Source organism: Chaetodon auriga, chromosome 6, assembly GCF_051107435.1.
Source record: "Chaetodon auriga isolate fChaAug3 chromosome 6, fChaAug3.hap1, whole genome shotgun sequence".
In the NCBI taxonomy this organism is placed as follows: Eukaryota; Metazoa; Chordata; class Actinopteri; order Chaetodontiformes; family Chaetodontidae; genus Chaetodon; species Chaetodon auriga.
In genome coordinates, this window is record NC_135079.1 from 2,777,007 (window position 1) to 2,920,342 (window position 143,336).

Sequence of the window (143,336 nt, forward strand, 5' to 3'; positions counted from 1 at the left end):
CACAGTTACCTTAACAAAATGAGTACTGTGATGATCTGTATATCTCGAGGTAGTTTCAGGTCGTTGCATGTTGAAAGGCAAAGAAGGCTGGAAAATGATCAAAAAGGTACGAAGGCGTGGTTTGGAAAGGCCCCAGCAACAATGTAGGGAGCTGAAAAGTACCAAAAGTAAAAGTACTCATCATGCAGACTGGAATATTTCAGAGTAATGTATATTATATTATTGAATTACGGTCACTGATGCATTCATGTGTTCATCACTTTAATGATGATGCAAACTAACTAGAGACTAGAAAAGTACAATATTTGTCTCTGATCTGCAGTGAAGTACAAGTATAAAGTAACAGAATATGGACAGCAAAGTACAAGTACCTCACAAGTAAATATACTTAGTTCCTCTCCACCACTGTTGTATTAAAACCTTCATCTTTTCATCTTAAGGATGAAGCTTTAAACTGATCTTCACTGCACACGTTGTACATGTTTACTCTGGGACAGTTTATCCCACAGAAATAAACAAAAATCCTGTTAAAAACAGCCTTTCTGGGAAGCAGTGACCAATCCACGCTGACGTGTTGGCGTGTTTTTCTTGTGCAGAACTGCGACGGTGAATTCACGCAGATGTTTGCTCTGCAGCCACTTTCAGGTTTGAGGAAATATTAATGTCATGTTTCGAAATGAGCTCCTCGGCAGCAAAGAGCGAAGAGTTTCTCTTCAGAGCAGAGAGAAATCAGCGGAGGAAAACCTGCAGTTAGAGACCAATTTCTACACTGGCAGCAGCAGGAAAAAGGTCAGAATGGCATGTGCTGGATTCAATGAAGGGGAAAGACTCACTTTTTCTCCATTTCTCCCCTCCTCCTCCTCCTCCTCCTCCTCCTCCTCCTCACTGCCTTCACCTCTGGGAATCTCTCACGAGACTGTTTTCACCAAAACAGCAAATTAGAATCACAAAAACTTGTTGGAACTGAAGACAGAAACTTTTTCTCTTAAGGTCATCTTGAACCGAGGTGAGGAGTTTGTCCCCCCCCCCCCATAATCACCTGACAGCTCCATCTCTGACGATCAGCCTCAAATTCAGACACAGGTTTGGGATTTGACACATGACAAGACGGTGAGAAAAGCAGATATCTGCGGGAAAGATGGGACTTCACGCCTGAAATCGCCTCGCGGATAACAGAAGACTGAGCGACAGGCTTTTGAAAACAGAGCGGTGAAAAAATCTATTCTCTTGTGATTTGAGGTAAGTCGCTGTCAAGATTTCAGTATCACCAAGTCATAAATGAGCAGTTTACACTTGAAACAGACACATTTCAACACGTCTGTGGCTTCTGCTGCTACGACACAGCTGATGTCCCCGCTGGAAAACACTACACTGAAATCATACTTTTTGAAGAAGGTCCTGAGGACACTCTGTGCTATATTTCTCACCTTCAAGGATACTGTAGTAGTCCTTGAGCACCACTTGAGTAGAACTACTTGAAGTGTCAATAGTTGCTAAATTGGCACAAACTTTAAATGCACTGAAGTACACCAGAGAAACTCTGGATTCATTCAAAACACACTCGCAGTACAATTGTACGACATCACCAAAGTGTTGGAGATATACTTCAAATGATGTGCAATTTAAGTACACTTTAATTAAGCACGTAAGCAGACTTTTCATAAGTACACTGTGTTCCTTTAAAAGTATTTGTGATTCAGTACACTTTTTAAAAATACACTTAGGTACAATTTGTAAAACACTTACAATAAAGTACGCTTTTTATTAGTACTCTGATATACCACTTTAACTACTGCAGAATTAGTATATTTATTTTAATGCATTTAGGCAGAACTTAATTAAATCTATTTAGTGATAAACTTTTTAAAAGTACACGTCAAACACACTTTAAATGAAGCACAAAAAGCAGAAGTGTACTTGTAATGAATTTTAAGGTAAAATATATAACAACTATCTATATATGAACTGTACACTGTAGGATATGGATAATACTTCAATGATACTTCTAATACATTAAAGTATACTACTTCTGATGAAGGGTCTTTGCAGATCAAACATGTCAAACAGTCAGGAACCAAGACAAGAGCTTTGTCCTCATCCCAGCCACAGGGGACAAGTCTGTCCAACAGCTTCGAAACGTCTTCCTGAGTGTGAAGGTTGGAAAAGTTGTGTTTATTCACTTAAAAAACACTAAAACACAGAACATTTTGTTACTAAAGTCAGCCACGTGTTGCCACTCACATCCCTGAAGGCACCACGTCGTTGTGGTCGCCTCTCATTGTCACTGTGGATGTCGGTCGTGCAGCGTTTGACCTAAATAGGGACTTAATAACCTCATTCTGGACGACCAGGCTGGATCAGCGACAGTTAATCCTAAACGCCACATCTGGGAGCTGAGAGGGCCTCGATCCTCCCTCTGCTTCTCTGGGATGAACAGACCCAGAGCTGACAGATTTGAACTCTCGAGCATCCACTGCTGTGAGATTAACATTCGGGTTTTTGGGTTGAATCCTGTGCTTTTTGGTTCCACTTTAGAGACGAGGGCCGTCTCAGAAAATGACCAGCAGAGTGAGAGTGTGTCGCACAGAGACGTCCAGTTGAGGGCTGGATATTCAGAGAGCCGCTGAAGTCCGCGTTGTCTAGCTGATAAGTTCAGTGTGTGCAGAGGGCAGAATGTGGAGCTGTGAGGGGTTATGACAGGAGCTTTGACCCCGTCTGACGAGATGTGTATTTCTATAAAGGCAGAGAGCAGAAAAGGCTCTTAAAATAACATTCAAACATTATTTGCAGGTTGCATGAATGCATCAGCAAAACAGCAACAGATAGACTTTATTATAATACAGAATACAGAGGGGTGTACTTTTACTTTGAAGTAAATGAAGCTTGTACTTGTTGTATTGGAGTATTTTTACATTGTGGAATCACTGCTTCCCCCTTTGGAAGCAGGCAGGATGTTGGCCTCCTGAAGCCTCCAGCGCAGCCAGAAGCTCCTCTTCTTCACTCTGGAGCTTCAGGACTCTCGGAGCATCGCAAGGTTACAGGTTATTTATGAGCTCAGTATTCTAAAAATGCCAGCTGTGCGATTTTGAACACGCTTTAAGAAATAAAATTAAATAGAAAAAAATCATTGAAGACTTTAAAAAATGGCTTTTTTTTTTTTTAAACCTATTTTGAATTAACTTTATCCATCCTGCTCATGGTGCTGGTGCACCGGGCCCTGAAGGTCCCTGAGCCCCGGTTTGCAGCCACTCGCTGGCTTATTTTATAGCAACGGAGGCCGGCAAATGCTGTTGTCAATCAGTCCGTCGAGACGCACCTCCTTTCCAGTTGGGAGCGCACCGGGTCTTCGCATCTGGATTTTACGCGTCGGTCGGTCCACGCCTACAAGACTGCCCGCCTCCCCCGCTGCAGCCCGCACACACGGCTGTGGGCTTTCCGACGGCGGAGACCTGTCGTCCTCTCCCCCTTTCACAGCCCTCCTCGATTTGTCAAACCTCGTCTCTCTTTCCTTTCAATGGCCGTCCCTGGCGAGATTCGCGTTCAGCAGCGCAATAGTTAATGAGTGCCGGATGCGCCCTCACTCCAGCAGACCGCTACAGTACGAAGATGGCGTCGGAGGGAGCCAGCGGGGAGCAGCCTCCTCCGGTACAAACACTGGCAACCGCCGTGCTGGGAAGCGTGGACACGGTAAGACATGAGGGTTGGGGCCAGGACGGACGCGGACCGGGGTTTTTTTTGTCGGTGTGGCGTCGGAGCGGTCTCGGGGAAAGGGGGCACGAATGCGGTGCGCATCTATTCCGCACAGGCTCGCGAAGCAACAGCGGTGGCCAGCGGGAGCTTCGCGACAGCGTCTGGAGAAAAACAAGGGGCTGGTGTCGGTTTGGGGCTCAGGAATGACTCAGAGGAGCTCAGGCGAGCACAACGCCGCGTTTTCTTAAATGTGAGCTTTAGAGGGGATTCTTTTGTTCGGCTGCTTTGACGCTGATGTTGCGCCTGATCGGAGAGAAAGCGTCGCTGGCTTCACAGGTTGGAGCTCATATATTACAGTTAATGTGTTAATACGCAGACTTGAAGCCGGCTGCCTGCAGGAGAGTTGAATCTGAAAATAGAAGGTTTCTCCCGGCTGCTTGGTTCGCTCCCTGCTGGAGCTGAAAACATCTCATTTTAATATATCTCGCATATGATCTTCATCTGGCCTGCGGGGCTGATTGTGCATGAAAAAACTGGTTTTACTGAAGTGGTCCTCCACCAATCAGTGAGTCCTCACAGGCTTCCATAGGCTGTGGGCTCACCTTGCAGAACTGAGTCCTTCCACAGGTTTACACTGATTGTCAGAACAGCTGATTGGCTCCAGAGGAGTGGAGCAGGCCAGAGTGTGTCTTTAAAGCCCCCTCCCCACTTGTCACTGACTCGTGTTGAGCTTCCCTTGCTTGTGCACACCTAGTTGTGATTTCTCACACTTGCCCTTTCGCAGGTTGCAGCTCATGTGCCAGGGCAGCGGCCCGCCACTCCGCTGTGAGCCGATCAATCTGCCGGGAGGCGGTGAGATCTTTCCCTTCCCTCCGTGATGCAGCCTGTCGGGCCGCTGCCGTCGACCCTGCAAAGCGGGCGGTTTTTGTCCTTGTCTTACTGAACTTACCCTTTGCACCACATCCTGTTGAATCGCAGGGTCTTTGGATGTGAGCTTGAGGAGGTGGGCTGCTGGAAGTGTGTGGAGTTGCTGGAATAGAAAGCTCCCTGAGGTGGGCGGACGGGTGGGTGTTGAGGTGGGGGTAGGGTCGAGTGGAGGAGATGGTGGGAGAGGAGCTGCGGGGGTGGATGGAGGGCAGAGGCAGCGCGGCGGAGGAGGGGGGTGGAGGCCCTGTTCACCAGACACCTTTCTAAATTGGTCTTAATTTCAGTGACTCAGCTGGCATAGCTGGGAGTACCGTGTCAGCCACCCCCCCCCCCCCCCCAGGACGGCCTCCAGCCCACTTTACATTTAGCGTCGAGGTGAACAGGTGCTCCGGAGACATGAGAGCCGGGCAGCCTCCTCAGCTCACCCGCCGCTCTGCCAGCACGCTCTTCCTTCTCCAGGCTCCGGCCAATGACAGGGGGGCTTCCGCCTCCATACCGCCCCCCCAACCACCACCGCCACCACCGTCGTGCCTGCGGCGGTGGTTAAATAAAGCACTTTGCTCTTTGCTCACCCCTGTCTGACTCTCTGTTGTTGGCCCAAGGTGGGGGAAGCTTCTCGTTTGTGAGGACCGGCCCTCGTGGTCCAGAGAGGGGTCAGAGGTCAACGCGAGGCACTCTGCTGCTCACCTCCCTCCCTTTTACCATCAGACCTGTTAGTTACAGCCTGCTCTGATCAACTTGAGCTGCTCTTATTTGTGCAGTTTTATTTTTGAGTTGAGGATGTGGCAACAGTCCAACAGGACGAGAAATGAAAGAATCAGACGAGGTGCGAACGAAGTCCTGAGGAGGGACGAGGCTCGACGGCAGTTTATCATGATTAAAAACGGCTTAAAATCCAAATCCTTTCGAAGGAGTTTCAATGTTTGCAACGTTACTCAAAGATGTCTGATCACCTGTTGTTGGCTGAGAGGGCAGAAGCTACATGAAAATGCATGAAATGCTCATTTCAGGTCATTCAGCTGCACTGCATCCAAAGCTGAACAGTGAGATTCCTCCATTGAAGTGAGATCAGCTGATTCATCTGTTGAACTGCAAAAACACACACTCCACTGGCCTCAGTGTTACACAGTGATGTGTTTTTCACTCACAAACACTCTTTGGCACAAACAGACAGCAGCTGCAGAGGAGAAATTAACCAGAGAACAGACAAACTTTTCGTTTTATCCGTCACAGAATTAACAGGAATTATCTGCAGCTGATCTGATCTGCTGCTGCTCGTTCCAACAGCTAAAAATGAGAAGCTGCTCCTGCTCTGTTTTCCATTGTTCTTGGCCTATAAAAAAAGAGCGAGGAGAGATAAAAGCTTTGGAGAGAGATTTGCTGGCGTTGGAGCTTAATGAATCCGTGCGTTTTGCCGACAGGGAACTGGATCCAAAATGGAACCAGCTGTTGGAAGCCATCCTTGGTGTAAACACTCACCTAGTTTAGCCATATTTAGGTGAAACTACCCCAAATTGTTGGTTTTAATCTCTCGTTGCACAGAAGAACTGAGCGCACACATCTGCAGCAGGTTCAGTCGGTCAGAGCTGAAAGCTGCTGTTTAAGGAGCAGTTTTCATGTTAGCTCTGTTTCACTTTCACTTAAATTTGGTAAAACCGGTCTTGTGTTCCTGCTGCTTTTAGAAATTACTGTTTTGATAACAGATAAGACTGATGGGAAAGCCAGAGGAAGAAGCTTCTGGTGAAAACAGAGTCCCTGTTAGATGCTCAGCTCCGTCTTCAGACCTTGCTTCAGTGCCTGGCAGGACTATTGTGTAATGGAAGCCCGAGAGCGGTCGGCGGTGGTTATGTGGGAAATGCTGCCATGTTGGAGGAGTGCCATTAACGCGAGCGGCTTTAATGTCATCGCTTCTTCTTCCTGACAACAGAATTTCTGCGCCCAGATACTGAGGGGTTCGAATGACCCTGTAAACAGCTCGGAGAGGTCATTGGAGAAGACTAACAGAGTGTGCTGTTACACTTAAAGGGTCAGTTCACCCAAATCGTGCTACTGTTTCTACGCTTACAGAAGCATTTTTGCATTCATTTGTCCAGATTTTGGGAGATCTGTCTGAGTTTCATGCTGCCACCACAGTACAGTGGAGGTGAATGGGGTTTTGCTTGTGGTGCTCCCAGTTTTTTATACTCTGGTCTATAATGTACACATATATAGGTGATTGTATTCTGAACCCTGTTGTCTTTAACAACTAAATTCCCCCGACGTGGGATCAGTGAAGTTCTTAGCTCTAGTTGCACTGATATGATGGATACGTGTCCATGCACAGAGTTTCTTTAAGCTGTCTACATGTTTAATGAAAATGAATGTTCCACTAATGTTCCCGTTTACATGCAGCCGTGCAAAAACAAACACAGCCTCCGTCTTTCATTCGTTCTTGAAAAGGTCAGAGTTGTGGTTTTTGTCCAGAAACCTGTTCAGACCACGTGTGGGCTTTTCTTTCGCGTGTGCATCATCTGCAAACTGCAGAAAAAACCCCATGTGAATGCCAACCAAAGAATGAATAATATCAGCGTATCCTGCTTCATTTGGACTAAAGCCTGATAAAGAGAAGTGCTGTTCACATGACCCGTATCAAATTCAGAATATCATCATATTTGGAACAAGAGTGTCCTTGTTTCTCTGTGCAATCCACAGTAGATCTGAAACAAATGGTTGATTAATCAATAGAAAATGAATGAATCAGCAGCCATTTTGATAATCGCAGTATTAAAGCAAAAGCTCCAAAAATTCCCCAGTTCCAGCTTCCTGTCTGCTGCTGTTCAGTTTGGAGATGTGACCCGGAGCTGTGGGGAAATGTCATCGTCACGTTTCCTTACTCTTAATTAACCAGATGATTAACGTAGAAATCAGCTCAGTAAAATCAGAATTTTGGAAGAAAAATTTAATATAAAAACTGCTCCCAGTATGAGACAGATATGTCAAAACCTGCCACTGTTGGATACACAAGAGGTAAATGAGACAATATATTTTCTGGTAATTAAGTTTAACAGGCCTTTCCCTCGTAGCCGTCGGTCACCTCTCACGGGCGTCCGTTTACAGGCTGTCGTATCACTCAGCTTTGTGCTCGCAGTAACAGGACATGACTCTCTGAGAACCTTACAGGCCTCCACAAGCTTTTGCCAGCGGAGCACGGTGGAGGAGGTCGCGCAGAGCGAGCAGTTGCCTTCCCCCGTGGCTCGGAGTGAAATGGCACAGGCCTTATTAAGTGGACCGGGGCTAACAGCGAGCCTCTGAGCGCCGGCCAGGCTGTCCGTGCCCTTGGCGCGAAGCACATGGCTCATGGAACAAATTAGTGTTCGCTTCCCTCACCTGCTGGCTGTGCAGAAATGCCGGGAGAGAAACGGCCCTCCGCCTCCACCCCCCCTCACCCTCACCTCACCTCACCTCACCCACCACCCGAGGCCCCATGACAGGACAGCGTGGCTCAGGGTTGCCGTCCATCAAGCCTCCCTGAGTCGTCCAATTCTCTGAGTGGTGAAAACGCTGCCGGGAAAGAGGGGGCTCGGGGATCGATTGGAAGGCTCGATGCGAATGAATCAATCCTTTGGAATCTCTCCTGCTTTTATTTCCAGGCTCGCCGTGATGGCATCAGAATAGAAACGTGGTTTGACTAAGCTGAAACATGTGATTGACGCAACACTTTCCAGCTCCTTGTTCTGAAAGAGAAAGGTCCACATTAGAGTGAGCAGACACAGGCCTTCGCTTGTTAAGAACTGATTTTCTGATAAAACCTGACGTGGTTTTGTTCAGCACCTGTCTCTGGAAGCTTTTTCTGGCTCAAATATCCCATTTGTAAAGAAGAGCTTTTAAAGGAGAGCGTGCTGGCCTGTTCATTCATATGGATTTATTACCTCTGGTCCTGTTCGAGCATGAACTTTTCCCCCTTGCTGTGAAGCGTCACAGGAGCGTGTAAAGGACACATAGAAGGCAACCGCTTGTTGAAATCCCACACCGGCCTTTTCAAAGTCATATTCTGTGCGTGGGACCTCTGGAGACGTGGGACTCCTTGATGAAATGGAATAATCTTGGCTGAGGCTTTGATGCAGGCTTGTAAATCAGGCCTAAATGGCCGGCTGACAACTGAACATCACCAGAACGAGCGGTAGCAATCCGGCTGATGTGCACCAGAGGCCGAGACGCTCCTCGCCTCTTTTATTTGCCTCTCCCGCCTTTGGTTTGTTAAGGTTTTATTGAACAAATAGCCTGGTGGAAAGATTCCAGATATTGGTGGTGCAGCTGGATGTGGCTTTTCCAGCAGATGGCTGCAGTAGTGGCCAGCATGATGATTTGAAATTCTTCTTTCACCAGACTCTGGTGTTATTTTTTGGCCTCTATATGTGAAATTACATCATTTTTTGACTCTACAGCCAAGAATTTCTCTCACTCATGTTCCTCACCAAGGTTTTGCCTTGAAGGAGAAAATTCCCTGTGAAGGTCCCTGAACACAACAATTTGACGCTTTGCTTTGGAATGTCGACTAACCAGGTGATGTGGTAACGTTCAGGGATGTGACCAGGAAAAAAGCTGCCTCGCTCTGGGATCAGGTGAACAGGACTCATGATCTGCATTGCCCCCAAATCCTGACGTCTTGAGAAAAGCTTCCTCTTGGTTTGTTGTCGAATTTTACATCTTGACTCTATAAAGGCCGAGCATCTGTCACATTTCTGATGTTTCGAGTTCGTCCTTAAACTGTCAGTGACTTTTCTGAGACCTGATTTCTTCACAAACCAGTAAACTAATCAAATCTTCAAATGAACAGCAAACACATAAAGAGCTCAGTCAAAAAGTCAACTTTATTGTCATCTTTGTCTATTTGGGTGAAGATGTGGGACATGTTTTTGTCCTGGTTTAATGTTTTTATTACTCCTACAGTTGAATGTGTGAGCTTCACTGTGTAGAATGATGCTTGTGCAGTTTGACACTCGAGGACTGTTTTCACAGTCTTTACTCAGAGTGTAAATTTTCTCTGCGTTAATGATTTGTGAGAGAAGAAACAGTTTAGAAGCCAGTCCTGGTCCAATATTCATCATGCACAGGTGTGATGTGGACACCTGAGGGAGAGCTGACTTCACAGTGAAGGAGGACTCATCGCTTAAACCTGTGAAATGAAAGAAAATTGCGTATTCATATATTCTGGAATGTTTAATGAGGGAGAAGGAGTCGGTGCCATTTTAAGGATTTTGATGTGATTTGACTTTTCTTCTGTAAAAACAATGTCATGCACACATTAGACAGTTTTTATGTGTGCTTTAATACACGTGTGGAGGGGATCTTTAAATAGAAAATCAACGCAAAAACTGTACATTAGGGCCTGCAGCTAGAGAGATTTTTGTCTTATTGATTAATCTAACGGTTATTTTCTTGAATGATATAGTTTATTTTGAATTTTTTGCTTGGAGCAAATTCCCACTGCATTATATGTTTTGGGTGGTTTAAACTACAATAATAAGACACATGATTCAAAGTCAGGCGAAATAAGAAAATTGACTTTGTGCCCTCCTCCGACAAACAGACTGGAGAGACCCAACAAATAAGCTTTCAATAAGTAGACCGGAAAAAGCTTTTAATTGACATGAGGGGAAGCATGAAGTGGTCTGGTCACTCCCAATTACAGTCATCTCCACCCGTGAGCCCTGCGGTTGCTCCTGACCAAATAGGTGCTTAATGACCTAGCTAAATGTAATTAGACCCTCATCGCTTCAAGGTAGGTCGGGCCATGTAGCCTAATCTGAGGGCTGCACTTAATGAGACCAGCTGGGAGTAAATGGTGCATTTGTCATATAAGCAACTTTTGTTTCCTGCTGGTCGAGTCTGCACGTGGGCGCAATGTTGGATGAGTTGTCAGATTTGTGGTTGTACTTATCTTGTCATTGTCATTTTTAGCTGTTGTCATGGCTACAGACCTCTTGGATTGTTAAGTAGGTCGATGGAGGTTTATAGTTGGTTTGATGGTCTCACATCCAAAATGAAACTGTTAAATGGTTTGTCATGAATGTTGGTTGACATTCATGATTACCAGAGGATGATCCCTGCACTTGATCTCGAGCCTCCAACAGTTCAGAAAGTCAACCTGACAAGAAGCCTCCACACATTTCCTCAATCGGAGCTATGATTGGAAGGAACCACATGATGCTAACATACTAATATCATACAGCATGTTTACACTGTTCTTGTTATATTTGCAGACTCTTCTTTCGTTCCTCTGATTATGTCCTCTGCAGTACTTTAACCTATGCTTGTGATGTCTCCGGTGATAAGGAGCTGCATTAGCTGGTGTATTTATGGAGGAATGGTTAGCTAACATGCTAAATGCTAACATCGCTACCAAGCCCTGCTTTGAAAATGAACTGCTGACCGTGTTGTGTGATTCTGACATGTTGTTTCTGTTGCAGAAATGTGAGTTCAACATGGATAACCTGAGCAAGCCGGAGCTGCTCACCCTGCTGAGCATCATGGAGGGCGAGCTGGAGGCCCGCGACCTGGTCATAGAGGCCCTGAGGGTGAGTCCAGACAACGCCAATGCACTCATTAGCGAAGCCGCCGCCATCTTAGCATTGTCAGGTTAAATCGCACACAACCTGCTCGGAGGAGATTGCCTTTGTGGGAGCCTTGAGATGATTAGCTGTAATTGTGACCCAGTATTGAGTTGGTATCGCTCGGTTTAATGAGTGATGAATGGTCGTGAATGCTGCTAAATGAAAGCAATATCACAAAATCTGAGTCGGTGGCTTTTTCCCAGAAATGTGCAAAACACTTGTGAGATCACGATGAAAGACTCTGCCCACTGTTTCTTTCTTTCCTGAGTAATTACCCGCTGATAAGCACTCTCTCTAATTGCCTTTGTTGAATGGAGCTGGCTGAGCGACTGGTTAGCATTTAGTTTCTTGCCAGAAAGGCCAGTGTGATCAAATCATTGTGTCCACCCAGCACCACCTGCTTAGCTAGCTGTAATAAACAGATGATTGAAGTCACTGGCTCTGGCTCTTGTTGTTCCTCAGCGACTATTACAAACCAATTAGGGAGAAGCTGCTTGAGTAAAAGGTGAAATTGTTTTGTGTTTGCTGTGGAAATTTGGGCCTGAAAAACAAGGGAAGTTGACAGCACCGTCTGCAGGTGATCACTGCTAAACTATGTGTTTAGCAGATTGTGAGGTGGTCTAAAGCCCCAGCAGCTGGTCAACACATAGACAGATACATATGGTTTACCTTTTTTATCCTAGGATTGCATTTATTCATTCAATTTTTGTGGCAATCCTGGTTTTTGTCTCTAAATGTTAGAAGAAGGTGACTTGCAGAACATTGAATGTCCTTACCAAAAGGTACACTCAGTACTCTGAACTACAGCAATCCTACTTTTTGGTTATTTTAAGTTGCAGTTGTAAAACTCTTCCTGCTGCTGCTGCTGTTGATGATGTAACCTCTCAACAACGGCTAAAAATCAATCATGGTTTAAAATCAGAAATCCCTGATCCAGATAAATACAATCACTGATTCCTTGGTCCCAGACCGACCTCCAAACCTTGTAGACGTCTTTGGCAGGAACAGCAGATCACTGATCCCTCATGGCGGACCAGTGTTTGTGGCGTTTGAACCAAAGTATAAAAGCTGTAATGAGTGCCTAACTAAGCTCTCATTATGCTGTGTGGTGGGCTCTGCACTTCATTTAAACAGTATGAAAGAAGACATGAGCTGCTCTCAGTACCGTGAAGTCACGAGATAGTGTGAACCTTTACTGTCCTCTGTGATTGAACTGAGTGTATATATGGCAGAGCGATGAAGGCTGGGAACAGTTTAAATGGGTGACGTATTGATCTGTAGTTACTGGATCCTGATGCCGCTCAGGTGATGGCTCTGTGGTGTCCTGAAGAACCTGTGGCGTCCTCGCGTTGGAGGTCGCTGGTTCTCTGCCGAGTTATTTCCGAACAAGCTCCTGCGCGTCCCTGTCTGCTGTTCTGTATTTAGGTCAGGATCTGCGCCTCAGTTTGTCCACGCTCTACTTTAAGGCTGTCGTCTGTTGATTGGCCGTTAATGTGGAACTCATTGACAGTGTTGGGGCTGCGGCGAGGCACGCCTTCAGTTGTAAGAATTGTTGGTGATTCCCTGAAGCAACAAGTCGAGCCTTGTCGAGTGTTTTGCCCCGTTGCTCTCCAAACATGTTGCAGGGATCGAACCTTTTGGTTGCATAGCGCCTCCATAGTTGTCCCTGTCGCTGTTATGTTTGTGCTTGAGCTCGTAGACGTTTAAGTTCAGTTTTCCTGACATTGAGCCCCTATGTGTGGCTTCACAGTCACCGACTTTGCTGATATCGAACAGCTCTTTCTTTCCACCTCACTCGACATCCCAACATCGGCTAGTTTACGGTCGTCTTCCATTCAGGTTCTTCTGTCTATCGTTTATCATTTTCACTGTGTCCCTTTCTTTAAATTTAGGACAGCCTGTGCCCCGGTGTCACCTCCTCTCTGTCTCTTGTGTTCCTGGGTTTGGTTGTTTTTCTGTTCCACCCTCACCGCCACTTCACCCATGTTTTCTTCTGGCATTAAGAATCCCTGCAGGCCCCTTCTTCCCTGTGAATGGATATCCTATCCAGGTTTCAAAGAAATAAGCCTCCTCTGTGTGCCCTGATGCCTCTTGCACAACACAATGAGCCTGTTTGTTCTGTCGCTGATAAGCCCCATCAGAGAGCGACAGAGACTGAGGCAGGCAGGAAGGAGGAAGGACCGGGAATGAAGAGGGTGGAGAGACATAAAAAAGAGTTAAGAAAGATGCATTTAGGGTGAGGGGTCCAGATCGTCGGTTTGGATCAGAGGCAAAGCGATGATGGGGGGGCGGGCGAGATGCAGAGCGAGAGGGTGAAAAATGGAGGCCTGATATCGTCTCTGACAAAGCGGGACAGTGTGACAGAGAGGATTAAGTCGACTCCCCCATCCACTCCAGCTCTCTATCCACACCCCCCCCCCCCCCCCCCAAAAGGCCTAAAGAAAAGCATCATCTGGCCACCAGCTGCAGGGTTACCAATGGGCACAAAGCTTTTTTAAAAATCCAGCCACAAATCAAACTAACCAGCCTCAATTAGTCAGCATTTCCAAAGCACCTTGCAGTGGCACACTTGTAAAGAGCTACACAAGGATCCGAACCCTGGGCCCTGGTTGTTTTAGTTCAGGTCCTCTATCTACATACGACCGATTCCCCCAGTGTGCCGTTTTACTGCTCCCACACCAAAAGCTTGGACCAAACTTCCATGGCTTGGCACGACTGCTGCGATTGTTTGTGGCGTTGGGGTATTATTAGGAGGCTTTGGTGCGGCAGATTAATTAGCGTGTGGCTAAAGCTGGCTGAGCTACCATATCAGGTTTCATCCTGGAGAAAAAGAAAGGAGGCTGTAAGCAGATTAGCCAAACGACAGCGATATCACATGATTACCGTGGCCGACGGCTACACAAGTCACCCATTCTTCTGCGCCAAGAGCTTTTCAGAGGGCATTTGGAGACTGCGTGTTCACCCAGTTATCAAAGCGGGGAACAAATCAGTTTTATTTGTGTCAGCGAAGAGGTTTAGGGTGCATTTTCAAGATGATGGAGCTGTTTTCACTATCTTACAAACAGTGCATTTAGGCTGAGTGACGGCTGAGTAGCTGCCTGAGTCAAAGTGGATAAACTCGCCAGCCAGAACAAAGATTAAGCCTTTGGCTGGTGTCCAGTGGTAATTTCCCCACTTACACAAAGAAATAGTTTTACAAAGACGCTGTGTGTAAAGACTCTTCACTGTTGATGATGTACAGAGAATGAAAGGAGAAAATTTCAGGGTCATGAAAGCACTTTTTAATGTCCCTGACATTTCAACACCACAAGAAGAAAATGTTTGGAAGCCTCTGCGTCTCCTGGTTTGCTGTCCACTGACTCCTGAGAGGAACCTGGCGACCATCTTTAATTCTGCAGGAGAGGACTGACAGCTTTAGGTTCATATAGCCTGTGTGCAGCTGGATGCCACAAACGATGAGCTAATAGAAGCTAAAAGATGCTAAAATCCACACAGAGTTGCAGAGTTTGGTCTTTTTCCCACAAGGGTGGGCATTACGGGTTATTTGATTCAGTGGTGATATAAAAAGATTGGGTTACAAGTCACTAATGCAGGTCGAACGAGACGCTAACGTCACCAGGTCAGCAGTTCCTTTTCTTTTAATGATCTAAGCAGACTAAAACTCAAACGCACGCTCCTCTGCGAGACATCGTGGACAGTTTGTCAAACAGTTTCTGGCTGGTCGGCAGTTATGTTCTGTGAGCTTTGGCCTCGGTAGGAGAGGACACCCTTACAGACGGAGGTGTCCAGATTGGACATCTGTGCTTTTGCGAAGATGACTTGATGGGATGATTTCACTGAAAACTCTTGACCTCGAAGCTTTGTGTCCAGCACAAACTTATTTACTTAGAGTGGGCAGTTATTTTCTTATTGTGCTGCATGCTGGCCCATGATGAAGTACTTACTCAGAATCTGAAGCCATCGAGCAAGACGATCAGCTTTGGATGTACTTTTACTGTTTGTGTTGAGCAGAAAACAAATATAAAGCTGAACCTTTCTGAACTTCACATCTTTGAGTAAGGATATGTGATCCCACCGTGTTTCTAAAGGTTTTATTCACAGAAATTCATTCAGCTCAGTGAGTCGCGACACTGCTTTTCAGAGCTGCAACGAATAATCAATTAGTTCTCAACTATTCGATTAATCACCAGCTATTTTAATAATTGGTTAATCATTTTCAATAAATCTTTAAGAGAAAATTCTCAGATTCCAGCTTCTTAAATGTGAATACTGTCTTGCTCTTCACTCCTCTATGACCATAAACTGAATATCTTTGAGTTGTGGACAAAATTAGACATTTTAGGACATCAAATGACTAATCGATTAATTGAGAAAAATCATTAGCTGCAGCTGTTCTGCATTTGCCACTAATGGATGAGTCCAGTGAAGTGAAGTCAGGGTTGGTGGTTCCATTCCCGTGGCAGCTGCCTGCTTTAATCAATCAGCGTTCAAACGATTGGCTTTTCTCTGCTACAGTGACCGAGCGCCGGTCCGGAGGTGCGTTGGGGTAAACATCCCCATAGACGGCCGCGTTTGGGAATCCAGATGGGCGGTCGGCGTTCCTGCCCACCGGCGTCCGGCCTCACACGGGCACGCCTCCTCGGGAGGTCATGTGATCTGCCATATGACTAAGAGAGCCGGTGGAGCTGCTGTCAGCGCTGGGCTTGTACATGCTTAGCACAACACATGCCCCGAGCCATCAGGCTTTCTCCAGCGTCACGTTATCTCCGACCATCTAGCTATTTAAGGCATGCCCTGTTGCTGGGCTTTTCCAGCCCCCCCCCCCACACACACACACGCTCTGAGCACTGTTTGTCTTCTTCTGTATATCTGTCCATCTCTTTTTGTTCCGTTTCGACTTTGTTTTCGGACACCCGTCCCTCGCTCAGCGCCGCTCGCTGCGTCTTTGTGTTGTCCGTCTTATCTCCTCGGGCAGACAGTGTGGCAGCTCATTGCTCATCATTACTGTCTTTCTCGCCGTCTCCCTCCTTCCACATGATTTGTCCTCCTCTTGCTGTATCTCTCCTTCTCTCTGGGCTGCGCAGCTAATCCGAAATATATTAAAAAACCCCGGCGCACTCCCTGAACCACGACAAGCTGCCATTTTTTCCCCCTCCCTGATAGAGAGGGATGCGTTCGAAGGCTCCCTGACGAGTTCAATCACGCGCTGTGCAAAATTTGTGAAGTAATCTTTACTTTTCATTCAAACTGAACAAAATATGGAGCAATATTATCATCATCTGCACCTGACCCATCTTTTTTTGGGGAGGTTTTGTAGATATTGGAAATGAAATTGGGACGTGAAAGCCTTTCAGTCAAGGAAAGTAATTTTTTTTTCCCATCAGCACCTTGGCAGGGTGTGTGTTGGCAGGATTTTAAGGCAAAACCACTATTGCTAAGGTAGTTTGCCAAGGAAATCTTAACTGTTTGACAATTTGGAATAACAATTTGGTTTGAAACCAGCACGGAGCGCACGATCGGCGATATCTGTGACGTGGGAATGTGCAAAGCAGACTAGCATCTAGTGCGTCTTTGTCTGTCTTACTCTTCTTTTCTCTCTTCTGGTCCAAAATCAAGTGTGCACTTTTTGGGTTAAACACACACACACACACACACACACACACACACAAGCCAATCAGCATCCTGCTCCGATCGCTCGGCTGCCTAGCAACCAGACCCCCCAACCCGGACCCTCCTCCTCAAGCTCCCAGGCTCGTGTTTCACTGCCACCCACCGACATGACACTTAGGAATGAGGCTACAAAGACTCAGTCAGGCTCACTCTCAAGCCACCACCAACCCCCCCGTTTCAGGGGAGGTGGTATGACCCGTTAGTGGACGTCTCCGGAGAGACGGTGTCTTATGACAGTCTTTTCTTTTTTTCTTTTTTTTTTGTTTTTTGTTTTTTTCTGGGTTGGTTTTGAAGGGCTGTCAATCAATGAAGAAGACGGGATCAGTCCCGGGGGGGGGGGGGGGGACTGTCTCAGAGTTGAAAGAGCATGTCTGAGTGTGTGTGTGTGTGTGTTAGTATGCATGTATAATGCATGCGGGGCTACAACTAAGGATTATTTTCACACCCACGAATCTGTTGTTCTTTTGAAGAATCCGTCTGTAAAATGTCAGGAAACGATTTTAATAAATTGTGCTACAAGTTCTCAGAGTCCGAAGTGACATTTAGGATTTATTTGGCATTTGGGCTCGAGTATGGATCTAAACACTTATGAAAATAGCTGTTGATTGATTTCCTGTTCGTGCTGTTGTTTGTTTCAGGTCGTGCTCTGCAGATAACAGCCCCCCCCCCCCCCCCCCCCCCCCACACACACAGAAATGACCCAGTGTAACTAACTAACTGTTCAGTTTCGCCTTCGCTCTCCACCACGTTTCTTTGCCTTCTGCAGATTTCCTGCATAACATTTGAAGAACGTCGTCCAAATCATGGAAAATGTTGCGTTGGTGTCCCACATTTCCCATCATGCCGAGTGCTGCACTGAGTAGTTCAATACTTAAATTTGCTGTTTTAAGTTACTTTTTGTTCATGTGTCGCTCAGAACTCGGTGGCTTATGTCGGTAATTGTCATTTTCAGCCATTAGTGACGTGGCTGTTTCAGTTCTGGACCCCAGCTGTGCTTCACCGCTGTGTTTCTGTCCTCCGCTGAATGTCATCAAAGGGTCGACATCTCTGCGATCTGCTTCACGTCTCACTAAACGGTAATATGAAACAACTGAACCCCCTCGTTCGTCTGAATGGGACCGTTGCTTTGATCCAGTTTGTGTTGATGCAGATGTTTCCAGCAGAGGAGCAAAAGTTTGTTGAACCTGGTTCGTCCATCATCCCTCCAAGTCCTGCAGTGGCCAGTAAAACACAGGCGAGCTCGCACTGCTGATGCTGCTCTTATCTTATCTTATCTTATCTTATCTTAAAGGTTTGAATGAAGAAAAAGAAATTAATCGATAATTATCGATAATTATAAACAGTCTGTTTATGAGACAGCATCGTTCTTCTTCTTCTTGTTTGTTAATGTCGATTATTCCGTGATGTTAATGTTAATAATCCGTTTTGATTATCTGCCGTGTTGCTGCCATTTTAAACCATTAATATGAGTAGAGGACGTGGTTTAGCCTTCCTCCTCGCTGTGGGCGAGAACGCCTGCAGAAGGTTAATGTAAATGTTTTCATGTTGAAGAGCAGCAGAAGGCTTTCCGTCCCCTCGCTGTGTCTCCTGTCTGGACGTCCGACACGCGTCCACGTGCGTGCGCCCGCTGCGCGTCGCGTACGTGCAGAAATCCTCGCCGTGAAACGAAGCGATCGGTGAAGTGCTCAGGAAGTAGGTCATAGCAACCATCGCTCTTTCTCTCTTAATCCTCCCTGAGTGTAACCCCCCCCCCCCTTTACAGGCCTACATTTCACTCCTCAGCCCCCCTCTCTCTCCTCATTGTTGACATAATTATATAACATACGCCGTTCGGTCGAGGCTTTTATCTAAAGTGCCTCGCGGTGCTGCGAGTGCACATGTCTGTAACATGGGTGGCCCCGCTGGGAATCGAACCCCCAGCTCCGGCAGCGATCTGCGGCTGTTTGTCCACACGGGGAACGTGAAGTGTGAGCTGGGACGCCTGAATGTTTTTGTGTTTCTGGGTCAAAATAAAATCAGATTCTTTCAGGGAAGCGTCCACAGTGCTGTGAGTTATTTACTGTGTGAGAGTGAAGGAAGCGATAATGTGATTTATCAGCTGTCACTTCTGCTCAGCATCAATGAATCTGCTGATTATTTGTTTTAATTAATCAGTCTGTAAGATAGTGAAAAACGCCAGAACCCGAGCGGACGTCCTTAAATTGCTCGTCCTGTCCAAAGATAATCAGGTTATGAAGATGTGAAAAAGCTTCAAATCGTCAGAGAGAATAAATATGTCAACAACAAATGAGTGAGAATTAAATGCTGTTGATCAATCAACTAATTGTTTCCTTGTTATCAGTGTGAAAGCTGGTCTCATCAAGCGTCCCCGTGATGCTTTCAGGGAACAGAAGGGACGGGAAAGTGTCTCATGTTGGCGAGTTTTGTCTTTGGATGCGTTTGTTTTCTGACCTGTGACGTCTCAGTTTGCGTGGGCGGTGCTTCCTGTTTGCAGTATCTTAACAGTGACAGCTGGACGCGAGCGGTTTGTTAGGATTTCGTGTAGCTGATGCTTCTCGGTGCTTGGTGTGTCGTATGTTTGTCTCCCTGCACACACGCGTGTGGAGACAACATTAACCCAGGGCTGCACGCTGCAGCACAGCGTGGACACAAAGCCCGTTTGGTTAAGCTGTCCTGTTCTGTTTTTTCCTGGTTGCAGAGTCATTGCAGAGTTTATTCTATTAGGCGGTCTTGAACGCACCCCAGATTCAGATCCAGCACATGGTTGAAAACTTTGATTTAAACATCCAGAAATCCTGCACAAACACGAATGATCAGCTGATTTATGCGTTACCCAGGGAATTAAACCCACAACACTGGCTTTCTAAGTGCCTTGCCAAGTGGCCATGGCTCCCTTCCTCTTCCTCTTCCTCTTCCTCTTCCCTTCTCTAAACCTCCCTGCTGTTCCACTTTTCTGTCATCCCCCTCTCTCTCTGTCTCTGAGTCTCTCGGTCAGTTGATTTGATGACATGGCTGCTGTTTGATGTGGGCTGAAAGTGTCATGAACACTCTCAACTCTCTCTCACACGCACACACACACACACACACACACACACACACACACTGCAGCTCCACGTGATGAGGTTGGGAATGAAATGAGAGATGGCAACAGAAACACAGAAATAGTCGACGCTGCTCGCCTTACCGGATCCTTCTGAGCACTTCTACAATGGAGTTTGGATTTGTAAAACAATTTGTGTGTGTGTGTGTGTGTGTGTGTGTGTGTGTGTGTATTCAGAGTCTTGTGAGAGGCGTAGAACTGAATTTGGAAGCCCTGACCTGATTTGCTGCTCTTCTTCTGTGGAGAGTTTGTCGGTGTGTCAGTACTTGAAGGAGCTCAGAGGAAGAAGAGGAGGAAGATGAAACAAACAGAGAAACGCAGTAAAAGATTTCTGATGAATTTGCTGTAAAATGTGAAGGAAGAGAAGCTCATCAGCATTTGAAAAGAGGTGGAGGTGTGTCTGAAAACCCGTCACGGTACTGATATTCATCACAATATGCACAGTACTTCCAACATGTTGAGGCTGATGCTCATTGACTGCAGCTGAGATATTTAAGGGGAGTAACGAGTCGATCGGTCAGACTGAAGTTATTTATCGAAGAGAAATGCCAAAGAAGTGACCTGCTCCAGCTCCACCAATCAGAGGAGCGATTACTCTTCCTCTCTTTTCTGATTGGACGTTTGTCCGACGTTTTATTCTAAAAGTAATCATGAGAAAAAATCCTGAGTTGCAGATGTAAATAAAAATCCTCTACTTATGGACAAATCTCACCCCTTGGCCACTTTAATAGGTACGCCTGTACAGTCTAATGCAGCTCTGCCACATGTTCTTTCTTAATGAAGATGATGTGTTCAGGGGTGTTAGTTCACCTGGATGTCCAGGATGTCGAAATGTCGACTTCTGCTCATGACTGTTATGTTTGTGGGCTTTTGTAACTTTTTAAGTATTTTATGGTTTTGTTAATCTGGATGTTTATTACTGAGGGTGGAGTCAGCAGTGTTTTTATACTGCGCGACAAAACACTTTTCTTATGTCTATGAGAAAAACCTCTCATATTGTTAGCATGTGAACGTTATTATCTTCAGGTGCTTCCATGTCTGAGCTGTTGTGTTGGATTGCATTAGATTGGACAGGTGTTCCTAATAAAGCGGCCACTGGGCGTTTACGTTCACATAGCGCGACCCCCGGCAGGTGCCATTTCAGCGAACTGCCATTTTGTTTAGCGGTTTAGCCGACGCCTGTTCTGTGCTACAGAGGAGTAAAAGTGATGGGCATCATCATCGCTGTCATGCGTACCGAACACACACCTACTGTAAGTGCACACATCTCTCACACACACACACATCCATTTACACTCACTCAAACACACACATTGCCTTAGGTGTGTGTGTGTGTGCGCTTCTCTCACACACCATTTAATAGCGAGTGGGTGTTCAGCTGGAGCAGAATGAGAGCAGCAGCTGTGAGTGGTCGACTTCAGGTTACCGGTGGGGGGGTGGGGGTGGGGGGGCTCTAAAAATACGAGGGACCTCGTTGTTTCGTTTCTGTCATCTTTTCAGCGCTTTTCTCTTCTCCTTTATTTCTGCACATGAAATAATATTTGTGCCCGTCTGCTCGGCCCGTTAACCCGCCGCTGACGTAGCCAGAGGCGGCGGAGAGGAGCGTGGGAGTTCTCCAGCTGCAGCAGGAGGAGCTCGCAGGGAGCGCGGCAGATAGAACTTCACTGCTATTAGCTGTGCTAGAAATGAGAGCAGATGCAATTAATGCAGGATGGCAGAATAACGCCCACCGTGACGCCGCGTCTGCAGCGGCGTCACTGCTGGCACTGCGAGGAGCTCAAACGCTGCCTGAATGTGAGACCGATTGAGGCTTTTCATGATTTTTAAAGCTCTTCTACAACATCGCGTCTCCCAAATGAAAGTATATTTATATTCCCAGATGAGTCTGAAGGGTTAATCCTAACGATCGCTGATGCGTCAGTGTCTTTTCAGGATTATTCACCCCTGAAAAATGTTTGTTTACGACGTGTGTTTCTATAAAAACTTTAATCAGCTCATATATGTTTATTAGATCAGCAAATGTTTTCATCGGTATTGGCCACAAAATTTCATGATCGGTCTGGATGCAGTTATCATAAATTAAGGCTTTTTCAGCTTCTGCTTTGAGTTTCACCGTGTAAATCATGAACCTCTGGGCTGCTTTACGGCTCGAAACGGGAAGAGGACTTTATGCGAAGCGTCTTCATCCTGAGGCGGCAGCAGCAGCAGCACAGCGTCATTTACACAAAGATACTATCACAATGAATTTGAAAACGATTTTCTGACGAGGAAAGCAATTTGCCAACAATTAAAGCAGCTTTTTATGCCTCAGCTCTTTCAGTAATGGCCTTTCATCTTTGTAAACCTCAATGAGGGCCCGATTTCTTAATTTTTCCTCCACGTTTTTCTCCGTTGTGCTCAGAAATATTCATCTCTGAATGTTTAGCAGCCTTTAATGTGCTGTTGGTAGAGCCTTAAAAATAGAGTCCTGTGAAAGGGGCCCTTCAGGGTCGCTCAGCCCGCAGCTGATATCGAACACGCTCTAATGTTCAGGCTCAGCCCTGCTGAAGTGCCCTGGAGCAAAACGAGCTGAACCACCCACCCGGTGGTCGCCTAACGCCTCAGGTAGATGCACCGCGTCTGCGCCACGGAGGGTTCGCCAAGAAGCAGCGCCGTTGAGCTCGCCTGCGAGTCGGTGATGGAAAGATGGCGGCCGACTCTCAACATGTGTGAAGTGATGGGAGGAGGTGTGTGAGAGGCTGTGAGCAGGAGAGACGCTCCAATCTGAAATGTCAAAGAACGACTGAGTCATTAGAAAATGGAGGCTGTCACAGTGTGGGACTGTGGGCTGACGCCAAGGGAACGCAGGATGCCGGAGAGACGGCGAAGATGATGATGATGATGATGATGATGAGGGCTGTCATCTGATGGACTGTCATGACGTTTCACACCGACGTTCATGATCCTCAGAGGATCAATCCGTCTGACTTTAGTGATTGTGTGATTTGTCCTCTAGCGCCACCGTGAGGCTCACCTGTGATTTTGAGGGAAATGTGTCAGCTGTTGGATCGACGGCGGTGACATTCCTTTGACTGCATGTTGCTACTTTGATCACGAAGGCGTCACAACTTTACAGAATGTATTGGCTGCAGCGTAGAGTGGAATTGAGTGTTTATACTTTATAGTTTAGAGGATATTATAGATCGAAGGTGAACCTGACAGCAGCGTGGATTCATCGATACGCTGCACAGCGAAGCTACTGATATTTCAGGGCCGTGGTCGAGGTCATAGACTCTAACTTACACAAACCTCAGTCAGATAAAGGATCAATAAATCAGGCTGACTGGACAAACAGTCAACTGAACGACCCCTCTGCCCCTGCAGGCTCTTCTCTGAGGGGGGGGGTTAACGAGGGGATGCATTGGTGTCATTTTGCTAACAAAGGGGACGACGTCACCCCTCAAATCTACTGCAGATACCAAAAGACGTGAGCAAAGCATGTAACCTGGTAGAGAAGTGGTTGTGTCATCTGTGCGAATGTGAAATGGGACGTGGTTAAAGAGCACACATCAAACAAACAAACAAACGACGGGGGATTGTTCCGTTTTTAGCGCGTTCACGGTCGTTTTAACCGTCATCGCATCCGGATGTTCCAGCTGGAGGTTTTAGTTGAGTCAGTGTGGGAATAAGGGCCTCCACCTCCTTTTCCGTTTCAGCCATTAATCGATTGCGCCTCCCTCCCGCACGACTTGCTCCCTCCCTGTTGGGCTCACGGTAATGCATTGTAGCGAAAGCAATTAAATTTACAAGCATTCAGCAGCTACTACAGCACTCCATCTGCGTGCTCCGCTCTCAGACTCGCCTTTCCTCTCCAAGGCAACGGCAGTAACAAACACCCGGCCCTCCTCTCCATCCCCGCTTTAATGCTCTTCGTGGCGCGACGCTCGCGCTGTTCCGCTCAGGGTGAACCAGGGCGTCGAGCCGTGGGAGGGGGCTGGAGGTCGTGACTGATGTGGGAGAGGAAAAAGCCGTCGAGGGGCCTGAGAGTTCTGCCGCAGCACAGCTACCGCTTTGTCTAGACGTCGAGTTACTGCGAAACACTGGCTGCTCTGTTCTTGCCCTTGACAGCAGTTTCTGGTCCGATCGGCAGAAAACAAGGTGGAAAAAGTGCAGTCGTACGTGTCTGCTTCTCATCCCGAGGCTCTCTGTGTCTGACAGAGGCAGAGGTCACACCTGTTGGACTACAGAGAGCAGCTTCATCCACAACAATAGAGATGTAAATGAACAAGGTGCTTCCTCTGTAAGGGCTGATATTCTTGTCTGAGTGAGATTCACGTTCTTGAAAGTGGCGCTTTCATCTGGAATACACCAACGCAGCCTTTGTTCCTTCAAAAGTTAATGAAGTAAAGATAATCTTGGTGTTAAGATGACTTTGGGAAATCATGTAGGGCTCATATACATACGCAGGCTGGTGCAGAGTAATGCTTCACATATGGCTTCTGAGCACAGGCTGTTAGGTAATCACAGATTTGCACATCAAACAAGTGGAATTAAAAGACGCATAACGAGGTGAACATAAGTAAGAGGTGCGCTGTGGGATTTTCATCATCTTTTAACAGTCCAAACCTCAAATATTCAGCTTACAAAGACGTGAGAAAAGCAGCAACAGCTCACATTTAAGAGGCTGGAATCAGTGAACGTTGGACTTCATGATACTCGACTTGAAGTGATTGATGTTCTGCTGATCAGTGAACCGACTGATCAGCTTCTGATTGCAACACTTCAACAGAAAGTGCTGGACTCACAGGTGGATTTAATGCTGGTAGTTCAGAGTAAATCTCTCTGCAGCTCCATTCCTTTTTGGGTCAAACATGACATGTTTCTGCACAATCATTCAGCTCTGCTTCCGTGAGGCACGTGACCTCGTCCTGCTGCCGCTGAGGCCTGACTGAACGCAGGCTTTTATTCCGTCCTGCTCATTTCACTAATTAGTTCGTCCTCCCCGGATGAAGACTTGCTAATCAGCAGAATCAGCCACGCTGGTGGTTTGTTGGACTGAAAAGCAGCAGACTCCAGGGCTTTAATGGCACAGAGTGACTGTTTCGCAGAGTGCCAGCTCCTCTCTGTTCGACAGACACTGTGTAGAGGGCGTACCTGCTGCTGCGGCCCTGCCGGTGTGCCAGTGACCCTCCGTTTCACACCAGGGCTGCTTCTCGCCTCGCCAGCCGGCCGCGTGGCAAGACGGGACTGTGCCAGGGCTGTTTGGGCGCCCGGGACCTGGAGATGGTGTGAAAAGAGCTCCATCCTACTCAAACTGTGATCCCACACCGTTATTCACCGATTGGCTCTCTGCAGAAACTAATGGTTTTCAGACAAACTACAAAATGAATGACGTAACATTCCCTGATACTTCGAAAAGCTTCGAGCAGTTTGACTCCAAAATGAGATAAACAGTCAGAAAAATGTGTAAACACACTGTTGAGAATCAGAAATCACCTCAGGAATAAAATTTGTTGGTGTTTTTCGAACCGCTGAATTAAAGGCCTTCTTAAAGGAACAGCTGGCATCAGTCATCGAGTGTATGGAAATATGCTGCATGTCACCGGGAGTTAAAGCGGTAAAAGCACCAAATTAACGCCGAAATGCTGATTTGATTCATGTGAATATATTTAGTGGAGCGGTTGAGCAGTTTTGATGATTCGTTAGTTGTTCAAGTCATTTATTAAGTCATGTTTCCATCTCAAATGTGAGGATGTGGTTTGTTTTCTGAAGCGTTCCTGTGTTCATCTCCTTCATCCAGTCATGATCCTCTCACCTGTTACCAGTCAGCCTGTGTACCTGTGGAATGTTCCAAACAGGTGTTTTTGGAGCGTTCCACATGCTGCATCAGATTCACAGTAAGCAGACGTAAGGATTGACAAAATGATCACATTCTGTTTTATTTTACACATTTTGTTCCAACTTCTTTGGAATCAGAGTTGTAAATTGAGGATATTTGGATTTGGGTTTGTCAGTTGAAACCTCACTATGTTTTTGACTTTTTAGTGACTAATTAATTAACTGAAACACACCAACAGATCAGCTGATGAGGGACGGAAAAGGTACTTGCAGCCAAATGCCTTCATGTAGTTTAATGTACAAACAAAGCAATGTCCACATCAGACGCTCGTCATTCCCCAGTGATTCCACTTTTAATAAAATTGTTTTTCACATTCATTGTTTTCCATCATGCTGAATACTGGAGAAGACGTTAAAACCAGTTTACGGTCAAGCCAACGCCTTTTACTGCTGCGCGTACGCCACAAGCCTTCATCGCTGGGGTTGCTTTTCTTCTGCCCTTCCCAGGCTGTTTTCATTCGGCTCTATGAAATGTTGTTTTTAACAGTGCCAGGAGGCACCGCGTCATTACAGCGCGGTCTCTTTATGGGAAGCCCTGGTATGTACATTAGAGGTTTTGTGAAGGGAGGAGGCATTAGGAAGGGACGGGGGGGTGTTTGGAGCTCATGTCGACTCTCCGAGGCTCGTCTTTTACGTGTGTTTGTGTTGCAGTATTTCTGTCTTCGTCAGGACCAATTTGGGTTTCGACCTGCAGAGTCAAGACATTTTTGCAAAGTGATGAAGTTTTGGCTGATCTTCACTGGTGCTGTGAACCAAAATGGGGTTTCAGGCTTAAGGTTTAATGAAGATCAGGTTGAGATACATACTGCGATGTAAAGGTTTGAGCTAAACGAATGAAAATGGGCGCCGTGTGCTATGCATGAGTTTTTGGAAGATGAAGAGAGGAAGAAGGTGACGAAGGACTCAGATGTCCATGCAGGCAGGTTTCTTATCCACCTGATGGAGATGAAGAGTAACTCGGTTGCCAGTTTATTAGCTTCATTAGCAGAAATAAAAAGTAGCCCTGTAATAAATCCCAACTTGATGAAGGTTTTAAATGTTTTTGTTGAAACTGTTTTCTGAGAAGTTTATTCCCATTTTGGAGCCTGTTTTTTTTGTGTTCTGCTGCTGAATTAGTCTTTCTGAAATTTTGTCCGCCTCATTTATATCAATGAGCGCAGACTAAAGCCTGGAACAGAAGGAACATCCTCCAACCTGACTGAAAACAAGAGGCTGACCTTCACTGCGGTGCAGTTGTATAAACTGCAGGTTTAGCCAGGCGTTCCTAATAAACTGGCAGCTGAGGTTATGCACTCACTTTCTGGGGATGGACGGAGTAAAAGTCATACCTTTGGCAGCGTAACACCATTTGTCCTGCTGTAAAATTGTCATTTTAAAGCTTAATAATGGTGAAACTCCCTCAGAGAGGAGTTTATTAAGCTCTGTGGTTTGAAGGGCTGGAAAACAGTTTTCCATCAGAAGATCTCACAACTCCACAGAATCCTCCAGATCTCTCCGACGCAGCCTCAGCAAAACCTGATTCCAGCTCGGCCACGCTCGACCGACCAAACCAAAGTTTTCTTTAAATCTTCCCAGTTTTGAGCCTTTTCACACGGCGGGAGAGTCTGACCTCGCCTGGGGCTGAAGATGTTCCTCTGTCCTCACCCTCCACCCCCCGCCTCCTCCCTCCTCCTCCCTCCTCCCTCCTCCCTCCTCACTCTAATAACCTCTTATCTGAGAATAAAGAATCACTTCCACCTGTCTCCTCTGCCGGTCTCGCTCTCGTCCTTGTACCTCTTTATCTTACATGGTCATTTCAGTGTCACGGGCGCTTCGCTCTGACTGATTCTTCCTCTCTCATTCCGTCTGTCATCCAGAAATTGAAGCTTATTCTGCTGTGGCACTCATGAGCAGATTTTTGAATTAAAACATCTGTTTCTTAACTTTTACCAATTAATCCTTCTGCTCGAATCCTCTCCACGTCCCTGCTTACTGCCCTTTATAGGCGTCCTCTGGCCAGTCGGTGGCATCGATTTAAAATTCTCTGCGTATTTGACATTTTCTGAGCAGCTGGGAGGGAAATTGTGATCTAATGAACCTGCAGTGGGATGCAGACGTGCAGGTCTGCTCTCTTGTTCATGCTAGAGAGACACAAAGCTGCAGTGAATCTCGGTTTTACAGATTGGTTGAGCATTAACCTTTTTAAGTGCACATGCTGATTAGGTTCACAAATGGTCAACCGCCATTACTTGCCACCTTGGTGAGCTGCAGCCAGCTGTAGCCTCACGTCAGGATCGTGCATGCTCTTACGCAGCAGGAAAATTTGGCCTGAGAACGTCGTTGTTTGTGTAATTAAAAGAGAAAACGTTCGACCGAAGTGATGTCGCGTGAGCAGCCTGCTCAGTTTGTCTGAGTGGGCTGGCGGTTATGTAGACGCTCAGTTCAAAGCTGGGATTTCAGTCATTATCTCAGCCTTCAGCCCACGATACGCTGCGCCTCTTTTCTCCAACTTGTAGCTCATTGACTGCGTTTAACAGGCAGCCTGACGGTCCGTCGGCTGGACTGACTTCACTGCATCCCCAAAGACATGAGACCTCCTCTTCCCTGTGAGTCAGTCTCCATAAAAGCTGGTTGAAATGGTGGATAATCCCGTCGGCACACATGAGAGCAGGCAGGGTCTGTGGAGTCGGCGTCTGCTCTGGGCTGTTTGTCACTGGGATCTTCAGCAGGAGCCCAAACCCGTCGATCCAGACCTGTCATGGCTCATAGCTGTGAGGGACGGATCCAGACTCTCTGCACATCTCCGACTCTTTTTCTGTCTGTCTCTTACTGCGTAGACCCTGGTGAGCCTCAAATCCTCCCTCATGATTTCTACTTTGGGTTCTTCTCATCAGGAACCTTTGTTTTCGCTCCTTTTCCTGCCGACCTTCCTGCAAATCCAACTCATCCACATTTAAGACGTTTAATCAGACCGACCTCCTGCACTGTGCTGAGCAACGACTGAAGTGTCAGGGCTCACAGCGAGGGCTAACGGCTAACCGCTAACCGCTGTTCAAGTTTGATCTAATAACCTATCGATTGTTGAAATGATTAATCGACTTCATACGATGACTCAGCGGCTCCCATTTAGCTGTTTCTTAAATTGATCTTCACCAACAACACATTGTCCAACCGTAATCGTCGCCATGACCGATGCAATGCTAGGCTAGCTAGCTAGCCAACTTACCAAGACGAGCCTTCATCATCCAGAGATGGAGGCCAGCGTGCCTCCTCTTCACATGCCCCACCATAACTGATGAATGTCAGCTTTGCGGATGTTTCAGTTCACAACCTTTTGGGTCGAGCTCAGAGTGAAATGCTCCCACGCTGTGGAGGCTTTTGGTCGTGACGGTGTTGCCGGTGGGTGATTTTTAGGCAACCACGTCACAGCCGCTGTGTGCTAATGAAAGTTAAAGGAAAGATGTGAAAAGAAATTCTCTGAACTTTGAAGAACTTTTCAAAGAACTTCTTCATGTTCAGTTCTTTGAGGTCCAGGATGGATTTGTATTTGTGCACTTCAGCTGGAGCAGAGTACACTGTTGTTGTCGTAATTTAACGAACTAACTCAGGAAACATCATGCTGCTGGAAACTCTTGGAGATTAGACTAAATGATCAGTTCCGATGTGAGTGTGCAGATCTCGGTCCTCCTCTAAGAATCAGCCCAAACACTCTGGCGTATTTGCAGCTGTAGACTGGTTCTGCTGTAGACTTGCTGTTTGCCGTCCTCCTGCTGGGGCTGAACACTGAAAACACGCTCAGGCCTCAGTGCTGTTTTGCAGCCCGGCAGTCTTTCCCAGGGTGACAAGTGACCACCAGCCATAACCAGACTCTTCTATAAAAAGAGGCTGGTTGTGGCTGTGGCATTTTGTCTTCCCTGCGAGCCGCTTTGGCAGGTAACCCGTCATTCAGACGTCCGCTTTTCTTCCAAAAGTGTCATTTCTGGTAAAATAGTGAAACTCCAGCGTTTACTGGCTGCTGCGGCCTTTTGACAAACAATTTCATTTCCTGCTCGGAGCATCATGGTGTTGTTTTTCTGTCTATATTTGTCTTTGTTGGTGATAGGGTGGTGTGTGTGTGTGTGTGTGTGTGTGTGTGTGTGTGTGTGTGTGCGTGTGCGTGTGTGTGTGTGGTCAGGTGTCCAGGGTTGCTGAGCTCTGTGTTTTTAACTGATGTGTGATATCAGAGGAGCTGTTGGATACGGGCCCTTTGGCTTGTACCTCGGCCTTTTTCATCTCCCCTCTCTTGCCAAGCCGGTGGTAATACACACATTCAGGTTCAGTGTGCGAGTGTTTACATGAGGTGTGTGTGTGTGTGTGTGCGTGTGTGTGTGTGTGTGTGTGTGTGTGTGTGTGTGTGTGTAGCTCCTGACTAGTATGTTACAGTTTGTATTTATCCACAAACTCACTTTAAATTATTCCCTCAGTTTTTGGTTTTGTTCAATTTCTGCATGAGTTTGCACACGTGTGTGTGTGTGTGTGTGCGCATGTTAGCGAGGTGTATCCACAGTTTAGAGCTGTGTGTTTATGTCAGTGTGTGCGTTTGTCTGTTTTTGTGCTTCCAGGATTTCTTTTTTTCGGCATGGGGTTAATCAGCTGGATGTAAAGTGCTGACACACATTTAATCAGAAAAATAGATATGCATTTGCATGACTGCACCACAGACTCTGACACTCTCTCACACACACACACACACACACACACACACACAGTAAGTAATAAACACACTTGCAGCCCTATCAGATGTTGGGGGGCTTTTTGTGCGTCTGCCCACAGGGACTATGAGGTTTAATCAAGCAGCAGGCCTGTGTTGGTTTACTGTGGCATTAAGGATAAAAATAGGCTGCAAGGAGCTGACTCTACTGGGCAGCACAGCCACACAGCTGCAAGTCATGCTCCGTGTGTGTGTGTGTGTGTGTGTGTGTGTGTGTGTGTGTGTGTGTGTGTGTGTGCGTGTGTGTGCATTGGTTGAAATGCATGTTTGCTCTGAAGCGTTTGCCTCAGTATGTTGTGTTTGAAGGTTTCTGTCCTGCATTATGTTTTTAAAAACAACATTTGCATATACAGTAGCTGAGGGAATGAAATGGTCTTGGTGTGTGTGTGTGTGTGTGGGGGGGGGGGTGATGTGTTATAGAGATTGGACGTCAGATGCTGTGTGCATAAAGGGATTTCTAGGCTTTATTTGACTCCTATTTATTGGACTATGATTGAATTGTCATTGAAGCTGTTTGAATGTCAGTATTTACTGTGTCATGTGTTGTTCACTGTTACTGTACTGCAGTACCAACAGGATTTAAAGAGAAGTATGCAGCTGTATGTTTAGCTTAGCTTAGCATAGGGCCTGGAAGTTGGAGTAAACTGCTTGCCTTTCTCTGTACAAACTCCAAAAATACATCTACTAGCGTCTTTAAAGCTCAGTAAATAGCATTTTTACTGTGTTGGATGGAGCTAGGCTAGCTGGTTCCCTCTGCACCCAGTGTTTATGCTAAGCTAAGCTAGCAGGCTTTACATCAATGCTTGCTATCAGTCTTCTCTCACTCCCAGAAAGTGTTAGCATATTTCCCACAATGTTGAACTGTGCTGAGTTTAGTTAAGCTGTGCGAGCTGATGCTTGGAAAAGCCTCAGAAGCTGCATCAGACCATCGTGAGACCCTCAGGCTCTGCTGAGGAAGAACTTCTCACTCTTCAGGCTGGACCCGCTCAAAGACCCTGACCATTAAAAAGACGTTACGGTTTTTCAATTCTTCCTCCGCTGTGGTGAAGGAGGAACCTCCATCCTAATCAGCGGGTGATTGGCTGATATCCAGCGTCTCATAGGAGCCCAGACTGTTCCTGTTGATTGTGGTCGTTCTGCTGTGTGTGATGCATTCTGTGTGTGTGTGTGTGTGTGTGTGTGTGTGTGTGTGTGTGTGTGTGTGTGAGAGAGATTTAGGATAGGAGGGTTAGGAAGTCCTGGGAACGTTGAATCTGGATTTTCATTGGTTCCTGCGTGCAGGAGAGAAAGATGCAGCGATGAAGCATCACATGACGGCATAAAGTGGGTCTCTGTGCTCGTTCACATGAGGATCACTTATCGTTAGATCATGAGCTACTTTTTCACACAGCAGATAACGCAAGCTGGGAGAGCATGGTTTTATTGTGTGTGTGTGTGTGTGTGTGTGTGGGCATACAGTATCTGAGGCTTCATCAAACTTTCATTGAGGCTGTCAGCTGAGCTCATTAAACATTAGTGGAGAAAGATGCCACCGAGAGGGATTCTGGGTAAAAATATCAGCATGTTAGACCTCCGCCAGCCTCCAGTCTGCATAGTAACACACAAACAATAGAGGCGCGTGTGTGTGTGTGTGTGTGTGTGTGCTTCTGCTTTCAGCAAAACGCCTCACTAAAGCTTGTGCAGGTTGAAGAGATCCTCTCTTTGATTTGGAGTTTGACCTCGTTCTCGATAAAGTCACCGACCTGCCGGTGGCTCGGTCTGAAGCTGATGCTCTGCAGCCGCGGTGTTCGAGATCTTTGGGATAGTAGCGGAGATGTTTCCAAAGATATCAAACATGTTCGGCTGAATTTGGAAGAAATGTGTCTTAAAGAAGAAAAAGAAATCAGTAATATTTCTATTTTCTGGAACGAAGCAGCCATAACAGGGGAGTTTGAAGCTTTGACTGAGAGGAGATTTCGCTCCATTGAAGGGCTGAGGAGGCCTGAAACTGAGTATTTTCATCATCAATTAATCTGTCATTGATTTCCTCCATTCATCAAACACTGATTTTGTCTCTAAAATGACAGAAAATGGTGGAAAAAGCTCCAGAAGCCAAAGCGATTCTGCTTACAATGATAGAAAATCGTCTCATCCGAGCAGCTCAAATCAACCACTACAGCTGTAACGTCCTCTGAGCTGAGGAGACGTGATGTGCGATGATCTTCTCACTCCGGAAAGAATCATTTTTGACTTTCCATGAAGTGACCTCTGTCTTTTTAAAGAGGCGATCACAAACTGTTGAGTATCTCAGGTGAGGCAGCAGCAGCAGCGTCCGTCTGGTAAACTGACTCTGTGAAGTTATCAGTCATCTCCATCTTTCTTTCATCTTTCTTTCATCTTTCTTTCATCTTTCTTCTGCCAACTGTTTGAGTTCAGCAGCCTGAAAAAAGAGCCTGAATGTTTTATCAGAGATCACAGTTCTGTCTTTGCACCTGTGAAAGAATCACTGTGGAAACACGGCGTTGGCTCTTTGCTGAACGGCAGCAGCAGCGAACCCGTCCCGTCCTCGCTGGGTCGGTTATATAACCACGTCCTGGTTCCTCGCTGATGTCACAGTGATGTCAGCTGCTCGCAGCAGGCGCCCTGAAGGCAGCGCAGCCACCGCCCCCCCGCCTCCACCCGACCGCAGACACACAGAGACGTTAATGACTGATGGATTCTGGAATCACTTCCACGAGGGGGGCGATCGAGTTGGTTTGCAGCCGTGACGCCGCGAGCAGAGAGTGAGCTTTGAGTGAGTGCAGCAGCACCAGTGAGAAGGAAAACCCAATGTTTCAAACTGACGGTTTACTCACTGCATAACATTATATTTAATCCAGTAAAATCTTTGCATTGGTGTCTTCTTAGTGCCTCCAAAGGCAGCTGGACTTTGTGGTTCTAGAACTGAAAAGGGGTTTTTCCAAAAGGCTCGAGGCCTTTTTGAGCTCGATTTAAAGTATGTTTGACGTGTACTTTTAAAAAGTTCTGCTGAAATGTATTAAAAATGAATATGCTAATTCTGCAGTACTTAAAGTGGTATTTCAAAGTCAGAGTGTACTTTATTCTTAGTGTATGATAAATTGTACTTAAGTGTACTCTTAATGTGTAAAAATTACAACTGTTTTTAATAGTAATAAAGTGTACTTATGAAAAGTATACTTATTTCAAGTCCTTTGTAACACTTTTAGCATGCTCAGTTAAAGTGTACTCTAATTTCACTTCTCCTGAAGTACATTTCAGTATATTTCCAACACACTGGTGTTATAATACAATTGTACTGGAATGTGTTTAAAAGTTGTGCCCATTTAGCCATTATTTACTCCAAGTATTACTCCAGTGGTACTCAAGGACTACTTGAATATTTTTAAGTATACTTGAGGGCCACAAAAATAGCACAAAGTGTACTTAGTGCATCCTCCAAAAAGTAGAATTGAAGGTAATATTTCTTCACCTGGGCAGTCAGTCTGGGTAAAGAGAAAAGGTGTGCAGTGCATCATGGGAATGTTTTTACTGTGAGGCAGGTGAGGGAGGTTTTTGTCGTGACTGTGGATGATTTGAAACACATAACTGAGCAGAAGCGCAGTGTTTTCAGTGTGATGCACGCGGAGCTGCAGGCATCGATTGTGGCTTTGGTGAACGTCAAACCTCCACAGTTGCTGGCAGCAGCTCACACCTTCATTATGTTTGGGTTTTGTCTCATGTCGCTCTGAACTCCAGCTTTATTTATAGCAGCCAGAAGTGGGCACTGTAATTAAGTCAAAGGTTGCTCACGAGTCTACTGTTCGCTGCTCTGATTCAAACAGTGGCAGGAAGTAAATGGAGTACAGTACATCCTGCTCTCAGTGACAACATGCTCATACTGTGTATTTATACTGTTACAGTACAGTAGGTTCTGATACAGGTGATTCGTAGTCAGTTAATAAATCAGTTGTGGTCATTTGTCAAGCAGAAATGCCACATTTTGACCAGTTACAGCTTCTTTCCCGCAGCATGAGCTGAAACGTGATGCGAGTTTTGGGTGATGAAAAGATCGTTCGGGCTCAGCGACACGTTGAACCGTCAACGCGTTGTGTAACTCTGAGAGTCGGTAGCTGTTTGTGAACGCAGCAGAGGAGGCAGCCATCTTTCATCCCTCGATTCATCCACCTCTCTCTCTGTCGGTCTCTCTCGGGCTTTTTCTTCCTCTTTTTCCCCCTGAACACCTCGTCTTCCCTTTCATCTCAGTCTAATTTATGCTGTAGCGCCTCCACCTCCCTTGTCCGTACTGTAGCTCGCGCTCTGTTATCTGTGTCTCTTTGTCACATCAAATCCTTTCGCTCATATTGATCCCTCTGGCAAAGTGAAATCCCTTGTGATCGCAGGTCATTGAGTGTCAGATGCTCTCTTTCACTCGCTGCTGGGATGGATATCTGACTCTGTGTTACGGTAATCACTCTGCATGCTGATGGAGATTCGTGTGGTGTGTTCGAGAGCCGTCCGTCACATTCAAACACACACTGTCACACAATGCAAACAGGAGAACACGAGGCTCAGCTTCCTGTTTACATCCTCCAGACTCTCAGACCTGTTCCAGGGGATTGGTCTAATTACTGGTGATGGTGGAAGAACTTCCACTGTGATGCTTCAGTTGGTAATTTTAGTTTGTGGTATTTCTCATATTAACAGTAAACAGCATCGATCTGTTTCATGTCAGACCTCTGAAGGAGCGTTCGGCTCACCGGCTAACTGTCCGACTTCTGATAGCAAAAACCACGTTGTTGTTGAGCTAACTCGACCAAACCTGCTGTGCTCTTTTCAGGAGGCGGGCTGTCTGCTCCGAACAGAGAGCCGTGTGATTGGTTAGAGACAGCATTGTTTCTGTGCTGGGGTTGGGCGCAGACAGCCCGACCTGCTCAGAGCAGCATGGTGTGTTTGTAGCTGACGACCTTTTGCTTCAGTACGAGCTGCGGGTGACCACTCGTTCTTTATGTTCCACTGTTTACGGCTTTAAATGTCACCGCCGAATCGCAGCTCGTTGACTGATAATTTGGGAAAATGTGTGCCGAAGCGAAGACGGGTTAATTGTGTGTTTGTGCCTGTGTGTGAATGACAGATGGGCCTCAAGATTGCTGCCAACATCCCCAGGGTCAGGGCATCCTGAGGGAGCACCCCCCCCCCGTTTACACACACACACACACACACACACACACACACACACTCACACACAGATCGTCCTCCCATGTTTTGGAGGCCTTCATGTCCCCTGAGACCAGAAATGGATCCAAAAAAGATCACCCCCCACATCCTGGGCCCATCACGGCGCCTGATTCGCTCCTCGCTCGATGCTGTTTGTCGGCTCGTCGAGCTCTGACCCAGAAAACCAAATCGAGTCTGGAGTCGGCGAGGAGGCAACGCAGAGACGCTGCGGAGCCGTCGATGCTCTGAGGTGTCATTTCTCACATTTGTACAGTGAACTCAGGAGCTTGAGGACATTTTGCTGGATGATGTCCGTCAAACCGTCCAGGAGCAGGATCGTCCTCTAAACCTGAACTGCTGCTTCAAATGTTCTGCTTTTATTTCATGATTTTAGGTTGCTGACGTCACTTCCTCTCATACCAAAACTGGTTTATCAGACTTTTCATTCAGACTTTTCAGATCATACTCACCCCCCACCCCCCCCAACTCCACTCCTTTGTCCTTTGTTCTCAGTATCAAACAAATCTAAGATAAGATAAGATAAGATAAGACTTAATTTATCCCACAAGGAAATTCACCCCTCAGAGCAGCATAATAAAAAATGAAAAGGTAGAAAAACAGAACAAGTAGAACAAAACAGATAAAAAAAAGCTACAAAATAAAATCAATAATAGATTAAAAAAGATACAAATGAAACCATCAATAGTAGGCTGTGCACGTGATATAGAAAGAGTATAAAAGTGAATGTTTTCAAATAAATCCGGTGTCCTGTTGTCCTGTTTTTTGTGCACTCTCACTTAAGTAACAGAGTAACGGCACTGAAGTGTCGTTGAGTTGGAGGCGCTGAGGCCTGCCGTCACACGCGACGTCCGTCCACCACATGACAGGAACAGACAGATGTGAGCGCCGCTTCGGCTTCAAGGTAGAGGTTGGACCGCACGGTCGACTCCCTCGCCACGCTGACCCGACCCCGAGCGGCTGAAACAAGAACCCGCGGAGGGAGAGGTCGATATATTGACGCGTCCGTCCTCCCGGCGAGCCGCGGCACAGATGCGACCGGCAGCGCTGCCCCTGACAGGAAGTGTTGATTAAAGGCCCGGCAGCTGGAAACCGGCACCACTTACGAAAACACACTTTAGCTGTAGTGGCTGTGATTGTGCTGCTCGAGGCTCCTCCACACGCTTCCATCACGCTGAGGTCGTTTCACAGCGCTGCTGGACTGCACACACAGAGTTTGACGTTTAGAGGCTCGTACACTAAATAAAAACAGTCAAAACGCAAATGAAATGTAGCTTTTGTTCACTTTAACATTATAACACCAGTTACACCACTGACATCCCAGCGTTATTCCACCAACCAGCATCCAGCAGTGGGACACAATAAACTTCATCAGCAGGCTCTAACAGGGTTTTTTTAATGCTTTAAGACGTCTCCGTCGACTTTTTCACTGTTGTTTCAACAGTTCAACTGCAGCTAACAGTGATTTATATTCTAATCTGTGATATTTCTTTTAATAATCAGTTGTCTTTTCTGAAGGCAACAGTCTAAGACTCTAAAACTGCACTTTGACATATTTGTACTGTGTTAATATGCTTTATGTTCTTTACTGTGTTGTGTATTTTCTCCTGTGCAGTAGAACATTGATTGCATATTTTATTATTCATATTTTATTCATGTGCAATTCAATCCACTGTGAAATTGAGCCATTCTTCACAAGGCGATATGTTTTACACTCTTTGTTCTTTTCCTTCTTGCTGGGATCAATAAAGTCTTTCTTTATCTTATCTTAAACGGAAACAAACAGAAATCCTCACATTTGAGAACGTTTTCTGATATTTATGCTCAAAAAAGCGCTAGTTTTAAAGCTAAGCGTGATTAGTTATCTGCCCTCGACTCTGCACGTCTTCATATTCCACCTGCACCTGAGCTTTCATCGTGTTTGTGTCAAAGTCACCGGGATAAAGTTCGCACATTTCCTGGATTGAGTAAATACGAAAGCAGCTGCGACGAGCTGCTGGGAGAGAAGCAGAGAGCTGAGGGTCTTTCTGGAAGGAGACACCGATCAGACTGAGTGCACCTCCAAGTGCGACCGTTTCTGCACATCATCTGATTTCTTAACGATTTTCTCTTTAATCGGTTCGAGCTGAGCCGGCTGATGGTGAGCACTTCCTTGGCAGTGCACGTCTCATTATTAGAGCGACTGAAAGAGGAGCGGTTCTCATTCGCTCTGCCTCTGCTGGTTTGGAGGTTTCCCCAAAACGCTTCTTTCCGCCGTCGCACTCCGAGCCGAGCAGCATCTCGAGCATCGCGCGCCCTCGAGCGCGTCCCCCTCTCGCCGTCTTGTGTTTGCTTGTGTGTCTTTCCGGACGTGAGCGGCTCCTCTGTTCGACCCGATGAGTTCTGTCTCCGAGCAGGACCGGCAGGCTGCCACCGACTTGACATTCACCCAGTCATGAATGGAGTGAAATGAGACACTTGAATACACGCTGCTCTTTTCTCCGCCATGTAAAGTTTGGAGGACCCTCGGCGTCTTTCCGCTGAGCGTTGCTCGGCTTCTTTCTGCCTCGCTGCTCTCTCTCGTCCCTCTCTGTTCGTGTGTTGCCGCCGTCCTTCCTCGTAGCGTTTGTCATTTCTCCACCTCTCTCATCTGTCTTCCTCCGTCGTCCGTCCTCTCCTGCGGCGATGCTTCTCTGCTAAGACAAACTCTCTCTTTCTGGCTGTGTTCCCTGAACCCTCCACCCACTGAGTGCTGCATGCCTGTAAAGGTTGATGCTAATAATACTGAGGTCTCGCTCTGAGCCCTCCACCGCTGCTGCTCTTGTAAATAATATACTATTACTATAGTATTACTGTTGCTCCTCTTGTAAATACAGTACCCCCAGCCCCAGTGCTCCCCACAAACCAGAAGGTAAACATCTTGTTTCAGACTGCTGGAGGTCTCAGTTTCCTGTGGTCCACATGAAACGTGGCCGTGTTGAACTTAAATCCCTCTCAAATCTGACCTTTATCAGAAATATGTGAGCTGGAGAAATGTGATATTTAGCATCTTGGAGTTGGATTTGATTGAACTGCTGTGCTGGTGAAGTGCAGCTGAAGCTAAAACAGTGTCAGTTTGTAAGTTAACGCAGAGTCTAAAGGGCAAACCACCGGCCGCATGCCATCACATCGTGTCATGTGACGCCCGCAGCTTATGTGAGACACAGAGAGAAGCTGTGGTCCAGGTGAATGAATGAATGAATGAATGAATGAATGTAATGAATGAATGTTTTCTCTCAATGTGGCGCACACACAGGAAATAAGAACACATCACACCAACAACGTGTTTTCATCTGGAAGCTTCAGTCTGGAAACATCAGCCCACCAAAGCCGCCCTGGTTGAACTCTGCAGTGACTGTTGCTTCTCTCTAACGACAGCCAATGGATCTATGGGATCAATAGAGCCTCGGGGGAGCTTAGTGTTTGACAGCTGATGGGATCTCAAAGGATTTGGCTCTAACCCGAACGCTGTAATAGGCTGACCCGTGACCCTGAGCCCCGCAACCAGGAGATATTGACGAACCTTTCCACAGCTCCAAACAGGAAGTGAACAGAGCCGAGCTGACCGAGAGCAAAGACTTGGACGTTTATCAGAGAGGAGTTTGCTTTGGTGTCGCTGCGGATTGATTTTAGTTTCTGTACAAAAGCAGAATTTAACAATTAATTCTGTGGAACATGAAAACAAGGTGTCATGGCTGATTTATTAGACGCTCTTATTTTGAAATACAAACAAAGACGCTAACTTGTATGAGATAAAAGGTTTCTGAGGACGGAAACCTTGATGATGCAATGAACCAGGATGACGAGTTTGAGGCCTGTAGGATTTTACAGCACTCTTTTCTTCTTCTTCTCTGTGAACTCTCGCTCAGGAATTGACTTAAACAAGCGGAAACCTTCAGTGCGATGAGCGATGGTCCTGACGTGGAGGTGAAGAGCAGAGGCCGAGAGCTGAGCTGCTCTCTGCTCTGTGTAAATATTTAGAGGAGGATCCTGGGAGGCGAAGAGACGTTCAAAGATCGCATCGCAACGCTCTCGATTATTTACTGCAGAGCTTTCCAGAAGGTTCCCGTCAGATGGTTCAGACGGTGCCTTCAGGGCACTTCAGCTTCAGGCTTTAGAGTTGAGTCACTCCACGCCATTTTCAGAATTGTTTGTAATTTTACGAAGCAAAAATACCAAAAATGCCAACATGTCGGCTCCTCGGTTGTGAAGATTTGCTGTTTTTCTTGGTTTAATGTGATATTAAATCAAAAATTGGGGGGTTTTGAACCACTGATCAGACCAAACAAGCTGCTTTGCTGAACTGTAACAGGCATTTTTCACCAATTTTCACATTTTATAGACTAAATGATTAGTTGACCTATCTTTGGCTGCAATTAATGATTATTTTCAGAAGCAATTACTCACTAAAATTTTTAAAAAAAATCTAATCTCTAATTTCTTAGAGCCCAAAGTGACGTCTTCAAATTGTTTCTTTTGTGCAACCAGCAGTCCAAAACCCGAAGGCTGTGCGTTTGCTCTCCTAAATGACAAAGACAAGCAGCAAATCCTTACATTTAAGCAACTGGAACCAACACGTGTTTGGCATTTTAACTTGAAAAGTGACTGAAACGATGAATTGATCATTGTTATTTTTAGTAAGAGCTGTCGATCTATTGAGAGTTGTGGCGCTCGTTGAGCTCCTGAAGTTGACTGAGTGGTAAACATACGGCGAACGTCTAATTAGTGCAGGCGACGACTGCTGCTTTGGCTCAGTGTGGTTTCAAATGTTGACGGGGCTGAGTGTGAGCAGAGGTACGAAGACTTGGCCAGCACACACACACACACACACACACACACACACACACACACCACGGAGAAAGGTGTGTGTGTGTGTGTTTATTAGACGTGTTTGGAGATAAACTTCAGATTTCAGTTAACTCCTGTCGGTCTGATCTTTCCGCACCAACTTTTTAATCCCGTTTTCATCGACATCTGAATAATTTTTCTGTTGTTTTATCGCTGTCACACACACGTGCGTGCGCACACACACACGCACACACACCTTTCCTCTGGCGTGTGTTTATATTGGCCTGCTCACAGTCAGCCATCAGCACCAAGAGCTGCCTCAGTCGTCTCCACATTCACCATCAATCTTCATGTTCTGTCCTGTGTGTGTGTGTGTGTGTGTGTGTGTGTGCGTGTGTGTGTGTGTGTGTGTGTGTGTGTGTGTGTGTGTGTGTGTGTGTGTGTGTGTGTGTGTGTGTGTGACTCTCCAAGCTCCATCTCCTTCTTTGGCAAAGCATCTCAGAACACCTTCCTGTCGTGTGTCCTCTTTGTCTCTGCTGTCTCTCCTCAGTCTCTCACACTCTGCCGCCTTTGTCTTTCTCTCGCCTCCACATTTCATTTCAGCGTCTCTCTCCCACTTATTAAATATTCCTCCCTCACCAGCCTTTAGCTGCTGGTGGATATGAATCATGATGCTTTTAAATAAAATCCCGTGAAACTGTTTTATTCATGCCTGCAGTTGACATTGTGAAAGAGAAAACAGCTTAAAGATTTTGTTTGGCCTCGACAAGTGACTTTAGATTTTCTACATTTGAAAACGTGCGTCAACCAACCAACAATGGTTTTTGTTATTTATTTACCTTTTATAACATAGATACTTCATTGCCTGATGCATTTCGGTGTGTTTCTGCAGCAGGAATTATTCTTACCACCCTCTCTTACTCTGTTAGACTCTGCGTTTCTGTTTGTGTGCATTACTTTCTGCATGTTACTGTGTCATTATTCTCTCACCACCACTTATGGTCAGAGGGTTTGGTCTGTGTGCAGCTGCTGTACTGCAGCCAAGTGGGTTTTTGGTTGGGTATTATTTGACCGTTGGATTACTGCAAGCGGTCATCTGGTTGTGGTCAGAATGATTAAGAGCAGGTTTGACGAGGCTAATGTTACCGAGCTGTACTCCGAGCCAACTGATGCCGGCTTCTGCTTGGAACAGCAGTTTGGATAACACTGGACTTTACAGAGGCTTTATCCCATTTACTAATCCGCAGGATCTGATGAAATGATCCTCCAGCTGTTTTGGGCGAGCACCTATCTAAAAATCTGGCTGGGATGTTGGGAGGTTGACAGGGAGCGACTGTTGTTGTGACATCAAACCGGGTCCAACAGCAGGACAAAGTAATGAACACATCAGAACATGATTCACCGCCAGCTTTCATTTAGTGAAAATGACTTTAAGAGGGTTCGATAAAATTACTGTGATTGCTTTGTGCACTGTATGTAAATGAAAGCAACGTTTCCTCAGATTTAAACTACAAGTCAAATTAAACCCACCTCTGGGATAACGGTGGGGGTGTGGTCGACACAAACAAATAAAGGCCAGCTCTCAAATACAGGCCGTGGGGGGGAAACAAAGGTGGAGGAAGTCCCTGTTGTTGTCATATTACGTTCAATATGATCGTAATACTTTCAGCACCTCGTTTTCCAGGATTATTCATGTATCGTCCACTCTCAGTCTCTGTGGGTGTGTGTGCATCATTCTCTCAGGCAAACTGTATGTTATCGTAATGTTTGAGTGCCTCAAACTGGCAGCAGATACATCCAACCTTGCAAGTCAGTGAGTTTTCTGTAACACCTTCCTGCAAATACTTCACAATAAAAGCCTTGCTAAGACATGAAGGGGTTCTGTCCACTGATTTGCTTGAGGGCTTTTAATTTGAAAAGGATACAGGAAGTGTCGAGTTTGTACTGACAGCGTAATGCAGTTACATTAACACTGCAAAAAGAGGGGAATCAAAGTGAGGCTGTGTGCTAAAATATGACCAACTGTTCTTCTTAAAAAGAGGAAATCAGAAATAAAAGCCTATGTTCAAATAAAGGCCTGTTACTTTCTGCAGCTGAGATACAGAAAGTCACTATTTGTGAAAATGCGCGTATAAATATGTTTTGTTATAGGTCCAAGAAAGTGTAGTTGATGCCAAAATAACAGCTGATGGAGATCTAAAGACAAACCACAATCCACCAGGTTTAAGCTCAACTTTATCGGCATCATAATTGTGAACAACAAAACACTGTCTAGTCACTCAAAGTGGTGCTTCTTGCTAAAAATAAAGGGAAGTAAAGACGAGATTCTTCATCATAAATAGTTGCATAGTGAATAAATAAAAGGAGTGATGTAAAAATCCTGTACATGCAAACTGCAGGTACAAACCTCTCACTCGTCAACAGTAGATCGTTTTTTAAGGTGCTTTAAAGTTGCTCGTTTGCCCCACGCAGTGCGTCTGTTTTTGGTTTTTTCTCTGTCTATCTTTGTCATGTTTTTCTCTTGGTGGTGTCACACCTGCTGTCTGTCGCCACATGGGAATGATGTCAACTTTCACCCAAATGTCAGCATCCGATCATCTGAGGAACATGATGTTATGATACTGCCGCTTTGTGTACAGCTGGCTTTGGCTGCCTGTTCCAGCTGTTTCTTTCTGCTTTGACTCTGTTGGTTTTGGTTCAGCTCAGTGAAAATGTAAAATCAGATGAAGCCAAAAGGCTCTAAATATTGACCAGTGTGGCTGATAACACTTATTCCAAAAGGCATGTGACACAAAGTCCTGTGCAGCTCTGCCTGTTCTGTGGCGAGCATAGCTCTCCGCCTCATAAGTTTCCTGTTGCTGTTCTCTGTTTTTGTTTATTAGCCGTAACGATTATGCTGTGTTGATATGCTGTTTGGAAAGTTTGCCATCTTAGGCTTCCGATTCATCTGCTGAGCATTCTATTTACATTCTCTTGGAAGTCAACGCCAGAAGATGAATGATCAACATTAGAGGCTGCAGCTGTGCAGCTGACGAATGCTTCAGCTGTGGTGGAGCCTTGCCGTCAGTCGAGGCTCGTTGAGTTCGATGATCCACAAAAGACAAAGTCTCTTCAGCGTCTTGAAGGCGCTCTGTTGAGGCCCAGTATGAAAAAGGTGATACCTGGTGCGGCTGTGGTCCCTCAATTCAGAGGACTCCATCTCCCATCGCCATCTGTCTGTGTAACCTGAGAGCAGCCTGCCGCAGTGCTGAGTGGTTGTGGAGTCAGGCAGGCGGGCTCACAGTGGTCAGACTGGTAGTGGTGATGGGGGGGTTTCAGGGTCCACAGCATAGCCTGATGGACCAGACTTTCTTCAGAACCACGAAGCAGGGGCCTGGGTGCTGATGCTACTGGGGTTTAACGTGGAGAACTAGCATCATTACAGCCTTTTCTGACCATAAATATTTGCTCGCTCTCTCATTATCTGTCGTTTGATGTCAGCAGACACACTTGCTGCAGCTGTTTAGGATGTGAAACGTTGTGTGAATGACAGCCTGTGGAGACCTTCAGCGGGAGGAAGTGCAGATAATGAACAGCTTCGTTAATGCAAGCGATGGGGTCCAACATGACCGCACATCTGTGTCAAAGCTCAGATGGTTTTGGTTATTTCTCACTAGAGGCATCTGTCTGTGCTCCTCTCACCGGGTTGAAGTTTGAGGTTCAGTTGGGAAAAGGTGATGTCACGTGTTTCAGTGCACCAATCAGAATTAAGCAATGCTTGAAGCAGAATCTGATGATGGTGGGTTGTTTGCTTAAGTGTTGAACTCAGCTAAAGAGAGATTTTTTCTTTTTATACTGTCTCATTTTAATGATTTTTAGAGTCCTGGAGAGATGAAATTATCCTGTATTTCACGAGACAAATTTTATAATAAGAGAAAGTTCAGCTGCAGTAGATCACACATCAGTCAAAATCAACCCTTTCTGATCGTATAGTGAATAAGTGAAGTAACATTTTCCCCTCCTCTGTTTCCTCCAGGCTCAGAGGAAGGAGGTGTTCCTCCAGGAGCGATACGGGCACTACAGCCTGACCGACCCCTTCCTGGCGCTTCAGAGGGACTTCGAGTGCGGGGTCCCCGGAGGAGAGGAGGAGCGGCGGCCCCTGGGCTCCAGCCCCATCTCCGTCCTGGAGGCCGTCATGGCGCACTGCAGGAAGATGCAGGAGCGCATGTCCGCCCAGCTGGCCGCCGCCGAGAGCCGCCAGAAGAGGGTAAGATACGGAGGAGGAGGAGGAGGAGGAGGAGGAGGAGGAGGAAGATTGTTTGATTTGGGAACAAAACAAATGAACATGAAATTGAATTGTCACTGAATTGTCAAGTTCAGGTGGGGTTCCACAGAATTATTGGGCTGGCAGGAATTCACTCGTTAGGTTTTGAGGTGTTATTGATGAAGTTGAATTTTTAACCGTAGGTGGCGCTAGAGCCAAAGTTTGGAATCCCCTCTATTCTCAGAGAACCCGTTCAGCAGCGGTGGAGATTTTTCACTCGGTTCTTCAGCTCGGCTGAAAATCAATTACATTTTACAAAATGCATCATTTATGACCTCCTGTTTGTGTACATTGTTTAATTGCGGTGAGTCAGCAGTCAGATTAGATGAAGGTAAATAAAAACAAGACATGGCTGTGTTTACATCAGCGGAGATTTCTTCTGTTTGACCACAGATTGTGTTTATTTACACACCACTCAAATCTCTGTGGCTGAAATTCTCCAGAGGACGATGTGGCGAGGACAAAATCGGATGCTTGTCTGTGTGCGTTAATGTTTTTAGGGTGTGCAGGGGCCCCGTTTCAATGTGTGTGAGTACATCATGTGTGAGCTTTCCTGTATCGACAGTTGACTGTGTGTGTGTGCGAGTGTTGTTCCGGGTGTCTTTAGGATTATGCGGCCATGATTAACAGGACAGCCAGATGTCTGCCGGGGCCCTGTCCCATTTTTCTGTCTTTGTCTCCGCCCCTCTGTGTCGAATATGAACGTGTGAAAGTGTTTGGATGAGAGGCTGGTAGAGGGAATGTGGGTGAGTAATAGAAAAGAGAGTACTGTGTGGATGTGTGTGCGTGTGTCCTGTCCCTGAACTCTGTAATAATAACAGAGATGATATAGTTTTGAGCCAAATGGAACGCTTAACCACACACACACACACACACACACACACACACACACATAGATGAGGAGGAGGTATGGAGGCGAGAGGAAGGAAGTGGATGTTTTGACAGGAAAGCTGGTTAGATTTTGGGACTGTGGTTGAGTGTGTGTTCGCTGCAGCCCATCAAATCTAAATCTAAATATCCCAGATTTAATTTCAGTGAGTTTTGGGCTGATTGTGACCATCGTGGTACTTTGACCAGTGCTGGGAGCCCAAACCAGAATGCTTCTGTTTGCCTTTTTTATTGAATAAAACGTGCTCAATGCTTCAGTTCACCTAAATGAAATGACGTTAGGGTCTGACCAATCATTTTACACCAACTTGCATTTTTGATTCTTGGTGCTACAGACACATTTGAGTCGATACCGTCCATTACCAGTGTTATTGGAGGAATGGTGCACTTTGGACTGTGTTCAGGCGTTTAAATCTCAATGATCAGTCTGGTACAGACACTTTAATTCATTTTAGGATATGGAAAGATCCAAACTGCTGCATCGACAGTTCTTTTTGATGGAGCTCGGCAGGAGGAGGTGCGTCTTAGCAGAATCTGCATCCCAAGTTTTTTCAGACAACCGGTGACAACCATAAAAAGGCAAAGCAAGGCAGGTTTATTTCACACGCAGAGGCAATTCAGTTAAAAGCACAATTAAATAGGAAATGGTATCAAATCCTGTGGTATCTTGCATACAGAAGCTGAAGAAGACATTAAGTCATACATTACATCCTTTATTTTGGCCTTTGTTCTGGCTGAATGGACTGATTTAACCACAGTCAACAACTGTTTTCTTGTCAAAGTGGATCTGTCCATGCCAGGATCTCTGACTTTGATTACAGCTCACACCACAACGATGACACATCAGGAACATCTCTTCTTCTCTTTTTGATCATCAAACAGAAGCAAGTGGTCAGAGAGAGAGTTGGAGTTCAGGAAGTTAAAGTGTCCGAAGATTAATTTTTCTCCGAACATTTCAACGTGCAATCAGCGTTTTTGATTGACCCTTTTCTGGATTGAAGGCTAAAAGGTTAATGTCCGGTTTTGTCTGCATCAGTGTGCCTGGAGTGATGGGAAACCTGACTCAGATGTATGTTGTCAGGGTTATTCAGGGCTCCCATCATTTATTTCCCCAGATTTCACCTGAAATCCTGCCGCCTTAGTTCCACATTTCTCCCCAATCTCTTTCAAGACTGATCAAAAACATAGCTGTGCGAGATGACTTTGACCTTGAGAGGTTTTGCTTGATTTGACCCTGAAAATGTGCCTAAACAGAGAGGCAGCAACCACAAAATAACGGTTTACCCTTTTAAGCACAGAATAAATCACCGTGCCTCCACTGATTACACAGTTGTTCCTAAATTGTCAATAACAGGGTGCGCGCCCGTCAGGCAGGGATGAATGGTTTCGTTGGAAAGAGGCCAATGACACAACAACAAGCTAACACTGCTGAAGACGTATGCTCGGTGCACAGAGGGATCCTCTGGTTGCTGGGTAGAGTGAATTTCACCAGGATTGTCCATGCTATCTTTATCCCCTCCATCCGTTTCCACTCTTGTCGTTCTCCTGTGAGTAAGTTGTTGAATTATCCATGAGGTCTTAGGCGAGCTGAAGGCAGGCAGGCAGTTACACGTAACACACTCTGAATCGGTTTATGGGCATAATGAAGACAGCCCTGCTCCCCCATCTCCTCCATGAATCAGTCATGAAATTGGATGAAGCCCCTCCCCCCAACAGTGACAAATGTATTTCTCAGGTTTTGTGGGTAAACATGATGCCAGAGTGTTGTTGATGTTATGTTGTGAGGCTCAATTTGGAGGCAAGGTCATGACCGCCTGTGCTGAAGTTCCTATATCTTAAAATAGTCCTCGGGCCTCCTCCTTCGCCTCCTGCTTCTCTCATCCCCAATTCTCCGCAGCAGCTGAATAGACTGTTTTATTCCGCGCCATGCTAGCTGATATCTTGCTGCTGCAGTTTTTCAGGTGCCAAGGTAGACCTCAAAGGAAAGATTCAACTTATAAGCTTTATTTAAATGTTTCATTAAGCAGTGGGGGATCTCAAGTCCAGAGAGCACCGGTGCTACCTGAGGTGCCTGCAAGGTATCCGCACAAAATTGAGTTCCAGGTTAATGCCATTATTATTTTACTCTGTAGATGATGGCAGAATGAGTTTATGCATATGGATGACCATTACGAGCCAATGTTTCACACACTCCGCTGTGGTTATCATTGCACACTCTGTAAGGAAGGTTAACCATCTCATTCTGCTGCATTATATCAATCAAAGAGAAAAGTCTCTGAAAATGTGTGTTGGGGAAAAATCTCATTGAGCAGGATTCTAACTCAGCAGTCAGATCAACGACACAAACACTGAATCAAAAATCCATTTTCTTCATTTTAATGAGACCGTGTCATTGGCACCAGGGGGTTGTTGTCTCATAGGGGTCTGGCAAAAAACATATTGCGTGATGTAGTTCAACACCAACCAGCAAGGAAGACCAGGCAGAACAACTTGGAGCCTGGAGCTTGTAGCATTGTGCTAAGCTAACAGTTTCCCTTACAAGTGTCAGGATGAAGTAGAAATGACCTCTGCTGTGAAATCTTTCCCAAGTTGTAAAATCCTGCCTCTAAAAAATGAAGCAGCTGGACTGTGTCGTGCGGGTGGGCTATTGTCGGCCTGGACGTGGTCTAATTAAAAGAAAGCTTGAAAGTTTGTGATTTCAGATCCCCGTCCTGGATTCAAAAGGGGGGAAGTAGAGCTAGTTCATATGATGTCAGCAGGCTAAAGTGTTTACAGCTGTTCCAAATGACCACACTCGAAGGCCAAGTGAAGAGCTGTTTGTCGCAGAGAGCGGCGAGGCGTGATAATCATTTAAATATGGGGATGACGGTGGACACTTTCAGACAGAAAGAGATGTTTGTACACAGAGTGACAAATAGTTCTGAGAGCTGGAGACAAACCCTGCTTTTTTCTCACCTCCACACACGCGACCAATCACTGGCCAATCAGTGCGTGTGAATGTCAGATAGTCGATTTCGGGAAGTTGAAGAAAAACCCTGAAGTGAAGTTGTCAGGGGAGGGGGCGGCGCTGAAGCTGTTTGACCGTCCAGCAAGGATTGTTCAACTGTTCTGGCCTCTTTAGAGATTAAGAGGCTGAAAGATTTTCAAAAGCTTTCCCAGCACTGCATCTGGGTCATAGCGCGTATCAGCGGTGGCGTTTGCTTTACTTCATTGTTATACATATTTTAACCTCGACTTAATCCTGCCTGGTTTCAATCCGCGCTGCCCAGTGTGTCACCACCTTTACAGCATCCCTAAATTTGTTCTTCCGAGGCATTAGGCTGACTTACAACAGACATAATCCTCACCCAATTAGCAGCTACTCGTAGCACCTCCTTTTGAGTAACGACTGGCGTTCCCAGGGCTCTCCCCATTGCTTATTAACCCTTCACTCCTCCACAGCATCAGCTGGTGGCGATACATCCTCTGTCATGGTGTCGGAATAGGGGGAGTGGAGCACGGACAGAGGGGGTCTCGTTAGGGCCAGGGGTGGCAGAGTGTCGACTCTTTTGTTAGGGGCTTGTTAGAGCGATGGGTCTTGGCAATTAGGTGGAGAGCCCCGGCTAAGCCGTGTTAGCCACTGTGAAGCCAGCTCTGAGCTAACAATAGCAGCGGCGCTCCAGATATAGAGGCCAGGGTTTTGACAAGTCATTGAAATTCAACCGTATGCAGAGACACTGTGTCTCTCTGAATAGATAAATGAGACTTTCCCCAAGCCACCCCGTGGTTTAATAAAGTGTCTATTTGTATAAATATCCGCTTATCCATCTGTCTTCCCTGTCTGTTTAATCGAGCTATTTTGTCTGGCTCATTTGATTAATCTGGCCTGTCCGTGGTCTTCTTGAGGAAATTGTTCCGGCTCATTTTAGCTTTGTGACTAACGAACAGCTCAGTATTCATATTTGGATGGTCGCATTACCGCAGAATGAATCGGCTGCATTTTCTATCAAATACTCAATTACAGACTTAATTGAAACACCACGTTTGTACCCAAAGTTTTTTGTTTTTCAGATGATTGATGGTATTGTCAGGATGCATGTGGTGCCCAGTGTGCTAGGATTGGTAGTACGTCACGGATGGGTTGCCGGTGAGACAGGTGGCATGGTGGTTGCAGCTGAGGTGTGTGAAGTATGTCTTCTGAGAGTTACTGGCTGTTTCACATACATGTGAGGCTCATGGAGCTTGTACAGTATGTACAGTCTGTCTGGGTGGTGGTTTTGACTGACCGCAGATGATCTGTGTTAAAAAGAGGAGGAAAGGATGTCACATGGTTGTCACGTGTCACAGTCATTTGGGAATCCTGTACCTGAAGGCACTTCATGTGCTCTTGTATCTGCTCACATGTAATGCTGAAGCGACTGCTGCTGCTAATATTTCTTATTATGATCAATGAATTCTGTGGATTGATTGTTTCAATTATTTATTTACTGGATTAAATTCCAGAAGGTAGTGATTAAAGTGCTCACATCTGATATGCTGGGTCGAGCAAGTGAATTTGTCCGTGAATAACGTTGATTGAGAAAATTTGTTTTCTTTCAATTGCTTTAGAGATTAATAGACTAATTATTACAATACTAGATAAAGGGAGTGTATTTGTGTAGATCCACCAAGCCCAACTCTGATATCTAAAACCCATGTTATGTTTATTTGTAAAATCCTCCATTGATCTGTGCTCCTGTCCCCTGACTTTGTGTGTTTTTTTCCTCCAGCTGGAGATGGAGAAGCTGCAGCTCCAGAGTCTGGAGCAGGAGCACCGTAAGCTGACGGCGCAGCTGAAGGATGAGCGTGAGAAGAACAAGCACATTGTCATGATGTTGGTGCGTGAGTGCAAGCAGCTTGCCACACGGGTGGTTGAGGAGTCGCAGCGCTTTGACGAGCTCCAGGCTCGCCTGGATGAGGAGAGTCGCACCTCTGGCCGGTTGCAGGAGGACCTGAGCACAGAGCGGCAGCGTAGCCAACAGATGGAGGCCAAGATGGAAAAGCAGCTGTCGGAGTTCGACACAGAGCGGGAACAGCTGCGTGCCAGGCTTGGCCGCGAGGAGGCCGAGAGCCAGGGTCTGCGGCAGCAGGTGGAGCAGCTCAGGACTGAACAGGGCGATGGAAAGGATGGTGCTGCTGTAGCCCAGCCTGCTGCTGCTGGAGCAGAACCTGCTGCTGCTACCAGTCCACCACCCAAACCTAAAGCTCTGACATCTGTTTCTGTAGCCACAGAGCCCATCAGCTCTCGAACAACGTCTTGCCAAACGGACCTGCCCCCCACTGAGGTGGAGGGTCCCAAGAAGACCCCCCTCACTATACCCATCAAACCAACCCCTGCCAACTATGTGGGCCTGAGTCTGCCAAAGACGACTGGCCGCGGGATCGTTCACAGCAGTTCAGGAGGACTGGCACAGACAGAGAATGGCTCAGAGGGCCAAGCCCCTCATGGCTTACCCAGTGGAGTCAGCCCCCGTGTCCAGGCGGCCCGTTACAAGTTCCAGGAACAGGACCAAAACGGCACAGCATCTCAGAGTCCTCCTGCCCGTGACCTCTCACCCACCAACCGGGACAACTTTGCCGCCAAGCAGCAAGCACGCCACACCGTCACACAGGTCCTTTCGCGCTTCACCAGCCCTCCAACAGGAGGTGCTGGACCCCTGCGTCCAGGCCTGCCCCACTCCGCCTCAGAGGGAGGCCCTTTTCCCGGCCGCCTGAGCCATCCCATTGGCCTCAAGTCGCCCACGGTGGCCAGGATCGACCGGGGAAACCCTCCCCCTATCCCTCCCAAAAAGCCAGGGCTTTCCCAGACCCCCTCTCCTCCTCATCCACCCATCAAGGTGGTGGGGGACAGCAGCCGCTCCCCTGGGGCCGGGCTAAAACCGGCCACACCCCAGCTGCCACCCAAACCTGCCCTGGACCTGGTCCCAGCCCTGACGGCCTCTCAGGTGGGTGCCTGCTCCCCCTCCCGCTCCCCGGGGCCTGGCCGAGGCCCTCAGCGGCAGCCGGCAGCAGCATGTGTCGAGTGCCCCCCCGTCATCAGCCCTGCCACAACTCTCAGTAGCCCCTGCTCCATAAACCCCCCCTCCACCTCTTCTTCCATTAGTGCTCCATCCTCCCGTAGCTCCCGTGCCTCAGCAGGCAGCCCCCTGGCAACAGCATCAGGTAAAGGGGCTCCTACATGCTCCATCTCCATCCAGTTCTCCCTACTGCCTCTTTTCTTCAACTGTCTTTCCATGCCACTAGCCTAGGGTAGCGTAGCATAGCATAGCAAAACAATAAGGTCACAGGGAAACTGGTCCAACCATAGGAATGCAGTGCAGAATAGCACATGGGTCAATTGAGTTTATGCCACTGACTCTGTCCCTCAATCCTAAATTACCTTGTGAGATCTAGTGTCGTTCACTGCACCCTCTCCTCAACTCATCTCTCCTTCTCTGCCCTTAATATGTCCTCCCTCTGGGCACCTTTCGTCTCCCATGTTGTCACGTTAGCCCTGTCGTAATCAGTATCAGTGGCGGGCAGTGACAACATGTTGCTAACTGCTAGATTAGAGGGTAGCCATGTCAGGGTGAACTGAGGCAAAGCAGATGTTTTCCCTCTTGTGTACTCGGATTGGTTTGAAGGCCTTCCTACAAGTAACCCCTGTCTTCTCTGAAGCTGCTGCCAGAGGCTGTCCTCTCCTCCCCTTCCCTTTTCCATCCTCCAGTAGCATGCCATGATCACTCTTCTACTTCCTGCACTCTCCCTATTTCAGCCACTAACCTCCTGTCCATTCTGCATCCTGTGTCACTGACGGCTCTCTGTGTGTAATTTAATCATTTTCATGCAAATGTTAGCATTTAGGTTCACCTTGTGATGTGCTTTTTTAGTGCTATGCTTGGTTATGCTGTGTAGTTTGATCAAAGAATAATTCCAGTTTATTACAAGTTGGTCTTACTTCCATAGTCTTGGCCATCATTTCTATCTGTAATGATGTTGCACGCACTATGATCTCCCACATCTCAACAATCAGTGCCAGGGATCAGGGATCATGCCTTCCTGCATCCTAGCCAGGTGTCTTCTTAGGCTTTGGACAAGTCTGACCGAAATTGGTCCCCAAACTGTTGTTGCAAACTTCCATCACACTTACAGAATGACTTTTGGTTCATCTTATCCTACTTACTGTGCAACGAGGGGTTATTACCACCATTTCAATTATGCTTTACCCCCACATTTACTCCTTTTGGTCATTTTCCCTAACTGTGGACTGTCTGATCGTCCGGCTGATCATCTTTGTAAACTGGAATTATTCACAAATGTACCTGCGAAATGTGACAGAATCAGTTTGCGCTTTTGAAAGTCCTGTTTTTTGCATGCAAATGTATCCTGTTCCATAAAAATACCGTAAATAGCTGCTCTATCTTGTCACGTAAACAAGTGCTTTGTCAAGAACAAAAGACCTTAAAGTGACTTAAAAGGCAAATTATCAGGAATGTGGCACTCTGCTGGCGGGGCCATCTGAGGGGAGTGCTGCTCTCCAAGTGGTATTTACTGACATTTTAAAGTTCTCGTGTAAAAATAGAGTTAACACCAGTGTTGCCAACCTTTCGGATTTTATTGCACTTGATTGCAGCATCTAATCTGATAAAGCTGTGGAGCAGTTTTGGAGAAATTCTGCTCCTTCCCAGACGTATTTATCACAGTTTAAAAGCAGTTCCACAATCTCACCTGTCAGCAGCCCGATATGTTTTTGTAGCCTTGGTGCTTTTCCTATTCCCCACCACCTCCCACTCAGACAGAAAGTGCAGCCATAACAGCTGCCATTATCATTATCTATGTACTTGAGATTCTCTGCTGCACTTTTTCTTTACTCTCTCTTGTATCTCTGTCTTCAGTCTATGAGACAATTTTCTGCACTGCAATTCTCCATTCTGCCTTTCTCTAATTCATTTTTGACCTTCCCAGTTCAGTTCAGCCACATAAAACCGAGGTTAAAAGTAGCACATCTAGCCTTTAGCGTGACACCTCCCAGTAAACTGTCAGCAGTTTAAAAAAGTTGTTGGGTTCGGTTATTCTTCTGTCTTTTTTTCTGTTCTTCATCTGTTTGTTTGTTGTGTAAATCATTTTAAATTGTACTGTGTAATTGGAACAGTGTCCCTCTGAATGACGTATGTATATTTATGTGTCCACTGTGTGAATATTGTGGATGAACGATTGGACTGAAAGATGAATGCTGTCCATCGCCTTGCTCTTAATCTGATGTGATGGCAGAATCGTTTGTCAGCTCGCTTCACATGTTGATTTAATTACAGATGATTTATCAGAGGGTTCCTGCGTATTCAGAAACCTCTGGAAAAGCTTTGAATTTAGTGGTGTTGTGCTACATATTCCAACGTTTGGAAATAAAAAGACAGAAAATACCCATCTGTTACCGCAGTAAACAACGTGAAGAATGATGAAATAATCCAAAAATCTTGTTTTTTTTCCTGAAACACAGCAGGATGCTCAATATTTGTCCCGTTCAAACACTTCAAATTCAGTGCTAAAGAATATTAACAGTAAATTATGTTTCTAACTTTAAGAGATCACATTTAGACTCTGTTGGATCTGCTGGTGGGTTCATCTTTACGAGCTTGTGTTGTCCAGCAAAGCCTTGTTCAAAGGGAGATTTTTAAAAAACATTCGGTGGTGTTCCCAAATGTCCAAAGAAACTAAACATGTCAAGCTGCATTTCACAGAAAGTGTATAAAAGAATGAGGAACATACCTGGAATATGTTTGTTTAATAGGCAGCCATAAAGACATGTTATTATGGGTTGTAATTTTAAATTCAATGTCGGCAGCATTTTATTCTTTGATACAAAAACATACCATGTGATACTGTAGTACAGGGTAAAAAAGGTTATTTTTTCTACATTCATGGAAATAAAAGCATTCAAGGACTTCAAGGAGGCAGTCAGGAGTTTTAGATAAGAAGGTTAAAAGACTTTTCTCATTTTTGAAGCTTCAGATTGTGTCAGAGTTTGGAGTTTCAGTTAAACGGATACTGATATTATCAGTAGCAGCAGGTCTGAAGGCCAGACATAATCTGAGTGAAGCCTCAAACACAGTGCTGCTGGATGAGTTCCAGCTAAAGCTGAAACAAAACCTCAGTGTGTCACTTAACCTGTCTACCTGTTTTTCCCCATAATCCCCCATAATCCTACTGATATGTCATAACATAACCAACCACCACATGGGATTTAGCCAAGAATAGCTTCAGCCTACAGCAGCAGAAACTAACTGGATGCCTTCTGTTGTGACTAAATGAAATAAGTGCACACCTGCGCCTATTAGCAACAGTTAGCAATTGAAGACACATTCTTGGACGTTCGGTCTGGTCAGTTTCCTGCTGAAAGGCCAGTAATTTGAAATTATTATCACAATCAGTTTTACATCAAAGTGTGTGAATGGTGTTACTTTACTCTGTGGCAGTGTTGGTGTGCAGTTAGTGTAGTTTTTGCTAATTAGGCTGGCCTCAGTAGCAGATAGCTAACCGAATAGCAACCTAACATGCTGCTCTTCAAAAACAATGAACATCATAACGATTAGCAGCACATAGCTAGCTAAATAGAAAGCTAACATGCTGTCCTCCAAAAACAATGAATGTCCTAATGGATGGCAGCATGTTAGCATGCTATTTAGTTAGCTTGCTATTTAGCTAGCTAATATACTGCACGTCAGGAAATGATGAACGTCATTATGAATGGCAGCACATAGTTAGCTTAATAGCAACACACACGCTGCCCTTCAAAAACACTGAACATCATGATGAAGTGCAGCATGTTAGCTTGTTATTTAGCTAGCTAGCATGCTGCCCTTTGAGAAATAATGAACGTCATTATGAATGGTAGCACATAGCTAGCTAAATAGCAAGCTTACATGCTTCCCTCCAAAAACGATTAACGTCATACTGGATGGCAGCATATTAGCTTGTTATTATCTAGCTTGTTCCCTTCACCAAAGCTACATGATGTTTACACTGAGTTTACTTTCAGCTGTATTTTATTAACATTAACACATCACTTGCCTCATTTTATAAACATTTCCCCTAAGTTCTGCCTGACATACAGTACATCTTTGAAAATTCAGGATCTCCAGGAGAATTTAAAGTCAACAAAAGGTGATTTGAACAATGTTTGGCTGCACAACATGAGCTCGTACTCACCGGTCTGTAAACAGGTAGTCGTCCTGTGGGTTTAATAAAATCACTGCTCCTATTTCTACTTTGTAAATGTTGATTTAACTCCGATCTCCTGCTTTACGCCTCCCGCCGCTCAGACAATATGTGAGGAACTGAAGTGTGCTCTCCTCCCCTCCAACCCACCCACCTTCTTACACCCTTGCTCTCCAATGCTCAGCACTTCTAAGAGCTTCCTCTTCCTCCTGCTCTTCCTCCTCCTAGTTTAACCTGTGCTGCTCCTGCTCCTCCTTCCCCCTGCAGGCTGGTGTCCCTCCGTAGTCTCCTCTCTAAGCGGCGGTGGGCCTGCTGCCCTGGACGGCGGGCGCCCCCTGCTCCCCCAAGCTGCTTCCCAGGGAAATGTCACTTTAATGTCAATGCTGCTTAACCAACCAGACCCGACCACCACCACCACCGCCACCACCACCACTACAACCACATCCACCAACGCCACCTCTACCACCAACACCACCTCTACCACCGCCATGGAAAACAGACCCAATCATCTTGACCAAGACCACCACCTCTACCACAACCACAACCAAACCTCTGCCTTGTTTGCTGCTGCTCAGAATGGACACACAGGTAACTGAAGTTTGATTAATCAATACTGGTTGACATGTAAGTGGTAACATCAAAGGTAGTGCAGATAATGAACATGATGAAGCCAGAAATGGACAAAGGCTGCAGATCCAACACAGCCAGCTCATGTTTTCTCTATTTTTTCTGGGAATTTGGGCTTTTTAGCCACATGGGTAAAGTTTATGTTTGTGGTTTAAAACTTTATAGGCTGGTTCCAGTATTTTGAGTCTCATTATATTTTCATGTTTTCATTCATTTTTTGGCGTTATTTTTGGTGACAATCATCTTGGGGGTGGGTGCAGTGTAACTCCTGACCTTCAAAAAACATGGCTTTGACCCTGAATACAGATATTTTTGTAAGCGATGATGTATTTGTGACTCAAATTCTTGGCTACGCAGTATCAGTATTTGGTTAAACTACATTTTGTGGTGGCACAAGGCTTCTCTGTGTTTCTTCCAGCAGAACTTTAAGCAGCTGAATCATGTTTTGAAGTGGAGGTGAAGCCGGTGGAGATGGAAACCCTGTCTGTGGTTTTGGTCAGTGGTGGACTGGTTGATTGATTTTAAAGAGCAGTCTTCAAGGAGCGCTCAGAGGCTTGTATTGATTGGTATTGACTGATGAAGAGAGGGTGATGCATCAAAATACAAACAAAGGTTTCACACAGGATTGATTGTTCTGTGAGCACGTCTGATGGACGTTACAGGAACATAAGTCACCACAATAATAATGATTACAAAGTCAATCTAGGAATACATTAATAAGTATATACACAGTTACATTGTGTGTTTTTCCTGCTATTCAGCGTTTTCCTCTTACTGCAAATCAAAGGAAAACAGAAAAGGAAAACGAAGGCACTCTGCGTTCATTAAGACGAGGCATTAATTGTAGTTTGCCTTTGTTTGTTTGTACCTGTTGAATCGTATATTCTCTGACATTTCACAAACAAAGGCTCTGAAGTTTGAATGAAGTGCTGTGAACATACCTGTGACGATGCTTTTCCTTGTGTCGACAGCCGTCACAGAGCCATCGAGGTGTGACTGTGTGGAACTGCATAAATGTAAAGCAGATGGTTGCTTTGACTTCCTGTTGAAGGAAGAGTAGGACGAAGGTTTACACTGAAAAGAGAATGGGCTCGGTGGTTAGACACTGCACGCCTCCACAAAGGAGATTTATCTGTTTCAGTCATTCGGTTGTTGCCCTTTTCCAGAGCAGCTCACAGTGGGTGATACGAGATTTAATATCTTGCCAAAGAAACGTTCAGCAGGAACGTGACTCAGGTGTTTCAGACATCCGAACTGTGACATTTCTGTTTTTAGGCGAGATTTTAACCAGGAAATAAAACCCTGCCACCTGAACTCTCACCACAGCGAACAGCCTCTGCAGAAACATGGCATCAATGTCGTTTCTTTTCTAAATCAAACATGATTTTGTGCTTTTGTTGGCCTCCAGTGAAAAGAAAATGAGATGCTAATGCTCAGTTTGAATAAAAGATTTCCCCTTTCGCGCAGCTTGACTTGTAGTCTACATTCTGCTTAAGTGAAGGAAATTGAGGCCAAGGTTCTGGAAAGGTTTCTGATGTTTGTGCATGAGGAGCCGTGAGGTTGACGCTCAGATCGACTTGACAGAGGAAACGTGAGAAACTTGGAGTGACGTACAGTGAGTGACTGAAAGGAGGAAACACAAAGGTGACGGAGCTTTGATGGAGTTAGCTGCCTGCTGTGGCTGGAAACAACACCGGTGAGGATGAAGTTGCAGGTGCATTCAGGCGATGATTCTCTGTGGGTTCATCACGAAAAGCACCACCTTTTTACACACGTGGTCATGTGATCCACTGTTAATATGAAAATATGGATTATAGCAGCCACAGTTCACAGGCACAAACAAGAAAGTCTCCATGAAGATGTTGAAACGGGACCATGTTTTTCAGTCATTTTGATCACACGATGACAGATTTGGACAGATTTGCAAAGCTAACCCTTAAAGACAAACGTTAGCATGGCCAAGCCGTTAGCTGGACGTGCCTTCTGCAGCGAGATGAAGATGCAGTGACAGGACAAAGACGCGGTGCTGATGAACTCTCCCTGCGCTGCTGTAAATCCTGTAATTGTACGAGCTGCGGCTGATCCCATTATGCTGGCTGCCATTAAATGAGATGGACTGTCATGTTAGGGCTGTAACCTCAGCGCGAGTGTCGCCTGCGTTCAGCTGACACACACACACACACACACACACACACACACACACACACACACACACACACACACACACACACCGCAGGTCTGTCAGGATTCGCCTCCCTGCTGAGATGTTTAGTAACACTCTGTCAGTCGAGGAGCGCTGATCCATGAACTCGCCTCATTCAGCTGAAGGACAGCTGTGCTGAGGGCTTATAGGTGGACCTGCACGGAGAGCGCACACACAAACACACAAACACACAGACTGCAGCCGTCAATATTTCATTGTTGCTTTCCCCAAGAGTTTCCTTCTCATCCGATGCCATCGTCTGAGCCCCGTTGACCCCTCCTCCCTTCCTTTCCAAAGCGGCAGACTGATATGTTTTAACCACTCGCAGATGGTCGAGTGTTCAATGCGAAAACATGAAAAGCCACAAACCCTCACATAATAACAGTCATGTATTTTTATTCTCACTGTGTAGTGGTGGTGACTCGGTATGATGCACTTTACTGCAAAGCTTTGACTGAAAACAGGAAGAACAGCAACACTGGAGACCTGACAGTCAGTAATGTCTGCGGTGCCGAGCCAAGAAATGCAGAGAATGCTTTAAAATGGCACATTTTCAGTGATTTACGTGCGCTCTTAATTCGTTCTGTATGTTGTTCTGGTGGGTCCGTCCTGCCTGATGTGCCACCCGGTGAGAGACACGTGACACTGTTTTCGTCCAGCCTGGTGTCACATGCAGCAGAGACAGCTGAAGTCCTGCCCTGCTTCTGGTCCACCAGCCTCTGACGTTCAGGGTCACACGAAGGCTCTTGATCATCATGCAACATGTTGTGGTTGATTCATTTTAAATTGTAGCTGCTCCATCTGGTCGATTATTTCTTTGAGAGTATCGTGCAGAAGAAGGCGGCGCTGTGTCGCGTTTCATCTTTTCAGAAGAGCAGGTTGAAGTTAGAGGAAACAGAAGCTGCTGAACGTGGTGGCAGGTGAATGTGACCACGAAACACGGCGACGAACACAGTGTCTGATTGTGCTCATTTAGTCTGTTTCAGCTGTTTTTGTGGTGTTACAGGCTGTAATTGTTTCTACTTGACCGTCTTTCTTTCTCTGGCAGAGTGTGTGAAGCTGCTGCTGTCTTCAGGATCACCTGCTGATGTTTCCGATGAAAATGGATTCACACCTTTACACTTTGCTGCCGCCCGCGGCCACAGCAGGTGAGCACACACACACACACACACACACACACACACACACGCACACCCTGTGTGACCGCATCCAACAATCATGTGAGCTATAACTGCCACAGTTCTGTTCATTTTTTGTATTATTTAGTAAACGATCTGCTCTTTAAAACATCAGAAATGTCAATTAAAAGTTCCCAAAGCCCAAACTGACATCTTCAGATCGCTTGTTTTGTCTGACCCGCAGTCCAAAGCCCCAACATATTTACTTCCTAATGATATAAAACAGAGAAAACCAACAAGTTAATCAATCATCAGAATCTGGTTTGCTTAATTTTCCTTGAACTCATCAATTAACGAGCTGTGTCACCATTAATTCCAAAAATAAAATTCTTAATTAAACTGCACTAGCCTGGCGGGACACGACGCTGTGGCTCCTTTGGAAGTGTTGACTGTTGTCTGCTCTTAACTCACATTTCTGGGTCTTTAGTCAATCACGGTAAATGTTCGTGGTTCTGATAGCATCACAGTGTTTCATGTTTCCAATTGATGACTCACCATATGTTTCGCTGCGAGACGAGCACAGCTGGTATGTCCCATGTGTGAAATACGACCGCGAGCCCGCTGCCGGTGACCGCGCTGGGTTTCGCTGTCAGAAGCAGTGCCAGCATGTCTGCTCGGTATCAGCCGGTGGCTTTGTGGCGTACAGTGCAGACTGACAGGTTCAGACCAGTTCTGCATCACATGTGAAGCTTAATGGGGTGATTTCCCGCAGCCAGAGCGAGCCCGGATCAGGACTGTCAGCCGTGTTTGCGGCTCGGTTGTTTCCCCTCCTCAAACATCAGCAGAGCTCTCGTTATTCATTATTAACGGCGAGGGAAGCATCTGCTCCGCCGCGACGTGCGCAGTCGGCTCTGATCGCACGTATTGATCCTGATGTATCGGCGGGACGACGCTCAAGCTCGCAGCCCGAGAGGCTCGTCAGCTGTGCTGTGTTTGTGTGTCTGTGCTTGCCAAAAACACGATGCCCAGGACCAGCTGGGGAATGTGCAGTGTTGTAATATCTGATCACAGTGTTATTTATAGAGAGGGATATCCAGAAGGCATGCTGACACACACGCGCATGCACTGAAACACACACACACACACACACACACACACACACACACACTGAGAGTTTGTTTTATGGGGTTAACTGTTTTTTTCGGAGGTCGTGACTCAGTGGTCGTGTTAGCAGACAGGCTCAGTTTCCTCAGATGATCGGCTCTCTTTCACTACTGGTGGAGGGCTGATTGATGTCTTCCCTTATCTCTGAACAGGTGTGTGTGTGTGTGTGTGTGTGTGTGTGTGTGTGTGTGTGATCACTGCATGTATTTCTTTGTCTCTAGCCTTGTATGTAGGGTACAGCGAGTGCATGCACGCAGGCATATGTGGCATATTAATTATGTGTTTTGGAGCCTGATTTTGTCCTTTTATGAAAAAAAAAACCAAATGTCAACATTTAAGAAATGTGATAAATCTGAGCTGATATTTGTGTTTTTTGTAAATATTCCTGGTTATTAAAGCACTGAAATGAAGCTACAGCTGAGAAATAAAGCAGTTTATGGAGGATGACAGTTCTAGAGCACACGTGACGAGTGTGAAATTAAGTTTTAATAACATTTAGAAGTAAACTAAGACACAAATGGAACAAATTCTATTAAACTTTAATGATCATAAATGGCCAAACAACAGTGAAAAAGCACTAAAGCACCTCTGTTTCTATGTCATCTGCCCACATGTGCACTGATATCGATACATGGGGGATAAATCTTTACCTGCTTTGTCTTCAGAATCAGAATCGGCTTTAGTGGCAGCGTCTGTGCAGCATGCAGGGAACTTGACTCCGGGTGAAACGTTGCACTCAGTGAATCTGCAAAGCAAAAAAGACAATCAGCTCAAAGAAGATGAAAAAAATCTTTATCTTGAGCCTAATCTGAGCCTCTCAGTTCAGTAAATAAGCTGAAAATTGTTGGAAGAAGATGTAAAATTGATTCCAGGTGTCTCATTACTGACCGATCCTGATATCTTGGACAGATACTGTGCAGTTTGTCTGTATTATGTGTATATTTGTACGTTTGTTGGTTCTTACGTCGCCGCCCTCCCCGCAGCTGTTTGGAGGCGCTGCTGGCTGCAGGAGCTGCTGTGGATTTGGCGACGGCGGGGGGGCAGACCTCCCTCTTCCTGGCCTGTGAGGCGGGCGGGCTGGACTGCGTCCGGGTCCTGCTGAGCGCCGGAGCCGACCGCTCACGCACCAGCACGGTAAGTCGGCCATATTGGCCACGAGGAGATGAATTACGTCGGGTTTGCGTCCCAAAATGCTGCCGCTTAAATTTAAATGTCGTATTTTGAGTTTGCACATCAGATTCAGGTTTCGAGCTGCAGCACGTTCCTCATTTAGTTTCTCATCTTTGCCACAAACACTCATCACGCTTCCTGCTTCCTGTGAAGGGTTTCAGTGCTCTCAGGGATTCGGTCGTCTGATTGATGCTTGTTAATTGATGTATGGGCTCCATGGTAACCATAGGGGGCCGTTAGTTGCCGTGGCAGCATGTGATGAGACCCTATATTTAGTTACCTGCTTTGTTCCACATTTAGCGGCCCAGCTTCCCTGCTGAGCCGCAGAGCTGCTGAAGTCTCCATAGCATATCTGACCTCTTCAGCACAGAGGTATTTTTAGACGGCCGGTGGTCGAACGTGATGATTTAACACGGGGGGGGGGGGTCCAAACTGGGTCCAGAGCCGGCATGTGCAGCACAGTCAGAGGCCGACGGGCTTCAGTCTGAGTTCATTTTTGATTGCATGTTCGTTTGTGTCCATTTTGAATGTTGAAAAGCTGATTTAAAAACAGAAAAACAGTGTAGAAAGTGCTTTTCTCCCGTCAGCCAGCGTGAACCAGAGCCAGTTGTGGTCCTGCTGAGTCCTCTTTTTCTTACGGTGGAGGCATAAAATCCAGACGTAAATTAGCTCAAAATGATTGGTTCTGGCGAAGGCTTCTGTGTGTTTTCAGTGAAAGCTGTAACCCCTGAATCCTGCAGTATAAGTACGTGGCTCAGAGAGTTCTGTATCAGCAGCAGCGCCTCGTGCACGTGGACGTAAACCAACCTTTACCTCTCTGCAGGACGGCTGCACGGCTCTCCACGCGGCGGTGCGCTCAGGACACGTGGACACGCTGCGTCTCCTCCTCCTCCGCCACCCGACTCAGGGTGACCCCACTGTGACCCCCGACCCCCCCGCCACCCTGGCTCTGCCTGCCGCCCTGCTGAACCAGGCCAACAACGACGGCTGGACGGCTGCTCACATGGCTGCTGCCCTGGGCCTCAAGGTGAGGGGGGATGAAGTGACTGTTTGTTCAGCCTTTGACGCTCATTCTTCTGGCTTTGAGGATCATTTCCTGTGTGGTTTGACCTCTGACTCTGTACCGACCAATAGGCAGGCAGGAAACTGGCCGTACATTCATCAGGCGAACAGAAACTCCACTCTAAAACATGCTAATGTTGCTCCACGGCTGCTGGATGTGTAAATAGGAAATTGCTAGCTTACATGTTTAATATATAACTTAATAAGGCGATAGTGTATCGGGCTGTCTCCCCCTAGTGGCCAGAAAACAGTTTAGCAGCTTTAATCTTGGTTCCACATGAAGTCAGCCTCCTGCTTCCACTGCTGATCTGCAGCTCTACTCTGTAATGCTAAAATATTTCCACTGTGAGGCTTGTTTATGCACACTGCACCGAGTCTTTACCCACACTCACTGTAATCAGCGTCTTCCCCTAACGTCCAGTCCTGCCATCACAGCGGCGGGCTAATGGCACAGCTGACCTTGCCGGCTGAAACGTCGCGCTCAGCAGAAACAAAGCAGGAGACACCAGACTAGACTGAGAGTCTGACCTGAATACAGATGAAGATCGCTCATTGATTCGAGCTTTCATAACACACAGGAGCTTGTGTTGCAGAGAGGTGACACACCCTTTGAGATGTGCGTACTGTACACGTGTTTATTACTCGCAAATGGCAAGCAACCTGTGTGTGTGTGTGTGTGTGTGCGCAGGAGTGTCTGGAGGTGCTGTGCAGCCACAGTGAACAAGACATCGAGAGGAGGGACAAGTGTAATCGCACTATTCACGACGTGGCAACCGACGACTGCAAAGATCTACTTGAAAACCTCCGTGAGTGACTTCCTGTTTGTGTGTGTGTGTGTTTGCACATGTACGTCTTCAAAGATGGACTTTTTTTTTTTTTTTTTTTTTTTTAATGGATCTGTGGACCATTTTGGATGGAAATGAGTTTTCCAATATTTTTTCCTTTTTGATGTGTGTGAGCGTAGAAATAAGACTGATCATTAAATGATTGATATCATTCATTTCTACATTTAAACAGCTGAATGTTGGAAATTACTTAAACGTGATACTCGTGGTTCTGAAGAGCCTCTCCTCCCTCCTCCGTCAGACTCGTACCGGGTCCTGGTGCGCCTCCGGTGTTCAGGTGGAGGCGGAGCGGGGTCCATGTGTCCTGTGGAGGCCCTGGAGGACGAGGCGAGGGGCGTCACCGGCAGCCAGGCGGTGCTGGGCAGAGTGTCAGTGGACCGGTCGACGCGTTGGTCTGAGCTGAGCTCCTCCCTCAGCCTCGCCTTCACCTCCTACCTCCAGACCCTCTGTGGAGACTCTCCAGGGAGCAGGGAGGAGGCGCAGCGCCCACCGCTCGGGCTCAGCCCCGCCAGTATCGCCTCCATCCTGATAGGTGAGGAGACTCTTAATGTAACTCCGTCTGTGTCTTCTCCATCCTTCCTCCCGTTCAAGCCGCTCCTCCTCGTCTCCTCTGAGCCTTTTCGTGCACCTGCTCGGTCCCAGTGGCCGACAGCACCTGAGCGTGATGAAGACGAGGATGAGGTGCATCCTGCTGGCTGTGCTTCCCTCTTGCTGTCTCTCACTCGGTTTAACAGCAGGTTTATGTTTCTGTCTGTCGTGGAAACACTCACAGCTCTAGTTGTATCTTGCCAGATAATTTACTAAATTTCCCTCAATAGATCACCGTCGTTTTCTTTGTCCTGTGAGTGAACCTAATTTAGCAGCCACTCGTGCATTTTTCCTGTGTTTTGCTGGTGGTTGGTGCTGATTTTGTGTTTAAAAATATAAAATCCTGTAAAACAAACCGGATGTGTGCTCGATTAGCGTAAAGTTACTCTGACAGTTAAATTGTTCCATTTCCTGAAGCTTCTGGGACGTTATGCCTGACGTCAGCTGTAAATGTGTCCACCTAATTGTTAATTATTATTATGATCTTTGTCACCTCCCACTGGCTTAGAGTTAGCGGTACTTGCTAGCTAGCCTGGTGGAGGCTAGCGTTAGCGTGGGCTAGCTTGTGTCAGTTGTTTTGTCTTGAATTATTTGTTTATATAGAAAGTTAACAACTGTCTGTGCAGGTTATGGATGTCTTAGCATAAAAACGATGAAAACGTTTTAGCACAGCTGGGAGATTTACCAGTTTGTGACTGAGTCGTCTCGTGCTGAAAAATAAAATGCACTGTCCCTTCATGAATCGTGACGCCGTTCGTCCCGTGTGTCCGTGCACACACTGCTCTGACGTGAACACTGCCAGCTTGAAATAATGAAACCAAAAGAGCACAAATACTCTGACTCTTCACTTCCTTTACGTTCAGACTTTGAAACTGATGCATAAAATTTCACCAGGATGTAGGAAACCAGTGTCTGACTCAGAGGATCTCATGGGAGGGACCCTCTGACCCCCCCATGATTTGTGTCCCCTGGGCATGGGGCCGCCGGCAAGGTGTCCCCTCCTGGAGGTGGCGACACTATCAGCACTTTCCAGCAGCGATACATCAACAGCTGATGGTTCTAACCTTCATGAAGGCTGGATTAAAGGCAGGGCAGCCGAATTAACGAGTGCACGGAAATGAAACTCTCTCTGTGGCTGCGACCTGTTTGTGTTTGAGCCGTGACGCCTGCACAGTTCAGCGTGACGCTGCTTCCTGTGTGATGGTTGATGGTCAGAGCTTCACACACACGATACTGTTGAATAATTAATCTGTCGGTGTGTGTGTGTGTGTGTGTGTGTGTGTGCGTGCGTGCGTGCGTGCGTGCGTGCGTGCGTGCGTGTGTGTGTATGTGTGTGTGTTTTTTCTCCAGGTGATCAGATGTCATCAGTGTGTGATTGGTCGTCTTCAGCTAGAGGCTGGTTTAGGGTTAGGGTTACTGTGTGTGTGTGTGTGTGTGTGTGTGTGTGTGTTGTAGTGCAGGTCTGAGACAAAAAGGAAATCGATGTCCTCTAACAGCAGCGACTGCCTTCTCTCTGCCTCTATGGTCACATGTCACACGGTTACTGTCGCTCACACTGGTGCTATTACACAAAACCACGAAAGAGACGTGTGTGTGTGTGTGTGTGTGTGTGTGTGTGACGATGAAAGAAAGCACGAGCAGAGGAGGGATGCATAATGGATGAGGGGGAGGGAGGAAGATGCCAATTTAGGAGAAAATGTCTGTCGTCTGAGTCGACCAGGATCAAACTGCAGACATCCAGACACTCCTTGGCGTCTGGCTTTGTGTCTGCATATATTTCCCTGTGTGTGTGTGTGTGTGTGTGTGTGTGTGTGTGTGTGTGTGTTTTTATGGGATTTCTCCTTTAATTCTTCCAGGTTGACGGCAGCCTTTCGACAGCTCTACAGCTTCTTGCTTCACTTATGAAACATGCAGCGTTTGAGCTGAAACACTGAGCAAAGTCTGTTTTCAAGCAAAATTTCCAAACATTTGATTGTTTGTTTTTGTCCATGTGTGGAGAGAAGGTGTGACTGATGAAGGCCGGATGGAGGAAGACGTTCGGTGTGTCGTCAGGCTGATTAAACGATGCATCGCTGATGTCTCCTCTTTAAATGTGGACATTTGCTGCTTTTCTAATCATCTGTGAAAATGCTGCATGATGGATTTCTCACAATTTTTTGCCACTTTGTAGACTAAAGGATCAATTCTGAAGAATAACTAATGAAAATAACTTCTGCTCCTCTGATGCTTTCACTCAGCTCGCTGTAAAAAGTTCTTAAATTAGTGAGAAGCTTTTCGTGAACAGTTGCTGGTGGGCTGTAGTTCGGTCACGTCTCAGATGCGTTTCACCTCGGGGGAACTGAACGGCGACTTGTGGAAGTGTTATGACGTTGTTGAGTCTGATGAAGCTGAAGCTCAGTGTTTCCTGCTCTGATCTGAGGTGCACTGCTTTGCACTGCAGCTGCAGGCCAGCGCAGGAAGTGAGGCTTGATTTTGTTTGTTTGTTTGTTTGCAGTGAGCACAAGCGACAGACCCTGGATCAGCTGTGACCTGCGAGCACCGGGCAGCTTGTTTGTTGAACGTGGCCGAACGTGCGGCCGAGTCAGGCGCTGTGGCCCAGAAACAGCTGCTGACGGACGAGTGATGTTTGAAAGCGTCGTCTCGTCTCACGCGGGCGAAACGTGTGCGGGCGCGATCCGTGCTGAAACAGACGTTTAGAGCGACGGGCTCTGATCTGTCCTCCAGGCGGGCGCAGGTTTCCATTCACGTCAGTCAGACGTTAAACACGACTCACAGAGAGGAAACAGAATCTATCACCACCAGCATCATGATTGGTTGTGCTGTTGTTGCATGGCGATGCATTTGAGAGCAGGAAAACTGTTGGTGATGCATTCAAATACCCGTCGGTTTGAAAAAACGACGTCGCTGAACCCTCAAGGTCCTCAGTGGTTCTCTGTTCTTGGGATCGTAGTTGAGGGACCTGCTCCGCTCTCTGGGAAATGTATTATACAGTTTAATTGCCGAAACACCTTTGATGATGCATCATCTTACTCGTCCTAATGTGATGTGTATTTGCTCTAATTAGATCCTGTGAGAGGCGCCGTCGCAGTGTTTCTCCTGCTTCATGAATTAGAGGAGGAGGAGAGTTTGTATGTAGATCCGTAGACTCATTCTGTGACCTGTGACGCTAACATGCAGATAAATTATACATTGTGGTGCGCATGATTTATGCAGACATGGTGGCGTTTCATAGTATTTGGTGCTGTGTTTGTGTTTGTACAGCAACTGTTTGTCCTCTCTTATTGTCCTGACGTGTCTCTCTGTCTCCGCTCTTCTGTTCCAGGAGACACCGAGTGGCTGCCGGGTCAGGAGCCGCCTCTGTCCCCCTGGGACCTGGTCAGAAAGCCTCTCAGCCAGCGCATCACCGTCCGCCTCAAAGGTACAAACCTTTGCGCTCGCTCTGCAGCTCTGAGCCAAAGCCGCCATCAGAGCGACCATCGCTGCTAACAGATGCCATTTGGTGGATGAAAGGGCTTCACAAATGGGTTTGGATGCATTTGCGGCGTGGGCAGAGATGTACCAGGATCTGCCCACTGAGCCGCACAGCATGAAGGAGAATGTACAACAGCACGTTTTTCAAGTATTTTGATTAAATAACAGCAATAATCAGACAAATCTAGACGTAGACGTATCATCCGATCCAGCGTTGAAAGAGGCATTTCAAAATAAAAGCGTAGATGTGCTTTTTTTTATTGAAGTTGACCCCTGAGCTCCTGATCCACTGAAAATGGATCCATGATGGATCTTTGGGGGGAGATAACTGAACATGCAGCTACTCTGCTTCACTTTATGTCAAAGAAGTTCAAGTTTTTCGTCTTTTTTTGGCCACTTCAGGCGCCTTAGCAGCATGAATAGACGTGCATCAAAACGTCAGAGGCAGCGTATGCGTGGTAACTGAAGTCGGGGCAGAGGTGCATGTCACTTGGTCGCTAGCCATTCAGCATCCATTCTCTGGCCTACAGAGCTCTGATTGGACGGTTAACCTCATAAGGATCCACTGGAGATCCGGGATGCTGTGTTATCTTTATGATGACATGATGGTGCTCAGTGCTTCTGGCCTTTTCTTGACAATGAAATATTCACACAGTATAGAAATGATAAAAATCTTTGTTTTACACCACTTTTTAAAGACGGAGCGGGGCCGGAGACGGACCCCGAACGGTCCGCCGTTAATGATTACAGATGAGTCACAGCCGCAGCAGACAGTCGCTCTGCGGATATCGGAATAATCTCTCTTACTCTCTGCCGCTGCTTCTGCTTTGCTGCCTCCGTTCCTTGAATTGCCTCATCTCGTACATTTCTCGTCTCAGTGAGTCAGGACTGAACAATGGTCTGGCAGCATGAAAATCAGGCTGAGCAGCAGCCAAGCCCTCCACCGCCTCCCTTCGCTCGCTCATCGGCTCTTTGCCGCCGTCTCGCTGACCCTCTTCCTCCAGAAGGCGGCTCGTGGAGCGAGGGGGGGTCATCTGTATGTAGCCTTGTGTTTGTCCCCGCTGATGCGATCACTCATATGCATAAAATGCAAAGACAACGCACCAGAAAGGAACTAATGTGTAAGTTAAAACTCATCCGAAGGCTCCAGGAAAGAGCTGCGGATGAGTCAGTGTTTTTGATTCATCCCACTCGCTGATGCACAGCATTAAGCCTCGTTAAGTGAGTAAATAGCCACGCCGGCCGCTCGTTCTGCTCTAATTAATCGACGTTAGCGCTCACATTCTGTGCATCGCAGGGCCGCAGCTGTTGAACGCTGCGGTGGTGAACTTTCAGGACGGTCCACCGCCAAGGGCACCTTGAGCTCTGCGGCCGTGTGATGTCACCGAGGAGCTGAAGCTCGCTGCTGTCGGCGGCTGACACTGAGCGTGTAAACCGGAGCGGATTTGAGGATTTACTGTGTGAGTTTTGTGCTTGTGTTTGACAGGTCTGTCTGAGTCGTGTCTCGATGAGCTGGCTCTGGAATACCTCTTCCCCCTGCCGCTGCTGCACAACTACGTCCGCCTGGTACGCACACACACACACACACACACACACACACACACACACACACACACACACACATGCAAACACACACAAAGGGATTGAGGGATTAGATGAGTAAGACGTTGAAAAATACGGAGGAAGCTCGATGTCTGCGGCGAGAGAGTAGTACAGAAAGGACGAGGAGAGAGAGCTGAAGTGACGGACGGATGAAAGGGAACGGAGGATTAAAGCTTCACTGCCCCCTGCTGGCCGTGTCGAGGCGAAGGAGGGAGAGCTGCGGGGAATCAAGGCAGCATTTTGTCTGGTGAATTAACTTTTTACAAGAGCAATGAAACGCATGAGAGCACGTGCAGATGAAAGAGACATCAGTGAGTGAGCACACAAAGAAACTGGAGAGTTTCAGGGCTGAGATCTCATCCAGCAGCATCTGTGAGTGTCTGAAGTCCCGCTTTCCATGACTGATTTACATCTCTGACAGGACGGCGATGCTTTAATCCACACAGACACTCGAGAACGTTTCACAGCTCAGATCAGCGCTGGAGCGCTCCTCAGCTCAGATAGTTTGGGCTGCAAGTGTTGTTTTATTAATGAATAACATTTAATCAGTTCATCATATAATCTATAAAATAACACAAATATGACAGACGCACTTCGCAAGATAGATCAAAGTCGTGTCTGAAAGGTCCGGGGGGGGGGGGGTGGTGGTGTCCAATCTACAGCCTCACCACAAGAGGCCACTAAATCCTGTCCTTTAATTGACTAAAGCCAAAGTCATCGTTGTGATCACATGACAGTTTATTTCAGGTGTTCAGTTTGAAACAGTGCAGCAGCAGAAAACAGAATAATTTAGCAACGATATCAAACATGTGAAAAGAGGGTTAACGTGACGGCAAAGCTGTTAACATCCACCTGTTCCTGTGTCTCTGCCTGCAGGTGGAGCAGTATGGAAACCTCATCTTTCACGGGCTCGAGGGCAGCTGTCAGGAGCACATCGCCAGTCTGGTTGCTCGCTGCATCAAGGTACGTCCAGAAAGCTGCGACCTTCCATGGCCTGAAACGATTAAAGGGAATAATTCATCAGCTCCAGTAGAGGAATAAAAAAAAGTCCATCAGATTTCAGCTCGAGTCGCGTGAAGCCTCGCTCGCTCCTCGCATGTTGCCTGTTTACAAAGTTTTGGAGGTAGTTTGGGGAAGATTATAGCAGTGACACACCAGCACGTCCTGCTGTCCAATCAGGTGTCAGGCTGAGGTCTGAGCGAAGGAGAGGGCTGTCAATCATCTGCCCAGCAGTCCAGCCTCTTCAGCGCTGTGAGAGAGGAGAGGCCGTTAAATTTGACTCACAGCGTGATGCAATGAAACCGAAACTGGATGCAAACCACAATAATCTCATTACAACGTGAGGGGGGTGCAGGCGGGCTCCTGGTCCAGTCCCGCCTCAGGACGTGTGCAGGTCGCGGATTTGAGGATAATCACACGATAGAAGTGATCAAACCCAGAATGATGACTGTGGTCTGATTTGGCCGGCACGCTGGCGGCCATCACGGAGCATCTGGTGGCGTTCAGTCTGAAGTGTTACCATGGCAAAGGCATCAAATGGCGTCCTCCTGCAGAGGAGCAGAGATGTGATAGGAGCAGATACTCTGCAGGAACGAATGCTTTTCAAAGCGCAGCCGTTTCCTCCATTGATGACTGGATCTTTAAGCCGTGCAGTCAAACAGTTTGGAAAGACGCTTGTTCCTCTTGAACTGCTGATCGATGGTGTTTAATTACTGAGTGTGCGTCATGCGTTGTGTCTGTTTCCCCACAGTGCTGCTTTGGCGCCGTGCAGGTGCCCCCCCCCCCCGTCCCTCACTCTTCATGTTTAGTCACGTAATGCTAAAGGTGTGTGAGCTGATCGAGTGAAGGCGTGGAGGAAACGTGTCGCCCGCTCGCTCTCTGTCTGGAAAAGCCCTTCGCTCATTCAAATTCTCCTCTTCCTCCGTTTCTCTCGCCGCATAGTAGTAGTAGATTTCCTTTGTTTCCATGACAACGTGCTCTCGTCTCACCCCTCTTGTCTCTTCACTCATCTCCCCCCTCCACCCCCCTCCCCCTCTATCTCTCCACCAGTCAAAGCAGGAGGCGGGGGGGCTCGGCTGTGACGTGGTGAGGGTGGAGGTGGAGGAGAGCCTGACCAAAGAGCAGCTGCTGGAGGCCTTCATCGCCTGCGGTAGGGGGACACACACACACACACACACACACACACACGCAGAAATGACACACACACTGACTGATGATGCTTGGAACAGTCAGTGGATCAATCGATCAGCTGATCAGCAGAGTCTCAAACAGTTCTGTTAAGCAAAAAATACCAATAATTCACTGTTTCCTGCGTCCAGTCTGCTGGTTTTCTTCTGCATCAGTGACATTAAAAGGAATATCTGACAGTTTTTCACTGCTTTCTGACATTTTTTAGACCAAACGATCACTGGAGAAAATAATCAGCAGTTTAATCGTCAATGAAAATGATCGTTAGCGCCGCTCGTTTCAGTGTGAAGGATGGAGTCCGCTGCAGGATCAGAGCTGCACGAACACAGAAGATAACGCATCAAGCCTCACGTTTGAGCTTTCGTTTGTAGTAAACTCCTCCAGCTGAACTTCTCTTCGTACCTCGGGGATAGATCCTTCTCGTAGGATCGCTGTCACTGTTTGATGCATTTCATTCAGTATCGAAGCTTCCACTGAAGGCTGCAGACGAGCTGCTGTGGAAACATTATTGAATAAAACACAACAAAGCCATGAACGAGAGTCAAAGAGTTAAAAGAAATCAGCCTGGAACAGCAAGAACGAGGGTGGACTCACAGACGAAGACGAGCCGTTTCAATGGGTTTCACTGTCCTTCATCCCAGGAACAGACAAAGCTGTGCAGCTCAACATCACAGCCAACGACATCCTCTTAAAGAGGTGGAGAAGAGCAGCGGGGACAGAATGCAGGAGGATTTATTTTGTGACAGGAAACTGGAGGGTTTTGTGTTTTCAATAGTTTCCCTCCGCAGCTCTCTAACAAGGAAAGCTCTTCAAAGACTCCCGACATGATCATTAGCACGTTGAGAAACACCATCAGGCCTGCGTGACGCTTATTAATGAAGCTCTTCATTATAACGACGAGGAAATCTGGGAGCTGAAGCTCAAGGCCTCACATTAAAGGTTGAGTCAGACTCCGGGGGGCTGGGGCTCATCCTGCAGCTGTCAGAAAGAAGAATTAAAACACGCAGCACTCTTAACACTGTGAGCACGCTCATATCGTGTTTCTGATGTCCTACGAGAGAGAGAGAGAGAGAGAGAGAGAGAGCGCGGGATGAGCAGCCGAACGACAGGTTTCATACCTCAGGAAGATAAAACTTTAATCCCACGCCGGGGAAATGAAGTTGTTCCAGCCTGCAAAGTGTAAAACGACGGGCTAAAGCAGCGGCACAGAAACAACTACGTATACGTACAGAAGAATCCTGTTTTTATGAACATTGAGTTGAACTGCACGAGAAAAATACTGTTGCATAGAGAAAACACTGAATTGCATGAGTCAAATGTGGATAATAAATCCAGTGTTTGTACGACTGCACCGTAGAGAAGCATAAAGATGTAATGACACAGTGAAGCTGAAGCCTCGTGTCGTCTGTCGCTGTCACGGCGTTTTTGAGGCCACATCCTCTGATCTACTGAGTTAATATGAGAAATCTCACCTCCGGCTCATCGTGTCTCCTCCTGTCTCAGGGTTCCTGGTGCCGGCGGGGGGGTCAGGGGGTCACGCCGGCCGCTGTGTGGTTGTGCTGCTGGAGGGGCTGAAGAAGGCGTCGTCCCTGACGGGCCTGCTGGGAGACCTCTGCCACAGTCTGGACAACCGAGGCTCCGCTTCACCGCTGGTCCTCAGCAGTGGTACGAAGAGACGCCGGCAGGCTGCAGACGGACGCTTTAAAGTCACTAAAGTGTTTCAATCAGGCGTTAAATCCTCATGTTAATGTAGCTTCAACATACGCAGAGAATCTCATCAAATCACCTTTTTCTACAGCAGATACGATTCAGATTTCTGTCCTGCTCAGATTCTGTCTGGGATTACTGATATTTAGATTTGAACATAAAAATGTTCATATTTACAGTAACAGGATGCAGCAGAGTCCGATAACTGTCCATCAGGTGCAGTAGATGTGAAATTAATAAATGATCAGACAGAATATCGTCAATAATCTAACAGAGGTAATCCACTTCCTGTCCCAGGTCCCCACCGCTTCCGTGAAGGCAGCTTCCTGATCGCCGCGCTGTCCAAGCCGCGCCTGCAGGGATCGGAGCTCCGTCTGCAGCAGCATTTCCGCTGGGTGACGCTTCGCTGGGACCAGGAGCCTCTGCACGGCCTGCTGGGAAGGCACCTCCGCAGGAAGCTGCTTCACAAGGTCAGCGAGCGGACGTTTCAGTCCGGGTTTGTTATTCTGCATCAGATGAAGTGAATCAAAGGTGAACCTCCGCTCCTCTTCCTCCTCCAGATGGGGACGGGAGTTTGGTCACCTGACGGCGTCATGGAGCGGTCGGTGCTGTGGGTGAGTCAGGTTTGGCAGCAGCTCAACGCCTGTCTGTCCCGCCTGGGTACCCATGAGGCTTTGCTGGGCCCGCAGCTCTTCCTGTCCTGCCCCGTGGTCCCGAACAACACGCAGGCGATCGTCAGGTGCGTTCGCGAGTTTCGGACTCCACAGACACTTTACAACACAGGCCACACTCACACACTCGCAGGGCCGGGAGTTCCTCCTCACGTGTGGGCAGAAGTCCACCGGATGACGAGAAAACGTCTCCAAGGACACGAATAAAGACGGCGGCTCCAGAGAGGACGAAGCAGCGCCCGCCTGGCTGTACTCTGACCATGACTGACCACTGTTAAAGAGCGATAACGCCCTGAACCTAAACCACAGACTGGTTTTATGTGTAATGTGTGTGTCTGTGTGTGTTTCCAGGTGGCTGGCTCGGCTCTGGAACGCCGTGGTCGTCCCCCGTGTGGAAGAAGCCATCATCTCCCGGGTAACAGCCAGGCGCTGCTCCTCCTCCTCCTCCTCCCCCTCCTCCTCTTCCTCATCGCCGTCGTCGCAGCGACCGTCTCCTAGCAACTGCGGGCTGAGTGCCGGGCAGCAGGCTGTGGTGAAAGCCGCCCTCAGCATCCTGGTCAACAAGGCTGTTCTCCTGGGCTGCCCTCTGCCTCGACACGGTGCGTGGGCGCCACACGTGCGTCAGCGGCTGCTTCGACCTGCCGGAGGATGAAACTTAAAGGTTTCTGTTCCCTCGTCTCCCGCAGAGATCGACAGGTACCTGCTGGAGTTTCGGGGCGGGACCTTCCCTCTGTCGGCCATCGGCTCCTATAAAGGAAGCGGCGGCGGAGGAGGCAGGAAGGGACGCGACGGCGGCAAGCTGAGACGATCCAACACCAGCCCCCGGAAGAAGGGCGGCCCCGGCCTGAACTGGAGCTGCGGCGGCTCCTTCAGAGAGGGTGAGACGCCGGCTCTGACACGCCATCAGCTTTAAGGACACGCCAATGTCAGACACGCCCATCGAATGTATAGAATGCAGTATAAATAATATACATGTACACCTCTGAAGTATCGCACACATTGATCTGATGAGTGTATTGATGGCTGTGAAGGATGCGCAGGTGTTGAGGGAGTTTAAGCGTTTTCCAGCGGCGCTTGAAGGGTCTTTGAGTGACTTTGTGAAGTCTTCAGAGGGTCCAGGCCGAGCTGCAACCACTGGGGCTGAAACATGAAGCCAGTGTGAAACCGCAGTTCCACAGGATCCCCATAGACCCCCATGTTTACAGCCTGGTACTGGCCTCAGCTCCACCCACGCTCCACCTCTGTGCCCAGTTTTGGATCAGCTGTGGGTTTGATAGAGATGGTGGCGGTCGGAGTCGCTGTCTCTGAGACCACGTCCATGTGCTCTGCCGTCTGTCCAGCCCTGAGCTGGGGACGCCGGCTTTGCTTCAGCTGTGTCCACAGGGGGGCGGTGTTTGACAGGTTTGACACTGCTGTCATTTGAAAAACGTCTCTGATCGTCCACAGACCTCAGAGCAGGTAGTTCACACCTGTTTTAACCTGCGACAGCAAGCTGTTTGTGATTCAGAGGTCTGTGGATCATCCTGAGTGACGGAGACGCTGATGGTGTGAAGACACACCTGTCTGCAGGCCTGAGGTCAAAGCTGTGAGCAGAACAGACGAAAACCTGCTCGCCTTCATCAGACGAAGCCTAAAAAAAACATTACAACTACAAGCATCTCAACAACATGTGCAGTACTTCAGAGGTGTACACGTAGATTATTTATACTGCATATTGATACTGCATTATTCTACCACTGCTGGTTTTATTAGAACTACTATGTATTACTATATATAGTACCATATGTTATTAGTAGTGGTATTAGTAGTAGTATTGTTATTATTATAGTATAGCAGTGGCAGTATTTACATTCTCTAAGATGTTTCTTGTGTACTTCTTCTGTGGTGTTGCTGTTGTGAACTCTTCCATCAAGGATCAATAAAGGATTCTGATTGTTGATCTTTGCTCGTGTTTCAGGTTCGCTGTCGAGCTCTGACGTCAGCTTCATCGCCAACGGCAAAGACCAGAGGTTTGTGATCTGTGTGCAGTAGTATTACTTCCATTATGTAGTAGTGGTGGTAGCAGTACTGTTGTTTAATGGGCAGAGATACTTCATTTGTTCTGACCTTCATACTTTGACTGCGTTTGTTTGCTCTTATTGACACGGCGTGATTTTGACGAGGAGCTCAGGAGCTGACGGTCGTTAGAGGATTACATGACGCTAAGTGAAAGCTGACTGTGTTTGCAGGGAGCCCGTCGGTCTGTCCGTGTTCTCTGACGACGAGACGGATTTGATCAGGGAGCTGCAGACCATGTGCTCCAGCAAGTCCGAGCCAGACATCAGCAAGGTACCGTCCAATCAAAAAGCTGCATCCCGTGACATCCACACAGACATCGAGCAGCGGTCAGCCGTCATTTCAGTCCCGTTTAGTCCTCAGATGGTCGAACAGAAACACGGAGGCAGCCGGAGAGAGAAACTTTATTTAACTCCTAGAATGGACATTTCTGTGATGACAGCGCGTCAGAGAACAAACTGCGGCAGCCGGCGGCTTCACGGAGCTTTAAAGTGACTTTCAGCTCATCCGTCCGGCCGCAGCTTCGCGGCTTTAGTTCACCTTCAGCGGTTTTTGGTTGCAGCAGAACAGCGAACGCTCAGGAGGAGACGGTTAGAGACGAGCTCTGTGACCTTCGACTCGTTCACACACACAGTTTCTGGTCCACTGCACTGAAGAGCGGAGGCTCAGAGGTCATGACCAACACTCCCACGACACTGACCTCGCCGCCAGCGCTCTGATTCTGTGCGTGACCCGGTCTCACCTTTCATAACAGGTAGCCTGCTGGTAACAGTTTTTAAGGCTTCTGATTGGACTTAGGCGCAAATACAAGTGCGTATTTGTACGTATCTGCAGTGTCGACAGCATCAGATTCCCATCAGCAGCGCTGTGGATTAAAGCAGCATAGACTCATGAACACACACACACACACACACACACACGGACCTCTGGCTGCCTTTGTGTGTTTCTGTCGTCCAGCAAAATAGAAAATAAACGTCCTCAGAAAACAGTTCAGGTCTTAATTACACTGACATTTCCAAACACTCGGCTTGTAGGTCACATGTTTTGACTCATTGCTGCCTCTTTAATTCATCGCTGTCATCCTGCCAAATATAGACTCTGTGTGTGTGTGTGTGTGTGGCTGCACTGGCTTGGTAATGACATTCACCTTTAACTAGGTGCTGTGCTGTTTGAGATGAGGGCTAAGGCTATTTGCTGGGTTTAACAGTGACTAAAGAAGAACTGATTCCGGTCTTTGAAGCGCGCTCTCACATCTGAAACCTCATCTGACATTCGGTGTTTCACGGATATATTCTGCTGAAAAACACTGATCCCTCAAAGAAATACTGAACCGACTCTCAAACTCTACCTCTCGACAGCTTTAGAAAATAATCCCCTGATCTCAGACCTCCACCCGACGCTGATGACGCCTCATCACCGACATCCCACCCAGTCATTTACCTCAAATAATGACCTGCTGCGCGCTAACAGAGCGCAGCCGCCGTCGCTGCGTCCACGCCGCTTCACGCTCGCTCTCCTTCGTCTCCCGCAGATCTCTCGGGCCAAAGACGACTTGATCCTGTTCTCCGGCTCTCCCAGCGAAGCGACGCCGCCCCACGAGGCCGAGCAGGAAACCGCCGCCCAGCAGCGACCGCAGACGGTGAGAAGCAAAGAGAGCAAATACGTCATTGACAGGAAATGAATGTCAGTGTGTGTAATCTGTGCGGAGAGACGCAGGAGAGATTTTAGATTGACTCCTTCTTTTGTCCCAGCAGCTACTTTTCATTTTGGTTATTTTTCTGTTCTCCCTCCACTAATCTCTCATCATCATCATCATCATCATCATCATCGTCACGGAGCCACAAACTGGTGACTCAGGTGTAAAATGAAGGTGTGCGATTGTTTTCTTGGACTTTTAATCATGTGTCTGCGGTGCGTTTCTGTGACCTCACACATAATTGAGCCGTTCTTTGAGATTTCTAAACAACTGTGACTTATGAGAATTATGCAGGAAAAAAACGATTATAGCAATGAAGAAGATGTTCTTTTGATTTTTACTGACTGTTTTTCTTGTCGGGTCCAGGATTAACTGAATGAGTCTAAAACAAAATCTAGTAACTGAAATCTTTCCTCTTCATCAAAGTCAAAATTCTCTAATTCCAGCTTCTTAAATGTGAATATGTCCCCATTCTTTGCTCCTCTATGACCAAATAATCTCCAGATTAACCATGAAAGTAATCGTTGGCTGCAGCCTCAGTGTCGTCCATCTTTCCTCACAGCGTTGCACTCACATGTAAAAGTGACAGAGTATCTGTGTAACCAGTGAAAATAAGAGCTTTGCAGAGAAACTTACCTTCTGCACCAGCGGTTCAGTCACACCTTCACGTGTTCAGACAAGCCGTCACGCACACGCCGATCAGCCTGAAACAAAAGCAAACACACAAACAGTTAAAATCCGATCAGGATGTTTACAACTGCAGGTGTGAGCCTGCTGTCAGGTACGTGGAGCTGCTGCAGCCCTGTGGTTGGTCCATGCTGATGATTGACAGTGTGGTTAAAAGGCCACGACTCACCCAACTCTCTGATTCTGTGTGCAGACCGTCGTCCGTCCGTCCAGCCGCGGCTCCGGCCAGGCGTCCGTCCAGAGCAGCGAGCGGCGTTCGGGCCCTCGCGCCAAATCGCAGCTCCCCGTCCCCAGCAGCAGGGGGCAGCAGACCCGAGCCTCCGCCGCCGCCACCAGCAGCAACAATAACGGCGGCAGCCCCAGCCGAACCCAGACACCCCCCAGCCGCAGCAGAGGCACCGCCAACAGCAGCAGCAGCAGCAGAACAAAGCAGGTTCCCCCCGGCAGCAGCAACAACAACAACACCTACTACCGCAACAACATCAACGACAACAACCAATCACACCAGGACATCTGGATCCTCCACAGAGACCTGCATGAAAACAACAACAGCAAGTAGACATGCCCCCCCCAACCCGCCCCCCACCCCCCCAACGATTCCGCTGTGAACCTCCCTCCATGATGTAAAGACTAGGTACCTGACGACCTTTGACTCTTAGTATTTGTACTTGTTATCCGTACTCGTTACACTGTACTACAGTTGTGTACTTGGGGACCATAGTTTTATTCTATTAAAGTATTTGAAGTATTTGATCGTTTGGTTCGGTAAGATTTTACGTGGGGGAGAACGAGCGGAAGGTGACGCAGCAGGTTACTTTACCGTTGCCTTATTCCAGCGCATCGACCTGCAAATTACGGGACAGTGTTCAGCAGACAAGAGCTGAGATTTGAAGTATTTGACTGGTGGAAACTGCCTCAAAACAGTACTGACACAGTATTCAGAGTACTCAAAGTGAAGTGCTGTACTTTGCTCCTGGTATAAGGCCATTGAAGAGTAACTGAGGGTACTTACAGGTGTTACCTTTACAGTGAAAAGTGTTTTTGGATCAAAGAAAGCAGGTTTTTATTCTTTTTTTTTTGTTGTTTTTGCTATTAAGTATTTTGAGATATTCAAGTGTTTTATCTTTAAATAGTTGCAAGGTTGGTTACTGTTGAAATTAATCAGGGTTTTACCAAATATATTTGTAAATAAGAATTAGTACGTTGAAATGCTCTATAGATCGGTGTATGTGGTATGACGCTTGTACAGTGACGAAACCTTCAAGCAAAACTGCTGAGAAAAAAAAAAAGACATCTTGTACATAGTGTTTGTAAAACCAGTTTGGTTCTGAAGCCTTCACTTGTTTCAGAGTGAAGTGGCCGTGGCAATAAGTACTAGAACTGTATAAACACAGGACGTCCTCGATCAACTGTAAGCCATAATAAATACTTTAAACGCCCATCGTTTCCGCGACTCGTGTTCAGTTTGACCCCCGCTGACCCCACGCTGATTCACACTTTGGTTTTTGCTTTCCATCATCACTGTGTTCCTCGTATGTTTTTACTTTAAGCGGACATTGTTTATATATATAAATATATCTATACATATGTACAGGAGAGATTTTAGTCAACCTATGATTTGGATCTGTACGATAGCTGTTTGAGGTTTAAAGAATTGTCTTTCAAGCACAAACATTAAAATGGCACTGTTCAAAATCCCCATTGGACTTTTTCTGTTCTTTTATTGTCGATTTTTCATTTTTAATGAAACACAGGACGGCACAGAGCCCCAAAGTCCCACAAGATGACTTTCTTTTAGCTTTAATAGCAGCCCCTGCAGGACACTGCTGCGTGAAATTGACGACAGCCGTCACTTTCCTGCTGCACAAACCAGCACAGCGACACCCAGTGTACACTCAGTGAATAACAACAGAATTCAGGTTATTTCAACATGAGTGGCTCCAACATCAAACCCTTCGTGGGCAGAGCAGACATGACGACTCAAACGAAATGAGCCAAAATCTGACGATACACCAAGTCACGGCCAAGTCCCTTACAGTCAAACAAATCTCCACAGTTTTGCCACCTTTAGCCTTTCAGTGATGCTGGTTTTAGTCTGGAATCTCACAGAACACACGAGCCCCCGTTTGTCAAGAAAAACCTCCAGAACCTTGAAAGTAGTCAGGACCCACTACAATCCAAGATCACCAGCAACCAAACTCCTTTTCTTCTGGTTCATTTTTTGCCTCTCTTGGAGGAAGCAAAGCTCCTCCTCCTCCTCCTCCTCCTCCACCTCCCGAGAGCCGGGGTACCTGCCTCCACCATCTTCTCACAACACTGCCCATGAGGCCCAAACGCTCCAGGTGAAGAATGGTTAAGGTGTGAGAGGTTCCTGGTAACTGGCCTCCACAGATCGCTGTATGAAGTCCCTCACCATCCAACATCTGCTGACGTAGAACCGAGCGGAGAACCCTTTTTCGCCAGGCGGATCATCTGTTCCAACAGATCCAACCAGCGACAAAACTCCTTGAATCCTTGAGGATCTAAAGCCTTCAGTTCTCTTTCTGCAGTTGGAACCATCGTCCAACATTAGATGAGCCACTTGTCCTCTCCTGCTGAAAAAACCCTGCAAAGCATTCATGCATGCCTGTTTCCAGTGAAACGTCCTCCACATGGACGGTCCAGCTCGCAGATCAGGTAAATGGAACTCCATATGGCTTCCTGACATCAGCTGGTCCAAAATGATCTCTTCCCAAGTTGGTGAACGGTGGTAGATCAGCAGGATTCTCAGCTTTGGCAGGTGTGACCTCTTGGTCGTTGCAGTTTCAGGCCTGACCTCCTGCTTCCAGAGAAATGTAGGACCTTCGAGCCATCTGCTGACCTTCATGACTTAACATCTGGATGTATTTTACAGTTCCATATCCACCTTCACTGTCATCCATCAAGTGATGTCGTTGAACACGTCTGACCTCTCAAAATCCACTGGCGTGATGCTTCAGTCCACACTGAATGCAGCCAGCATGTCCAAGTCCTCCAACCACCTTTTCCACTGGTGTAAGATGTCCTGAGGTAAAGCATCGTCCCATCCACGACCTCGCCAACTGTTTTTGCTGCATCAATTTTGGCAGGCCAAGTGACTGTTGAAGGGGAACTATCCCACGGTTTTAGAACCTGCCTGACCTTCAATCCCATCCAGCATCTTTGGGATCAACTGTGGTGGAAAGAGTGGAACCAGAGGAGCGCAGGCTGTTACCTGCAGCAGATTAATGCCCACGGTTTTGCAACGAGACGGTCAGCCATCACAAAAGGCTGCAGTGTTTAGGCGTCTACATACTTTTGTCCATGTATTGCATGTGAAAGATGGGATTATGACTCGAATCACAATAAACAAGACCCCAAAAAATAATTTCCCCAAAAATGACACAACCACAGCGAAATTCTCAAAATCTTTAGTTTTACTGGAAATATAGTTGATTGAACAAATACACATTTACACATTTTTGGACATTGTTCTGTGTCCCTTTCCTATGAGTAAGAAACAGCTTTGTTCTTAATTTACTCTGTAAAAAATAATCTGTCGTCACAGTTAAGGTATGTCTCCGTGGTACCTTCATTTTCTGCATCGCTGCTTTACAAAACTATTATTCAGTACGAAAGGAGCAACACACCCAAAGGAAACAAAGCGATGTTAGAGGAGTCAAAATGCTTTCCAGTTTCTGAGGGAAGTTCAGGCAGAACTCGGAAAGTGATGAAAAAAGAAAAGCTAAATGTTTGTACAGCAACGCTCTGCAAAAATATACTTTATTTCACCTAGAAAATGTTTGTTTGTTGATGGATTCCACGTTTCTAGAACTCATCGAGCGACAGAGGTGGAAAAATGAAAGTGAAAAGCATCGTTTGTTATCAAAGGTCACGATCCCACAGCTCCGCCGGACAGCATTCCGTCATTTGACCGTTTCCTTGCTGTGGAAGCTGACGAGTACCGCGGGGTGTCTCTAAAGTGCATTCAGATAGAAAAGTAAGGGGATCTGAGTCATGGCTCGTTAGCAGAGGCAGCCAGCAGCGCCACGTTTCCTGTTGGTGTGTGTGTGTGTGTGTGTGTGTGTGTGTGTGTGTGGATGGCAGTGGAGTTACTGCAGGGTCAGACCGAGCAAATGCTCATAAGATACTTCAGCGCCTTGAAGCCGCTGCAGAAGTCTGACGGTTCGCTGCTGAACTGCTGCGGTTTGTTTTTGTCTGTTTGCAGCCTGATATGTGCTTCATCTGTCTTAAAAACTAAACTCGTTCAAGCTTCCTGATCACGACAAACGTTCATCGAGTACTGATTTCATACTTCAAAGCCGTGCGATGACGTTAAACGCAGGTTTGTGACAAAGCTTGTTTTGATTCAGTGATTATAGAAATAATGTTTTCTAAAAATCAAAGTTTCCACAGTAAAATGTGACCGCGGGGTTTTCAGATCATCAGGTTAATATCACAAAGCCAACGGAAACACAGTTTTACATGTTTTTGAAGTATTGTCAGGACACTGATGGTGAACCCGCTCCTCGATCAATCGTTATAGATCCCAGCTCATCAGTGAACATGCAGACGATGGGATGTTTGTGTGATTTGGCCTCATGTGGAGGTTGTGAAGCCGTGTGCCACAGGAACAGAACAGCAGGGTTTGGGTATCGACGTGTGTGCTGGAGGTGGTGGAGATTTGTACATGTGGATAAAACAGAAGCGGTATTTGCTCTGTGAGATGAAGGAGTGACTGACAGTGACGCTCCCGCTGCGAGCTGCACTTTACCGTGGACGAAGGCTAAAGTCCTGCTGGCTACCTGAAGCTGCTCTCATTGGCTGCAGTTACGTTAAAGTTGTGCTTTCTGAGCTCCTGCTGAGCTTCATGTTAGATGCATACGATGAACCAGACCTCTGCGGCGGCTGCTGTTCTGGGTTCAGTTTAAAGGCTGCGGTGAAAACGAGTCAGAACGTTTTTTAAGAAAAGTAATCCCGGAGTTCAAACCGTTTAAAATGCTGCTCAAACAATTATGCAAAAACTGTGACATGATTCGTGCTTTCTCAAAGCAAATACAAAGTTTTGGCCTCAGAGGAGAAACTCTCACACAGTTTGTTGAACCCCTGAAAACACCTGCCGGTCAGAAACCTGCAAAGGCACTTTAAATAGTCCAACAACAAAGTGTCCAGCTGGTCAGACTGGACTATGGATTTTTAGACATGTTGTTATGAGCTTAGTGTACATCATCATCAGTGGCACATTACTAAGATCGTCCCTTAAATTCGGGAACCTGTAGATTTCTCACACGGGCAAAGTTTTAAAATTCAGTTTCACCTTCAAACAACCTGATTCCAAAGAGCTGAGACTGTGTGTGAAACGTGGATGGAAACAGAATCATTTCCACACAAACAGTTCTCTGAAGTCTTCCTGAGCTCATGTGTTAATCATGTGTTCACAAAGAGGTGAACGACTGAGCCTTTCCAGGACGAACCCTTTCATACCCAATCATGATCATCAGATTCAGAACAAGCAGATATTTACAGAAATCAATGAAGCTGATGAGCTCAGACGTTGATATGTTTGTTTCACACAGCGTCCCTCCTTCAGAATCACGGTTCTACAGTCTAAACCTGCGGATGTGTTGTAGTTTCACACGTACTTCGTGTAACTTGAGGTTCTAGTTCTGTCACCTCGTTCGTGCAGAATTTAATCCATCGAGTGTGCGAAACATCCTCTGCCACTCTGTCAGAGAGCTCCACACATCAGCCTCGTTGTGTGACGTCAGCAGCTGTGTGTGTGCGAGTGTGTGTGTGTGTGGACAGAAGCTCTCTGCTGTGTGTCGTCTGTCTTCACGTGTGTGTGATATACAGTGTGTGTATGAGGGCCAATCAGATAAAAAGAAAGTGTAAAGAAGTCAATTTTGTTGAATGTAAATATAAAATAAAGTTTAGGCTTTAGTCAATTAAGACTCAGTGTGAGTCGAGTTCTTCTGTGGTGGAGAGTTTTAGAGTCCCCTCGTGGTCAAGAGGTGGTTTCACTGGTATTTTGGAGCAGTAACGGCTCAGAAATGTTTCATATTTGCTTCTTTGACCCAAAATCATGAGCATGAGAACGCTGATCACTGCCTTGTTGTTGTCCAGAGTGACAGCCATGTGTGTGTGTGTGTGTGTGTGTGTTTGAGTGCCTGGCCGGTCAAAGGCGAGTGTCGTGGACGTCGTCCTCGGCCTCCTCTGGCAGAGACGAGATCTTGGCGGCCTGCGGCGGCGCCCTCTTGCTGGAGTTGAGGCGGTGAAGCGTGGGGAAGAGGCGGAGCCGGTCGGCGGGGCTCATGGCCTGTTTCAGGTGACTCGTCTCGTTCAGCAGCTTCTGGATGGAGTCGTAGGTTTTCATGGAGCTGCCCTCGATCATCTGCACAGACGCCAGGGAGGAGAAGACGGTTACTGTTTACGTGAGCGTCTAATCTTTACATCCAGCCGTCCAGACTCATCTCAGGAGGACAGAGGACTGATGGAGAGCTGCAGTCGGCCCTTCTGATCCTGAGTTACGGTGCCGAATAACGGCCAGAAAAGTGTTTCTGCACAACGGTATGATGTCACGGTAAATCTGACCTTTGATCTTTCGGATATAAAATGTCCTCACGTCTTTATCCGGTGAGACATTTAATGTCAACTTGGCTTTTTAAAGATGTTTTTTGCCTCACAGAGTCATCAGAGTGAAACGTGTGCAAAGAGAGAAAGATGACCTGAGATAAGTCAGATGCATCATGTTGAGACAATGACTCACCAGGAAGAACCCAAAGCACCTGAAGCAAAATGGCTAATGTGTGCAGAGGCCCACGCCCAACATGAGAGATTCAACATTCCCTCATCGCTTCATAAAAGGCTGATGGGGTTTCAGAAGCTTCTACGAACACCTGAGCTTTAAAACGTCAGCGGAAACCATCTGCAGAATCCAAACTCAACGTTAACCTCACCAGGAATGATTGACACTCCAGCAGCGGCTCCACTCTGTGTTCTGATAGGATGACGGTGCAGCCGGAGAACGCCTGCTTCAGGGTCTTCCTCAGGACCTGCAACGTTCTGCGCACACACACACAAACACAACATCACCATCATCATCATCATCATCGTCGTCTCTCTGTACTGCTAACACGTTAGCTTAGCATTCTCTTCCTTGCGGCCGACATGAAAGAGCAGGCAGCACTGAGCCTCAGCTCATTACAGGCTTCATTTACTATCTGCACATATGGTCACACACACACACACACACACACACACACACACACACACACACACACACACAGTCTGAATTACTGTAAGCACTTGAGATTGTCACCATATGCATTGACAGGAACACGGCACATGTTGAATTTGGGTGACTTCTGCCACACTGTGACCTCAGGATGCCACACACACACACACACGCACACGCGCACGCACGCACGCACGCACGCACACACGCACACACGCACGCACACACTCACACAGGAAATCCACACAAACCCTGGATCTCTTTCAGGTATCAGCTGTGCAGAAACTAGTGTGAGTGCAGAGGTCACTTCTATCTGAGCCTGACTGCAGGTTTATCCTGCAGGGAGGAGTGTGTGCGGGCGTGAACACTGACATGGGGTCGAGGTAGGCGGAGGGCTCGTCCAGCAGCAGGATGCGGGCCTTGCTGAGGATGGAACGGGCCAGACACAGCAGCTGTTTGTGCCCGTTGCTCAGCACGTTGCCTCCGTCCTCCAGCTGGAAGTCCAGCTTGTCCGGAAACTGTTCGATCACCGACTTCAGGCCCACCTGAGGACACGCGACAAATCTGAGGACGCGCTGCTTGATCTAAACGAGACCACTCTGACACTGCCGACATTTTTAGGACTGTTCAAACACAGTTCATCTGATAAGCCTGATGTCAATGAAAACAGCTTTTAGTAGATATTTTCCTTTGAGACAAAACCGAGCCTCACCTCCTCAGCGACCCTCCACAGCTCCTCGTCACTGTAACGTCCGTGTGGGTCCAGGTTCATCCGGAAAGTGCCGGTCAGGATAAAGACTTTCTGTTCAAAACATTGAAACCACAGAGTCGGCACAGAGACCAGGGAACTGCTTCACAGTGAGCTGTTTGTGTTTGTTTCCTATTTAAAATAATGATTAAAGGCCACAAACTGACTCACACCTCTCAGTCCGACAACTTCCACAAGCATTAACACGACTTGACGAGGTGTGAGGAAGTGACACCACAGGAAATGAAATGCTGCAGTCAGCACTTTATTAACGAACAAATCTCCAGGTTTGAAAACAGAAACACTACGACAACACACAAACTGTGAAGCGGCAGCCTTTGCACGCCGTGCGTCTTGTTGAAAGGCGTCTCTGCAGACGTAGACGTACCTGCGGCACCACCCCGAAGGCCTTCCTCCAGGTGTGCAGGGAGACGGAGCTCCACGAGACGCCGTCAATGGAGATTTCTCCATCAGTGGAGGCGAGACGCAGCAGAGCGGAGAGCAGGGTGCTCTTCCCTGAACCGGTTCGACCCAGCAGGCCCACCTGCACACACACACACACACGCACACACGCACAATATTTTCATTTGCTAGCACATTTCCATCTTAACTAAAAGCTTAATTAGCTCATTCACTACTTTCTAGTGCATGCATCTATCCAAGTACGCATACTTAGGATTATGTACATACTGCATGTACGTATACTGCACAGCATGCAGTACATATAGTATAAAGTATACTCTGTGCATTGAACTCCTGCTGTGAGGCGTTTCAGACTGTAAAAGCTCCCTGTGTTTTCTTCTGCAGCCTCACAGCAACAATTAATCCATTTATCAGGAGGCTGTAGAGAAGCTAATGGGACGAGGCTGAAGTGCTGACACTCACTGAGCTCTGCTGTCCTCCAGGATTCATTATGAGGAGCTCATACTGACTGTAATTACTGCCAGGAGCAGAGAGACAGGCAGAGCGGTCACATATTACATGTTTTCTCTCTTTCCACTGAGAGCTACTCTGCCCTAATGAAACAGCACAAGACATTTGAAATGCAGACAGATGGGAGAGAGTTCAGCTCTGAGTGCATATGGCTTTGAAATCACCTCGTGCTCCACGTTTCTATGGCTGCTTGCGAGCAAAGAGCCTCTTTACACAACTCAAACTTAATAGCAAGCGGCCAGAAAACCAAAACAACGAGCTGAAAGTGGCTGAATCACTCAGGAGAGCTGCCAGTAGGAGGAACCCGTCCACACAGTGACTCCTTTGATCCAGTGTTAATAGAAAAATCGTGGCTGCAGCAGCTTTAATCACTAAAACATGCCAGCTCACATGACACAGCCGCGCTCCTGGCTGGAAAGTCACCTTGCTGTGACCTCTCTCTGACCCCTTCACTGCAGCGCCCCTCTGTGCTAACGTGCATCACTCTGCCAAGTTTCATTAAGCCACACTCACACACTCACACACACTCACACACACTCACACACTCCCTTCAGCCATCACTCAGGACTTACGCTCTGCCCCCCCTCCACAGAGAAGGAGATGTCGCTGAGGATGGCGCGCCCGGCCTCCGTGTACTTCACAGTGAGGCCGCTGACGTCCATCTGGCCGCGGTTGGGCCAGCAGTCTTGGGCGTGAGGGTTGTCGATGACGAGGTCTCCTTTACCTCCGGACTTCCCCGGCAGCGGCTCCTCCGACGGCAGGTCGATGAACTTGAACACCCGATCCACTGAACGCATCTGAGAGGGGGGTGAGAGGGGGGAGAGAGGGTGAGGAGGGTCCTCTGGAGGTCACCCAGAGCTGGTTTGGTAAACCAGCAGCTTTTCAGTCACCAGATGACTTTTGTGTAACCACAGACCAACACTGCTCCTGGTGGTCAACAGTGGAATTGATCACATTTTGCTGCTGTCATTCAGTCCCTTGTTATTCATATTTTTCCTGTTTTAACTGAAACATTGTACTTAACAGCATGAAACCAGCTTTTTACACACACTTTTTAATGGATGGATCTTTGAATTCTGTGATTCTGGACTGAAGTGTTTGACTTTAAGTTGAGCTGCAAACATTAACATCGACTAGTTGCTTATTCACATGCATATTGGTAGCATATTGTCCCTTTGTTAGTAATTCTAAAGCACTTCTTAATGCCTTATTCTGCATGACTGCCCTCCTAATTACTGCTTTTTGGTAGGAAGTAAATACCTGATCCTAACCCCAGAATGAGGCATTAATAAGTGCTTTATAATGACTAATAAATAGCCAATATGCTACCAATACGCATGCTAATAAGCACTAGTTCATGGTGTGCATGTGTACCTTAACATAAAGCATTACAGAGAATTTTTCCTGCTTGTTAAGCTAAAAAAAACATTTTAAAAAACAGCTGGAGTTTTCTGAAATGAACATTTTCATAAGGATTAAAACAGGACTGTTTTCTTGAGATCATTTTGGAGACGCGGTTTTCAACCCACGTGTGCTTGAGAGGGATCTGAGCAGCTGCTCTTAGCGTCACTGAGCGTGTTATTCAGAGGGAGTCGCTGCTACGAGCTCTTTTCTTATATTAGAAGATCAGTCAGTGTGAAGAACACTGAAAACTCCCCCAAACACAAACCACCACCACCACCATTGTGTGTGTGTGTGTGTGTGTGTGTGTGTGTGTGTGTGTGTGTGTGTGTGTGTGTGTGTGTGTGTGCGCACGCAGAACAAAACGTCCTGCTCTGTGATAAGCTCTGTCTGCTCCGCTAACCAGAATGTGAGAGAAAACAACCGCTGGATGGGTACAAACTGGTTCAAAAGAGCCTCGCACAGTCTTCATAAGCAGCAGTGACCGCTGGGTTCACCCTGTTCTTCCTTCTCGCCCTCTGAAACACCCTCTGAACGGGGGTAACAGGTGGTGAAGTGGCATTAACTGCTGTTCCACAGAACAAGAGGAAGATAGAGGATGGCACACAGCGATGACGCTTTTGTCCAAAATGACGATTTTCTCTCCACTTGAGGAGTAATTTGGTCACTCCGTCAGGTGGACGAGAGGAGTCGGGAACCAAACCACCAATCATGCAATTAACCGCTCTACGGTCTGAGCTTCATGGAGAGAAGAATTATGGGTAAAAATCTGAATCCAAACTGTTCCAGCTCCAACACATTTAGCTGTGTTTGCATGTAGGAAGCTGACGGGGGTGAATCCTATTTTGTGACTGTTGAAGAGACGCAGCTGGTGACGTCCTGTGTCTCATGTCTGTCCTGTGACTGTCCAAAGGGTAACAGCTGGATTAGCAGCGACTGGGCTTCCAGATTGTGTGAAAATGTGGGAAAAAACACACAAATGTAAAACTTGCAAACCGGAACGACTCACTCAGAAAGTGTGCGTGGCATCTAGATGAATTCAGAATTCATTTGGCCGATGCTTTTGTCTAAAAGGGCTTCAATAAGCGCACTCAATCTTCAGTCTGCAGCAGAACACGTGCAGGGAGTTCACTCCTCGACTCTGGGATCAGAGCCGAGCGACGTCAGGATCCTCCAGCGGGTCGGAGCACCGGAGCTCTGAACTGCTCGCGAACTTCGACGCGGAGTGGGTTTAATGAACGAGGGATTGGAGGGTTGTGGGGAGATGTGGGAAGGCTGAGCACCAGATGGGCATGAAGCTTCTGCACAGATCTGGTTGCTGACATAGGTGTTAAAAAACGAACCTGTACACGTTCAGCAAAGCCCTGCGGTGATGTGTGTGTTTGTAACGCTTGACACGCCGCTGACTGGCCACTGGTTGCCTGGTATGTTAATGTCAGTCAGGTGTTGCTGCGATGACGGATTCTCATGTGTGTGAACCACATACCAGTCCGTCCACAGTGATGCTGGTGATGACAGCCCACTGGAAAGTCCCCAGGATGAGCATGGCCAGGGCCACGATGATGCCAATCTCCCCTGGTTTGTCCTCTGCAGAGTGCAAACACACACACAAACACACACACACTCATCAATATTGTCAATCTGAGCTGCTCTCTCTGATGTCAGAGCAGCACTCAGGTACTGCAGCTCTGCTACTGGCTCTATTGGAAACTAATGAGCTGTGAAATGACCCTTTAATGTGCTCTCAGCATAATGACAGGCTATGACGCAACAGCACGTTTGTTTGTGTGTGTTTGATTAAATGGGAAACACAAGTACACACACACACATGTACACACACTGGCGCGCGCACACTCGCTTCCTATTGTACATGACATTTTATCCGGTGGCATTCCAGCAGTTATGATCCTGATATCGGACTGGACGCGCTGTCACGCGCAGATAAGGCCGAGGCTCCTTCGCTCGATCGGCCCCGTGGAAAATAATGAGGTGTTTACTCACGAGGACGTTCCTTCCTGGGTTTTATGTGTGCAAACTGCTGCTCTCATTCCCTCAATGACACTCACTCAGTTTCACCTCATTTGGAGCGTAAATCACTGCTGTAATATGAAAACCATTCAACTGTGTTATTCTGATTGTTTGTGGTAGAGTCAGTTCTCCAAATCCTACAAACCTATTTTCTCCTTGTACTCATTGCTGGTTTCTAGCCAGGCAGATAGTTTCAGTTTAATTGGCTTTTGACGTATTCACCTCTGAAACTTTCCCCCCAAAATAGGTCTGTTTTGTTCAAAGCATTGAGGAAAACTCCAGAGAAAGAGAGTGCTTCAGTAGCAGTATTATATGTTTCAATGCTTTGAGCAGCACAGGTGAAATTCTGTGACCTGGGTTAGGGTTAGATTTGGAGGCAAATACCTCAATTTACCTCAATGACTGACATCTGTGAAATGGCTCCAAAGCGCCGGATGGCTCTGCAGCAGGTGATTCAAACCACCCAGAACATAACTGGCACACAGCTACCGAGCACGAGTGATATCAGTGACCGAGCTAAAAGACGAACCCACCCCAACCACATCCTGTTCCCCCTGCTGCCGCCTGACAAGCGATGCACAAGTATCTGCTGCCATATCACCAGACTACAGAGCAGCTTCTTTCCTCAGGCTGTGAGACGCTTTAACCTCCACACGCCACCAGAAAAGCTGGCCTTTGTTTCGCTGTACAACCCTGTGCTGCAGAGTGCTTCATGAATCAATCTAAAAACTGCACAATCCATACATTCAACCAGTCATCTGTCACTCACGGTTGGTTCCCACAGCGATGAAGGCGGCGGCGGTGAAGAACAGGACGAAGATCATGTCGCAGCGAAACAGGAACCACCGCAGCGTGGCCAGGTAGTGGAACCAGGTGGCCGTGTGCGTGTTCAGCGCCTTGTGGAAGAGCGTCTCGAAGTAGGTCTGACGCCCGAACGCCCGAATGGTCCACAAACCCTTCAGTGAGATGATGAGGTGGGAGAAGATGGGGCTACGAGCTGCAGGAGAGGAGATATGTTAGATATGACGTAGCTTGTATATTCATCAGTAACCATCTGACTGCTTCACTTCTGACTCGCGCGCTGTCAATAATAAAACTGTTCAGCTGGACTTTTGGACGCCGCTTTCCTTTTAGTAATGTAAACAAAACAACGCTGCCAAAGAGCAAAAACACTGCAGTAATCATCTGAGGGACTAAAACGCAGAATTTCCACTATTTTGCCGCTTGCGACACCAGAGGCAGCGACACCAGGATGGGGTTGGAGGAAATCCCGGCTCGGCTCATCTCTCTGACCCCGGCGTGCTCTGGAAACACCCCGCCGCCATCGCCGGCGCACACATTCAGCGGCAGAGTCGAGAACGTACACGGGAAGTCCAAAAAACACAGAGCGGCATCTTCGTCAGCAGTCCAGCGAGGTGTTTCTCACTGTGGCTGCACAGAGCTGCACTTCAGCCCTGAGGCTGATGTGCTCTCATGTGTAACTGCTTTTTTCAGTATCTTGATATATATTATAAAACTTTAAATTATGTAGTTTTTGTAGTAATTGCTACATGAGAATATGATTTAACTGGAATTTAAAAAATCTCTTTGTAGATCATTAATATTATCAAGTAATAGCAAAGCTTCTGTGGGATTAATGGAATTAAATCTAAGCTTTTTAAGACCCTTTTAACAGAAAATGCAATTTAATACCCGCCTTCACAATCACAACAGCCTCTGATTTTTGTAAATATACGCTTATTCTATCCTATTCTACCATGTTGATGTTCCACTGGGCGATCTGACAGAGCATCATCAGATGCAGAATTACAGCACGGTTTGGCAGCCGAACGCTGCAGCTGACAAGCCGGCTTCCCAGTGTGCACAAAACAATGATGAAGGTAACAGGAAGGAAAGAACATGAGTCAGCACAGAGCCTTTATGAGAAGGCAGCCGTGAAACAAGCAGCAGAAATCACTGCGGACTGTCAACACCTCCTCTTCTCTGAGCTCGACCCTCTGCCGTCAGGAGGAGGGGTCTGTGTGCCAAAGTGCAAATCAAAGCGCCTGAAGGCATCGCGTCCTCCGGCCTCCACCGCGCTGATGAACTCCAAAGCTAAATCTTAGCGCAAGAGAGCAACGTGCAATGAATATTGAGGATTTTGGCACTTCTTCTCTTCAGTCAAAGGTCTCTTATGCTTTAAGAGGTTTTTATGTGTGAAGCGACGGACTGCAGCACAGCGGCGGAGACGATCGAGCTCATTCTCCTCTTTAAGACGATGAGCTTTCCACTGAAGTGTCTGCTACAGGTCTGATGGTGCTGACTGAAAGTGCCACCTGCAGCTCGACCCCCGGTCACAACAATCCCAGCAATGAGTTATGATTTCTGCATCCCACCACTTATTGTAAGACTGTGCTTGTGCTGCAGATGCACCCCCACAAACCCACTGATGTCACAAAGGGGCTCAAATGAGGAAAACAAGTCTAATACGTCAAAAGCTTTTAGAAACTGTTTCCACATTGATACCAAACTCTTTGCTGATCGGAGGATGGCGCTTATGTTATTCACACGCCTCACTTCCTTTAGCTGTTCCCGCCCCTCTGCGGCAGCCCATCCATCCTCTCCATCAACCCTTCCTCTGTCATGTTTTTGTTCTTCAGCCTGACCTTTGCCCCCTTGGCCCCGGGCCATCCAGCAGCTCTGCCTGCTGACGGGCAGCTACACCGACTGTGGCGTCGGCGCCCAAGTCTCACTTCCTCTGTTCACTCTATAGGCTTCATGTTCTCACTTTTACTCCTGAACATTTGAACTTCTGCGATCCCTTTTCTGTCTGCTGTCCTGCTTCTTAACTCTCGCTCTGATTGTACTTTCAGATAAGAGAGAAATAAAAATGCAGAAGTTACTAATCTTTAGGAATAAGTTACTCAAGGATACTTCAGCAGGACGGCCTCCTTCAAAAACATATTTTAACCACAATGCAAATGGATTTCTAATGCAGAGCAGCTTAAGAGCCCACTCCTACCCCCCCCCCCCCCCCCCCCCCACACACACACACACACACACACACACACCACCACCACCACCCACCTTCAGCCTCCAGTAGCTTGAGCTGCTGTCCAGTTCGTAAGAAGTACTTTCTGAGGATTACGAAGATGACAGCCAACGGGATCGCGGCGATGAAGATGTAAGGCCGCATGATGGACACAGTGAAGATGGCGCCTGTAACAATCAGTGTCAGCTGGTGTGGAGGGGGGGAAAAAGCACGATGAGCTGCAGAGGTAAGCTAACAGGGAAACATGTCTGAATAAAAGAGGTCTGGATTTGTTTCCTTCCTCTAAAACCTGAGTGAGCGTCAGAGCAACATTCAAATGAAGCACGAGCCACACTGACATTTCACAAACATCTATGAGACGTTTGGAGTGAACGTGACAATACTGTCAATGTAAATGCAGGAACTTGCAGCAGAGCGATGTTATGCATCCTTATTGTCTTCCATTGTGCGGTTAAATACCTGTATGAGGTCAAACAGCACCAGAGGCAGCATGTCATCTATGGTGGCCATGTCCTTGGTGAATCTGTTCATGATCCGGCCTGGAAGAAATCAGGAAAAACTCAGGCTTTGCAGTGACTCTACCACAATATTTCAATGACATTTTCTGTGTTTTTCTTTTTTTTAATTAAAAAACTGAGAATCACCTGTCTTCATAGTGTTGAGTATGGCCATGGGGGCTCGTATTACAGCGCTAAGCATCTGCTCATGCAGCCTTTTGGACACCGTGAGTAACGTGTGCACTAATGGGAGACCCCTGAAGAATCCCAAGGCCAGCACGCTCTCCGACGTGGCCACGTAGATGTAGATGATGTAGTAAGCGCTGGTCGGTGTGACGATGACGGCCAGGTGGACGGGGGGCGACGAGGCGTTGGGGTGCTGCTCGTCGATGTAGTTGGGTGATGAAGGGTTGGCGCCGTCCCTCCAGATCGTGCTGGTAGGACAGAGCACAGGATTGAGGATGAAACAGATCATAGTTTGTACCATAAACAACGCTGGCACTAATGTCTTCTGCTGTTTCAGTCTCTCATGAAACATGACACGTACTCTGTGATGAGGAAAATGCCAATGACTGAACCAGCAACCTGATGGTGGAAAGAAAAAAAAACATTTAGCGTTGATTAAATCCACATAATAATTAAAAAAAACGACAATGCAGGTGATTTTACCTCAATGACAAAGACAAAGAGGATGAAAACGAGGACGTAGACTAAGCTCTTGTTGGTGGTGATGTAGCGCAGGTAAGTGCTCCATGAGGTAGTTTCAAAGATGTTCTCACGTTCATCGGCGAAGCATTGCTGTGAAGACACACAAGACTCGTTCACCACACAGACCCTCCTGAGCTACAGGATCAAGGACATCTTGTGGATGTTCGTTCTAAAGATAAACTGTAAAAAGCTCTACCTCCATGTCCTCTTCGTCCACTTCCTCACTGATGTCATAGACACTGTCCTTGGACAGGCGGCGGGCGTAAATGTCCAGCTCGGACGCCAGCTCGCACTGCGGTGTGATGGACAGCTTTTTTCTGAAGGAGGACTGTATCTGCTCCCTGCGCTCCTGGCCCTGAGAGCTGGTGATGAACGCCAGGACAGACTGGCGCCGCTGCCCGTTGAGGTGCTGCAGCCCGTGGTGGTACAAGTTCCCCCTGGGGAGCACCTCCTCTACTTGATCATCCTCAGGCACGACAGAGAATTTCCTCTCAGAGAGTTCGCGGACCCCGTCCTCCGCCGTCTGGGGAGTGTTCGCGGTCTGTTGGGAGTTCCCGATGAAGGAGAACTTACGAGCCGCCGCCAGAGGATTGAGGATGAGGGACTGCTTGCGTTTTTCTGGGTAGCCATCCCCTCCAGGATGGCCTTGGGATCCAGAAACGATTATTGGAGGCGGCGGCTGGCGGAAGGACTGGCGGATCGTCTCTGGGCCGCGGAAGCTGGCGGTTTCATCGATGGAAACCCTGCGGAGGGTTTCTGTGAGGATGGAGCTGCGTCGCTCCGCGTTGATGTTGTCGTAGGCTTCCAGGCCGAGGAGGAGGGAGCTGAAGTCCGGCCGCTGGGCCTGCAGCTCCGAGAAGGTGCCGTAGAAGTAGCAGTCTCCGTTGTGCAGGAGGAGGATTTTGTCAGCTCGTTTCAGATGCTCCAACTTGCTGGTGACCACAATGCGCGTCTTGGAGGCCATGAGTTTGCAGACGCATCTGTGTGGCGATGCAGAAAATGAGGATTGTGAAGAAAATAAATAAGCAACAACTAACAAACTCTCTGTGCTTACTGCTGCGACTATGTTCAGGCTTCGACTACTTAACCAAAATTCTTCTCCCCTCTGAAAGATTGCCAAAATCCACATTTCATCAAAGGATAATTCGCTTTTGCTGGACTTAAGAAAAAAAAAATCCCCTTTCCTGAGAAGGTTACAGTTTGATGAAGCAGCCATAACTCACCAACCCCAGCGTGTCTGACACAACAAGAGATAACCTTGACCTTGAACTTAAAGTGCAGCTCAACCACCCCCACCTCCTCCACATCAAAGACTCTCTGTTGGGATACACACTTCTCAAAGATCTCTTTCTCCGTCACGATGTCCAGGTGGGTGAAAGGTGCGTCCAGCAGGTAGAGGTCTGCATCTTTGTACACAGCCCTGAGGGAGAAAGCACACATAAATGTTCAGGTGAGAAGGAGAAATAACAAAAGAAAGCAACAGAGAACCCTGTCAAAACAGAGCCAATGAGGAAGTGGAGTCTCTGTGGAGGTAAATCAATCCCAGTGAGTGTTTACAGTTACGGAAGAAGTCAAAAACCAGTGAGTGGCAGCAAATTGATCTCAGGACCATTCACCAATAAATAATGCATGGGAATATGGGAGCGTCTGACTGCTGTAATCTCAACACAGATTTAATGGAGCCATAAAGCTCCTCTGAGGCCGTAGAAAGCACTCGGCATTACAATGGAAGGCCATAAAGACCAACGTTAGTGCCGGCAGACAAACAGATAAGAGCGATAGGTGAAGGCTTCTGGATCAGCTTTGGCAGGTTATGAGTGATTCTTTACGCCGTCTGGAACCAGTGCTGACACTTGAAGCACTGCCAGTGGCGTCAAAACCCAGATATTCAGCAGGTGTTTTTATTGGCTTACAAGGAACTGGACCTCTTACCAACGAAGTGCTGGTGATTACGATGCTGATAACAGTGATTAGTTTATGGCGCTGAGATTGAAGTCATTCATTGTGAATGACAGCGTGTGTGCAGGAAAACACGCTGCTGGGTGTTTCCTTCAGTCACTTATTTCCTGTGAGTTGCTCTCTTCATCAATGTGATGTGGAGCAGCTGAAACGTCGCCCCTTTAAAGGTCCAATGTGTATGATTTAAGGGGATCTATTAGTACGCTTTCAGCACCTTTGCCTGAGCTCTTGAGCTCTGCCGTGTTGCGCTGCTGTGTTTCTACAGTAGCCCACGACGGACAAACCAAACACCAGCACAGGAAAGCGCCTTTCAGCTGTATGGGAGTGTGAGGCGGCTGGTTGCAGTCTGCAGCTTCACCTCTAGGTGCCTCTACATCCTACACGCTTTAAAGTCCTTCTGAAAACTACAAAGGGAACTGAAACGTAACATAATCAACCTGCTGACGTCTAAAAAAAAACACAAAACAACTCTTCACTTGCTGTGTTTACCTCCTCAGAGCTTTTAATAGCTCTTCATCAATTAGGAGGATGACTCAAATCCTGAGTCATGTTCTATTTTTGTCTTTTTGTCCTTGGTCGCTTGAAGGATGGCGAACGATTGTTACGATGACTGATCAGCAGAGGTGTGGGTGTGAATGAGGCGTGCTAACAGGAAGTACCTGGCCAGGCCGAGGCGAGCCTTTTGTCCGCCGCTGAGCGTCACCCCGCCTTCGACGAGGAGCGTCTTGTCTTTCTCGGGCAGCAAGGCAAAGTCCTGGAGAGGAAAACAAGGGGTCAGCGGGTCGAACGCACACATGCACGATCACCTTCTGTTCGACAGCAGGAGCGACTGTGTCAAAGCAGCTCTGAGGAAAACATCTCATATCCACCTCGTCCACGACTCGCTCGCATATCAGAGTGAAACTGATCACTTCTGCTTCTCCCTTCAGCCGTTATTTCTTCAGTTCTTTTCTACATTATGACCAAAGTGTCAGTTAAATGCTTAGACACGGGGTCGAGGTGCACGACCAGGAAGCTAAATGCTACAGATACTGAAACTGTTGACTTGCTAACTTTTTTAACACATTAAAGGTTGAAATGTGACGTGCAGTCGTCTGTTCACCTGTCTTGAACTGTCCCCTCTGCCCTGCATGAGGGCCTGCTGTCCTTGTGCAGAGCATCACAGGTATGTTAACCTCACAGAGACACTTCTCTGCCGCCTAAGTGTCTTTCAGAGGGCTGCAAAGTGCCGTCACCTTATATTCAAGGTGTAGTTTGTGCAAATATTTAAGTGCTGCATGAAATGCAACAGTTTTTGACTGGACACAAACACACCAGCAGCAGATTGAATCAGTAGAAATTGTTGGCACCATGTGGTTTTATCCAGAAAATCAGAGTGTAAAAGCAGAACAAAGATAAACTATTCTTCACGTGTGGACAGTTGCTGTTTGAAGCACTTTAAACCAGTTAAAAGACGTTTTAGCGATGCTAAATGAGTTTGGACAACGGATGAAATTGCACCAATTTAAGACTTTAATGATTGTAATTCTGTTTAATTCTGAAGTCTGTTCGAACACAACATCACCGTGAAAGTTCTACACACTTACCCTCTAATAAAATGGATTTCATGTTCATGGATCACAGATTTGCTGTCATAGTTCAAACCACACAAAAAGCACAAACCACAGATGGGACAGGCACATGAAGGATGTCACAGGTAGACACACAGCGCCTTCGCTGGCCACTGATAATGAAAATGGACGCCCACGCCAATACGAATGAAGTGACGGCACAAGTTGATCATCGTTAAAGCTTCCTACCTTTTTAATGGCAGCTTCCGCTGTCCTGACGGGAGCGCACAGGGAATCAAGTTAACACGTTGTTTAACAGCTTGTAAAATAAGGCAGCATCACAAAAAAGACATGTTGTGTGTCTCGCCGTGAACAAAAAGCACCTGCCGGGCCAGCGGCCAGCGGCCGGAGGAGGCGAAAGATGAGTTTACAGTGGGAGGACCACCCACGGCAGTCTGTCTGCTGCTTCAGGGGGCAACAATAGTGAGGAATTACAGTCTCAAGCCCACTAAAACCCTCGTCTGTGTGGAGAAATCTGCTCCAGTTGCCTGTCGGGGTTGCCTTGGGGATTTTCCCTGCGTGCACTTTCTCTCCTCATTTGAAGTCATCTGTAGCCTCTCGAAGCGACAGGCAGAGCACAGAGAATCAGTGCTGGTGCTTTTTAAAGGTACCGATAACCTCCAATTCTTAGTTATTACTGCTGCAGCATCTTATTTTTATGAGTGACTGAAAAATTTGAGTTTTTTTTTAAAGGAACAGTCAACAAAACGCTCCAACACAGATAAAAACAGGAAAAACTCCAGATTTCAACCTGCCATCATGCAGATTAATTCCCAGGATTTAAGATTAAAAGTGCAACACACTTCAGCAGCTAATGATGCTGTAAGCTGGTCTGTTTACACGAGTCAACGCTGCACTTTAAGATCCAAATATTATAAATCAGGGTCATTTTAGAAAACATTAATGCAGATTCTCCTCAGTCTCAATACTGAGTTATGAGAGAAAACATTCAATAGGAACAGCTTGTGCTTTAAGATATGAATCTTGCATCATTGCATTTGAAAAATATGAGCTGTGCTTTTAACATGTGATGCCAGACTAATACAGGACATCACATGACACGATCAGCTCCCACAAAAGACTCCTGCAAACAATGCATCACTGCTTTTTAACAATCTGCCACTTTCAGAGGAATCGTCTCCCGTTCGTCAGCCTCGGTGCTCTCGAAGCACTCAGGAAGCCTTCCTGTCACTCCTGTCATTTCCATATAAGACACAGCCCGACCGGCAGTGTGACTCCCCTCCACGCTGCTTTTTTCGCCTCACTTTCTTCGACGCCTCACGCCAGCGTTTGACGCCTCACCTCAAAGACAAAATGGAGGCTGGTTTTTACGGTACAGGATTGCATGGCAGCTTTGTTTGCTGTGACAACATGTTGTGTTTTTGTCAAAACCACTGAGGCGCTGTCAGTGCCACAGGAGGGCGGGCGTGGAAGAAAACAAATATGACGGCGTCTCCCTCTGCACGAGCTGCTGCTTTGATTTCACTGTAAATAATATTCAGAAAGTGGATTTTTTTTTAAAAAGCCACTAATTTATCAGAATGAACTTTATGTTTCCATAAGATCTAAATATTAATATCATATATAATCACTACATAGATTCACAACAACAAATATTTTTAATCATTTAATTATTAGGAGTTTAAATCATGTATGTGCAGCATGTTGGACGTTCTGAGCCTGTTTACACACAGTGTGTTTTTTAAAGTACGCCGCAGTGTGTACAATGTATCGAAAAATACCACCTGCGTTACTTTGATGTACGCAGCGTCATCTTTTTCTGGATGTAAACCGTTTTGATGAAATCAGTTAACAGTGGGTCACAAACCGACGGCCTGTCCACAGCTCGTCCGTGTCGCTGAGGACCAGCAAGCTCATATTCCATCCCAGTGACACAACCAGAGATTTCCATTATTCTGCTGAGGGGACGTCACTCAACACTGAGGCTTATGAGAGTGCGAGTGTGTGCGTGTGTGTGTGTGTGTGTGTGTGTGAGAGAGAGGCAGAGAATGTGCAGGCATGTGTGTCTTTGTGTGTGTGAGGGACATAATGGGTGTAAATGTGGACCGGGGAAACCTGAACCCTCCCGACGCCTCGCCGAGGCTCTAAACAGACGACTGAGCAGAGAACATCAGCAGGAAGCTGGCAGAGAGGAACCCGAGAGGGAGGAGAGTTTGTGACTGGAGCGGCATCACTTCACAGTCTTTCCAGAAGCACGTAATTTCTCTAAACATGAGCTAAAAACATCAGTTGCACCCAAATCGTCATGCGTGAGCCTGAACTGTGCATTAGGTCTGATTCTGTTGGTGTGTTCTGAACACTCACGTGGTCCAAATGCCTGTGTTTTCACCAAAAAACGGGTATTTATATTCATTTTTTTTGGATTAATACAAGTGTTTCAGGCTCTCTTACCTCCTCCAGCTGGCAGGCCTTGATGACGGAGGTGTAGCGGTACTCGTCGTAGGTCAGGCCAAACAGGATGTTGTCTCGAATCGTCCCCGGCATGATCCACGAAGTCTGCGGTGAGAAGGAGATGCGACCGCTGTGTCTGATTTTACCCTCCGATGGCACCAGCTCTCCCAGGATCATCATGAGCAGGGAACTCTGGAGGAAAGAGGGAAAACGTGGTTACACTTTGTCCAACTCCATTGTGATTGTGAGGCATTAACACAGAGGAACCTGCTGCAGGTCAGCGTGCAGGACTTCAGATTCAGTGCAGCCTCTGAAAACACTTTCATTTGGACGAGGTGACTTCTCTGACCCACCTTCCCCGAGCCAGTGGAGCCAGCCACCGCCAGCATCTTTCCCTTCTCCAGGTACAGGCTGATGTTTTTGAGGACAGGTGTGACGTAGAGGTTCGTGAAGAAGAGGCCGGGGTCGCCGCTCAGGTGTCCGTTTGCTTTGTTCTCCTGCTTGATCTTCTCAAACAGCTCGCCAATGCCCTGCAGAGGATTCCAGAAGATACTGAAACGTGTCTGAGTGGAGAGTCTTCATCTATTTTTTATGTACAAATTCAAACTAAAAGAGATTTTACATGATCTCTACTCTAAATATAACTCTCAGATTTCACTTTTTGGACAAATAAAAACTAAAACATAAAAAGCCTCAGCTACACTGTAGTGTGGTATATCATGTAATACTGCACAGCACTGCACTACAGCATGCTATTACACTATTTTCTGCTACACTCGGGTGCAGCTCCTAAAGGTTTGGTGCTACGGTATACTTCTATATTTCACTATAAAATACTTCAAACCATTGCACCATCCCATCATTCTGCATGTGTACATGTATGTGATTGGTGTTTCTCGTGTTTTCGACAGAGGGCCAAACTGCTGTGAGAAACAAGAGATTCTCCAAAGACAGAAGAAGTCTCACAATGGCCTCATTTTACCTCGTCTGTCACCGCCTCTGTAAAGATTAACGGCTGACACATCTCACTGTTAGAAAAGGGGGAACTCTGCTTGACTCGGCGGCTTAATCATTGACCCCTGTGGCATTTTATGGGTCACCGTTCCTCCAGTGTCGGGACCCGCTGAGGTTCGTACATGTTTGTCGGCGCGATTCTTATTCTAATGAGCTGACGTACGCGCTGTCAGCTGTAAAGAAAGGAAACACCCCTCCCATTCATCTGCGAATGGCACATTCCAGGAAGAGGAGAAGGCAAGAGGAGAATCTGGGAATTAGGTGATGAACGCGACTCCGAGTCTCCCTTTGAGATTCAGAGTGTTCCCAGCAAAGGCAAAGTTTGGCGACGACACTGGGGTGATTAATTATGCAAAGTGAGGGAAAAAAACCCGGCTGGACGCTGGTTTTCTCACGGTGTTGGGTGGTCACCCAATCACACCTGTTTGACTAAGTTTACAGCTTCTGCCTATACATAAGATTATAGCTCCCACTCCCAGCGACGGTGAGGAAATAACTGTTATACCTGTAATACATGGTGGGTTTAGGGGCTGTGGGACTTCTGTAAACGTGCCTCACTGGATTTTTGGGGCTCATACCAATATTGACATTTGAGAGTCAGATAACCATCTTTGTCTCTTGCGTGTCATCCAAAGAAGTCAGGGGCAGTTTGAACTTTTGGAGCGATGGCACTGTTTTTGTTTACCTGTGTGTGCTGAGAAAACATGTTTCATCCATTTCATGTTGAATGTAAGCATTTAAGAATCATTAATGATCATCAGCAACTGCTAAAAATGTGGATTTCTCCTATCAAGCCATGCAAACGTGGAATCTCAGGGTTTATTTTGGTGTTATGTGACCTGGTGGAGGAAATGCAACACTAAACATACAGTACCTGGATTACATGTCCAATGACATTAAGTCTTACATTCAGCTTTGACAGACAGGTGGACAAACCTCGTCCCAGGATGCAGACACGTTGACAAGCTCCACCTCAGTGGTGGTCAGGTTGTACTCCAGCACTCTGTATTCCTCCTTCATCAAGAATTCCTGGAGAAAGCAAACCACAGGCAGGTACATCTGTGTTTCATATGTATTTATTACATACTGCTCAGTCCTGTTATCGCTGCAGAGGGCTAACACCAACCCTGACACCTTTAGATGGAGTCTGCTGATCTCAACGCCCCCTCTGAACCCACCTCGATCTTCTTGACCAGTGCCAGCGTGTCGTACCACATCTGGATGGACCCTGGCAGCTGGCGGGTCAGCGTCATGCGCAGCACCATGCAGTAGGAGGCCGTGGTGAAGATACGGCGCAGGATGATGCCTTTACTGAGCGCGTGCGGCACGATGGCGGACACGATGACCAAGATGGCGGAGAAGAAGTACGAGGCGCTGTAGAAGTAACGCAGAGAGCCGATCTTCCTCGTCAGCGTCACCTCGTCCCTGAGGAGGGAGGGCGGGACAGAAGAAACAGCCTGCTTGTAACACTGGTACAATAAAGTAAGTAAGTGCTGATTTGTTGACTGAATGAAGAAGGAAACTGTGATTATACATCTGTCATATCATCATTTCTATCAGAAAAACGTTGTCGAGAGTAACCAACACCCAAAGAGGTATTTTGGCGAACAGCGTGCCAGCTCTTCATGCTCATCCTGTCAGGTAAACGTGAAGTCTTGGTGGCTCTGTGTTAGCTCTGATACTTATCAACGTGTTTCTGCACCACGACACCAAAACTCTTTCCTCTGCGTTTATTGTACTTGTCAATTACAACGATCCTGATTCTGGCTGGGACAGCCGCCAGGGACGCCAGCGTGGCTCTGCTGGCTGACCACATGTTTTAACATCTCCCTCTCAATTTTAGCACCAGGTTGAGCCTTTTCAGCCTGATGTCGGCTGCAACCAGAGTGAAGCTGCTTCCTTCAACACTGGACTTTTTCCACATTTTTAATAACCAGCAAACACATGAAGCAAACAAGACTAAACTTACGTAAACTTGGGTATTTTCTGCAGGAAAAGTAAAGCTGTTGTGTGTTTTGGTGTCTTACTGCCTGATGTTCTTGATGATGGTCTCCATTACCTCCTCCCAACCGTACGCCTTCACGGAGTGGATGTTCTCCACGATCTCTGAGGTGAGAGCCAGGCGGCGGCTGATCATCCCCGCTCGCTTCACCCTGTTTGCAGGACAAAGTTGTCGGAGAAAAAGATTAATGTGTATGTACTAAATGTTTTAAATCTTCAGAGAGCAGACAAAACACACAGACTGCGAGACATCGAGGAATAAAACAATTAGATTTACAATCAGTTTTAATATGCTGACATATGCGTGGATGTGTGGTGGTGTTTCCCCACCGGTGCGGTCCCATCTTCTGTGTGAGCCAGGCCTGGATGATGCCCAGCAGAGTCAGAGCCGCCAGCGCGCAGAAGCCGTTCACCTCGATCAGCTCCCAGATCAGACCCACGCACAGTATGCACTGCAGGGGGGTGATCCACACAAAGTGCGCCAAACCCAAACTCTGGAATCAGAACAAACAGCACACAGGGCTGGCATTACACAGGGTACCTGGAATATGACTTCTACTGGAAATGTTGCTCTGCTCCTGACCACGGGCAGGTCAAAGGTCACGTTCAGCATCGTTTTCAGTATCATGCACTCACTACCTGAAAGGGGGCTGTGGAAAGTTAGCAGAGGACAGCAGCCGCAGTCGGCTTCGATCAGTGTAAACATACCAGAGCTGGAAACCGTCGTGTGCATCAAGGGTGAACAATTAACTATGGTAGCAACAAACAGAGAGTGTATTTTTAGCCATATTTTGGTGAAAACATGAGGGTTTGGAACAGACTGGGCATGCACACAGACAGCACAGCCTGTGGATTATGCTACGCTAAGCTATTAGAGGAAGAGTCTCCTGTTAAAGTAGATCAACAAAAACACTAATTAGTAACTGCTGTGACGCTGACTGAAGGAGGGAGCGTGGAACACTAAAAACAGACTGCATGTTTTCTGTAAGTGGCAAATATTCAAAGCAGATCCTGTAAAAACCTGCAAAAGAAAATCCATCTAAGCCACTGCAGACCACAGTGTCCACACACTGAGACGCACCTTCATTTACCTGAGTCAGGTGAGTGCTGGCTTTACAGCAGGGAGTGAGATGTGATGTCATGCTGATAATGTTTGCAATTTTTTTGAATAAAATTCCCCATCCTGACACGCTGTGCAGGAAAGATTTGCAGTATAAGAATGAATGAATGATTAGGACGACCGACAGCGACGGGAGGACAAACAGACCAGAAAGACAGACAGAGAGGAGCGAATGTGTCAGATAAACTTCCTGTTTTGAGGAGTCCACTGTCATCCAGTCAGCGCTGTGCTGACAGAGCTCAGCTGTGCTGCAGGTGAGAAACTCTCACTTCTCACCTCAATAAGCTCCCTTTCATCCACTCACAACAAGGGAAGCAGCTCACACACAGACCAGGTGACCCCAACCAGCCATTACAGAGGGAGGGAGGGAGGGAGGGAGGGAGCGCGGTGCATCGGCCAACCACATCCAAGCCGGGTGATAATTGTCTCAAAGCAGGTTACAGAGTGTTTCCACATTCAACATCTCAGCGGGACTCGAGGCGCGTGCGGACACGGGGACACACACACACACACACACACACACAGACACACACACACACACACACACACACACACACACACACACACACACACACACACACACACCCTCCAGCTATGTTGTTGCGCATAATCAGGAGTGTTTTCTTCAACGCTGATTCACAGTTACAGGACACTCAGGCACACACACCTAATTGTGTTTGTTTGTAAATGTGTGCGTCTATTGTTCCACATCCATTGTCCTCTAATTGTCCCTCAGTATGAAGGCGTCGGAGCGAGCTGTCAGTCCTCCCGTCCCTCATCCTGCCTGCAGAGACAGGCTCTTTACGTCTGAGTGGAAAACTACTGCGCTGTGCCCTCACTTCAGCGATCTGATGTTTGCACCCAAACACTGGGAGACCGTTCACCTTCAGTGGTCAGTTTCAAAAGTTCTGCGCTTCAAAAAATTATTATTGAAAGCACTTTTTGTACTTCAGAAATCTCCACTGTGTCCTGCAGCATTTGGTACACTGAAATCTTTACATTTAAAATGAATATCTTTCTAAAAAACATGATTTCACATCAAGTGCTGATGATTCTTCAGTTTCAACATCATTTGGAGACCAGAGTTTAAGTGTCTTTCACGTTGGTTTTAAACTGATGGTGGAAGATAAAACATCTGCATCCCCTGCAGATGTAAGACTTCACAGATGTTTATGGGACAGTAAAATGCTCAAATACATGTGTGAGTTCAGAAAACGCTCGGGTTTCCTCACCTCATCCAGCTTGTTGAGGTGGGCGGACATCAGACTGACCAGCTGACCGGTGCTGATCTTATCCAAGACTCGGCTGGAGAGCTTCAGGGTCTGAAAAGGTCAAAGGTCGGGGGTCAGCTGGAGCACAAAGGGAGAAAGCGAATTGGCTGAGAGGAAGCCGGTGACACGTGGCCGCGCTTTGACACCGTGCCGCCACGCCCCCCCTCGGCCGCCTCTGCCGGACGTCCACGTGTGAGAAGCTTTCTGGGAACGTTCGGTCGCTCACGCCGAACGAGCGCTCAGCCGATGTTTCTGTCTGACAGCAGCAAAACAAAAGCTGACAAAAGCTCACACACAGCTGTCTGACTATCTTATCGGCTGGGTTGTTTTGTACCAACGACTGGTTGTTACAGCAGAGCCTCCAAGTAGCGAGTGTTCGATTCATGTGTAACCACAGATAAACGCCCATGGCGCCGACGGCTACAAGTTTTCAGAGACTCCACGACATTTCAGAGGCAAATGCTGCACTTTTTACTCTCATTCTGTTGCTAACTAAAATTTAATGATATAAGAATATTCAGTATCTCTGCCGTCAGGAATAGAATAAATGTAAATTAATAAATTTTAGACATATTGTCAGAGAAGGCTCTAATAAAAGGAAAAACTGTCTTCACCTGTGATGACTGACAGCTGAGTCTCAGTTCCATAAACACACCCTCTGCTCCCCTCTTACCTTCTTATAAATGAGGCTGAAGAGGGCGATGCGGATCTGCATGCCCAGGTGATGCAGGCCAAAGATGGCCGGCTGCAGGAGGAGGAAGCGGGCGGTGAAGAGGAGGCAGAGGCCCAGGGCCAGGAAGTATCCCTGGCTCCGCTCCGGAGCGTGGAACGGGTCGAAGGAGGCGATGATGCGGCCCAGAAGCTGAGGCTGCACCGTCTTGGAAGCCTCCTGCACCAAGAGATGGGACGATGAGAGGAGAAGAACTGGTTTGATCTCATTTTACAGTAATAACTCTGACTTTCTCTGTCTGAAACGGGTGCCGTTGGAGCAGGTAAGAAGTCAACTCCTAATCAATGACGGCGATACAAGACTTCCTCCAACCATGTCGCAGTGCATGTCATCCAAAATCACAATTATTTGTAAAAAATCCTGACTTTTTAAAACACAAGAGCAATGTCGCACAGTTTAAAAAGTGTATGGACCCACATCACGAGCATGCCCAGCTAGCCAAGATGTCCAATATAAGAGGACATCAACGTCACAGTTTCATATTTAACCGTAACAAACTTCAGATTCTGCTAAATATTTAAGAAAACCAATCAATCCAAAGCTCCTTTGCCTTGTTCTGAGATCCTTCCCCAAAGCGTTCCTGTTTTCCCACACAGCCTCTTTAACATCTAACAGGCATTCTTGTCATCATGACAACCACCTCTAACTGTACCAACTGACGCACCGGCCGCTGTCACCACCTTCCCATAAGTCCCGGACAGCGGGGCGGTTTGCGACACTATGGTGCGACATGCTTGTGATGTTTGTGCGTCACTGCGCTGCAGCTCAACGGGCCCTCGCCACACCGACACCGTTAACAGGTTCACACACACACGCACACACCCACACACGCACACAGGTGGAGGTGAAACAGCAGTGTGTGACTGAACTGTATTTTATGTTGACACTCAGTATCATTAAATGCGGTTTAATGTGAAGAAATTACAGTTAATCTGTGGTTTCAGGGTTGTTCAATGAAATATTACAATTATTTGTGAACTCAAATCAGAGCTTTAAAACATCCCTTCAGTAAACCTCAATTCAAATTTAGCTGCAAAACAAACAAGCCCAGCCTCACACAGAGCGTAGACTCATGAGAATCAGTGATATAATCCATCACGGCAGAGTTAGCGCCACCCGACAGACTCACCCCGAGGTAGAGGAGGACGCCGAAGAAGGCGAAAGGGCCGAGGAAGCAGCGGGCCAGCGCTCTCATCAGCCTGGGCTGCTTCTTGGCCGACACCACCTCTCTGTCCCATTCTCTGCAGGGAGGACAGAGTTACAGCACAGTTAAAGAGCAGCGCAGGCAGGCTGACGAGTCACACGTCCACCAGCCAAATGCCAGCGAAGTCTGCCTGCTCTGTTTGTCTGCGACCGCTCTGGCAACAAACCAGCTGCTGTCTGGTTTTTCAGGCTTTTCTTCACTTTGGCTGGTGAATCAGTCACAGAATGAGAAGATGAAGTGCGTTTAATTATCTTCATGCTCTTTAGGCGTCAATGCTTTGTTTGGAATCAAACACACAAAAACACATCAGGCGTAAAATGAGGATTTATCAGAGTTCAGTATTTTTATCCTTGACGGATTTTCCTTCTGGTAAACCTTCAGTTTGCAGAACTCTTATCTACACTGAATCACAACTTTCTGAAGTTCTACAGATTTTTCTACAAATACTTTTGAATATCGGCTATTCCAGCTTAAAGTTTGTTCCCCTTGTTTCAGCCCCGTTGGATTAACTCCCCACAACTGCTCTGGCGAGCACTTACAGCTCCAGTAAGTGGCTGCATTGTTCTCTGAGGGTCATTTATAACCGGGGTGATTTGGCTGATGGTTCAACGGTGAGTGATGGGAGAAAAAGTGTAGAAGAGAGGATGAGTGAAGGAGGAGACGGCAGGAGGGGAGAGCAATAAGGAAGACAGAGATTAAAAACAAAGAGGACAAAGTCTGAAGAGTGTGAAGAGGTAATTACACCCTGAAAGTCCTAAATGTCTTAAAGAGGGTGAATTCATACATTGATTGAGTCACGGCACAGCACGCTCAGGTGTACACACTTAAATCACTGCATGTTCGTCTGTTTCTTTTGTTTCCTTCCAGCTCTTGATGTGTTCAGTATCAGCTTTGAAATCCATCCCATGTCAGAAAGGCTCACTGAACTGAAGTGAACGGGTGACGAGGGGGCTGATGGTGCACAGCATGCTTTACTGGAAGGTAAAGTTCACGTTCCCAGAAGCCTCCACTGCTTGCCTGATCGGAATAATGAAAGCAAAATCACCCACCAGCGCTCATTCATCACCCGGTGGGCGCCGGGCCCTTTCTAAAGGTCGACTTTTTAACACCCATGTACATTAACTGGCTTGTTGGCACCATTCAGCGTGACGTGGGCCCCCGGGTAACCAAGAGGCAAGGCCGGTGTGGGGCACCGCTGTGGCTGTTCAGCAAGGTAAAACAGTCAAATGAAGAATTAACATCTAATTTCTGCTTTAAGAGAAGAAACACAGACGTGGCATTTGCTCAGTGAAATAAGAACAGTGAAGAAACGATGAAGAGGAGGAAGAGGACAAAGAGGACAGACAGGATAACTTAAATGTGCCATTTCAAGTGGGGACAGAGAGAAGAGGGATATAAAAACACATTATACTCACTGACATTGTGCTCGCTGTGCTGTGTCACTGTGTGACCGTGACTGGGCTTCAGGAACATTATTGTTTTAAAGCCTTAAATTATTTATTTTAAGACAGATTGAGTAACTGAGTTAAGGAGAGGAGTGTATGGTGGCCTCGGAGCAGCGAGGAAAAAGCCAAAGGGTCATTTAATTTGAGAAAAGCGAGCGAGGGCGAGGAAGACCAATCGAAAGCAGAGTGAGCGGAGTTAACCTTGTCCGTCATCGCTGTTTGTTTGGCACACACACGTTCGGTTTATGTCAAGCCCGGTTTAAATGCCAGCCCGTATTTTAACTTGACTCCGATGGAAGGACGGCTACTGTAAACACACGCAGGGCACGGATGAAAAACATCACGGGTGCAGACTTTTTCCTCGAATTCATCCACCGTCAGAGGATTTCGTGATGTCACTTCATCTACGCTGTTAGATGCTGCCTACAGGTGTGTTCATGATGGGATGGATGCTTACAGTTTATACAGCAAACAGTTATATACGAAGACAATGTACGTGCGGTCAGTACATGTAGCTGCAGCTCAGTCAGACATTTCATGCACTGCCTCACAACCAGCTCCTAAAAATGGGCCTGAACTCACTGCACTGAGCTGCAAATGAAGGCAGAACACATCACAGCAGGAGCAGGATTTTCTGCCCCGGCGTGCGATAACTGAGCGTCGGTGCAAAATGGCAGCTCTCCAAAGAACGCCGTCTTCGTTTGTGAGGGACTGATACCAAAATCTGCCGTTTGGTGTTGCTGTTTTAAACTGATGACTCGTGTGTTGTGTTGGTGGCACACTTCACTGAAGATGCAGAAACATGTTAACACGTCAGCTGGCGATGTGAAAACTGCAACGCCAACAATGAAACGAACCCCGAAATGCTTTTTTAACGTGCTGATGTGGGTCAGGATGCATGTTTTCACTCTAAGACAGATAGAAGTGACTTTAGGGTTATGGTGTCTTGCTCACCAAATGACAAAAAGTGCCAGGAAACGTCACCACAGTGTTACCTGAGGTCTCTGGACCCCCTTTGCCAAACTGTCATAATCAGTGAATCAGGAGGCTCTGACTGATCTCCCAAAGTCCAGATCTGTTGATGGGCTACAGCATCGCAATTACCAGCCGGCGTGTTCATCAAGAAAAACCAGAGTCCGCTTCACAAACCTTTCGAGTCTCTCGGAGAGGTTGTCTGCCAGATCAAAGGAAGGAGCTTTATAAACATCTGCCAGCTCCAACTTCTTTCTGAAGCCCTTCCTCAGCAGCGGTGACGTCCACCTGCACAAAAACCACAAATTAGACAGACTGTTGGGCATCAGCTGTTTGAAGCTGGGGCGCCTCCAGCCAAAAATGTGCGTGCACCTGACTGAGAGTATACAAACAGACAGTCAAAACCTATTTGTGTTGATACACCTTTACTCTAAGTGCCCTGGGACACGACGCCTGCAGCGTCTCAGTGTCCACTGCTGAGAGAGAGAGTGTATGTCAAACTCTTATAAAATACATTTTTTAATTAGGTGAAAATACGTGAGAGGTGAAATTAAATGCACTTGTCTCTGCGCGGTTAGAGGACGAGCCTTTGGAAGCTGCTGTGGAGCGTCTGGAACCTTTAAGGCAGCCTGGTGTTAGCTGTAATAGAAGTAATCCCTGAGGTTCCACAGTCAGACTAATGGCAGAGAAGGGAGATTAAGTCAGATGTTTGCTGCTCCCTGTGACTGAATCAGTCGAAGAAAGGCTGTGACACACAGCAGTTTACATCATCAGGCTTTTTCTTTCTACGGGACCAGTGGTTAGTGGGAGCAGAGGGGACCTATCAGCACACACTTTATCCTGCGTTATCCTTTTAAGACCAGGGTATTCAAATGCCTCATTAATGGTGCAGAGCAAGCATTGGATGGTAACCACATAGATTCTAACCACAGTGAAAACTCAGTGTCCTTTCTATGCAACAGTACTTCTCCAGTGCATATAACATATAACATATGACATGTGGTAGTTTTCTCATAAGAACACTGGCAATAGCATTTTTATGGCATTTAGTATTTTTATATGTGCATAATGTGCATATACATAGTTGTTTTTCTAATCTATATTCTTTATACTTTTTATCTTGACCCTTCTGTGCCACTGTTTTTTTTTTTTCTTTTTTTTTCTTTTTGCAATCCTGACCGGAACGACTTAATTTCCAGGTGTGGGATCAATAAAAAAATCTTACCCAAATACCTTAAGGACATCATAATCACACTTTATACCCCAACTGTAGTGTTTCAGAGTGAGTCAGACTCTTCACGCGCGCCCACCCCAGCTGACAGAACAAACCCCATCGACCACAAGTCACATTCTGCGCACAGGTTTAAACGGTCAGGTGCGCATTTTACGCACAGAATACGCGAACAAGCTCCGACTCAGCGGCGCTTTTTGGGTGAAATAATCTTTTAATCTCCATTGCAAAGAAAGGGCACCTGACCCTGACCCTCAGACACGAGGACGGTCCGTGACAGCATCACAATCACGTTTCTAAGGTGTCATGTTAATTTAATTTCTTCATAAAAAGTTTGACATTTTATTTTTTCACATTGTCCGAAACGCTTCGACAGAATAACCAGAAGCTGGTGGTGGTGCACTTATTATTAATTTGACAATATTGATTCCTATTAGGTGATAAGTTGAAATATTCACCCTGTGCAGTGGATTAAGACTTACAGCTTTATTTCTAGGGATTTTTGCTCATTATGATTTGGCTGCAGTGACGGAATAAGAGCCGCGTCTGCGCCTTTCTATCCACAGAAAACTGCAGCTCCTCGCGTAAAGGACGTAGACAAACATGTCTTACCAGAAGAAAAACTTGGAGAGGAAGTTGGCATCTTCCACTGGTGACTTCTGCATCCTAAGCGCGCCGCCAGTTTGCTTTCTCTGCACCTGAGTCGTCTGCGTCGCTCACATTTGTGTGTCCCCTGAGAGGCTCCGGTCCCACGAACAGGGAGAAGGTGCTCGCCTGTTTTATCCTCCACTTTGTGCCTCTGGTGAATGTGATTATCACCGTTTAGCTGTCTTCTTCTTCCCAAAACCAAGACTGGTATCTCTGTCCTGCGCGCGTCTCTCCGGTCTTCTCTGGTCGCGCTCGCTCCGTCCGCCCCTTGTTGTCTTGCTCTCTCGGTCAGTGCGACAGTGAGAGGACAGTCCATCCTTTATGGGCTCGCCAAAACTTGCGGAGACACACGTCATTTCCACGCCGATGAGCCTCAGGTTGCATATTGTGGCAACAAGCTGGAGAGGTAAGGCCAGCTGATCCGAATGAGGCCACTTCAGATATTCATCCATATACAACACCAGGCAATGCTTGAACAAAGGGAGTCCAGAGCTCCATATGGAATATTTTTCCACTTCAGTTTCATTCAGAGGAAGTCAACCTTCTTCAATAAACTCCCTTTTGTAGTTTAAATATGTAAAGCTACATGATAAATGAATGCTTCTATCTCACTCTGCAACCCCAATCTTCAAATCACTGATATGTGGAGATAATACGTGCAGCTTTGAAAAACCTTGATCTGTAGAAGCCTACGGTCCCAAACAAACAGAAAATAATTAGACGCCTCATTTGTGAAGGGAAACAAGAGGTGGTGTCATGTACACGACAGTCAAACGTCCCAGGAGCTGCTGCAGGTCGACCGAACTGTTTCTGAATGCTGAGCTGTGGCTTTTTATTTCGCTCCAGTCAGCTGCAGCACTATCATTCACAAAACAGCAGAAACAGTTTGGGACATCTAAGACTTGAACTTGAAACTGTTCTTTTTTTTTTTTTTTTTTATCAGTTTCAGGCTACACACACAGTTTCAGGAGAGGGAGGATCAAAACCTCCAGACATTCCACAAGGGAACAGCGATAAAACGTGAAGACGGTCGGTTACTGAGGATGTCAGCACACGAACTATGTCTTCAGTCAGCACTTCGGCTGCACTGAGACACAGGCTGGGTGAATCTGATGAAGAAATGTACATTAAGCTCATATTGGTCCCCATCACGATCAGCTGTTTGACTGTGAGGCAGCGAGGCAGCCGAGCTGTATGAGGAACCAGGTGAAGTGATAATCCTGTGAGGTGTCTGATAGTCTTACAGTATGATGGGAGAAGATGTACATGATGGTCAAGAGAGCCGGCGTCATGCTGACCTGCAACTCCACCAGTTTCAGTGAAAACACAAAAACGAGCACACACTCGTGTGCTTAATCAATGCAAAATCAGATTAATATTGCTGAACTGATCTGTAGGGTTAACATGAATCAGAACATTAAATATGACGATCCAGGTTGTTGTTATATTTGAAAACACACCAAAAAAAAAAAGATGAATACGACAAAGGAAGGCTCTGGTAAAGTGCAAATTTCAGCTTCAATAAAAGTTAAGTGCCTACAAAAATTCTGAATACACTAAATATTTAATCAAAACCATAAAATGAAATAGAAGAATCAATCCTTGTTGCTAAAACTGAGCAGAACACTTTCTCCCCATCTCCCAAAATCCTACCCACAGCTGGGTTATTGAGGGATCGAATGAATTTAGACTTCTGCCTCTCTGTCCTGTTTCTTAAAAGTTTATTCATATCTTGTAATTAAAAGTGAGCCTGAGCTTTCTAACAGAGCTGATGGATGAAGAGAATCACATGAAGTCAGACTGTTTCTTCTAACTTCGCTTAAGTTTGAGTCTATTGCTGAGGAGCACAATGGCCATTTGCCTTTGCCTTGAGGAAAGAGGGACCTCTACTGGACATTTACCGCCTCTGCAGCCAGGTAAGATTTTAGGCCAAATACATGGCGTTACAGATAATAATGGCCTTTAAGCTTCAGTAAGAACAAGAGTTAATAACTGAGACAACTGATTTATCATTTCTATTAGATATGTGCTGAATTAGGACAGTAAGAGATGGAGGGAAAAAAAAAACAGACAGGTAAGTGAGGGACATGTCAATCAAGCAGTCTGAACACCCACAGCCCCACAAGGTCTAATCAGCCTCACCTGTGTGTGGGTGGGCTGCAGAAGCTTTAAAAAGGCCTTGATCCACTAACTACACATTTAATACTTTCAGTCGGCATGATAGGGAGGACACCAATCCATTAGTGGCACGTTTTTAAGCGTTTTATTGGAAAATATTCAAATGTGAACCGAACAGTGCACCCAAAACACTCACCTGCCGTAGCAACAACCTCAGAAGTACCTGCAGACGCCAGTGAATGAATTGTATTTTCTGAAGTTCCCCTCTTCCTTTTTCAGAGTAGCTTCTGGACAAACAAGACATAAGCATCAACATTAACGAACAGAAAAATAAACGCTAGTGCTACGTACTTAGCTAGCAGAAGTTAGCATAGAGGCATTTACAGCTAATTACTTGGCTGCAGTGTAACTTAGCAAGCCGGCTAGCCAACGATATTAGCTTGCTAGCTAGCTAATGTACGATAGCGTTCACCGCTTTATAGTCAGTTTCATGTAACGCTAAGCATTCAGAACAATGTGTGAAATGTTTATAGGCTAATTTTAGCTATGTAGCAAATGTTGGTGTTTAACCTTGTCACAGCCGGTGATTTATAGATCGAACTCTTTCTACCACAGACAGGCAGACACGCTGTACGGTCGGTCGGTACTCTGGTTAGCGTGGCTTCGTGTCAAACTCCGCCCACCCGCGGGCTGCAGTTAGGCCCATCGGGAACGCCTCTTCAGGGTTCTGTACGGCTACGGTAGTTAACCGCTAAACCAAACCATGGACAGCGTCCTGGATTACGCCTTCCCGGCTGGACATGAAAGCGACGGCAGCTGTGATGAGTGGGACATTGGGCGTTTGGATAAAAATGCTTCTTGCATCAAGGTTTATTTGTGAAACCTTTTATCTAAACTTTTAATGCCAAACTTACTAGAACTAGGCAATAAAGTCAGTTAACAGCCGCCAAATAACTGCGGCTCACTAGTAGCTAACAAGCTAGTTTTAGGGTGTATTTTCGGTGACGTTAACGTTCGCTAGCTAACACTCCGCTGTATTTCTTGTTTTGCGGCAAAGGGGAAACAGGGGCCCCAAGTTTCAGTTTATTTGCGTGGTGAAAATGGTGAGAAAGGCGAACTTTGCGGCAGTGTGCCGCCCTTCCACCCTTCACCGTGATCTGCATTCGCGGTGTCGAAGCCTTGTGCAGCCAAATGAACACAGATGTGGCTAAACAGAGGTCTTTTTAGTGTGTTCTTATGTCAAGAAGTCTGTTTGAAATGATTCAGCTAGTTCTGCCAAGGTCTAAGTTAATGTCTTAACACAGAAAAATAATCTTAAAAGCTTGACTATAGAGTCATTTCTGGTTTCCATGTGAATTTGAATGTGGAAGATCAGAAATCAGAGCTACGTTAGCCGTAAAGAATCCTTTCATGACGCTCCTCCCATTCTTCTTGATTCATTGACGTACTTGTGTCTGTGTCCTACGGAGCCCACAAACATCAGCATGGGGTTATTTTGGACACCGTTGCCCCAGGATGTAAAAGTGAAATGTAAAATGAAAAGTAAATGGAAAAAGTAGTAAATCCTTTAAAAAAAAAAAAAAAGGATTTAGCTTTGTTGCCATGTGCAGGTGCATTTTTATCCTTTTGAGCTAAAATTATCATCCAATTTATTGATTGAAAAACAAGATAGAGCTATTTTGTGAACAGTTAATCATGGTCAGTAATGAGCAGATGAACTGATACTGAAAATTGTTAATTGCACCCTGAAAATATTTACATTGACAGTCTTAGGAGTAGTGCACAGTACTTACTGTGTACTATTAGTTTGTACTGTGGAGTCCAGACATAACACCTGTAGTATAAGTAGTGTAATATGCTTGCACAAATTTACATTTGCGTTCATGTCGGACACCTGAAAAATTCAGTTACCTGTCATCGCTGCCTTCACCTAATGGCCTGAAAATTTCTGCTGAAAATGTGTACAAATTCAGATAATAGTCCTTTCTATATTGCTCTAGCGTCACTCACACAGGTGGCACAGGGTCCATATAATGAATCTTATTTTGGAGTCATTTGTTTTCTATTCTCTCTTTGAGTTGGGGTTTTTTTTTTTTTTGTGAATTCACCCTGATTCTTCCCCGTTGTCACAGGATCTGGATGCTGGTCCAACACACACAGAAGACAATATGTCCACAATGAAAACAGCCATCAGTCAAGGAGACATTGGGACTGTTGAGTGGCTGTTGGACAATGGCAAGTACTTCATAGTTTGCTTTAAATGCAATTGAAATATATTATGCCTCATGTAAGAATTGATTCCAATGTGCGACCTTTGGTGCATGTCATACCTCTCCCTCTGTCTCCCCATCTCCTGTCTGCCTAAGTAAGAGAGGTTTAAGATAAGAATAAGATAATGTTCTTGCATGAGGCCTGTTGTCTAATAATCAGGGTTCTTGCATGTAGTATGTAGGCAGCATTGTAGAAAAGGGTGTCTGAATGCTAATTCTTGAAATTTACCCACATTTGTCAAACAGCTGGTGGTGATTTCTCACCCTAACAATAACAGTTTTATCAGAAAGTGATTTGCCGAAATCAGGCGGGATAGGAAAAACAAAAGTCTGAGCAAGGAAGTATTTAAAAAAAAAAAAAAAAGCAGGATGTGTTTTGTGTATGTATGTGTGTGCTGGAGGGCATTAGGCACAGATTTGCTTTTTATTTAATCATTTCATAGCCTCACTTAATTTGATCCTTTTGGTGTGGACAGGCATGGACGTAGAGACCAGGCTTGGCTATGATTGGACTCCTCTGATGTATGCTGTCTGCACGGCTAATTACAACCTGGCCAAACTGCTATTGGACAGAGGGGCCAGTGCCAACTTCAGCAAAGGTCAGACCGATACGAATCACTGTGTTTGAGTCAGGGTTTATCTTGTCTAACCAGACCTCACTCTCAATAAAATCATGGAAAATCTAGTCCAAAAATGGGGACAATGACACTGCTAGAAATCCTAACCTTAAAAATGACCACCTCCGGATATGGTACCTCTGGACGGTTACCTTGCATTTGAATAAAGACAAGATCTCTATTATTTATTTGTTTACTTTGTAGTATAATGGTAGCCGACACTTTCCAAGGTCATGTCCTCAAGTACCATGTTGGGCTGTCAGGACTGACTGCATTAAGCTGGGAGGTAAGACAGAGGTGTTGTAGAGAGAAAACTGTCAGAGGTCATCTGTGTCTTTTACAGCATTTTGATGCACAGCCTCATTTACTTCTCTGGAGGTTTTTTACTCAATATGGACAGATTTAACAGCCTATCACAGAGCAGAATAAACGTGACAACAGCCAGTCACTTTGCTCTGCTGCCTGTGTGTCTCTGCTCACCGTGTCACTTCCTGTTTGCATGAAGGCCGAGCTGAGCTCCTCCACACACTGAGCGGACGTGAAACAAACTTTAGGATATATGTCAACCACAGTGCTCATTGCACATTACTCACAAGTGCAACGAAAAGGAGACCGGACGATCAGTTGAACAAACACCTGCTGAAGAAGCAGAGCGCAGAAAAGAAATGCAGAAATCGTCTTTGGTGGCTCTGCCCGCTGCAACCTGCTGCCTCCTGTTAATCCACACCCGGTGTGTTTTACACAGCGGAGCTCGTTATGCTTAAGTGCTGAAAATGAATTCGCGTTATCCTCCAACGCTGAGGATAGTGTTGACCAAAACATGACATCAGTTGAATGGAAGTGGTTTGGACGGCTCAGGAGCTCCAGTGAAGCGCTAAAACCGTGTCAGTTGATGCCAAACAAGACGGGAAACACAACAAATCTTTCCCATCACCTGAAAATGTGCCGTCAGCGACCACACCACTGATTTAATGAGTAACAAGACAAGCTGGTTTGTATTGTTTTGTCAAGGCAGATAAAACATATTTTCAAAGGTTTTCCATTTAGATGTTACATATAACAAAATTTAAAACATAGAAACACAGATAAAAGCAGGAATGACTGAAATTCATTCTATTTTGCATCGGTATTATCGTGAACTGTAGGCTCCACTGATCTCTCAGTGATCCCTCACCGGTAAGACTAGAACGAGGGCAGGTACAGCAGGTTGATGAGGAAACACCATTTCATTGCTGCCTTCCAGGCTTGGACATCAAACAGCCATACCTAATCCTCCTGACAATCTGGTTGCGTTGGTGTCGAGCTGTCCTTCCCTGTGGCACCTTTTTTCAATTTCCTCACCTGTTACAGCCAAAGGCCAGGGGACCAATCGGGCCTCTGCACCAATACTCTTCATCTGACATTACTTAATGGTGATGACGCCAAAGAGGAACTCGTGCAGCACACACCGCTGATCCTTTGAGTTGTTTTTAGTTTACGCACGTTGCACCCTCATCCCAAAGCAAGAGAAATTGAAGGCATCTGTTGGATCGAGGTCAGTCTGGGTAAAATAAGCACGGGGAAGAGCTCTTCCATGTTAACAAGTCTGCAGTTAAATACACATAAAACTATGAATCCTGGAGTAAAAACTGCAGTTAGAGAAAAATGCAGTTTGGTTAAATGACAACTCCCACTGAATCACAGTGAGTGATCAGTCTGTGTCGGCTTTAACGTCAGTGTTTTGAGTCAGAAATCTTCTCACCCAAAGCCAGTTTTTACATGCCCCTATGCAAATTGTTTTATTTATGAGCAGTGAGTGAGTGAGATGCTGGTGACTCCTGTTTTGGCACCCCAGCGACGTTTTTTTGGAAACTTGACAGACCTTTGAGAAACAACTCTGTTTTATTCACCTTGCTCTCAGACTTACTGCCAACTGCACAATCCATGGTTGGAGTTTCGCCCACATCCTGCAATGCCACCGGACCAAACTCCCATCTTTACCCACATTTTCTTGCAGTAACATGTCTTTTTCTGCAAAAACTGCAAAAAGAAAGAAAGTGAAATTTTAGCTGTAGCTTTCTGCTGTGTCCATTTCTGTTTAGTGAGACGTGGAGGAAAATTGAATATAATAACATGACAAAAAATACTGCATATAAATCTAAATGAATGTGTCTACACGTCTTAGCAATATACACCTGACAACAGTCTGTGCACTTCCTCAAAATTTCCACATCATGCATACCAGCAGCCACAATAAACCGTCAACACACAATGAGAAATATTACTTCCTGTGCATTCAAGATAAGACTCTTACCATGACTAACCGGTTAACAGTGGTGAAAGTAAGCTTGATCTTTTTTTCTGCATTCAGCTGCAGATTCAATAAATTACTGTGCGTTTAAACGTTTTATTGAAAACCCTCCTGCAGCTCTTGGACGTCCCAGGACACACGTTTGGAACCACAGCGCCAGTCGTGCTGCTGATATCTGATGTCAATTAATTCTCAGTCCAGAACGTCCAGTTAAACTGTGTGTGTGTGCCTGATTTCACAAGGTCTCGGCATCTGATGCTCGAGGCAGGTGAAGGAAGCAATTAAACAGAAGGATGACGCGTGGTCACGTCCTGATGGCGTTTGTCAAAGCGGCGAGGCCGAGCTGAGGAATGCATGAGTGATTGATAACGGTCACCGTGCTGCTATCGTACCCTCTCACCAATTCTCAGGCCACAGATTTATTTACTCCAGTCCTCTCTAGACGCAAACCAGGCTGTCTGGTTTACACCCACGCACACATAATATAAACAGACACACACACTCTTGCACACAGATATAGCCAAACATGCACAGCCGCAGAGACACAGGAACCCACATACAGATGTAGAGGCCCAGGTATGCACACACACACATAAATACACACTTAGATACATACTGTGATACACTCAGGTTGGCGACTCAGGCATTGGCAGAACAAAACAGGAATTGAGTGCATTGCCATGGGTCCCAGGCCGGTCTTATCAGGATGAGATCAGGAGACAAGTCTTCTGAAGTCACTGGGTCCCATAAAGGCCGCCACACTTCCTGATGCCAGATAAACGGCTATCCATCTCCATCACTGGGCTATCGTCCAGCTTCTTTTCCTCCCCTAACTACAGCATGATGTATGACTTCATTGTGATGGGAAAAAAATGGTACTTCTCTGTCCTCTAATTTGTTTAGCTAAACACTGCACCTATGATCACCAGAGGATTTCATACCTTTTATTTGTTTCCACAAGGTAACTACAGTAACCAAACTCCATCATGCTCCAAAAACAAACCTCAAATTGGACAATGAAGAACAGAAGGCGCACTTGTCTGTTCACACAGACGGTTTGGAGCTACGAGGACAAACACCAGCTTATGGTTTTCTGGTTGGCCCAGTTGCATCATTACATTTTTGTACATCACTCTGGATTTTGGTGCCAGCTGCAGTGTTTGTCTGTAGTTATCCCAGTCTGAGGGCTGTGTAAGCTGCAAGCAAAAGAGGATAAAATAGGCACATCCATTGTTATGGTCATTTTTCTAAAATTCCTCTAGTGCCAGCTCATTACCTTTTATGATTATTCTAAATGGGATTGTTAATAACGGCCGCTAAGCTAAATGTTGGCGCCAGATAAAAGGTTGTGATGATGCACTCCACACTAATGTGTTCTTGTCCACAGATCACATGACGGTGCTCATGGCCAGCGTCTTAGCCTCTGCAAGCGAAGACAAAATTGCTTCCTGTGTGGAGCTCCTGCTGTCCAGAAAAGCTGATCCCAACATGGTGGACAGGTGATGGGGCCAAGGGGGGATGTACAGATGTGTTTCAGGTCAAGATGTTTATAGGGTTTTCAGCACAGTACGCACTGTCACACCCCTATTGATGTAGGCCAAATAAAAACACTCTAGACTTGAACAGGGGAGAAAAAACCGAGACGCTGGATCAAATTTCCTTTGATGGTTCTCGTTATGTTTAGCTGCCATGTGGTAGCATTATGCACCACAGTGCTCCATACAGTGTGTGTATATTTGTGTGTTTTGTTTGGAATGTCCTGTTATGGCATGTGCATGTACGGACGGGTATCAGACAGACAGACAAACAAACACAGTGAGTGTAAGGGGTGGGCAGGAGGATTTTAGAGGCTTTTTTGGAAGCTTGGATGCAAGCCAGCAAGCATGGTCTCGGTAATTTGTGGGTCAGAAGTGGCCTTGGCCCCTGGATTAAAGAACCAGGCTAAATTTGTTCAAATGTGAAGCCAAGGCCCAGTATAACAAATCACAATTTGCCTTAAGGGACCCTACAGTTTGTACAACATAGGACAGCCTGTGTCCTTAGGGCTTTGGTTCAGATAACTAAAAACTCAGGATGGACACACATGCCACAGATCGATACAGGTGTATGTAGCTGTAGAACATAAGTGGTGTTGCCAAATAGACAGGAACTGAACCACATGACCTCCTCTCAACCTCATAAAGGACAGGCCACACAAACACAGACGAGGCAAGCACAGCAGCGGGAATGTAAAGATTTCACTGGGCGCACAGTACGTGGTTTCAACAATACGTCCAGACATCGCTTAATTTCAAACAGAAAACACTTAACATCTGGGGAAAAAACTCATTTTAGATCTGTATGTTCACACCAAATCACAGCAGATTCAAAACGTCATAAATCGAAGGAGCCATCAAATCAATCCGCTCGACTTTGACTTCCGTTCAGCCATCACCATCCTCGTGACCAGCTGTGATTGGCACATCTGTGCAGGGGTAGATGGCAGCTGGCCACAATCACTTCTCCAGGATGAAATACCATCAAAACTATTGATCTCACAAAACACACACGTTTCTGTGTTTGTGTGGGTTGATGAATTTGTAACACTGGAAGCGAAATGGAAGAATTGCTCCAACACACCGGAGCAACCACGTTGACGGTAACATAACCTCGAGGTTTCCTTTGCTGATGAGCACCTGTGACGGGAGAGGTTTGGGATCCATCAGCCATCGCAGCCAGTGGATAGAAAACTGGTTTCCTGTCCTGGTGAGCAGCATGAAAAATTCCATCTTGTGGAAAAGAATGAAAGGAGGTTATTCTCGAAGCACTTTTACTGTTACCATATGTGGATTTTTGTCGTGTCAAAGGGAGGATTCAGCCCCCAGTGGCTTTCTTGTTTAGCTTTCCCTAATCCCCTGCCACTCTGTCACTGCCAGTGTGCCGTTACATGCACGACACACACCGCCTGAAACCCCCCCGATGACACACATGGACACGCTGTAGCGTTAGGAAATTGATTGGTTCCTTCCCAGACAAAATATTTGAAGCAAGGTAACAAGACACAGGAGGATGCAGATGAGGGGAGGCGGTGAGGAGGAGGGGCCGACACCCTCCAACATCCAGAGCAAAAGAAGAATCTGAGGTTCGTGTGGGTGCAGAGGATAAACCTCCTCCTCCTCCTCATCGCCTCTTACGTCTGAATATCAAGCCAATGATTAACACCAGCTGCTCGTCCCTCTGCCGTTCTGTAAACAAGCATTGTCTGTCGCCTCGCAGAGTCCTGCAGGAGCACGATGTGGGGTCCATTGCCTCCATGTGTCCCTTTTTTTCGCCTTCATTGTGCTGAACTGTGTTGACCGTAGCCGCATTAAGGCCAGAACAGGCTTCTCCAGGCTGCACATGAATGTGCACAGGGGTCCTTCCCAGACATTTGGCTTTTATTCTTTTGACTTTGGGTATACGTTTACATGTTTTTCTTCTCAGCTCCCAACAGGAGGATTCCACCTTAGACTTCCATAACCGTCTGTTTTGTGCACTAGAATCCTTCAACACTTTGCTGGTCTGAAAGCAAAAACGCTAAAATCTCAAGTCCACATGTTCTGCTCTTGGATTGGTTGGGATGCGTCCTGCTCTGTATCTTACGCTTTCACTCTCCTACTCCTTGTTTTCTTGTCTCTTCTTCTGTGGCGGTTGGTGAACCATCTTAGAGGTGCATTACCGCTGCCAGCTATTGCTCTCATGTCACACAGGCAGTCCTGTTGCCCAAATCATGAGACCTTGCGAGGCAGCTGGATTCGCAAGATCATGAGAGAATCCAGCCCTGATTTGCTCCATAGCCTCACCTCAAATCTAAAGCAGAGACGGTAAAGGAGAGAAATGCTGTAGAAATCTCAATTCTACCATCGCACAGTATACGGTGTACCGTCGTATTGCCCAAACCTATTGCTCATTCGTTCAGTCAATCTGGACGTGATCTTTGCGAGCCTGCGTAGAGATGCAGAGTGTTTTTTAGTGTTTTTAGTCTGTTGTGTGTTTACCTTGCTACTGTGAGTCAGGTGTTCCTGGAAGTCATTCTTCTCGCTGTCCTGCCGCCAGGAACGATGTTTACTCTGAATTGTCTGCTTATTGATCAGCCATCTGTTTGGGGACTGGCCAAATCTCACAGTCTGAAGGACACACATACAGCGCACGGAAACTGTGTGTGCGTGACCTTGGTACCTGTCTCACAGCAAAACCATCCTTGGGAAAATACAGTAGCTCAGGACAGGAAAGCAGAAATAAATGACACTATCTGTCATGTCCCGAAATGATCAACCACGTCACACCACTGGCTCCTTTGTTTGACTTCACATCGAACATTAACTTTTGAATTTGTTGAGGGATGATGTGGCTGTGCCGACTGCGAGACGGTCCACAGATTCACAGTTCAAGATAATTTATCGATACGAAAGTCAATGTTTCTGTTACCAACCTACAGTTCAACTCAGGGTGACAAAGCAAAAAAGGGCTCAACTACAGTTTCCATCCGCTTCCCATTGTGAAGTATCACATTAGAAAAGGGTTAGCCTTTTTGAAACACAGGTAATGTGCTAAATGGGAGAGAGAAACACCTTTTTAGTGTAGGTAGGATTGAAACATCCCATTGTTCCACACGGATCTGATGTAACTTTCCTCACTGCAATGCATTAGACAAACAGAAATGTCATATTTCCATTGTGTTTCGGCATTTTTTTCATCGTTTGAGGTTCGATGGCGCTCTTTTAATTCCGTCATCTTGTTGTGCCCTCTTCTTCTGCTGTGGTATAATGGTTTTCTGACTGGAGAACTGGTGTCCCCTGCTTATCCCAGTGAACTCCTAATAATCACATAATGGTAGTGGATGGAAACTGCCATTCATTGGAATTTTCTTTGCCAATTTTCTCAAAATTTGGTCACAATTTGAGATGCATTTGCATGGAAGCTTAGCTGGTAAATGGCATTTATGGTTGTACCCTATGACACTAGAAATGTGTCAGATGTCAAAACCAAAATTTGTGAATGCTGATAGAACTATTTCTTTTAAAAAAGGAACCTTTTTGGACATAATTTGAAGTTTTTGAGCCTTCACAGATCTGTATTTTATTTGTTTCTTCCAGTGATTACAAGAAATATTGAAACTTTTGCTGCAACAGAAAGCATTACCTTGGATTCAGTCAATGTGTTAAAGACCTGTCAATCAATTTGAGAGCGATTGTCCCTTTTGTGTACATGTGAGTTATGGATTGTCTCTTTAAATGCCTCCTGTTCCCGTCTTGCTGTGTTGCTCTCTCTCTCTCTCACACACACTCCAAACTGTTTCCCGTGAAAGTATTAAGCTAAGTGATGGATTGTCCTCGGACTTTCCCACCACTTTGATGGATGTATTTTTCTCACCCGCTGTGTTTGAGTCAGAGGTGATAAGATACACAAGTACAGAGGTTATTTATATACAGCCCTTGTTCTGATAGAAGCAAACACATGAAGGCAACATAGGAATGACTATTACTAAGAAAGGTCAAAGCTGTTAACACCAGGTCCTCCATTTAACGCTGGCTGCTTGTGGAAGGACTCGTTAAACATTGTTGTCCTTGTGCGTGATTACAGGCCGACTGTCCGTAACCACTGCAGTCGATTATCACTGCACGTATTAGAGCTGCAAAGACTCATCAATGAATCACCAACGATGTCAGTATTCACTTCAAAAATCTCTGATTCCAGCTTCTGAAATGTGAATATTTTCTAGTTTCTTTGCTCTTCTATGACAGTAAATTGAATGTCTTTGGGTTGTGGACAAAACAAAACATCTAAGGACGTCATCTTGGGCTTCAGGAAGAATTAATCAACACTTTTCACCATTTTCTGACATTTTATTGGCCGAACAACTGATTGATTAATCACCAAAATAATCAACAGAAGCAACAGTGGTTGCAGCCCTAATCTTTACTGTTGTGCCTAAAGGAATGTGTTGATGACAATGTGGTTATCAGAAGACTTTGTACCTGGTTCTGAGATTTGTATCCGACCCAGGGTGAAGGCAGAAAAACTAAACGTCCATAGAAACACTTCATACTACTCCTGCAGTCTAACCTGCATCCTTGCTACTGATCAGTGTGTTTGCTGTGTTCCAAACAACTGTCACTTTGCAAATTAATAACTAAATACGCTCCCTGTGACTGAGCTTTGCGGCTACGATATGAGGGGATGGTAGTACAACGCAGATGCTCGTTATTGAGTGTTTGAGAAGGTTTGACTTTAGTTTCGTGCTGAGCTTTAGGTCTCTACATGAATGCATCGTGACTGCTATGAATCCAAGCCACCTACCAGGACTGCAAGTAATGACTGTTTTTATTATTGATTAAATTGGCCAGAAAATCGAATAAACCCTGAAGCTAAATGTCTAAAACCCAAAGATATCCAGTTTATTGTGACTTAAGACAAAGAAAAGCAGCAACTTCCCACACTGGACGAGCTGGGACCAGAGACTGATTGGCGTTCTGCTTAAAATGGACTTGAACAATCATTCAGTGGTCAAAATGATCACTTATTTTTCTCTCTAATCGTTTCAGCTCTGCTTGATAGCATTGTTTCAAGCCTACAGTGGTTATTAGATTGTCAAAACATAAACAGGAAGTATGTGAATGCATGAGGTTTAGACCACAGTGAAGACTTGGCTGCATGTAAGCAGTGATTCTTTGTGTTGTGTCTTAGCTGAAACGGTCAGTGAATCAGTGTCTTTGTACAGTAGTGGTGTCACAGTGAGTGTCTGCCTATAATCTGGTGTCTGCTGCCCCCTGGTGGTTTCTCTGCACCCTCATCATCACTCTTGCTTAGTCAGGGCCACATTTTCTTTCCAGTGTCCTCATCTCACCCTAAATCTCTTTGTGTGTCTGGCTTCCTGTCGTCCTCCCACTTCTCATTCTCCCACCTCCTCGCTCTGGTCCTAACCTTTCCTTAACTCATTAACTACCTCTCCATCCCTATGCAGTCGGTACCTGCCTTCCGTTCTGTGTTTCCTCTTTCTTCGTCTTCATCTCTGCTTTCTTTTCCCTTGTGTTCAGGTCTCAAATCAGCTGCCTGATGCGGGCAGCCAGGGACGGCCACTCCAAAGTCATCAACCTGTTGGTCTCCCATGGGGCAGAAGTCAATGCTCAGGATGTCAATGGATACACGGTGTGTCTTATTTTGTGATAAGATATCAATAAACTGGGGAAATTAAGTCATTACAGCCAGCAAAGTATTAAAAAGCAAAAACTGGCATAGAAGCGTCAAGATAAGGAGGATACAGGACAGAAAAATCAGCTGTGTATATGTGCATTACGGACAGATATAAAGATACTAATTACCATAAAAATATTACTGTTTGATTAGTAAGACTAATACTGTCTGTCAGGCTTTGTCTGTAGCGGTGCAGTATGGCAGGAAGGAGGCGGTGCTAAAGCTCCTCCAGCTGGGAGCAGACAAAACCATCAAAACCAAGACTGGCAAGAGCCCTGCTGACCTGGCGGTGATGTTCAGACACACACAGGTGCCTTTCAGACACTGCGTATCAGGAGTTTTTCATTGAATTTAGCCAATGCATAGAGATGGTTCAGTAATGAGCAGTGTTTAATTAATCTGAGTATCAAATCTTTTCGCCTTGTAAAGTATTTTTAACGCTAATCCGGTTTGATGTTACTGACTGAACTACGGTCTAAAGAAACTGCTAAATCTGTCATAACACCAGGGTCTCTTCACAGATAAGTAAGATCCTGGCCTCTTCACCCGAAGGCTCTCCTGTCCAGGCCTTCAGCTCCATGGAGGAGACCCTCTCAAAGTTCCTCAAGACTAATTCTGAACCGCCACCTTCTCAGGAAAGGTAAGCCCACCTGAGACACCTTCAGGGTTTGGGTTAGGTTTTATGTATTTTTCCCCTGTAGCTTTGGCAGCAGTAGGATGGGGGACTGCTTGTAGTTCATGCTTTTTTCTTATCTATAGACATTTTTCATAAATTCTCAACATTATCACTGATGTTTTTCATCACTACACCTTACCAATGATTACGTGAAATATGTTATTCACTCCTCTGCCCAGTAACGGTTCAGTCCAGCACATCTGCAGAGCAGCTGCCCCACGTTTCCTATACGAGTCAGGCCTCATCTTTGACCAACAAGACTCACGCTTCAGTGTTTTTCATGAATATTCAGATATGAAAACTTTGTCACACAGCCAGAGACATAAAAAGTGTGCATCCTGGTCAGTTCAGCTCCAAAATAAATCCAAATGCACCACTGTTGTTAGGTAATTTTGAGACAAGAGTCAGTTTCTGAAGGTTTCCGGCCTGCCGTGCTGTTATTCTGTGTACAAGTGTGTATCAATACTGCTGTTACCCAGTGACTAACAGTTGAAGTTATGGTTGTACTGGGCTGCTCTCCATGTCTGAATCTCTGTAAAGTGAATGTTTAGCAGAACTGCAGGTTAAGACAACAGGTCATAACTGAACCCTCTCTGCATGAAGAAGGATCACAGAGCATCTGAGTCACTGTTAGTCAGCAGTTTAGTGAAGATTATACAGAGGAAGTTGTAACGCATCACTGAGTTCATACTGTTTTTCTTTACACTCGCCCGCTCCTCTGTTGTCAAAGCAGCGTCCCATCAGTCACTGCAGCCTGTGTGCTTGTCGCCCCCTGTTGGATTTCCTCCGAGGCAGTGCCTGTGCAGCAGGTGTTGTTGAACCATTGTTCGACCAGACATAAACAATAATAAACCTTTTGCATGAGTGTTTAGTCGGTTCAGGCACAGCTGGGCATGTTCAACTCTCAGCGTTATTTTGTCCCCGGAGGGCGATTGGTTTTTCAGCGACGCATACTGCAGTACATAAAAGAACGCAGTACAGCAAGGGGGAGGGAGGTGCCCTGGATATCTTAACATCCTTTTTTCCTTCGCATATCAAGTGGGCGCAACCAAAGTGTCGTTGAGTTCAGACACATCAGAGTAACCGCAGTGTTATCATCAACCAAAAACATTGTATTCCAGCATGTCCGGCACCAGGAGTTACAGCCTGTAAACACTTGAGCCGTCCTTCTCCCACGTCAGATACAAAGACACTAAAAAACAAGTAACGCATTTCACATATTTTGAATGCTGTGAGAGGAGACGCTCGTTCGTAAACAGTCAGGCTGAAGCTGCGTGTACACTGCGGTCACTCTGATGGGTCTGAGCTCAGGGACATTTTGCTTGCACCCACTTGATCCCCAAAGGAAAAAGAGAGTGTTTCCTCTGAGCCATGTCCACGGGGAGGTCAAAGGTTCAGTTCAGGGCACTGGGGCTCAAGGACACTTCGGAAAAGAAGAGTTTTGCCGCTGTGAAGTCTTTAACCGAACTTGAAACTTGCATTTTTAAAAGCATGCGCTGTTCAGGACGTCTCTATACATGCAGTCTCAGTGCGGCTCTGGTCCCAGCTGACTCACACGTGCGTTCATAATGTGGAATAAGTCAACAGTCCTCAGGAGTCAAGGTGAACTTTCTGCCCTCCTCAGCGTAACCAAGCTTGATGAACTTGAGCTCCTCCTGCACGGCCTTGATCTCGGCTACCTCGCTGACATCATGACTGTAAGTACCAATCGCACGCTGGAATAACATTTCTCAGGTATGTGTGTTTTTGTACGCAGGGTGCCTTTTTTTAATGCGAGAGATGTCTGTTCTCTCACCTCACTGATGCTGAGATGGTGAGAAGAGATAACATCGTAGTACAGTATTAGATCTACGGGTGAGATACGGTGATCCCAGATGTGATGAGCGCAGCTGCATTATTAACAGTGATGATTATGAGCTCAGGAACATGTCATGAGATGATTAGTTTACATATTTTACTTGGTGCTTCATAAAGGATCTAGTCTACTGGATTGTCTTGGTCCGAATTAAAATGAGAAGGGTCAGCTCAGGTTTTGGGCCCTGTCTGATGTATGAGGACTGGGTTTGATGGGTGCAGGTAGACTGTCGTCACCGCATAGCAAACCTCATGCAGGTACATCTGTTTCAGGTGGTGGAGTCAGGCGCAGATACAGAAGTTTTGATTTGGTAAAGGCTGAGTGATGTTTTCTTTTTCTTACTCTGCTTTTCACACGCACACTTGCAGGAAAATGACATCACCTGGAGCCACCTGTTGACCATGGACAAGGAGGACCTGGAGAAGGTAGAGGACGACTGAAACGTGTTTGTCTGTCAGTTCTTTTCCTTCAGGGTGACCCAGAAAGAGACGAGGGTAGCTGCCGATGTCTCCGCTGTTTGGGCCACAAGTTCAGTAGAAAGAAGGTTGTGAGAGGTCAAACTGATTCTGTGTGTCGGCAGTTTATTCTTGGATCATTCTTTCAGTCAACTACAGTCTATTTCTGTAAACTTGGGTAGACCTCAAATCTGTCATAAGAGGTAAATACATGTAAAATGAGCGCAGCTGGTGTACTTCACCTCGCCCACATTTCACTTTTCTGTTACGTGTTGCTTTTATAACTGACAGACCTGAATGTGGGATCCCTGTCCAGAAGTTTTCTAGACATGAAACAAACTTAACGGTGAATTACAGACAAATGTGCAAGAAATTAAACCTTTGCATTAAGAGTTTTTCACTTCGTCCAGTAGTGCAGTAATAAAAGTGCCTTGGGTTTAACTTCAAACCCGGTAAGGAATGATAAAGCTTCAGAGGTTTCCTGGTGGAAGCAGCTGAAGAACAGTCATACAGTTAGGAGATTTTAATCAACAAGAAAGACAAACAGCTTTTCTCCATTTGTCAGGTCGGTGTCACAGACCCGGCGGACCAGCAGAAGCTGCTGAATGCTTTGCAGCAGATACACCTGGACAGAGTGGACTTAGACACGGTCTGCCAGCTGGGAGCCAAGTACAGTGGGTAGGATACCATGTCTTAATGCCCAGCAGGCCTGTGGCAACCAGCACATGTACTCGCGAGAAGAGGATCCTGAGAATCCCAGATTCAGGTCTGAGAACCTTCAGAGGGTTCAAGGGAAAACTTTAGTTTGAGCATTCCTTATCAGGAAGGCACTATTATGAGATTAGAATGATTTATAATCTGATCGGAGGCGTCGTTCTCCGCACTTTAACTGTCTTATCTACGATCCAGTGGAAATATTCCGAAAATCATTGTGGACTGTGGTGTCTGACAGAGGACGTGTCAGAAGGTGTTTGAGAATCTGTACAGTATTTGAAAATCTTCGTTCCAGTCAAGTAGAAACGTCTGATAAGATGTCAGCTGCAAAGAAAAGGTATTCCACGAACGCTGCACGATGCCAGAAACAAGATGACCGTAGCAGCAACAATTTAAACACTTGTCAGCCACACACCTTAAACCCTCCCCCACACCCAGCCCACCTCCGTCTCCTCGTAATGCTCCGCCTGTCCTCCTCCACTGGAAGTCGTCCATCAGCCCCGTGAGCATCTCACTGTCCGAGCTCTGTATCCCCTCACTCCATCTCTGTAGTCGAGCCCCGAGCCGGGGCGTAATGGTTTAAGCGCGGCTGTAATGATTTGTAAGGTGAGAGACGACGGGAGGTCGCAATGAGCAAAGGAGAGCCGGCGGCGGGGGCCAAACAGAGCCATCGCACCGCACCCCATCACTTCATGAATCCTCAGCAGAACTGGGCTCGCGAGCTTCACCCGCCCTCACCTGCCGGATGAGAGACAGTCCAATAGAGAGAGGGGATCGTTAATGAGAGGGATGGAAGGCTTAATCAGGGCCAGACCTCCTGGAGAGCTCCTCCAGATCCTTATTTCACAAAAAAAAAAAAGGAACATATGTCAGGGCCTGTGGGAAAAAAGGAAGGAAGTCAGGCGTTAGGAGTAATTGTCATAAAATGTTACATCACTAATGTGATTTCTAATGTCAGAAATGATCAAATCCTCAGTTTACTTTAATGAACTGAAATACTGTGATGTGCAGAAACCAAAACAGTCAATCTCGTTTGGCCGTCTGTCCATTAAATCAGCAGTCTGAGCTCTGTCATCTCAAGGCAGAGAACCTAAAGGTGGACCTGATCAGACGAAGCCCACAGAACTAACCAGCCACTGCTTTCCTGAATCTCACAACAGGTTGTGGACTTATTATTATAGTGGGCAGTGGAAGGGGCACTCTCAGAGCTCCTGAATCCAACCGGCAGACCACATGAGTCAGTATTAAAAAAAGTCAAGAGATGCTTTGCCCAGCTCTCCTGCAGGTCGCTGGGGTGATTAAACATCTCCTCAGAGGCAAACCGCACCAGCTGTGGATGAACTAGATATAATTAAGATCCTGGTTGTTGGTGGGACAAGAACAAAGGCTGCTGGGACGCAAATGCTGATTTAAAGGTGTAGGTTCATGTTCTTCCAAATATAGGAAATGCATTCAACATGCTTATTAGGTCTCAAGGATACTTTTCATGAGGGACAGGAAAATGTAAACATTAGTTTGATGATGCCTGAAGTAGATCAGCTTAGATTGGCCGAGTGTGAGGAACTTACCCACACTGCCACCTCCATGAAATCAAATGTGCATCGCTCTCAGCAGCTACCACTGAGCAAGGCACTCGGTGGGTGTCCCTGGAAAAGGCCAGCATGCCCGCTTGATCTTCCCTGGATAAATAAGTTCACAACAAAACGGCACGCATGCATCCTCCGTCTGTATTCCCACATAACATAACGTCCTTTCCATCTGCAGCTCCTTCAACGATCTTCCCACTGGGGGCCCATCATCACTCTCTGCTCCCTAGATAAACTAACAGCCGGGAGAAGGGAGGTGAGGGTGCAGCACAGGCTGACTGACAGTGTTTACTCGCCCCTCTGACAGAGTGTGAGGAGGGCCGGGACGGCTGGCTGCCCAGTCCCCTCACCAAGGGAAATGTACCATTAAGATAAGAGCTATCAATATCCCACCGGAGCAGGGGATGGGAAGATAGGGACAGAGAGGCTGATGAATATAAATAACTAATCATTTAAGGTGGATGTTTTCAGGGAGGGATGACAGCATGGGTTAGCGCGGGGAGGAGGTGAGCACAAGGCTTGGCCACCTGCTCCGTTTCCTATAGAGTTTGGTGAGGTGGTCTCCAGGAAAACGCATGGAGAATGTTAACACGAAGCTGGGTCCAAACTATCAATCTGTCTGCCCTGTCATTGCTGGGCATCTTCAGCAGGCCGTGCCTTGTTTTTCTTACGTGGACATCTCCTCAGGGCTCACTTTTTAAGAAGGTAAACCTGCTGACCTCAGCGTTAAAGCTCCAGCAGAATTATGTGCTTGCCTAGAAAAGCAGATGAGCGATGCGTCGCAGTCATATGCTTCATATGCTGAATTGCTGAAAGTGCTGAAACTAATGATAATGTCCATTATCGACGAATCTCTGGTTATTTCTGTGATTGATCTGATCAGTTGTTTAGTATAAGATGTCAAGAAATTGTGAATAATACCCACCACAAGTTCAGGTCACACCTCCAAGTGACTTGTTTTGTCTGAAGCATCAGTCACAAAGCCAGAGGTTCTCCGTCTGCAAAGATAAAAAAACACAAACACATCTGAGAAGAAGGAACCAGACGAGATTTGGCGTACAGCACATGTACAAAACTGTACGTGTGCAACTATTTTCATAAAAACTACACGCTAAAACAATTCAAGCATTATATTTCCATGTTTCAATCAGACATTCTCCTTCAGCCATGTGTGTTTTGCAGGAGTGAGGAGTTTCATAACTTCCTGATAAGTGTGAGGCAGCAGTGCTGCTATCTGACAGAGACCATTCAGGACGTCATCAGCCGCTTCCCCTGCCAGGCCCCTCAGGTACATGTCACCTGCAGCGGCCCCTCAGGGTTCACTGCCAGTCAGGAGGTGACGCACTGGCTGCCACTTCATGCTAGCTCGCTAACGTTTTGGCAGCTGGAGCACATGTGGTGCAGCTCATTTTGTCCTCATTTGGAATTAAAAAATACATTTTGCATAAAGGTTTGTTGGTTTAATAATAAATGGAGTAAATAATTCTTAGAGGGTGAAACAAGTAAACAAAAAAAAGCATAACAAATAGAAAAGACAACATCATTTGCATATTTCTTTTTTTAAAGTGAAGGCTGAGCACCGGCAGCTGTCCAGTGTCTCTGACTGTAATGACACCAGGCGTCTTCATGAGCGCGTCCTCTGTCTGCTCGTGTCTTTCTGTCTCTCCTGCCATCCAGCTTGATATAAACTAGAACCTGGTCTCTCTGGTCCTCGTGTAGCTCGTCTTCTCACTGGACTCGAACAAGGAGGCGCAGGCCATCTGCAATCAGCTGGTGATCCAGACGAAAGACCTGCAGAGGGAAGTCACCTGCCTCCGCACTCTGCTGTGCCAGGTCAACACGCACACACACACACACACACACACACACACACACACACACACAAAATAACAAGAGCTCATACCTCTAAAAACTCTGAAGCTGACACCTGAAATCTTATTTTACCTAAATGCTAAAATGACGAACTGTTTGTTTGCAGGCGCTGCACTTAACTATAAGGCCACCGGTATTAAGCTTCACAATCTGTATTTATTTATTTTTCAAGCTTTGCAGTGAGTAAACAACAGGCTTCTGCACGGCCCACCACACACAGCCTTAACTGCAGAGCTCTCATGCAGAAAAAATGGATTTCTGGCCTCATATTTGGTTTTAAAACAGAGGCAGGAAATTCTACTGCTTAACAGTAAAGTTAGTATTAATAATGGCAATAAAAGTAAATTAAAAAACAGTAAATGTAGCTGGAAATTAGATTAGAACGATGACTAAAAATCAAAATAAGTTATTTTGAAAAATGCGTGTGTTGACCGTGATGGTGGCACATCCTCAGTATTCGAACACATTCATGCTTCGTGGACGTCGATCTGAATTCCCTCCTCTGCTGACGGCTCTCAGAGCTTCCCTCTTACTACTGAGGATTAAAAGAAACATGAACAGAACAAAGTGTGTGTGTTACGTGTTGCCATGTATGGATTCTGGCGAGCTCCGACAGGTATGTGCGGGAGTGCTTGCATGTGTGCACCTGACTCTGTGTGTGTGTGTGTGTGTGTGTGTGTGTGTGTGTGTGTGCATGTGTGTGTTTTCATTTGTATTCCAAGAGGAGAGAGTCGTTCCTGACAGGGCAGAATCCTCACAGCCCATAAGTCAGCGCCGCTGTGACATCGACCTGTCAGCACGCAGACGATGAGGCGGAGGGATGAGGGGGCTGATGGGAAGGGGAGGGTGGGGGCAGAGGGAAGCGAGGAGGGGACGCAGGTTGGCGGGGTGAGGGAGTTTAAGGAGGGAGAAAGGGGATGGGTAGAGGCGGGGGTACGGGGAGAGCAAAGGAGGTGGGTTAGCACATAGAGGTGTGTGCGTATGTTTATAGTGTAGGTAGGTGTGTGTGTGTGTGTGTGTGTGTGTGTGTGTGTGTGTGTGTGTGTGTGTGTGTGTGTGTTGATAGCGTTGGTTGGGGTGCGGGAGAGGTTCTTCGATTGTGTCAGACAAGAATCTGACGGCCAGTGAAGCCCATTTGGACCTGTTGGCTCTCAGCCCAGGGAGGAAGGGCCCTGCACACACTGTAAACACACACACACACACACACACACACACACACACACACACACACACACTATGACCTTATCTGTGGAAGCGTGTCTGCTGGAACACACACGCTCTCGAATGACAAACACTATCGGTGCGTCTGCTGGAGCTCTCACATCACAGCAGCTGTGACACACGTTGGTGGTTTCTGGTGCTTCTTTGAAAGCAAACCTCTGGTTTTTCTCACATTAACCTGAAGAAGAAATGAAACAGAACATGTGAAAATGAGTGTGAAGGGGTCATCGTGCTCATCACTGCCATCTAGTGTTGGCTCTGCTCAATGTGTGACACCTGGTAAATCAGCAGGAACATGAATCCCAGCTCTCGTATCAGACTCATTTAATAAACTGACGTATGTCGTGAAGCTTTAAAAGCTCTGTTCAGTGACATTAAATGCTGTGGCAGCGTAGAGGCCAGAGCCACTGAGCCACATACGGATTTCATTCACATCACTGGCTTTAAAAGTGTGACTCGAAATGCTGGTGCCTCAATCGTAGCACCACCTTCTGTCGTTGAGCCGGTGACACGACCAGTAGCTTCCAGTGGGCGGGATGTTCTTCATCCAGAGAGCTCAGGCTGGAAGATTAGCGCTCAGTTCCAGAAGTTTCAGCACTTAGTGAAGTAACTGTTGAGGCTTAAGTATTGATAAGCAGCCGTATCACCCACCTGTAGAGGTTCTGGTTGTTTCGGAGGTTCGGACACGTTAATATCTCTGCTGCACTTAGTTTGTTTTGAGAGTTTACAGCGAAGCTGTGTGTTATTTCTCGGCCTGCACGCAATCAGATGATCAGACTCCAAATACAGTTCGATCGAGTTCATCGTTAAATTGATTATATTTAGATGTCATCCTCTGTGATCGACTGAGCCTTTCCAGGACGCCCCTTTCATACCCAGTCGTGATGCTCTCACCTGTTTCCAATGAGCCTGTTTACCTGTGGAATGTTCCAAACAGGTGTTTTTGGAGCGTTCCAGATCTTTCAGTCTGTGAAACGTGTCGCTGCATCAGATTCACTGTAAGCAGATATTTACAGAAATCAGTGAAGCTGATGAGGTTAAACACATTGTCTCTGGGCTGTTCTCTGTGTTCTCCACAGTGTCCAAACCTTTCTGGGATCGGGGGTGTGTTAGTTCCGTCCTGTGGGAATAACACCTTCCTGGCACTTTCTGCTTCAAGAATGTCCTCGTTGTCAGAATTCAGGAAGTTGTAGAAATGTGGGTTCACGGCCAAACCACAAGTTCCCAAGTCACATTTACCAGAAGAAAGCTGAACTGGCATCTTCAGACTTTCTCACGTGACGGGGATTCAGAGCGACGCTGTCACCCTCTGACTCCACAGTTTATTATGAGGAGCATTATTCCTCCGTGACTTGACCACGACCGAGATCCCACTCGGCTCATGAGTCCTGCAGGATTTGGCTCAGGAGGCTTCGGTGACTCAGGTTTTCGAGTCATGCTGCGGTGGTGCGATGAGACCAGACGTGCCCTCATCCTCCAAATGAGCTGGTCTCCGTTTGATTCCCACCCAGTCGTAACTGAGCCCATATTTCCCACCCAGTGGAGGTTTAACTGGCCTGAAACCGTCTAACCAGTAAACTACCGTAATCCAGACCGGATTAAGTTGAAATGACCTGCAGCCCTTCCGCTTCCTGCCCGAGGTCACGTTGCTCTACCCACAGGATTGTGCGCGGGTTTCTCATGCGAATCTCCTCCTCCTCCTCCCTCAGATCAACGAGGCCGAAGACTGCTGTCAGCCTCCTCGGCCCGGTTCCCACAGCAACCGGAGGACGCGGCCTCTGACCGGAGTCGCACTGAGCGCGCTCGGAGCCGCCTTCATCCTGCTCCTCTGCAAAGCTGCCCGCGGCAAGGTCTGCCTGTGGATGCACAGGAGCGTGTGCTGAAGCGCGTCAGTCAGATGTTCGAAGAGCTCATGGTGATGTTTAGTTTTGAGGGATGTGGCCGATGAGTCGAGTTCTGAAAGGACCGACGTGGTCGACGCCGCAGGCTGTTTTCGATTTGGACTGTAACACTTTAGCTCTGCTCTGACTCGTCTGAGTTTAGTTCTGGATTCTTCTAAGTGTTTTTTTTATACGTTTTAGGTCGAAATTAAAGTTTCGTAGAAGGAGTCAAAGTAAGACTGAGATCAGAATGTTGTTTTCAGAAGTGTTTTTCACCCTGACCTGAATGATGAAGCACTTAAAATACAGTATCAGGACCTGAAGTTATGGACTTGCTTATTGACTTAACTGCCTCCTGACTCCTGCATGCTCACCCCACAGACACCAGAGGGACATCCAGCTTCTCCTTTAAGTGTCCAGACCTGAGTGCTGTGACAGTGACGGGTCCTTTACGACGCTCTGATCCTCACAGACAGAAGCGTCATCCTCACAGGCTTCGTCCCTGGTCAGTGAGAGTCAGCGTCTTCAGGCCTGACCCGACTCTGCGTCAGTGATGTGAGACTGTCAGCCTGTCTCCTCATAAAACACGATGTGAAACGCGGTGAGCGGCCTTAATGCGATTTGGTCCGAAGGTGAACAAATTACTCCAATTAAATTGGATTTGTATTACAGACGTATTAAAACTGCTGCTGCTGCAACAACAAAGTCGTGTTCAATGGGCTGAGAAGAGCACAGAGAGCGCTCTAAATCTCCTTGTTGTTTTATGGTTTTCTTCCACGGGGATCATGGGAAAAATCCAATTTGCCCATTAATCTCATCTGGTCAGGGTCTCCGGACCTCCAGATACACCCGGGCCAGATCAAAGATGGAGGAAATACCCTGTGACAGTGGTACAGATTTCCCCAAGAGACTTCAAAAAGGCCTGATAGGTAATCCAATTGAAATGGACACATCACCTTTGGGTGCCGGTTTGGGAGAAGCAGCCATTTTTCTTTTCCTTTTTTTTTTTTTAAACATTCCAGAGTTATTAGTTGGACTGAGTCTGGGTTTGTTTAAGGCTGTAAAATAACAATGTGTCACGCTTTGGGGATCAGAAATATTTGGTACCTGTGCGTCAGTGTGCTCTCACCTTAAACTAAGTCCAAGTTTTAGTCGAAGTTTTAGGCCTTAGTGAAGGGAAAATTACCAAAATTTACAAAAGAAGGGAGATAGAGTCCACAAACTGCGTGTGGGAGCGGAGTGATGTGGGTCTGTGGACTGAGGTCAGGTTATTCATCTCTAAATAAAATGCCGGTCTCTGCCTCCAGTGGCCACCGCGCGTGATGTTTTTACTGTGGAGCCCTAAACGTCGCTGTCTTCCGCCCTCCACGCGCCGCTCCATCTTTATTATCTGCTCCACGTTGTCCCCCTGCAGCTGAAGTGGAGCGGCTCTCTGCTGAATGACACTGGCTGAGTGTTCCGGCTCCTTCCCTGAACGCGTCGGTGCAGTTTGAGTGAGGAGCCCATCAGCCTGGACCACATCTCAGAGCGGCTGAGCTCCGGCCTGGACGCGGGCCAAGCCTGTCTGGTGTCAAACCAGCCTGAACAGATACTCTCAGACATCTCATTTCTTCACCTCATTCCTGAGACGGGACTCTGCCCACCCCTTGTGTAAAGCAATTTAAACCTGATAGCTCATCATCTCCACTGAAAATATTTGCTGGACTATTAGAGAGTCGCGCTGCAGCTTCTCCTCAGAGGCGCTCGGTCACCGCGCACAGCCCGCGTCCGTCATGGCTTTTACGCGCAGACCTCCGGCTGTCCTGTGATGATCCGTTTTTAATCCGAGCCCGGTTTGAAGATTCAACGAGTTGTGACTTCTCTGATGTTTTATATTTTTCTTTCATCCGTGGAAATGCTCCGTCCAGATCCATAAAGGACCGCACTTTGGTTAATATGAACTTATTGCCAAGCGGAATATGTTTTTATTTGTCTGTAGCAATCTGCTGGCTGACGGCCGAGGTCGATGCGTCCTGGTGGTAAGTACCGTGCACATCTGTATTGAAATGAAATTATTGAAGCCCTGAATCCACGACTTCACTGTTAAACTGTCACGTTTACCGGGACGCGCAAAAAGCGCTCCAATAAAACCTTAAACGTCGTTTAATCCAAACTGCTCCATCTGTAAAATAGTTTATTTGACTTGTGTTAAATTATCTCGAGTTTTGTTTGACTCCTCCGTTTTATTAGTGTTAAAAAAGTCTAAATTGCCCTCAAAACTGTTGATTAAGACCTGTTTTCCTTTTGTTAATCGGGAAAGTTTGAGCGTCTAAATTCCCTCCGTAGGTGTATTTTTAGAAATACTGAAGATGAAGACATAATATTTGGGCAGATACGTTTCCAGGATAAAGTCATCTGATATTCTTTAATTTCTCTGTGTTTGCTGTCTTTCTCTTGAATCTGTAATGAAAAGCTTCTGAGATGCTGTTTGGACAGACAGTGTCCCTCAGACGTCTTTCTGTCTTTCTTTAATTGCTGGAGGAAATCCCTGCAGCCTGCATGCGTTCAAATTCCCTGCCGGTCTTTCATCACCCTGTCCTGCAGGTACATGTGGAGTGTGGACATGTTGAGAGATTTCAACACGTTTCTCGAGAAGACACCTTTTTACCTCATTTCATAATATTTTCTCCTGTCTTCTGTCCTCGCTGTCTGACGGTCCCACAAAGCATTCGTGTCTTTTCTTGAACTGTGGGCATTTATTGAGATCACTGAGAGAGTCCAGTCCAAAGGTTGTCCCCTCAGCCGTCTCTCTGCCTGCTCCTCCGCCCCGCAGGTACATGGGCACTCTGGGCTCCCAGGTGATGTGCGACAACATCCCCGGTCTGGTGAACAAGCAGCGCCAGCTGTGCCGCCAGCACCCGAAAGTGATGCAGGCCATCGGCGCCGGGATAAAGGACTGGATCTCAGAGTGCCAGCACCAGTTCCGCAACCACCGCTGGAACTGCAACACCACGGCCAGAGACCACAACCTGTTCGGACGCCTGCTGCTGCGCAGTGAGTGACACGTGTCTTACTTCAGCCTAAAGTGTTAAACTAATGGGGTTTTAAAAATCATTATCCTGATAAATCTGGGACAACAAGGGGCAACTGTCCTTAATCTGCATGATCTGAAATCTAACCTCAATGTCCAGCAAGCATCTTTCCTGCTGAAGTGTCCTTGAGCAAGTCGCTGGTCCTCTCTGAGGTCCAGGCTCTGTAGTTGACCTCTGACCCCTCAGGGAAATGAAAAATGAACACGGGGCAGGTTTGAGCTTACAGAGAATCACATCATTCAGGGTTTTTTCCATGTCAGCTGCTGGAGTTCACTCTGAATGACCCCTCTTCATTAACTATGTCTGACGTCACATGAAAGTTACTTTAAATTAAGGCTCCTAAACGATCACGTGGTGTCTCTCTGTCGTCATATTGTTGAGATGCTGTGGTTTAACAGTCGTCGCCTCTAAATGAACAGGAAGTTAAATTCGATCAAACATTTGAAAGTTAGACGATTTTGTGGTCGAGAAATAATCATTTGACTGAATGCTGCGATAATCACGTGTCTCACTGTCACCTGCGGTGAGAGACGCGCAGGGATGAGGCGCGCGGCCACGTCGCCTGCAGCAGCTCTCAGGTCAGTTTTCAGGTCAGCGTGCTGCTGCTGGCACCTTTGGAACCGAATCCCTGCGCCGCAGCGCCGATGTGCCGACCGATCTAAACATCTGGATGACTTCTGAAGTGCTGGGTGGATTTACTGCGACACTGAGGGTCTCTCTCTCTCTCCCTCTCTCTCTCTCTCTCCCTCTCTCTCTCTCTCTCTCTCTCTCTCTCTCTCTCTCTCTCTCTCCCCCTCTCCCCCTCTTAGATCACATTCCGCTCCTCGGCTCACTTTACAGCTGTGCATTCATCACGTCCACCGGTTTCTCCTGTGTCTGTCCTGTGTTTTGGGCTTTGTTAAGCAGCACTGTGACTCCAGGTCTGCAGGTTTATTGCTGAGAGTTGAGTTAACGAGCGGCAGCTTGATCAGTCCGGTGATTGATGAACCACAAATCGAGCAGAAACACTGTAGAAATAGAGTATTTGCCTGTTGGAGCCTCTCGGGTGTTCAGATTTTCTGCTTGTTGTGACAGAAACAGTCATCTGAAGACATCACCTTGAACTCTGGGAAACAGTGGTAATATTTCACTGTTTTCTGACGTTTTAAAGACGAGACAATCGTTTGATTCCAGTTTAAACAGCAGATTACAGATTATCATAACGGTGCTCGTGTCTCAGTCAGCTGATCACTCAGCTCCCTCCACCTTCAGGATCCACGTCGGCTCATCAGCGCTGTTGATCTCCTCTACAGAGGAAGAGCTTTACTGAGCGTTTCAAAGCGAAGAGGAGGCGCAGTCACGTGTTTTCAGGGGGAGTAAATGTCCCGAACAGAGCGACGAACGACTCCTCCTCTGCGGTGATTAGTGCGATTACCGGCGTGAAGCGGGCCGCTGCGGCCCGTGACAGATGTGAACTCTGGACAGAAGCATCCTGTCAGATTAGACACGTCACTGCGCGTCTCCCGCGAGGACGCGCTGCAACAAGTCCTAATCTTTCTGTATTGCCGCTGAAGGATCAGCAGCAGCGGCAGCCTGACGCTCCTCTCCCATGCCCTGAGATTTAACCTGCGAGGCGGATCCTTCGGCTTACTCCGTTTCATGTCGGGGCCTCTAATCAGCCGTGTGGTATTCGGACCTCCCAGCCGGGGCCCCGGCCGCGTCACACAGCATTACCGCGGCGCACCGGGGCCCCGGGGCCCCGTCAGAAGCTCCTTATTGTCAATGTCAGCGGGCTAATTTCAAACAATTACACAGGAGTTTTCCCTCTCTGGTGTCGTGTTCTCTCAGCGTTCTCCTCATTAACCTCGTTAGGCACGCTCAACTTAGCGGCTGGACTGGAACACACACACACACACACACACACACACACACACACACACACACACACACACACACACACTCTGTATGTGTGTGTGCCAGGGCTGGGTACCATTTGTAGTTTTTTCATACTAATATCTGAGTGAGACGTGTTTTTCTGCAAAACCCCTTTTTAATTTTTTAAAAAATGTTAAATTTGATCTTTGCCTAAACAGAAAAATCATTTTTCAAACTACAATCACGTCATTGTTGTGGGTTCCTTCAAAGTCAGGGTTTCCTGCTTCTCTCCTCTGTTTTATCATGGTGAACTGAGTCCATTTGAGTTTTTTACCTGTTTTTCGGGGGGTCGCAGGCTTGTCTTCTGCTGGCTTCTCCACGTGAAAGCTTTTTTCTTACATTTCTGCAGATCTGGAGAATAAGACGTGATAAGATTACTGTGCTTTCCAGTCTGACTGCAGTCTACCAAATCAGGAACAGTGCAGTCTGAAGATGAAGGTGTTAGTTACTCTTCGCCGCTGTCTTTGGGTCCATTCTTACTTTAACTACACATCGCCAACTGTAGATTAAAGTATAGATTAAGCGGGTTGTT

The 143,336-nt window shown here is 46.7% G+C and overlaps 4 protein-coding genes across 4 annotated transcripts in view; 3 read left to right on the top strand and 1 right to left on the bottom strand.

Moving 5' to 3' along the window:
- The first annotated feature begins 3,417 nt into the window (after window positions 1-3,417).
- cttnbp2 (cortactin binding protein 2) lies at window positions 3,418-80,556 on the top strand. The gene is made up of 23 exons (XM_076733099.1): window positions 3,418-3,687; window positions 11,067-11,174; window positions 44,619-44,849; window positions 50,543-51,974; window positions 56,274-56,594; window positions 59,885-59,984; window positions 62,102-62,252; window positions 63,112-63,315; window positions 64,039-64,156; window positions 64,437-64,727; window positions 68,106-68,201; window positions 69,741-69,820; window positions 70,733-70,819; window positions 71,906-72,005; window positions 73,547-73,708; window positions 74,048-74,220; window positions 74,311-74,489; window positions 74,773-75,020; window positions 75,108-75,299; window positions 76,379-76,430; window positions 76,650-76,749; window positions 78,008-78,115; window positions 79,053-80,556. Exons 1-23 carry the CDS (start codon window positions 3,559-3,561, stop codon window positions 79,416-79,418), a joined length of 5,028 nt encoding a protein of 1,675 aa, XP_076589214.1. The 5' UTR covers window positions 3,418-3,558; the 3' UTR covers window positions 79,419-80,556.
- A 1,739-nt stretch (window positions 80,557-82,295) lies between these two features.
- cftr (CF transmembrane conductance regulator) lies at window positions 82,296-113,348 on the bottom strand. The gene is made up of 27 exons (XM_076733756.1): window positions 113,018-113,348; window positions 111,352-111,462; window positions 108,683-108,794; window positions 107,497-107,712; window positions 106,785-106,874; window positions 104,763-104,926; window positions 104,459-104,584; window positions 103,610-103,856; window positions 103,368-103,460; window positions 101,771-101,947; window positions 101,418-101,609; window positions 98,055-98,149; window positions 96,770-96,856; window positions 95,633-96,416; window positions 95,398-95,526; window positions 95,276-95,313; window positions 94,876-95,162; window positions 94,691-94,770; window positions 94,267-94,417; window positions 91,970-92,197; window positions 90,659-90,759; window positions 88,344-88,568; window positions 87,227-87,382; window positions 86,803-86,892; window positions 86,463-86,635; window positions 85,813-85,918; window positions 82,296-85,247 (listed from the first exon to the last, which is right to left on the bottom strand). Exons 1-27 carry the CDS (start codon window positions 113,068-113,070, stop codon window positions 85,032-85,034), a joined length of 4,527 nt encoding a protein of 1,508 aa, XP_076589871.1. The 5' UTR covers window positions 113,071-113,348; the 3' UTR covers window positions 82,296-85,031.
- A 2,586-nt stretch (window positions 113,349-115,934) lies between these two features.
- On the top strand, window positions 115,935-137,822 carry asz1 (ankyrin repeat, SAM and basic leucine zipper domain containing 1). Its single transcript, XM_076734081.1, has 13 exons — window positions 115,935-116,039; window positions 117,304-117,406; window positions 117,918-118,040; window positions 121,736-121,847; window positions 127,404-127,515; window positions 127,736-127,870; window positions 128,082-128,200; window positions 129,861-129,933; window positions 130,460-130,516; window positions 131,112-131,224; window positions 134,029-134,134; window positions 134,566-134,679; window positions 137,649-137,822. The coding sequence occupies exons 1-13, from the start codon at window positions 115,935-115,937 to the stop codon at window positions 137,820-137,822; spliced, it is 1,446 nt and encodes a 481-aa protein (XP_076590196.1).
- Window positions 137,823-139,619: 1,797 nt separating this feature from the next.
- wnt2 (wingless-type MMTV integration site family member 2) overlaps window positions 139,620-143,336 on the top strand; it is a 10,492-nt gene continuing 6,775 nt past the window's right edge. Inside the window, exons 1-2 of the mRNA XM_076733097.1 lie at window positions 139,620-139,837; window positions 140,632-140,852. Of these exons, the coding sequence (XP_076589212.1) occupies window positions 139,755-139,837; window positions 140,632-140,852 (304 nt within the window). The 5' untranslated portion in view covers window positions 139,620-139,754. The remainder of the gene's footprint in view (window positions 139,838-140,631; window positions 140,853-143,336) is intronic.

Excerpts from the sequence above, each read along its gene's own strand:
- cttnbp2 (XM_076733099.1), top strand. The coding sequence starts at position 3,559 with ATGAGTGCCGGATGCGCCCTCACTCCAGCAGACCGCTACAGTACGAAG. Across the intron at positions 76,431-76,649 it reads GCCAACGGCAAAGACCAGAG|GGAGCCCGTCGGTCTGTCCG; the intron begins GTTTGTGATCTG and ends CTGTGTTTGCAG. Across the intron at positions 78,116-79,052 it reads CCCAGCAGCGACCGCAGACG|ACCGTCGTCCGTCCGTCCAG; the intron begins GTGAGAAGCAAA and ends TTCTGTGTGCAG.
- asz1 (XM_076734081.1), top strand. The coding sequence starts at position 115,935 with ATGGACAGCGTCCTGGATTACGCCTTCCCGGCTGGACATGAAAGCGAC. Across the intron at positions 128,201-129,860 it reads CCGCCACCTTCTCAGGAAAG|CGTAACCAAGCTTGATGAAC; the intron begins GTAAGCCCACCT and ends TGCCCTCCTCAG. Across the intron at positions 134,135-134,565 it reads TCCCCTGCCAGGCCCCTCAG|CTCGTCTTCTCACTGGACTC; the intron begins GTACATGTCACC and ends GTCCTCGTGTAG.
- cftr (XM_076733756.1), bottom strand. The coding sequence starts at position 113,070 with ATGCAGAAGTCACCAGTGGAAGATGCCAACTTCCTCTCCAAGTTTTTC. Across the intron at positions 98,150-101,417 it reads AGGCCTGCCAGCTGGAGGAG|GACTTTGCCTTGCTGCCCGA; the intron begins GTAAGAGAGCCT and ends TTTCCTCTCCAG. Across the intron at positions 88,569-90,658 it reads GCATCACTGTGGACGGACTG|ATGCGTTCAGTGGATCGGGT; the intron begins GTATGTGGTTCA and ends CCCCCCTCTCAG.